This window comes from Malus sylvestris, chromosome 17, assembly GCF_916048215.2.
Source record: "Malus sylvestris chromosome 17, drMalSylv7.2, whole genome shotgun sequence".
NCBI classification, from domain to species: domain Eukaryota; kingdom Viridiplantae; phylum Streptophyta; class Magnoliopsida; order Rosales; family Rosaceae; genus Malus; species Malus sylvestris.
The window spans coordinates 6,879,736-6,986,242 of NC_062276.1; the positions used below are offsets into that span (position 1 = coordinate 6,879,736).

The 106,507-nt window shown below is 38.0% G+C and overlaps 10 protein-coding genes and 5 pseudogenes across 16 annotated transcripts; 9 read left to right on the plus strand and 6 right to left on the minus strand.

Moving 5' to 3' along the window:
• The first annotated feature begins 4,467 nt into the window (after positions 1-4,467).
• Positions 4,468-11,092, plus strand: LOC126610101 (protein STRUBBELIG-RECEPTOR FAMILY 3-like). 4 transcript variants are annotated; one of them, XM_050278071.1, is made up of 17 exons: positions 4,469-4,941; positions 5,147-5,337; positions 5,527-5,656; positions 5,753-5,824; positions 6,321-6,386; positions 6,521-6,592; positions 6,684-6,755; positions 6,845-6,916; positions 6,990-7,055; positions 7,183-7,248; positions 7,362-7,792; positions 7,892-8,295; positions 8,978-9,249; positions 9,355-9,493; positions 10,003-10,139; positions 10,230-10,386; positions 10,633-11,092. In XM_050278071.1, exons 2-17 carry the CDS (start codon positions 5,217-5,219, stop codon positions 10,738-10,740), a joined length of 2,385 nt encoding a protein of 794 aa, XP_050134028.1. In that variant the 5' UTR covers positions 4,469-4,941; positions 5,147-5,216; the 3' UTR covers positions 10,741-11,092. The 4 variants fall into 4 exon arrangements, with proteins under 4 accessions (XP_050134030.1, XP_050134028.1, XP_050134029.1 ...); XM_050278072.1 differs by having other exon boundaries at positions 4,469-4,703; XM_050278073.1 differs by lacking the exon at positions 6,684-6,755 and having other exon boundaries at positions 4,468-4,941.
• A 1,987-nt stretch (positions 11,093-13,079) lies between these two features.
• On the plus strand, positions 13,080-16,631 carry LOC126610115 (secretory carrier-associated membrane protein 1-like). Its single transcript, XM_050278092.1, has 12 exons — positions 13,080-13,348; positions 13,647-13,751; positions 13,871-13,933; positions 14,171-14,204; positions 14,288-14,410; positions 14,848-14,910; positions 14,992-15,085; positions 15,291-15,336; positions 15,424-15,491; positions 15,849-15,897; positions 16,134-16,199; positions 16,298-16,631. The coding sequence occupies exons 1-12, from the start codon at positions 13,295-13,297 to the stop codon at positions 16,382-16,384; spliced, it is 852 nt and encodes a 283-aa protein (XP_050134049.1). The 5' UTR covers positions 13,080-13,294; the 3' UTR covers positions 16,385-16,631.
• Positions 16,632-17,012: 381 nt separating this feature from the next.
• On the plus strand, positions 17,013-28,741 carry LOC126610113 (pentatricopeptide repeat-containing protein At1g73710-like). 3 transcript variants are annotated; one of them, XM_050278090.1, is made up of 3 exons: positions 18,821-19,196; positions 19,305-19,492; positions 28,389-28,741. In XM_050278090.1, exons 1-3 carry the CDS (start codon positions 18,821-18,823, stop codon positions 28,623-28,625), a joined length of 801 nt encoding a protein of 266 aa, XP_050134047.1. In that variant the 3' UTR covers positions 28,626-28,741. The 3 variants fall into 3 exon arrangements, with proteins under 3 accessions (XP_050134048.1, XP_050134047.1, XP_050134046.1); XM_050278091.1 differs by lacking the exons at positions 18,821-19,196; positions 19,305-19,492 and adding an exon at positions 17,013-17,224; XM_050278089.1 differs by having other exon boundaries at positions 18,821-19,492.
• Positions 17,134-18,808, plus strand: LOC126611722 (pentatricopeptide repeat-containing protein At1g73710-like). Its single transcript, XM_050280102.1, has 2 exons — positions 17,134-17,974; positions 18,042-18,808. The coding sequence occupies exons 1-2, from the start codon at positions 17,134-17,136 to the stop codon at positions 18,806-18,808; spliced, it is 1,608 nt and encodes a 535-aa protein (XP_050136059.1).
• LOC126610106 (uncharacterized) lies at positions 19,503-106,033 on the plus strand. Of its 2 annotated transcripts, none has more exons than XM_050278082.1 (2): positions 19,503-23,756; positions 103,917-106,033. In XM_050278082.1, exon 1 carries the CDS (start codon positions 19,506-19,508, stop codon positions 21,081-21,083), a length of 1,578 nt encoding a protein of 525 aa, XP_050134039.1. In that variant the 5' UTR covers positions 19,503-19,505; the 3' UTR covers positions 21,084-23,756; positions 103,917-106,033. The 2 variants fall into 2 exon arrangements, with proteins under 2 accessions (XP_050134039.1, XP_050134040.1); XM_050278083.1 differs by lacking the exon at positions 103,917-106,033 and adding an exon at positions 26,278-27,634 and having other exon boundaries at positions 19,503-21,882.
• Positions 29,889-31,805, plus strand: LOC126610109 (uncharacterized; annotated as a pseudogene).
• LOC126611723 (uncharacterized) lies at positions 31,837-36,060 on the minus strand (annotated as a pseudogene).
• Positions 37,639-41,099, plus strand: LOC126610103 (uncharacterized). The gene is made up of 3 exons (XM_050278077.1): positions 37,639-38,779; positions 39,367-39,444; positions 39,656-41,099. The coding sequence occupies exons 1-3, from the start codon at positions 37,814-37,816 to the stop codon at positions 40,898-40,900; spliced, it is 2,289 nt and encodes a 762-aa protein (XP_050134034.1). The 5' UTR covers positions 37,639-37,813; the 3' UTR covers positions 40,901-41,099.
• Positions 41,624-45,195, minus strand: LOC126610117 (protein ULTRAPETALA 1-like). The gene is made up of 3 exons (XM_050278095.1): positions 44,441-45,195; positions 42,699-43,023; positions 41,624-42,003 (listed from the first exon to the last, which is right to left on the minus strand). The coding sequence occupies exons 1-3, from the start codon at positions 44,649-44,651 to the stop codon at positions 41,829-41,831; spliced, it is 711 nt and encodes a 236-aa protein (XP_050134052.1). The 5' UTR covers positions 44,652-45,195; the 3' UTR covers positions 41,624-41,828.
• Positions 56,184-58,995, plus strand: LOC126610104 (calcium-dependent protein kinase 24-like). Its single transcript, XM_050278078.1, has 8 exons — positions 56,184-56,821; positions 56,922-57,045; positions 57,140-57,283; positions 57,433-57,585; positions 57,743-57,858; positions 57,960-58,127; positions 58,220-58,453; positions 58,719-58,995. Exons 1-8 carry the CDS (start codon positions 56,291-56,293, stop codon positions 58,872-58,874), a joined length of 1,626 nt encoding a protein of 541 aa, XP_050134035.1. The 5' UTR covers positions 56,184-56,290; the 3' UTR covers positions 58,875-58,995.
• On the minus strand, positions 70,739-71,444 carry LOC126610120 (uncharacterized; annotated as a pseudogene).
• LOC126610107 (beta-glucuronosyltransferase GlcAT14A-like) lies at positions 80,044-83,995 on the plus strand. Its single transcript, XM_050278084.1, has 4 exons — positions 80,044-81,519; positions 82,466-82,541; positions 82,638-82,753; positions 83,342-83,995. Exons 1-4 carry the CDS (start codon positions 80,919-80,921, stop codon positions 83,848-83,850), a joined length of 1,302 nt encoding a protein of 433 aa, XP_050134041.1. The 5' UTR covers positions 80,044-80,918; the 3' UTR covers positions 83,851-83,995.
• Positions 83,868-85,927, minus strand: LOC126610114 (uncharacterized; annotated as a pseudogene).
• On the minus strand, positions 95,464-96,591 carry LOC126610111 (uncharacterized; annotated as a pseudogene).
• On the minus strand, positions 96,831-97,592 carry LOC126610123 (uncharacterized). The gene has a single exon (XM_050278106.1). It carries the CDS (start codon positions 97,470-97,472, stop codon positions 97,047-97,049), a length of 426 nt encoding a protein of 141 aa, XP_050134063.1. The 5' UTR covers positions 97,473-97,592; the 3' UTR covers positions 96,831-97,046.
• Positions 106,034-106,507: the final 474 nt, after the last annotated feature.

The following is a 106,507-nucleotide window of genomic DNA, read 5'->3' on the forward strand; positions in this document are numbered from 1 at the left end:
CTCATTTAGTCAATTGTGTAGGCTGGTCCCGATAAGTAGAGAATTCTATTTTTGTTGGAAAATATAGAGAATTGATCATATTATATTATGCCCTTTATGTATAGGGATCCTCATTTTTTGAAAAAAATGAAAATTAGATGAGATGCTCATTTTACATCGAATTTTAACTATCCGAACTATCTATTTTGTAAATTTCGATTGATAGATCATTCTGCAACAATTCAGTTCAATCTGAAACAATTTGCCTATTTAGTTATCAAGATCAAATTTCATTGTTTCTCGTATAATAAAGTATTCGTTCATTTCTTTAAACCCAATTATATGTCTTAAATATTTCCAATTTGGCTAATATATTGCAAGGATGATCTATGAGGTGCAACTTAAAATAAACGGTTCAGATCGTTAAATTTTGATGTAGTGTGGACCCCACAACTAATCCCATTTAAAAAAAAAAAAAATGGGGATCCCTTCCCCTTAAAGGCTTCCATATATATATATATATATATATACCTTTAAGAGAAGGGATCCCTATTTTTTCATAAAAATGAGGATTAGTTGTAGGATCCACACAATATCGAATTTTAATGATCCGAACACCTCATAGATCATCCTTGCAAAATATTAGCCAAATCGGAAATATTTATGACATATAATTGGGTTCAAACAAATTAACGAATACTTTGTTATATAAGAAACCATGAAACTTTATCTTCATAATTAAATAGGCAAATGATTTTAGATTAAATTGAATTTTTGTAAGGATGATCTATGAATCAAGACTTACAATTCGGATCGTTGAAGTTCGATTTGAAGTAGGCCCCATACCTAGTCCCTTTTTTAGAAAAAATAGAGATCTCTTTGCATAAAGGGCCTATACATATATATACAATCTACAACATAACGGTCCCTGCATTTGAACAGAACTTTATGTAGGGTTTGCCCCTTGATACCAAGAACCATATGGTGCTAACACGCAAATCATAAATTCACACTTGCATGCATATATGGTTATGAATATCTCTACAAGTTGACTACTGAACGTAATGATATTACTAATTCAAGTATTATAATATTAGCATATGATGAAATTTATAGTGGATCCAAATTAGTAATACCATGGGATATGCTGCTAATTGTGACTAGGACAAGGTGTTATGTGGGGGAGAAGAAAACGAGAGGTCTTAAAATAGTGATATCAATTCTCTAAAAAAAAAAAAAAAAAAAATAGTGATATCAAAAGATATTTGATTCAAGCATGTCAACTTGTGATTGGGCAAGGATTTGTGCAGCCAATAAGCACATGAGCATCAACCTTTAGTCGAGAATCTATTCAATTGAATTGAAAGGGGCACCACCAGCACCAAAGGTCCTATAAATAATAATAAACATTCTGAAAGAGTGAGATAGAAACGGTTTGTTGATGTCGAAAGCAGGATATGGATTAGGCAACGCATGACATACATGGCTTTGTCACTATTAGATACCTTTGGATATATACACACACACACACACATATATAGAGAACAATTACTTGCCTTATCTCTTTTAGGATGAATTCATGCTCTCACTTAAATAAGGTTTCTTCACTATAAAAGTTTTATAATCACAACCATTAAATTTTCAACCTTCATTTGAAGGTATCTCAATGCAAATTTATTCGAATTAGAAACCAGTTAGTCATTCAAGTGTGATAAATAAATTAACAGTTCATCATGAATATGTTATTTATACCTAGATTGTTGATTTACGAGACACATTTGTATGACTAAACGGTTTCCGACTGAATAATTATTTGAATGGATAATCTTCAAATGATGGTTTAAAATTAAACGGTTTCAATTATAAATTTCTAATATAAATATACATTATTTGCAAATCCAAGCATTACCCATAGAGTAGTGCTATTTACACATAATTTTTAACTTCACACACGCCCTTATTTATTTTTTGTTCATTGTTCTTCTTCAATTCATTTAATCTGATGATTGAAAATTAAGAGGATGAGTGAATAATAAAAATAAGTGTGTAAATAACACCACCCTTATCCATATATACACACACTTAGCTTAGATTAGCATGCACTAAATATGTATAGATATCCAAATCAAATTCCATGTTTTAATAATTAATATGAGTGTGACTTTTTTTTTTTGTCGAAAAATATGAGTGTGGCTTAGCCAGCCTTATTCATGGCTAAAATTCAGTTATTATGTTGCTTTCTATGTTTTTCTCCTCCAACTCCATACCAGATATGCCCATTCATTACCACTATACTATGAATAGTTGTCCTTTTTGGTTTTAGACTTTTAATGTTAATAATAGTGTACATATTTCAGATATGCTCACCTTTTCTTGGATCTCGATTTTTTCCTCTCTATTTTCCTTCCCCTTCCGTTCCTTCCTATTTGAACGTTTAATTTCAACATCTTGTGTATAGAGAGAGAAAGACAAAGAGGAAAGTGAGAGAAGATGAGAGGGTAGGAGAGAAGATTTGAAGGGAAGAGAATCTTACTCCCATTTTCTCTCTGTTGAATCAAAATGCTTATACAAATCTTAGACCAAATCACTATGTCCATTGGAAAATAAGCTTTGTTTTCCTTTTGTTATAAAGGGATGGAGTTCTTCACCTTACAATAAATTTTGAAACAATGATCACGTGTTGTGATCACCATAAATTACGCAATAACGAAATCTCTAACAAAGATATGAGATGATTTTAATTCTGAAACATGAATAGTTAGAATCAGTTCACACGTATACAACACTCGTCTTCATATGAATTTAATGAATATTGTAAGATGAGAGCAGACATATTATGTCTGTACAGTGTGCCATGTGATCTATTGATCAATAATTGAGCAAAATACATAAATATGGTAACCTAAGGGTGCGTTTGGTACGCAGACGGAACGGAACGGAACGGGACGGGACGAGACGGAACGGGACGGGACGGGGCGGAACGAAGGTGTAATTTTTGAAAAAGACATGGGGTATATTTGTCTTAAAATGGTAAAACATTGCGTTCCACAAACGTGGAACAAACCCGTTCCAGGGGGGAGGTGGAACGCAAAAACACTCAAAATCTGTCCCGTGGAACAGCCCGTTCCACCCATTTTTGGCACACCAAACGCGGGACGGAACGCCTCGTCCCGTTCCGTCCCGTCCCGTCCCACGTACCAAACGCACCCTAATAGAACCTTAACTCAGCCGTGGTGTCGCCGTAATATACTATTTCTTCCGGGGACCAAACAGACACTTTAAACTATGATTAAATCTGCTGACGTGAACAAAACGACACAAAAGTTGGCGTTTAAATTTAGTCGGTGGGCTTAACTGGCCCTTGTCAGATAGATTCCCAGATGAGTGACAGCTAAAATCTGCTTCCCTTTTTTCAGATACCCATTTTTTTTTTCCAATTTTTCTTATGACTTCTGACTTTTCTGAAAAAAAAGCAGATAAAATTGCTTTTTTCAAAAGCGCTTTTTCTGACCTACAATTTTATTTCCACACCCTAACGTTTATGACAAAAATATTCCAGCGCTCCTCATCCAGACGGGCTTCTGGAAAAAGTCAAGATTTATGACCGTTTTCGTAATTTTGTTTTCAGCGGATATTTAAATATATTAATTTTTGTGGGCTTTCAATGATCTAAACAAAAAGCCCATAATAATCATTCGACGAAACACGTGAGGCCCATAGAAAAGCTGGCGGCTATTATTGACGGTACCGTCTTTTACAGTAAGAAAACTTTTGAAACTTAGTTTTCCGGTGTCCCTTAATTTATCACGTTACGCGCGTGGGGTAAGCGTGGCAACACAAACACTACCATGGCAAATGTTTATTTATTTATTTATTTATTTTAATTCTAATTTTAGTCCAAATAAAACTTCTTAAGGTATTTTTCTTTTATTTAATTTTTCAAAAAAAAGGGATGGAAATATGGAATTAATATATGGTCTATTGTTTTTATTAAGCACAAGTATTAGTAACATAACAAAAATGCATTCCTAGTTTTCTCTTTAGGTTGATTCAACTTTTAAAGATTTTGTTCATGATTATCATATGATCTGGCGACACTCAATTTTTATTTTGTTGAAAGAGATATTTTTTTTAGACAGAGCACACAATTATTGTGCTCAATTCTCACAAAAATACATTGTAGTCATTAAGGTTTTTGTTTTCATGCTTCTAAAGAGCAAAATACACCCAAAAAAATATCGTCCCACGTTTAAGATGTGCAATTCAGTAGCCACAAATTTAGATGGACTCACACGATTCAAGCATCCTCACAATATTTATCCCAAAATTTATAAGTGGCAGAAAAGTAAAAATATTTTGAGATATTATTATTCTTAGAAGATGAATCTCAAATATAATAAATTTCACGCGCGCCCCAGAGAGAGCGTGGACTTAATGTTCAGCCTTTTTTCTTACGAGGAGATATGCATGACATACACGCACAGGCATTGACACATACAGTGTTCCTCAGTACAAGAAGTTTAGAGAGAGAAAGATAGTGGAAGGAGAGAGAAAGAAAGAACAGAAAGCAGAGAGAGAAAGAAGAGTTTCAGAGCTTCACAACACCTCCACCTTCCTCCTTCCTCCTTCCTCCTTCCTCACTCTGTCTCCACCTTCTCTGCAGTTTCCTCTGCCTTTTTCTCCACCTCTTTCTTTTCTCCCAAGGCTTAAAAAAACAATTTCCGGTAAATATAAATCCAAGTTATGACGCGATAATTATGTTCGCATCCCTCACTTCATTGCTTTCCATTTGCATCTTAGCGTCTAAGGTTTTTTTATCTTGTCCTGCTAAAAACATCCCAGACAAGCAATCACTTCCTTTTCCGCAAAGCTCTCTGCATTTCCTGCATTATTTAATTCAATAATTTCCATTGGTTTCACTCAGCATTTGGTTAATTAGTATTTCACCTCTCCATTTTCTCTGTAAGTTCATCTCGTTGCTTTTTTACATGAACCATATGCTTGTCTGTATGTTTGATTCTCTTATGGGGTTGTTTATCTTTGAATTTTGGCAATTGGGTTTTCGTTTTCTGGGAAGTTAAGATCATGGGTTGTTTTCTGTTTATATAAAGTATTAATTTTTGTTATTTAATAATCCCTTTTAATTTGTTTTTTAATTGCTTTTCAGATTGGAAGATGATGTGTGAGTGATTGGATAGAGAAGAGGGGATTGAGAAGTAAGCTAAAATTTGAGAGCAATGGGAAGGAAGAGATCTGTTTTGGAGCACAAGAAGTTGAAGATCTATGCTGAGGTTTCAGTGGGGTTGCTTCTGATCTACTTTGCTCAAGTTTCTCTTGGAGCAACTAGTTCTACTGATGGTAATTCTCTACTTATTCGATCGATTTTTCGCTATAATGTGGCTTCCGTCTGGTAGTTTCGGAGTTCATATGCGTTAGTTTAGTGAAATTGTGTGTGGAAATATGTTGACTTGATTGTTTTTCTTAGTTCATATGGTTAATTGGAGATGTAAACACTTATTGTATGTGTTTTACTTGTGGTTTGATCAGTTGCTGCAATTAACAACTTACATGCTTCGCTTGGCACACCTGTTCTTCCCGGGTGGACTTCTGCTGGAGGAGACCCGTGTGGTGAAGCATGGCAAGGTGTTCAATGCAACGATTCTATAATATTGGGAATGTACGTTAATCTCTTTGCTCGACTTCTTTTATTGATATAATTTTTTTTTCGTAACATGTTAATTGTCAGTGGCTTATGGTTCTAATGATTTTATAGTGTTCTTAATGGCGCTAATTTGGGAGGAGAACTGGGTGAACACTTGGGAATGTTTTCTTCAATACGGGCAATGTAAGTTGTACTCTCTTTTTCTGGTTGAACTTGATGATTGTGTACGTGTGCGAGATTGCTGGTTTGTTATATCTTTTGCTCCAAATTAATTTTTTTCATTCACTGGCATTAAAATCCTTTACATTGTTCTTCTTTTCAAGACAAAACAGGCAAAATGGGAGTGATATGCAGGATGGGGCGATTGCGAGTAGAGTTAGGTTTGATTAGTTTGTATGGGCTTTTTGTGTTTAAGGTCACCACATTTTTTTTTACTCGAGTTATTTACTTTGGATGATAGTGTGGGGTGCAAAGCTCATCACTAGATGGTTTTCAACATGCTCATTAGGATGATAGTGCATTTGACAAGTGACTTGTTTCCATGGAGTGTGAGTGCGCTGCATATAGAATGCAAATTGTCGGGAAAAGATCGTAGAATACTTGCCTCATATCATAATATGTAGCTGACCTTATGTTTTTGATACATTTGTGGACCTTTGACATTGGTGTTTGTGTGCAGAGATCTAAGCAACAACCATATCGGGGGAAGTATTCCATCCAGTTTACCTGCTACCCTGCAAAGCTTGTACGTGAACCCTCTTTATGAAATAATAATTTTGTACTGCATATATTAAATACTAGCCCCAGACTGCTGATTATTTCCTACCTGTTGTGCTCACATCCTTGTGCAAAAGATTTGATAGTCTTTACCTTTGGCAGTTTTCTTTCAGCTAACCAATTCACCGGAAGCATCCCAGATTCTATAGCCTCGTTAGCTGTGCTCACAGCAATGTAAGTCATCAATTTGCTAGCTTTTGGTACAGCACAGCAGCTCCCAGTTTTTTATATAATTGTTTCTAAGATATACTATTTCGCCAATCAGGTCTCTTAATAATAATCAATTAACTGGAGAAATACCAGATTCCTTTCAGAGCATTCCAGGGTTGACCAACTTGTAGGTTCTTATTCTGAATTTTTCGGAATTATACTTTGGATGACTTTTGTTAACTATTAGTAGCTGATGTACACACTGACTTTTTGCAGAGATATTTCCAGTAACAATTTGAGCGGCCAACTGCCACCCTCTCTAGGAAGCCTGACAACTCTGACCACTCTGTGAGTATCTTGTGTCAGGTTTTTATTATGCATAGTTTATCTCAATGAGTTGAGCTAACTCCTCTATTGGCAGACATTTGCAGAACAATCAGCTGTCTGGAACCCTCGACGTTTTGCAGGATCTTCCCCTAAGCGACTTGTAATCCTCTAAACAACTCATTTTGATTGTTATATACAGTAGTCAGAAGTTTATAGTTTTATCTTGCCTTCTGATTATGTCCACTGTTTCTTTCCCATCATAAATGATTTTCTGCCTTGTTGAACAGGAATATAGAGAACAACCTTTTTGCTGGACCCATACCTGAAAAGTTGCTGAGCATCCCGAATTTCAAGTGCGGTTTCACACACCGTAGACTTATCTTTAAATGAAGCTTTAAGTTTTATTGTTATCAAGGAAAGAGATTCTCCACGTAGCTAAGAGCTAATTCTTATATTTTTAATGCAGAAAAGATGGGAATCCATTCAATGCTTCTCTTGCTCCAGTCCCTCCACCAACATCACCCACATCTCCATCGAGTCCGCCAGCACCTCTGCTAGCATTTTGGGGACCACCTACTGGGAAAACGCCTGGCAGAAGTCCTCCAAAAAATGGGAAATCGGCTGATGGACCATCTTCACAAGATGCATCAAATTCTGGAAAACCGAAGAAATTTCTAACTAAGAAAAGGGTGGTTGGAATATCAATTGGAGGGGCTTTGGTGTTTATTATTTTGATTCTAGCGATTCTGTTTTTCATGCCAAGACGTAGTAGACGAAGAGAAGAGGCTGACAGAATTTCCAAGCGGCATCAAATAGGTGCATATACAGGTGACAGGGAAAACCCTCCCAGGGACGATGGGTCCTTGGTGGTTCAACCAACCAATCAAATGCAGAAAGGTAAATTCTTTCACTTTTTTCTTCAGTTTAATTTGTTTCTTCGGTCGTCCATTTTCATTCATCTTATTCTAAGAAATTCACTAAAATTTTGGTTAACAGTTCCAAAAGAAGTTGTGAGGCCCAAAGAGGATAATGAGCCAGAAACCAGAAGAACATGGGCAATTCCGAAGCCAAATGATGAGCAAGACAGAAAGGTACATAGAATGGCCGCAGCACCAAAGCGAGAGGATAGTTTGAGTGCACTTGATTTGTATTCAATACCTCCTCCTCCTCCACCTCCCCCTCCTCCAACACTGCCTGTTCAGAAGGTCATTGTGAAGCCAACTGTGCCTACCAAACTGCCTACACAGAAGCCTTCCACCAAAAGTCCAAATCGTACAATTTCTGCGAAGTCGTTTACCATTGCTTCCCTTCAGCAACATACAAACAGCTTCTCTCCGGATAACCTTCTAGGATCAGGCATGCTGGGAAGTGTCTATAGGGCACAGCTACCTAGCGGAAAGGTCTGTTTCTTTATGATGGCCTTTTCTTTTATTGCATCTTCTTAATGGCTGAGTTGTTAAATGAAATTTATGTTAGGCGCTTGTTGTTTTGCACCATTTTCGCAATTTTGTTGTGCTAGGTCCACCAGCATTGCTTGATAGTTTTCGACAGCCTTCTTGTTTACAGTTTATTTAGTATCTGCTCTGTGTACTTCAAACCGCAGAGTTCTTTTTGAACCATATAATTGATCTAGTAGCGAAATAACCATATGGCATGTGTGCATCTAATTCTTTATATAGACATTCAGTGCTTCATGTTCATTATGTGATAAGTTTCTAAAAAACCAAAAACCATTTTTCCCTCCCTTCTAAGATTATATGAATTGATATGTAGAGAGATCCTATTTTCATCGAGATCAAGTGTCAAACTTGATCGGCAATTTCAGGAAGACTTCATAATAATTTTTTTATCAATTTCACTTTAAACAGATAAGATGTGGATATTTTACTTTATAAAGACTAAAAGTTGGTCAAAGAGTTGCGTGAAGAGAATTATTTCATTTTTTTGGGTACTTTTGTATGCACGAAGACATTCTTCTCTCTTCCCATGTCATGTGCTTCTATCTAAAGCGATCAAGCAGTTTCTGTTATATGCATAGAATAGTTTAGAAACTGACACTATTCTTTTGGGATGCTTTTGCAGCTACTTGCAGTCAAGAAATTGGACAAGAGAGCTTCTAGTCAGCAGAAAGATGACGAGTTCCTTGAACTGGTAGACAACATTGACAGAATCAGGCATGCTAATGTTGTCGAGCTTATGGGTTACTGTGCAGAGCATGGTCAAAGGCTTCTTATCTATGAGTATTGCAGTAATGGTTCACTGCATGATGCTCTGCACATGGATGATGAATTCAAGAAGAAACTCCCCTGGAATGCTCGTATTAGAATGGCACTTGAAGCTGCAAGAGCCTTAGAGTGAGTACAATTTCCAAATTTACTCATTTGCACGTCTTTTTCCCTGATCACAATGGTAATAGGAGATACAGTGAGTCTAACTCCATTTTTATTTTGTTCGAGAAGGTATTTACATGAAATCTGTGAGCCACCTATTGTACACAGAAATTTCAAGGCTGCCAACCTTCTCCTTGATGATGACCTTTCCGTGCATGTTTCTGACTGTGGCTTGGCTCCATTGATTTCATCAGGCTCCGTTAGTCAGGTGAGTCATTGTTCTACATCTTTTCCAGAGTTGCTGCTTTTTGTCTACAAAAGTGTGGGTCATGATTCGTGAGTCATGACCAACATTGACGATTTTAAGTTTTTTTTCTTTCCGGGGAGATTTATTGTATTCCTTTTTCATGGTTTTAATTAGTGGGAGAATTTGGTGTGATGAATGATTTTTCCATTTTGATTGAATATATAGAATAGATAAATAGCCTTCAAATGAGGAGTATTGATGAAAAAATAGTGTATGAATGGAAACGATTCCTTTGCATTTTAGATGGATGTAATTGTGCACTCTAGTGCAAGCCAATATTCCCTATATTTTTGTAGCTTTTGGGTCATTCCTGTTGGTTGGTTGACTTCATCTTCTGATCTCGAAGCTTGCTTATTGGACTATTGGTCTTCCTTGTTACTTTGTTTTTGAAAAACATGCAGTGTCTTGATTGTCTACTTAGTGCCATCGTCAATGCTACTTACTAATACTAACTTGTTTTTTACTTTCAGTTGTCAGGACATCTGCTAGCGGCCTATGGTTATGGAGCTCCAGAATTTGAGTCTGGAATTTATACTCGTCAGAGTGATGTTTACAGCTTTGGGGTGGTAATGTTGGAACTATTAACAGGCCGAAAGTCCTATGACAGGTGAAAAGAATAACAAATTCTTAATTGCATTCTCACTTCTTCCCGTCCACCCCTGATTTGATTTTGTATGTGAAAATTTTGAATTCACAGCACAAGGAGCCGAGGGGAGCAATTCCTTGTTAGATGGGCCACTACCCAGCTACATGACATTGATGCATTATCGAGGATGGTCGATCCTTCTCTAAATGGACAATATCCTACAAAGTCTTTATCGCACTTTGCAGACATTATATCTCGATGCGTTCAGGTGAGCAACGTCATTTTGACTTCTTAAATTATGCAGTTAATTAAGACTTTGTTTTATGGAGTTTGGGACGTAATATTCTTCAACACGGGCATCATTCGGTTGAGAGACATAAGATACCTGGTATCTCTATTCGGTCAAGATATAATATGCTTTAAATGTTCATACACTCTTTAGTTTTATTTACCACATGTTTACTAATTCGATTTCAAACCCAACCATATTCCTGACGCGTATTATATTCTACAGTCGGAACCAGAGTTCAGGCCACCAATGTCTGAAGTTGTTCAAGACCTGTTAGACATGATACGGCGAGAGCCTAATGGCAGTGGATCAAGTGAAGACTCGCATTTATGAAAAAAGACCTAATGACCACACTAGTAATGATGGGGGTGCACCAGTTGTAGCTACTGCTAGAACCAAGAATAGACATGTGCGTAAACGTGCTGCAGATGATGGCCGGAACTATCACCATCGACGTTCGCATCACAAGCGTTTCCAGGGAGTGCTCGCTGCGATCAACTACGCTAGTTCTGGAATGTGAATAGCTCAACAGTCCGATATTGGTGTTCGATATTTTCTGGTCATTCAATTATTATTTAAACTCATGCAACGTCGTCTATCTTGCAAGAATGAGCTAACCCATTTGTTTAGCAATTATTGTTTGTCACTAAAAGTTCTTGATAGTGAATCATTTTCAGCTGCTGTATTTCTGTGATGCCTTGCAAAACTTGATTTCTACCGGTTCAAATTGTTCTACTCCATTTCGTAACTGATATGCACTGTGAATTTTTCACGGATTGAAACGCCGAATCACTCATAAACAACGGCAGGAATTTGATTTGTTCAGCCATTTAGGCTCTTCATGCATCGCTTGATTTGATTGTAGTTTTAGCAACAAGTTGTGACTGCATTAGTCAAGCAGTGAAGATGAAGTTAAAACTGGTTTCAGTTTGAATGTTTCAACTTAAACATGGTGTTAGGATGGACACTTCATTGACATGCTACAAGTACAACCAATTTGGCTGCATGAATTCCGATTTCCGTGTATGTGTATCTGCGTATTTGATAAATTATGTTGTACTCGTGAGGAGATGTATTGAGAATATAAAAGTTCTTGCATAGATTGAATACACAATAGGTAGAAAAGACGAAGGATGTATGATCATTACAGTTAATTTACTATCTCGAATAGTAAAATTTAATAATAACCAGTGGTGAATTGTTTTATGAGAAAACACATAATTTTACTAATTGGAAACGTCCCAATACAAGTTACAACAAACAGCTCAATAAAAATTGGAAACAGCCAGAAAACCCATTTAACAATAAGACAAAATCATAAAAGGAAAACCATAACCCTAATCCCATCAAGCGTGCCGCCACCGCCGCAACCGCCGCAACCGCTACGCCGACAGTTACAAAATGAGCCGCCCTAAGAAAACCAAGTCCGCATTGAATTCATTTTGATTGGTCTTAATTGAAGCTATTTTAATTGGTGTCAAATAGTTAAAACAAATTTTTTTACCTTAGTGATTGTGGTTTTACTTAATCACCGCTTTGCACGCTCCCTTAATGCATTACCACAATGCAAGCCTAAAAGAGTTGAACGCAAATAGCTCCACCTTTTTCTTGTATAGATATATATATATATATAAATCCTTTTGGGTGCTAGTCCAATCTAATACATGACGATCTCATTCGCTTCTAAAATTCAAATTTAATTCTCTATCAATACTATTAAGAAAATAAATTGCTTATTTTTAGTTAGGACTCTTGAAACTCTATGTTGATTTTATTTTGCCCTTTTTAACTCAAAAATCATCACTTATTCCTGAAACTTAAAATTTGTTCCACTTAGACTGGTAGACTCTCTCTTCTCTTAAACTTATAAGTCGCTTCCTAAACATATGTGGGTTCCAACACCTAATAAGACTATGTCACATGCTCAATAAATTTAATTATAACTTTCTATTATGTGTTAACATTCAACAAATAGAGAATATTAAGTTTAATAGAAATTGAAGAGATAAAAAAGAAAAAAAAAGAAATTGATGAGCCTAGAGCACCCAAATCAAATCCACATAAGAAATTAACAGATCTAAGACAATGTGAAACGAATTTTGAGTTTTATAAAGACAACTTTTAAGTTTTAGGAGGCAAAATATGATCAAAATCGAGTTTAGAAGACAAAATGAAGTGAACTTCGAGTTTTAGAAAGTAGAATTATGACTTTTGAGTTACGGAATGCAAGTGAGAATAAAATTGAATTTGGTATAGCTAAAAATAAGCCAAAATTAAATCTAGTGAGGTGACAGTCTTAATTAGATAAAATCATAAAATTGTGCCTCCAAATCTTACTGACAAAGAAATGACTATTAAATATGACTTATTTTTTACTTCCCAATTTTTAATGTCTGAAATATTACACGTGGGATAAAAAAAAAGGAAAACTAATGAAAAGGGTTTGAAAACTTTGAATTTTAATGATAAGGACAAAATAAAGGGTAAAATGAATAGTACCAGGATTGACTTTTTAGTGTAAAAATATGGTTTTTCGTTAAAGTGAACAGTACCGGGTGCTTTTTGTTAAAGTTCCCTAAAAAAAAAGGCCCATGCCACGCTTCCCCGCCAAACGCTTTTATATATAATATTTTCTCTAATTTTCCGTTTCAATTTTCCCGGGAAACAAACAGCTCCCACTAAAACCAAGGCCGTACGTACACTCTTCGTTTCACCAATCGACCACAATAACCTCTCTCTCTCTCTCTCTCTCTCTCTCTCTCTCTCTCTCTCTCATTTTTCATGATCGGCAATTCCGATTCCCGAAACCTCTAACTCTCGCATTCCCGATTAGGAATCCCATTGTTATCGCAGAGTCGCCAGAGCGTGGATCTCCTGGTTCGCTCCCATGAATCGATACGATTCGAACCCTTTCGCCGACGAGGAGGTCAATCCCTTTGCGGTGAGTTCCATTACAGACCTGCATTACGAGTTTTTGGAATTGGAATTGCTGATATGTTGAAACTCCTTTGATCAGAGTGCGAAATGTTCAATGCGTTTCCGTTTCTCTTTGGAATTTGATTCCACCGGGAATTGAAATCCGCAATGTAGCTTGTTTTGATTATTCGATGATCCGTTTCAGTTCTTAGTTGGTATCGGTTCACTTCCGGTAGATTAGAGTAGTTTAGAACATCGCATGTGTAAAGAAAGTTCCTTTCGTTTGTAACTTTCCATCTTATTACTTTTTGTTGAATTTGTAGAATGTAGGTGGAGGTGTTGCCCCTGCAAATCCAAGGCTTTCGCCCCTTCCTCCGGAACCCTATGATCGCAATGCAACAATTGATATTCCTCTTGACAATTCAAAGGTAGTCAGCATATGGAAGATGTGGAATCACATTGTCAAGGCCTTTTGTTCATCTGTTATTAACTTATTGTACAAGCAATTAATGGTTTTCTGTTTTTCTTATTATTTTTGTTGCTATAGAGTATACAAGCAAAGGAGAAGGAACTCAAAGCTAAAGAGGCTGAATTGAAAAAGAGGGAACAGGTAATATCCTACAAACAAATTTCCCAGACCGTTACACGCAATTGTTGCAATGAGAACAGGAATAATCAACCACTTTCGATTGAATGTTTCGGTGAACAAAATATGCGTTCCAAGTTTTTATTTGGACACCATTAAGCAGTCCTTGCAACATTGATTTGAATGAGAATTTTTATTCTTTTAAACAAGTTACTCTTCTATTTAGTAAGTGGAGTTTACGGTTTTATTGTCCTTTTCCAGGAACTAAAGCGCAAAGAAGATGCCATAAAACAAGGTTCATCCCTTTTCTGATATGTGCTTGTGAAAAACTATGACACCCAAGTCCAAATTTGTGATTTCCCTTGTTTTGTTCTGCAGCTGGAGTTGTTATAGAGGAGAAGAACTGGCCTCCATTTTTCCCCATCATCCATCATGACATTGCAAATGAAATACCAATCCATCTACAGAGGATCCAGTATGTTGCGTTCACAACATATTTGGGTAGGTTAAGTTTTATTTAATTTCTTTGTGATCGTTCACACAGGTGCCTCAGTTTCCAGATGATATTTGATTGCAGATTTTTCGGTGATCGCTTTTTTTTTGTTGTTGTATGTACTTTTGTAGTTTGAGTTTAAAACTGCTTACAAAAGTTATAACATTTCCAGAAAAAGGGATCTAGAAGCAATATAGATCGCATGATTTGTTCAAATTTACTCGTTATAATTCTCAGAGTTGGGTTTTGCTTTTGCATTATTCGGTTGGGTCGAGGCAATCTTGTTGAACTTTTTATATCGTACCTGTTTTGGTACCAAAAGATCTTCTAACTACTACAACAACAACAACAACAAAGCCTTTTCCCAACAACAAAAGATCTTCTAACTACTAAATGAAAAAATTCTGTAGTTGTTTAAGTTGACTAAGTTTATGGCACTGTTCAGGTTTGATTGTGTGTCTCCTGTGGAATATTCTGGCAGTTACCGTAGCCTGGATCCAAGGAGAAGGTTTGATCTGCGACTTAGTGTAGACCTATTAACCATTATAAATAAACTCATAATTTAGTCTGAATTTGTATCCTCTTGCAGGTGTAATAATTTGGCTTCTGGCCATAATCTACTTACTAGCAACTGTTCCTGTAGCCTATTTCGTCTGGTATCGCCCTCTTTATCGTGCTATGAGGTATTTACGATTCCATGGATATGACCTTGTCGTGTATCACTATGCCAAAACTGTATATGAGGCTCAAGGCCTATGCATTTAATGATTGTGCACTTCTCGGTCATCTGTCAGACATATCTTTTATCTTATACTTTTTTTCTTCCTGTTATTTGTTCATCCTAACATATTAGGTCTCATAGTTGTAATTGTGTACCATCTATTACAGGACTGATAGTGCTCTGAGTTTTGCTGGGTTTTTCTTGTCTTATCTGGTGAGTTTTGTTCTTACTGCAGTTATATTTTCTGCTTTCAAGATGTGAAAATTAGCTCGCTTTTGTGCCCTGATTTTCTTTTTGCAGCTTCATATTGCGTTTTGCATTTACGCTGCAATTGCTCCTCCAATCTTCTTAAAAGGGAAATCTATCACGTAAGTTTTCTTTACTGTGCAGTCTACAAGGTTTACTAATCGCTCAGTTACATTCATTCTTTCGTTTAGGGAGGAACGAGGCAGAAATGAAAAATGAATAAGGGATGCATCATTCAAAATCATAGTTTTCAGCTTAACATTGCCTTAGTGGATAACTTGCATCCATATGTGGGCTACTCCTATAATTATGATTTCGTGCAGACCTTGTTAGCTAAACTTTTCTCCCAATATTTGGCTTCTTGTAGTCGTATTCTATTTCTGCAATGAAGAAATGTATATTAATCGTATTTCCTCTTGAATACTGTTTTCTTTCTGCTCTGAAGCTCATTTTTTTCTGTGGTGTGATCATGTTGACAGGGGTATTTTGCCTGCAATACAAATGATGAGTTACAACGTTTCGGTTGGGGTAAGTTTCAGGCTTTCAGTATTACATGTTGGCTTCCATATTGTCCTTAAGTAATTGCAAGCGGCAGACAACTTTGTTTGTCAGCTACACAGCAATCTAGCAGTGTTAGTGACAAGAATTTTCAGTTCAATCGAAAAACTTGGAACTGTTGGATTGCTCCGTCAGTGGTTTGATCTTGAAGTTTTCTCTTGAGTTGATGACGCGGTAAAGACTCAGACTTTGTTTCTTCATTTCAGATACTCTACTTCATTGGATTTGCATTGTACGTCTTGGAAACGCTTCTCAGCATTTGGGTTATTCAGGTTGGACGATTAACAAACTTACGTTCTTCTCTTGCCCTTGACTCTGCGTTTCTTCCCCCTCTTCGGAGAAACTGACTCTTTGTGCGTCGTATTTGCAGCAAGTATACACGTATTTCCGAGGCAGCGGAAAGGCAGAAGAGGCGAAGCGGGAGGCTGCACGAACCACCATGATGGCAGCAATATGAAGTGGTCAAAATCTATGGACTTCGGATAGTAACTTGTTAGGAATTATTTTATTGTCGGTCGATGGTTTCTTCACGAACCAGAGGATTTTCGGGATAGTAGAACGTAACTTGTTAGGCTGTGCAGTCAGATGGATGTTGCTCTTTGGTTTCTTCGTGTGTAGTTCTTGTCTCTACAGCTTTGAATCTGCTACAACTTCAGTTTCTGTATTCATTTATAAAGAACTGAAACCTATAACTTGTTCGGTAACTGTTTTCGCTTTCAGCTTAGAAACTATTTTGAAAGTTATTTGATGAACGTTTTTAGTTTTTGTTTTATGTTTAACTTGGAAACGAAATTTTTCTTGAGATCAAATTGTGAATTTTGTGGTCAAAATACGTGACATAAAGTTCGTGATATAAAATAAATGTACTTACATTTTAGTTTCAAATGCTTCTTGACAATCAAAAGCGCTTCAGACTCTAACTGAAAAGAAAACAAAAAAACTTATAAGTGTTTCTACTTCATAAAAGTACTTCTGGAAGAAGCAGATGACAAATGCATTTTAAGAAAGCACTTTTTTTAAGCTGCAATTGAAAATTCAATATAAAGTTTCAAAATATCTGGTCGGTTTTGGCCCTGAGGCTCATCTTGGTCCTACACGTGAGGAACAACTTCCAGGGGCTGCAGCAGGAAAACCCCTAATAAAACCCTCTGAGCTGGAAAAACCGGCGAGCCCCCACCGCCGAAGAGTCCGAGTAGAAAGCAGGCAATGATGCTTCACAGCCAGAGTTACAGCTCCATGGAATTAGGGCAAGAAAGTTTCCAGAGCTCAATTCACCGTCGCCGCACTTTTTCACCAAGTAAGCTTCGAAACCCCCATCAATGTCCTTTCAGAGCTAGGGCTTTTCTAGAATTTAACTTACCCAATTCTCCGAATTTCGAAAAGATTGTGAATTCACGAGCTCAGATACAGAATTTGAGAGGTTCTAGGGTTTTTGTAGGGTTTAAGATTCAGTGTCATTCGAAATCTTCGGTTTTGCCCACGAAAGTTTCTTCGATTAACGGTAAGAAGAAGGGGTATGGAGGCGTGTTGTCTTCGATTTTGCGGTCTATAGAGTCCGAAAATGATGTTGAAAAGACCCTTAATTCGTTAGGTGAAAATTTGAATCCGAAAGAACAGACTGTTATTCTCAAGGAACAAAAAAGCTGGGAAAGGGTTCTGCGTGTTTTCGAGTGGTTCAAGGCACAGAAGGAGTATGTTCCTAATGTAATACACTATAATGTGGTGCTTCGGAAATTGGGTAGGGCTCAGAAGTGGGATGAATTGAGGCTTTGTTGGATTGAAATGGCGAAAAGGGGCGTTCTGCCAACAAACAACACGTATGCAATGCTCGTTGATGTGTATGGGAAAGCCGGCCATGTGAAGGAAGCGCTTTTGTGGATTAAGCACATGAAACTGAGGGGAATGTTTCCGGATGATGTTACAATGAATACAGTTATTCGGGCCTTGAAGCATGCAGGAGAGTTTGATAGGGCTGATAAGTTTTATAAGGATTGGTGCACCGGGAAGATTGAGCTCGATGAACTAGATTTGAATTCAATGGGTGACTGTGAATAGTTATGGCTCAGAGCCTATTAGTTTTAAGCATTTCTTGTCCACTGAACTTTTCAAGACAGGTGGGAGAATTCCCACATCAAAGGTTACGACCTCATTGGATACACAAAACTCTGTTCAAAAACCACGACAGGCATCTACATATAATGCTTTGATTGATTTGTACGGGAAGGCAGGGCGTCTGGATGATGCAGCTAATGTGTTTGGAGAAATGATGAAATCTGGGGTCCCAATGGATGTCTTAACTTTCAACACTATGATCTTTACTTGTGGAAGTAATGGGCATTTGTCGGAAGCAGAAACTTTGCTTAGCAAGATGGAAGAAAGGGGAATTTCTCCTGACACAAGAACTTGTAACATTTTTCTATCTCTGTATGCTGATATGGGGAACATTGATGCTGCTCTGAACTGTTATAGGAAGATCAGAGAGGTGGGTCTTTCCCCGGATGTTGTCTCTCACAGGACTATTCTTCACATGTTATGTGAGAGAAACATGGTCCGAGAAGTGGAGACTGTGATTCAGGATATGGAGAAATCTGGTGTGCGTGTCAATGAGCATTCTGTTCCTGGTGTCATCAAGATGTATATTGCTGAAGGAAAGCTTGATCGGGCTAAGTTGTTTTACAAGAAATGCCAGTTGAATGGTGAGTTATCATCAAAGACATGTGCAGCAATTATAGATGCTTATGCTGAAAAGGGATTTTGGACTAAAGCTGAGGCGGTATTCTATAGGAAGAAAGACTTGGTAAGACAAAAGAAGGATGTTATGGAGTATAATGTCATGATCAAAGCTTCTGGTAAGGCAAAGCTTTATGATAAAGCTTTTTAACTCTTCAAGGGCATGATAAATCATGGGACTTGGCCCGATAACTGCACATATAATTCTCTCATTCAAATGTTCTCAGGAGGTGATTTAGTGGACCAGGCAAGGGATGTTTTAACTGAAATGCGGGAAATGGGTTTTAAGCCACACTCTCTAGCCTTCTCTGCTCTTATTGGATGCTGTGCTCGCCTTGGCCAGCTTTCTGATGCAATTGATGTGTACCAAGACTTGGTCAATTCGGGAGTAAAACCAAATGAATTTGTATATGGTTCTTTGATCAACGGATTTGTAGAAAATGGCAGAGTTGAAGAAGCATTGAAGTATTTTCGTCACATGGAAGAATCTGGGATTTCTGCAAATCAAATAGTTCTTTCATCCCTCCTAAAGGCATATGGTAAGGTGGACTCCCTTGACGGAGCGAAAGTACTCTATGAGAGAATGAAAGATCTAGAGGGTGCCCGAGATATTGTTGCATCTAACAGCATGATTGATCTTTATGCAGACCGTGGGATGGTGTCTGAAGCCGAATTGATTTTTGAAAAACTGAGAGCCAAGGGTTGGGCAAATGAGATAACATATGCGACCATGATATATCTTTACAAGAGTATGGGCATGCTTGATGAAGCCATTGATATAGCAGAGGAAATGAAACTGTCAGGTCTGGTGAGGGACTGCGGTTCATTTAACAAGGTAATGTCATGTTATGCCATTAACATTCCATCGGCACCCGGGTGCAGTGTTAAATGAGCAAGGGGGCCATAGAAACTTCTTTTCGAACGACTCCACTCAAAGTTGTTTGGGAGCATATGCTCCTATCAACTTTACACAGGACACACAAAAGAAGTACTTTGATCTTATTAGACGGGGGAAGGTGAAGAAGCTAGGACAGAAGGGTAGAGTTCAAGAGAGTAGAATGCGTTTAGGAACGTGGAATATAGGAACCTTAACGGGAAAATCTATGGAAGTAGTGGAAGTTATGGTGAGGAGAAGGATAAATATTATGTGCCTACAAGAAACTAAGTGGGTTGGTCTTAAGGCAAAGGATTTAGAAAACTCAGGGTTTAAACTTTGGTATTCGGGCACAAATAGAACGAGAAACGGTGTTGGCATCATCGTGGACAAGACCTTGACACAAGATGTTGTAGATGTCAAGAGGGTAGGAGATAGAATCATGGCAATCAAGATTGTAATAAGACAAGAACTCATCAATGTGATTAGTGCGTACGCACCTCAAGTAGGGTTGGATACGAGTTCGAAGGAGAAATTTTGGGAAGACCTTGGAGACTTGGTGCAAGGAATTGCTCAGACGGAGAAGTTATTTATAAGAGGAGATTTAAATGGACACGTGTGTAGGGAGACAGGCAACTATGGAGGTTTTCATGGTGGCCATGGTTTTGGGGAGAGAAACGAAGATGGGGAAGCTATCTTGGATTTTGCAATGGCATGTGATCTCTTCTTAGCCAACACCTTCTTTAAGAAGAGAGAAGAACATGTGATCACCTACAAGAGTGGGTCGTCAAAAACACAAATAGATTTTCTTCTAATGAGGAAAGGGGATCGTATAACTTGTAAGGATTGCAAAGTTATACCGGGAGAGAGCTTGGCTAATCAACATCGTTTGTTGGTGATGGATGTACATATCAAAAGAGTGAGAAAAAATAACAAGACTTGGAAGTGCCCAAGGACTAGATGGTGGAATCTAAAAAGAGAAAAACAAGCAATTTTCAAAGAGAAAGTAATCACCCAATGTGTGTGGGATAGAGAGGGGGAAGCTAGTGAAGGGTGGGATTCCATGGCTAGTTGTATCCGAAAAGTAGCAAAAGAGGCATTAGGAGAGTCCAAGGGTTTTGCTCCACACCAAAAGGAATCTTGGCGGTGGAATGAGGAGGTACAAACAAAGGTGAAGGCTAAGAAGGAATGTTGTAAAATCTTATACAAGGATAAGACCGATGAAAATGGTGAAAGGTATAGAAGAGCGAAGCAAGAGGCGAAGAAAGCTGTGAGAGAAGCTAACTTAGCGGCTTATGACGATATGTATAAGCGACTAGATACCAAAGAAGGAGAGTTGGATATCTATAAACTAGCTAGAGCAAGGGAAAAGAAGACAAGGGACCTAAACGAAGTGAGGTGCATCAAGGATGAGGATGGAAAGGTTCTTGCTACAGAGAACGTGGTCAAAGACAGATGGAGAGGTTATTTTCATAATCTTTTCAATGAAGGACATGAAAGGAGTACTTTTTTAGGAAAGTTGAGTAACTCAGAAGAGTGTAGAAACTACTAATTTTATCGTCGAATTAGGAAGGAAGAAATGGTTGTAGCTTTGAAGAATATGAAGCATAGAAAAGCAGTGGGCCCAGACGATATACCGATCGAAGTGTGGAAAGTCTTGGGAGAGACAGGTATAGTATGGCTCACTGACCTTTTCAATAGGATTTTGAAAACGAAAAAGATGCCAAATGAGTGGCGAAAGAGCACTTTGGTGCCTATCTACAAGAATAAGGGCGACGTACAAAATTGCATGAACTATAGAGGTATTAAGCTAATGAGTCATACAAAGAAGCTCTGGGAAAGAGTCATTGAGCATAGATTGAGGCAAGAGACACGGGTTTCGGACAACCAATTCGGGTTCATGCCAGGGCGCTCAACCATGGAGGCAATCTATCTCTTACGAAGATTGATGGAAAGATATATAGATGGGAAAAAAGATTTACACATGGTCTTTATAGATTTGGAAAAAGCGTATGATAGGGTCCCAAGAGACATTCTTTGGAGGATTTTAGAGAAGAAAGAAGTACGAGTAGCATATATCCAAGTTATAAAGGATATGTATGAAGGAGCAAAGACTACCGTAAGAACTCATGAAGGACAAACCGAAAGCTTCCCCATAATTGTAGGATTACATCAAAACTCATCCTTAAGTCCTTACCTTTTTGCGTTGGTAATGGATGAGTTAACAAGACATATTCAAGATGATATTCCTTGGTGTATGCTTTTCGCAGACGATATAGTGTTGATAGATGAAACTCAGGAAGGGGTAAATGCGAAGCTTAACCTTTGGAGAGAAGTGTTGGAATCTAAAGGTCTTCGCCTAAGCCGATCAAAGACAGAATATATGGAGTGTAATTTCAGTGCAAATAGAGGCCAAAATGAGTTAGGGGTGAGGATCGAAGATCAGGAAATACCAAAGAGCGACCGTTTTCGCTACCTAGGATCTATGTTGCAAAAGAACGGAGAATTATATGGAGATCTCAACCATAGAATACAAATTGGATAGATGAAGTGGAATAGTGCATCTGGCGTGTTGTGTGACCACCGTATGCTACTGAAGCTCAAGAGAAAATTTTATAGGAATACAATAAGGTCGGTGATGCTGTATGGCACATAATGTTGGGCGGTGAAACATCAACACGTACACAAAATGGGTGTAGCGGAGATGAGGATGCTTCGTTGGATGTGTGGGCACACGAGAAATGATAAGATTAGGAATGAGGATATCCAAGGTAAAGTAAGAGTAGTCGAAATTGTAGGAAAGCTGAGAGAAAATCGGTTACGGTGGTTTGGACATGTGCAAAGAAGGCCTACTGACGCTCCGGTTAGAAGATGTGACTACGGGATAGAGGTTCATGGCCGAAGGGGTAGATGAAGACATAGGAAAACTTTGGAAGATAGATGAAAACATAGGAAAACTTTGGAAGATACTCTAAGAAAAGATTTAGATTACATGGATCTAACGGAGGACATGACACATAACCGAGTACAATGGCGTTCTAAGATTCATATAGCCGACCCCACTCAGTGACTTGGATTTTTCAAGTCTCAAACCAAGAAGTTTTCCTCACTCGAGAAATTAAGGGAATACTACCTCAACCTACATGCTCCACTCACAAAGCTTCAACATACAAGCTTCAACAAAAGGAAAATTCAAAGAACTTAGTGAAGAAGGCTTTGGTGTATTTAACACAATACGTTGAAATGAAGTAAAATTTATTTATTGATATCTCCGATAAGTTACAAATATGTACATATACATGAGTCAAAATAAACAAACAAGAGGGAGCATTCACAAAAGTTGCTTAGGAGAAGTCTCAGCAGTCGGTAGAGCCCCAGAAAGAGAAGGCACCGGAGGAGGATCATTTGGAGCCTCAGTACTGGACAGAACCTTAGAATGAGGAGGCATCGGAAGTTGATCATTTGGAGCTTCATTACGCGGTACAGCCCCAGAAGACGAAGGCAATAAATGCCTTTGGAACAAACCCACAAACCTCTGATGATCAAGTAAAATCTGACCATCAGATTCCTTCATCTAGTCAAGCTTCATCTTCATGTTTGTAGCATAGTCATGTGCGAGCCGGTGTAACTGTTTATTCTCATGCTTGAGCCCTCTAATATCCTGTTTGAGACTCATCACTTCAGCCGCCAATGATTCAATTTAGCGGGTTCGAGCAAATAGGCGTTGGGCCATATTAGACACAGAACCTGCACACTGAACACTGAGAGCCAGATAATCCTTAACAGCCAACTCATCAGATCGTTTGGAAAGTAGTCTGTTATCTTTGGGAGTGAGAAGGTTCCTGGCCACCACCGCAGCGGTTATATCATTCTTCATCATGGAATCCTCAACGGTAAGAGGACCAGTAGTGGATAAGAAGGATGTGCACCATATGTTGTCTGGAGAAGGCATGGCTGCCTCTTCAACAAGGTTCAAGTCAAAACGACGGTCGGAGGGGCCAGACATTTTCAAAGGTGTTGAAGAGAGAAGAGGTTGGACAAATCAAGATCTTAGAAGTGTAAGAAAGGAGCTTCTACTAGTGGAGATTCAAGTGTGCTTTGGAACTTAATGCCAGCCTCTATAAAAATCTGCACTCGACGGAGCTTCAGAAATCGAAGAGGCGTTTGCTTTCTCAAAAGTTGGGTTACTCAGAGACCACGAGGGCCGATCTCAGAAATCGAAGAGGTGTTTGCTTTCTCAAAAGCTGGGCTGCTCAAAGACCACGAAGGCCGATATCAGAAATCGAAGAGGCGCTTGCTTTCTCAAAAGCTGGGCTGCTCAGAGACCACGAGGGCCAATCTCAGAAATCGAAAAGGCACCTGCTTTTTCAGCCTTATCAGCACCTGTCACATGCACACTCAGCTTTGCGGAAATTACGGGCATTCTGTCGAAGATTTCTGGTGAAGTAGAAAGCACGTGAATCTTACTGTTCAATCATCCACTTTCCACACGCAACATCAGCTCATGGGTACCACAGATAACTTTGCCAAAGATCTCTGACAAAGTTTAGACACGTGAAGCTAGTAGCTCCCACTACATCGCTATGACCAAGAAGGGTAAAAGAATAGCAAAGAAACAGCACTAACAAAGTTTAGACACATAAATTTGGAAGGTCTAGCTACCATATTATTACCCATAAGGGTAAAGGAACAGCACCACTGCTGGATAATTGGAAAGTCCCTGTGTGTCAACCTCTGTGCTCCGTGGCAAGGTAGACTAGCAAACATGCCCAACCTTTACTCACATTCGAGAAAACACTCCCAACAAGATAGCTTGCTCCAAAATCGAAGAGGCACCGCCCTCCGAATCTCGAGAGCCAGACTCCCAACATGATTACTTTCTCAAAAATCGAAGAGACACCGCTCTCCGAATCTCGAGAGCTAGACTCCCAGCAGAATTGCTTTCTCAAAAATCGAAGAGGCACCGTTCTCCGAATTTCGAGAGCCAGATCCCCGACAAGATTGCTTGTTCGAAAATCGAAGAGGCACCGCTTTCTTAACTTCGAGAGCCAGATCTTATTGGATAAAGTTTGTCTGTAATCTTCACAAGCAACATCAGTTTTCCAGATACCACAGACCATTTTTTCAAAGTGCTCTGACAGAGTTAAAACACGTGAAGCTGGCAGCTCCCACTACCGTGCTATGACCAAGCAGGATAAAGGAATAGCATTACTATTTGTTGTTAGGGAGACTCCTATATATGTCGACCTCCATCCTCAACGGACAGGCAGACTTGCAAAAATGCTCAACCATTCCTCATATCTGAAAGGGCACTCCTAATGAAGCCTCTCGAAATACTCAGCTTTCTTTCCCCCCGATAATACCTCTGCAAACAAGCTACACCAGAGTAAGAATATCTCATATCATCAGGGTTAAAAGCAAGAGTATCCCATATTATTCTTTTGGCCTTGTTCTTACCTGCAAGACAATGAGACAGAGAGCAATCAGTTAGCACTTGGAATCAAGCTTTCAGTCAGGAACTGACTGCCTGGAACCCTTTACCTGATTACTTACCTGATATTGCTCTCGAGTACTCATATTCAACATCTTATGCTTCCAGAGAAGATACCACATCTGCCTGAGGAACAGATAGGGCAAGTGAGAAGGATACAAGGAAGCATGTGGAGACAAGCGTAACAGAACACGTGCCAATACATCCACTACTTTGTCAACAACAAAAGTATCCCATATCAGCAGGGTCGAACGTAGTCTAGATTTGATGGACTTGTTTTGACCCTCAAATTCTTTAGTCGGCCTTATACTCTGGAGGAAACCAGAAAACCCTCCAGCCCAGTTCAAGAATAAGCCTGTGGAAAGTTACTTCTTCAAAAGCAAAAGTATCTCATATCATATCTTTTCATTTTTCTTCTCTTTATCCTTCATGCTACCTGCAAGATAGGGAGAATGAACAATCAGCCGGAACTCGAAATCAAACTTCTGATCTGGGACTGATTGCTTGGAGCTCTGATTGCTTACCTTGTCTATCATCTCTTTCAGCAGATCCCCTAGCTCGGCGACTTGGGGGACTCCTACTACATGGTTTGTATCGCGCTTGACCAAGCCTGAAACTACAAGTAAGCTTCAAGTGAAATTGATACATTACCTTGTGCATCTCCACCAGTTAAATATATCACCCCTGGATGGAGGAAGAGTACTTCCAGAGAAGATGCCACATCTACCTATGAGACAGATAAGGCAAGTGAAGACGATACCACACTTCGGTACTTAGAAGTTTCGTGATTACGAGATAATTCTCCCACAATATTTCCTAATGTCATTTGTACTAAATCATTCACTTGTACTCACTAAAAGAGAGCTTGAACCTATGTACTTGTGTAAACCCTTCACAATTAATGAGAACTCCTCTACTTCGTGGACGTAGCCAATCCGGGTGAACCACGTACATCTTGCGTTTGCTTTCCTGTCTCTATCCATTTACATACTTATCCACACTAATGACCGAAGCAATCTAGCGAAGATCACAAACTTAATACTTTCTGTTGTACCAAAGTCTTCACTGATTTTGTGCATCAACAATCCTTAAGTCCTTACCTTTTTGCGTTGGTAATGGATGAGTTAACATGGACATATTCAAGATGATATTCCTTGGTGTATGCTTTTCGCAAACGATATAATGTTGATAGATGAAACTCAGGAAGGGGTAAATGCGAAGCTTAACCTTTGGAGAGAAGTGTTAGAATCTAAAGGTCTTCGCCTAAGCCGATCAAAGACAGAATATATGGAGTACAAGTTCAGTGTAAATGGAGGCCAAAATGAGTTAGGGGTGAGAATCGGAGATCAGGAAATACCAAAGAACGACCGTTTTCGCTACCTAGGATCTATCTTGCAAAAGAACGGAGATTTAGATGAAGATCTCAACCATAAAATACAAGCTGGATGGATGAAGTGGAAGAGTGCATCCGACATATTATGTGACCGTCATAGGCCACTGAAGCTCAAGGGAAAATTTTATAGGACAACAATAAGGCCGGCGATGTTGTATGGCACAGAATGTTGCTCGGTGAAGCATCAACACGTACACAAAATGGGTGTAACGGAGATGAGGATGCTTCGTTGGATGTGTGGGCACACGAGAAAGGATAAGATTAGGAATGAGGATATCCGAGGTAAAGTAAGAGTAGCCGAAATTGAAGGAAATATGAGAGAAAATCGGTTACGGTGGTTTGGACATGTGCAAAAAGGCCTACTGACGCTACGGTTCGAAGATGTAACTACGAGAGTACTTGGATCTAACGGAGGACATGACACAAAACCGAGCGCAATGGCGTTCTAGGATTCATATAGCCGACCCTACTTAGTGGGAAAATGCTTTGTTGTTGTTGTATTCATAATATTGAAAAAAAGTGTTTCAGTTGAAGCAGTGACGCAGTTAGAGTCATCCTACCATGAAGGGAAACCTTACTCTAGGCAAGCTGTCATCACCATTGTATTCTCTATGGTGGGTATGCATGCTTTGGTGTTCGAGTCCTGTGAGAAATTCACAAAAGCTAATGTAAAGCTCGATTCTTTTCTCTATAACATCGCGATATATGCTTATGGGGCTGCTGGGGAGATCGACAAGGCTCTGAACATGTTCATGAGAATGCAAGATGAAGACCTGGAGCCAGACGTTGTAACATATATTAACCTAGTACGTTGCTATGTAAAAAATGGTATGGTCGAAGGTGTGAAGCGAATATACAGCCGGTTGAAATACGGAGAGATAGAGCCAAATCATTCCTTGTACAAAGTTGTTATGGATGCCTATACAGATGCCAACAGGCATGACCTTGCCAAACTGGTTAGCCAAGAGATGAGATATGAGTTCTACTCAGAACAAAAGACTGGTTCCGAAACTAAAGACGAGTCCGATTAGGCTACTTAAAATCTTAAGGATGTGTAATTGTTTAAACGTATAAACTCCCTGTGTTGTTACACTGTACAGAAACAGATTTGTTCATGCATCTAATATCGTATTGTATAAATGTACCGGATTTGACAAAACATGTATTGTATTTCCCATCTGTGTTGTTACACCGTACAGAAACACATTTGTTACTGCAATTTTGTTTTCCAATATAGTAGGGCAAAAAGGGAACCATTCAAATTTCTTTTCCCCTAAACAACAAGGTGTGTACAAGTCAATTTTCCCTTCCAATTTTCTCAGCAGCCAAACAAAAGTTAAAGCTCCCTTATTTTTCCTCTATCAACTGTATTTCCATTTTTTTTTCCACTTGGATGATGGATGGCCGTTGGATTTTCAAAGATTTGACTATAAAACTCAGCCAACTGAAGCCCATACCAAATAAACTTCGATACCTCCTACCTGCCACCCACATTCCCCATCTGGAGAATTATTTTATTCTGACCGGAATACGGGTGATACACCACATACTTTTATATAAGTAGTGAAAATTTTTATTTTTTAAGTTATTAATTTTTTAACACACATATTCTACAATTTTCATAGTAACACGTGATATATCACCTCGTATTTTGATCACACTAAAGAATCTCTTCACCATCTGACCCCATATTAATCACCACAGCATTCTGAAACCACCATCTCCCACCATGTGTACGGCCATGATCTCATGCTCCCATCACTAAATTCCCCAGCCAGCTGGCAAAAATGTACTGGCCTTGTTGCATGAGCCTTGATGCCCTAAACCTCAAACTCATCCAACGGTCAGAAACAGCAATGGCAACAAAACTTGCTCGATCTATAACTTGTCTCACGCGCATATAAGCAAAATTTTCATTTCTTATTTTTCAGCTTCCAAAATCAACATCTCACATTTTTTGGTTCTCTCTTCAGAAGTCAATTAAAAGCCGAAACCGGAACAGAATGGTGGTGTTTTGTTTTCTGGTGGATCAGAAGAGGCAAGTGCAGGGGAGCAAGCCGGTGGCGGGAATATGCTCGCGGTGCGGCGGAGGAGCGAGCGTGGCGGACATGAAGACCGCTACAAGATTTTGTTACGTCCTGTTTTATTGGAAATCTTGGAGGGCCATAATATGTACTTTCTGTGGAGATGTGCTTCGTTCTTATCGATAAATTATTGGCTAATTTGCATGTTTCTTCTAACAAAAGGGTGATTTGTTAATTTGCATGTATAGCTAGCTAGCTAGGCCTTTAGTAGTTTAATTTAATGAGTATTTGATTTCGGTATCTTTTACTTTGTGTTATTCATATTTCTCAGTTCAGTCATCGTCACTCCAATCCGACGCACCAAATGCCGCTTAAACTTGTTGCTTTTAGACACAATTTTACATACGTTTAGCACACTGCATCAAAGTCTAACACAAGCTAATGACTATGGGCACATTTGAATGTGCTTTAAAAATGGCTAAAAGTACTTTTAGAGAAAATATTTTTGGGTTCCAAAAGCACTTTAAGTGCATTCTGCAAGAAGCATCAATTATGTGCTTCTTCCAGTTATTGCGATGTGTATACTTCTTGCGATGTGTATACCTCTGCAACAAAGTATTTCATCAGCAAACTAATAAGAGAGGCAACAAAGTATGTCATCGGCAAAGTGATAATAACTGTACGTGATAAGAACAAACTTATCAAATTCCCAAGACAATCCTAACCTATTTTGTCAGTTCACATCCACCAATTGCTCATGATCTCCCTCCCATATTCTTCCTAATCCTATTTTGTCAGTTCACGTCCCCCAATTGTCAGTTCACATCCCCCAATTCCTCATGATCTCCCTCCCATAATATTTCTATTCTTATTTTGTTGGTTCACATCCCCTAATTACTCATGATCTCCCTCCCACATTCTTCGCTCTCAGCGCGCCATCCAATTTCACTTTCGTAAGAATTCCTATTTATCATGTAACAACTTGGCGGGGTCTTTCCCGCTCAAAAACAATTTTGACGATCCTAAATCCCTAAGTTTATATATTAGGGTTCTTACACTCTTAACTGACTCTCATCCACATCTCTACTTCAATCAGCTCTCTCGCATCTCTCGCTCTTATGATCATCTCCATAATTTTGCAGAAGCAGCAACCATAAGCAACCAAGCAACCAGGCTTAATGGTAAGGATATAACCAAACTATTTAATATATTGCTTAATTATAGTTTGGTTCAAGACCTTTAGGCTACCCTTACTTTTTGTTCTGATTTTTTCTTGGTTAGGGCATGTTATTGTTCGACTCTTGTAACTTGGGGTGCACTACAAATTGAAGTAAAGTTTTTTATTTGGATTTTTTATGCGTCAATGTCTTTGATTTTTATTATTACCAATGAATTGCAATGCACTGCATATGTGTATTTACATTTAACTTAAACTTTTTTTTTTTGTAGATGCCAATGATTAGCCAAAAAAGGAAACAACCTCTTATGTCAACAGGAATCTTGCCTCTACCATCCCAGTCACGGTTTACATCTGCTATCGGAGCTGCTCCTCTTACTTTTCGTCAAGAAAGGAATAAGCCTGATATTTTGAGGCAAACTTATCTTTCTCGCACACAATCTCATTTTATAGGTGGTACGACCGGGAGTGATGCTGCTCAGTTAGAGCAAAAAAACATTGATCATTCATGACCTTGGCGGGGAAACACCGTACCTTCTTCACCCTGTACTTGTTCCCAAACCATAAGTGGTGTGAGCGGGACCAATCTTCCTCGCACCCAATCCCAACCCGTAATTGGTACTAGGGAAACTTCTTATCAACATTGAGACACAGTAGGATCCCAGCTTGATGATACTCATAATGATTTACCTACTGAAGCACGTACTAGAAAGATGAGTGAAGTTCGTCGTTGACATGGGAGTAAGAAATTAAAAAAACTAATGTTATATACCATGATGAACAATGTCATTACGTTACACCAATTACCATTGCATATTAATGCATTTTTGCTTTTCCATTGTATGTGTTAATGGTTTTGTACAAAACTTACCAGATGAAAGACCAGTGCGCAGGGTATGTCGGTTGGTTAAAACCAATCGTATTGTTCGTATTATGTAAGCAAAGATCAAGGTCGTTATAGACCCAGTGCACATGCGAGCAACTAATAAAGTTGTTCATAGATTGTTGGCATATGATACGAGGGCTATTGTTCACTAACACTGCCTAATGAACATGATATATTAGAAAAGAATGTCTGACGAGTCAAAGTCAAACCTCATCTCGGAGATCACTGTGAGTAGAATCATTAATTTAAGACATATACTTTGTAATAATCTCTATAATGACTTGAATTTTACTTTAGAAACATAATGTATTTTGTTTTAGTTTTGGTTTAAATTTATTGGAATAAAATCACAACTGTTTTTAATTATCTCAGGTGAACTTTGACTTGGACACCAATATTAAAGGATATTATGATTATGTTGATATACTCATGTCTAGATGATACAAGGAGTTCAAGTATGAGTTACATGCATACTTTTTAGAGTGGGCATCGGCTGAGGAGGCATTGGCCAATCCTCCGATAGAGATGAACTTAAGACTTGGGGAACCTGGACAGTAGGAGTTTTTATGCGAACATTTTCAGTTAGAGAAGTTTCTGGTATTGTTTTAGTTGATTCATGCATGCATTTAGTCTTAATTTTTTTTGTTAGGTATATGGCACTAGCTAAGAAACTGTTGTTGTGTTGTGAAATATAGAAACAATCAAAGGCTAACAAAAAAAATCGAGCCCAAAAGAAGTATGAGCATCACGCTGGTTCACGCCTACTTGCCTACATAGTGGAAGAGTGTACACAGATTAAGCAATGAATGTTTTAATGCTATGTTTGTAGCAAATTAGAATTTGGTGTATACATTTTGGGTTTGAGGGATAAGGACTTTTGACCAAATATAAGGTTTTGTTATTTAAGAATCTAGTTGCTAGCATGATCCATTTTTATGGCTACTTAATTTCTGCCATTTATATTTGACCTTATATATTGATAATTACAATCTTTGAACCTAAAATAATAAATGGCAGGCGGGTTCCCAATTCCCTGAGATTGCTTATGCCGGGAAGAACAAAAACTGGACCAATTAGACTGCCAAGTCCAAATTTGTAAGTCTAAAATTGTATATTGTTTTAGTTTTGCATAATAAAAGAAGCTATAAATTCTGGATGAAGTTCTAATCTATGTTTTTTATTTGAAAAAATAAAGGATGAGATGGTTGCTAGGAAAGAGGATTATCTTAATGAATTAGCAAAGGATTATCCGGAGTATACTCCATTGAATGAGATAGTAGTACCTGATCAAGATGTTGGCCTTCATATAGGATTATCCGGAGGATACTCCATTGATCAAGTACTGCTATCTCATTCAATGGAGTATCCTCCGGATAATCCTTTGCTAATTCATTAAGATAATCCTCTTTCCTAGTAACCATCTCATCCTTTTTTTTTCAAATAAAAAACATAGATTACAACTTTGTCCAGAATTTATAGCTTCTTTTATTATGCAAAACTAAAACAATATACAATTTTAGACTTACAAATTTGGACTTGGTAGTCTCATTGGTCCAGTTTTTGTTCTTCCCGGCATAAGCAATCTCAAAGGTATCAATCTCAGGGAATTGGGAACCCGCTTGCCATTTATTAGTTTAGGTTCCAAGGTAGTAGTTATCAATATATAAGATCAACTATAAATGGCAGAAATTAAGTAGCCATAAAAATGGATCATGTTAGCAACTAGATTCTTAAATAACAAAACCTTATATTTAGTCAAAAGTCCTTATCCCTCAAACCTAAAACGTATACGCCAAATTCTAATTTGCTACAAACATAGCATTAAAACATTCATTGCTTAACTTGTGTACACTCCTCCACTATGTAGGCAAGTAGGCGTGAACCAGCGTGATGCTCATACTTCTTTTGGGCTCGATTTTTTTTGTTAACCTCTGTTTCTATATTTCACAACACAATAACAGTTTCTTAGCTAGTGACATATACTTCACAAAAAATTAAGAATAAATGCATGCATGAATTAACTAAAACTATACCAGAAACTTTTCTAACTGAAAATGTTCGCATAAAAACTCCCATTGTCTAGGTTCCTCGGTCTTGAGTCCATCTCTATCGGAGGATTGGCCAATGCCTCCTCAGCCGATGCCCACTCTAAAAAGTATGCATGTAACTTATACTTGAACTCCTTGTATCATCTAGACATGAGTCTATCAACATAATCATAATGTTCTTTAATATTGGTGTCCAAGTCGAAGTTCACTTGAGATAATTAAAAATGAGTTATGATTTTATTCCAATAAATTCAAAACAAAACTAAAACAAAATACATTATGTTTCTAAAGTAAAATTCAAGTCATTATAAAGATTATTACAAAGTATATGTCTTAAATTAATGGTTCTACTCACAGTGATCTTCGAGATAAGGTCTGACTTCGACTCGTCAGACATTCTTTTCCAATATGTCGTGTTCAATTGGGCAGTGTTGGCGAACAATAGCCGGCGTATTATGTGCCAACACGCTATGAACAACTTTATCAGTTGGTCGCCTAGCATTGGGTCTATAACAACCTTGATCTTTGCTTGCGTAATACAAACAATACGATTGGTTTTAACCAACCGACGTGCCCCACGCACTGGTATTTCATTTGGTAAGTTTGGTATAGAACCATTAACACCTACGATGGAAAAGCAAAAATGAATTAATATGTAATGATAATTGGTGTAACGTACATTGTTCATCATGGTATATAACATTAGTTTTTTTAATTTCTTACTCCCGTGTCGATGATGAACTGCACTCCTCTTTCTAGTAGGTGCTTTAGTAGGTAAATCATTATGAGTATCATCAAGCTGGGATTTTCCTACGTCTCAATGTTGATAAGAAGTTTCCCTAGTACCAATTATGGGTTGGGATTGAGTGCGATGAAGAGAGGTCCCACTTGCACCACTGATGGTCTGGGAACAGGTATAGGGCCAAAAAGGTATGGTGTTTTCCCGCCAAGGTCATGAAGGATCAATGTTTCTTGGCTCTAACTGAGGAGCATTGTCACAGCCAATCCCAAAATTTCATTTATCGTGGATGTGAATTGACGGAATTGCCCTTGAAGGTTGCTAAGGTATGTGTGACATGTTTATTTGAATAATGCATACCTTCCTAAATTCTTGGACAAAAAATAAGTTGGATTAAATTGTATGCATTTGTGTGGTTAGGGTCTTAGGAGGACCACACATCACCTAAAGTACTTCTCTCTCTTCCGTGGACTTCCTCTCTCTCTCCCCTCTCGGTTTCTTCTTCTTGTGCATTGTGCACGTACGGACAAAGATGGAACTTGCTCATTCTTCACAGATCGAGACTGAAAATGTAAGTTCTAGAATCCTTGCAAGCTTGTGAGTTTGTTGGTACCATTTTTGGAACTTAGAACCTTCGAAATCATCCCCTAACCCCGAAAATATGCACTGTTCATGCACACGTTATATTGAACGTTTCAGGAGGTTACAAGTTTGTAGGAAGCTTTGGGACACTCCTACGAAGCTCGGAGAAGAAGAATCGAAGGAATTGGACGTAAGGATCCCTAGTTTTTCTAATCCCCGAATTGGTCACTATTCATGAACTTTTAAACCCTTAAGTTTTTGTGAATTTTAGGACCATAGCAAGCTTTAGGAGGTTCCCACGAAGCTCAGGGGCATTCGTTTAAAGGTTTTGGACGTCGGGATCACAAGGTTCGAAGGTGGCCGGTTTTGGTAGAAATTTTCCGATGAGTTTTCGAAGGATTTGGAAGTTTTAAAAGGTATAGCCTTCTTCCTCTCATGATTTTTGACATTTTGGTGAAAGTTTCGTGGAAAATGGTGAAAAATCGAGCGAGAAAAGGGCATTTACAGGTTACCCAGTTTTCCAGCAACGGCAAGATTAACGAGCGTGGGGGCGCGAAGCACCATGCCTTTCCCGGCGCATGGGGGCCCGTGCGGCGTTGAAAAATTATTCTAAAAATATCTCGACGTCCATGACGTCGAGTAAGTCACTGTGGTATATTCATATACCTAAATTGAGCATCGTATGAGAAGTTATTACGTATTGTTGGTTATGTGCTTTTAAATAACGTTTTTATAGTTATTTCGCATATAGGTGAGACCTATCCCGAGGACGAGCGCATTCAAGGGCGTCATGGGGGTTACGACCCTTTAACATACCAGTGAGTGGGCAGTTATTTTCTGTATATACCTATATACTACTGATTTTTCCTAGAAATTGAATTTAAATGATAGTATGTTTTAAAATGCCATGCATATATATTATATGAAATATATGAACTAGTATTTGATGCATATATGTTAAATGGTGTTGTGGACGCACATGTGAGTATCAGGTGAGTTTTATGTTGTTCATGTGATTTATTGTTTGATGTGATTTATGTTGAGAGCTCATAACCTGCACCCCCGGTGTTAGTGCTTATATTATTCACCCCGTACCACACGCTCACCTTGGATCCAAGTAGGTGCATGTCGTACAGACCATTATAGGTGGTTCCAACATGTCGTACAAACCATTAGAGGTGGTTCCGACATGTCGTACAGATCATTAGAGGTGGTTCTGACTTGTAGGTGACTTTAGATTATTATACAGCTGTTGATGAGAGAAGCACTAGAGCGTATTCTTACACCATTCTTGTCATACAGACTACTTCAGATAGTTCCGACTTATATGCAGAGTAATGCCGTACAGGTCACAGTTGGTGACTCCGGCTGGATTGGATATTGAGCTATAGAATTAGCCGTACAGGACAACTGCAGAGTCTCCGGTTGATTCCTTATTTCACCTGTTATATTGATGCATCCTTATTATGTTTTGAAGCATAGCATGGCATATTTCATGAAAAGTGTTAAAGACTTGTGATTTGAGTTAATTGTTGTTATATATGGTTATATATGTATTATTTTTCTGGGAAAGTATATAGGTTTTACAGCGAGGGGTTAGAAGTGTTATTAAATGAAATATTTTCGAAAAGCTTTGTTTTACTGACCTACTTAATCTTGTTTTGCGCCCCTTCAGGTTTTAATTAGCAGTGTTGGTGGCTCACGAGGATTCCCACAACGTTCTGACAGACTACTTAAATGTAGAACTCACCTTCGGGTGTTGTAATTTAGTAATGGTCCTACTTGACTGCACCTAGTACTTATGCTCTGATTATGTGTGTTTCACACTTAAACTCACTCTAGCATGTTAGTTGGATATTATTGCTAGTAGTTGGTTTTTATTCCTTCGTATTTCTTTTACCCTTTTTGCTTCTGTGTCACATTTTTTGTTACGTCACGTCCACGTGACGGCCAGCACGCCCTGATTTTTGGGTCGGGGTGTGTCAAGCATCACTCCCAGTTGCACCACCCATAGAATGAGATTGTGTGTGAGAAAGATAAGTCTACCTCAAAATATTAGGCATGTTCCTCTCTTGACGAAAAGTAGGAGGAGCAGCTCTAATAACAGATGTAGACCGTGACTAGGATGGCAGAGGTGGGATTCTTGTTGACACAAGAGGTCATTTCCATTTTTGGCTAATCATTGGCATCTACCAAAAAAAAAAAAAAAACGAAGTTTAAGTTAAACGTAAATACATATATGCAGCATTGGAATTCATTGGTAAGAATAAAAATCAAAGACATTGACGCATAAAAAAATCCAAATAAAAAACTTTACTTCAATTTGTAGTGCACCTTAAATTACAAGAGCCGACAATAACATGTCTTGACCAAGAAAAAATCAAAACAAAAAGTAATGGTAGCCTAAGGGTCTTGAACCAAACTATAATTAAGCAATATATTAAATAGTTTGTTATATCCTCACCGTTAAGCTTGGTTGCTTGTGGTTGTTGCTTCTGCAAAATTTTGGAGATGATCGTGAGAGTGAGAGAAGTGAGAGAAATGATAGAGGCAGAGACATGGATGAGAGTCAGTTAAGAGTGCGAGAACCCTAATATATAAACTTAGAGATGTAGGATCATCAAAATTATTTCTGAGCGGGAAAGACCCCACCAAGTTTTTACATGATAAGTAGGAATTCTTACGAAAGTGAAATCGGATGGCGCTTTGAGAGAGAAAAATATGGGAGGGAGATCATGAGCAATTGGGGGATGTGAACCGACAAAATAGGAATAGAAATATTATGGGAGGGAGATAATGAGCAATTGGGGGATGTGAAACGACAAAATAGGATTGGGAAGAATATGGGAGGGTGATCATGAACAATTGGGGGATGTGAACCGACAAAATAGGTTAGGATTGCCTTGGGAATTTGATAATTTGTTCTTATCATGTAGAGTTATTATCACTTTGCCGATGACATACTTTGTTGCCTCTCTTATTAGTTTGCCTATGAAATATTTTGTTGCCTCACATCGTCGGCTAATATTTCAATACAATGGGAAAAGTTTCCGCCATAGTTTACCCGTCAAAACAAAATTCGTCAGGGCATCGAATTTACGCCTACAAAATGATCTTCGGCTAACGTTCCAATTTTCTCAGCTAAGATTTGAGCCATGAGATGTTTTTGTTTAGAGTGGTGGAAGTCGACGGTAAGTCATGTGCAACGGGAAGGAAATTCGGCGGCTCATCGGCTTGCTCAGCTAGGGCTTACTTGTGCTAAGGAGATTGTGTAGTTTGAGGAACCTCCGGATTTAATTCAGGATATTTTGTTGGATGAAGGATTGTAAGTTTGATTGTTCATTTGAGGATATGTCTATTGTTGTGCGGGACACTCTTTTCCTTTGACCGGGTTGAAACCCCCGGCAAGGTTTTTATCGAGGCCTATTTTGCAATCTATCCTCAGTTTGTACGAATTTTGTTTTGTTTAATGAATATCGTACCTTTGTTTCAAAAAAATAAAAAACTAAGCAAATTAGATCGACAAAATTGATAAATACGATAGAATACAGATCATAAGTTAAATATAATATAAGTTACATTACGTACAATATAAATAAACTCCAAGTAACAAAGGTGCTAAATGCAACAACACAACAAAGTCTAACCTCCTAATTCCCTTACCCTTGGATTTTAGTCCTTGATGAACCTCTCGAAACGTCGTCGTATTTGTCTCATCCTAGTTTTTATTTTTTGTTAAAATAACTAATTTACCGAACGCTCCCCCATCTTTGTATTCTCGTCTGAAAATTTTTCAAAACCCTCGCTAGGGTTTAAGCACTCCTGACCGTTTCCAACCCAAACCCCAAACCCCAAAATCTATAAATTCGCTTTGCTTTCAGTAACCATGGATTTTCACTCATCTAGTTCCCCCACCCAATTTCTTCTTTCTTGCCCTCACAGATGGTAGGGCTCATCCCTCAGCTAACACTCGAAGACCTCGATCCAGTTTCAAAGCCCAAGTATTCGAAGGACCCGCCCGACTCCGTTGATCCCAGAGACCTTTCGGTTGCAGATTCCTTCTTGGATTTTGATTCCATAGAGGATTGGTTCAAGAATATTGATATGGCGGAAACAGGGCAGTTTAAGGCTGAGGCGATTGACGCAGAGTATATTGGAGGTGGGTTCGAGCTGGCGGGTGATGGGTCTGTGCCGATTGATTGCGGGTCTGGTTGTGCGGTGAAGGTGGAGGGTCAAATTTTGGAGTATTCGGGTTGTTTGATTGCGGAAGGGTTGGGGAAGGTTAATTTGCTTGGAGGGTGTGAAGAAAGTTCGGTTCTTGATGGTGGGAATGGTATGAAGAGTGAAGTAGTGAGTTCAGTTCTTGATGGTGGGAATGGTATGAAGAGTGAAGTAGTGAGTTGTGATACCGGGGAAATGAAACCGGTGAGTAATGAGAATGGGAGTGAGGGTTTGAAGTCGAAGATTGAAGGCGGGAATGGGATGGGGAGCGAAATGGTGAGTGGGAATGGTGGGAAGAGTGGAGCAGGGAATGGTGAGTCCGAGAGTGAAAGCTCGGAGTCTGAGAGTGAGAGTTCAGAGTCGTCGTCATCATCATCATCTGAGAGTAGTAACTCTAGTGATGATGACAGCAGTGATGATGAAGAGGAGGAAAACAGGAAAGGGAAGATGAATGTGAAGGTGCAGGAAAGCAACGAGGGTGGTGAAATGGAAGAAGGTGAAATAAGGGATGCTGATGGAGGGGAGGAGGAAGATAAGATATTCGGTATGGATAATGAAAGTGAGGATGATGATGATGAAGATGAAATGGTTGCTTGGGCCGATGCTGAAACTTTTGACGAGGGAGACGGCAATGAGGATGATGTTGGAGATCTGAAAGGACCCATTAGGTCCAAGAATGAGCTTGAGGTAAGAAAAAGTTCATTGGTTATCTCGTACCTTGAAGCCGTGAATGGACTTGTGCACATTTCAATTGATAAGTTGATATAAACATTCGGTGAGAGGTGGACATAGAGTCCCTATTTCATTCGTTAGGTCGTTACTGATAGATTAGCTTAGATGAGGAGTACATGTTGATTTTGTTTTAGTAGAGATAAGAAGATAGACTCCACTGTGATTGTGGAGCCGGCTTGTCTGACTTTGGTTTGGGATCGGGGAAAAGAAAGGGTACTTGGGATCATCTTTTAAGCAAGCAAGAAAGTCGCATTCAGGAGTTTCAGTATTTTCGTCTGATATACAGAATTCTCTTTAGTAAATTGAGTACCTTGCTCGATTGCTCTGGAATTAATAACGCATTGTAAAAAATTTAGCATTTCTGATGTTGCAGTACTTGCAATTTTTTTTGGAATTAGTTTTTCTATGTTTCTGTTTACCATATTCTTGATTCTATGATATCTTAAAACATGCAATGCTTGCTAAACCTTCAATGAAATTAGCTTTCTGGAGTATCTAGTACTGCTTCAAATAGTTTGACAGGATTGCTTTGAATTTCGCAGGTGCTTCCCCCAATTCCTCCAGTGGAGGTGACTTTGCAACCACATCATCAGATGCAACCTGTGGGAGTTGTCTTATCGGTAAGCTCATAAGGATGTGAAAGGTTATTTTATTTTATTTATTTATTTATTTTTTAATCTTAATTATGCAAGGAAGCCTATATTGTAACATGAACTTTATCAATCTCTAGTGTCATTGAAAATTTAGAATCTAGGTGACACTCTAGAAGGTGCTTATTGTGATTTGTGGTATTGTTACCTAATTGGTTTGATGCCAATTTGAATTTTACAGGTTCTTGGTACCCAAGTCATTGTAGAAGGGGTTGAGAAGCACAACCCTCTAAACGAGGGTTCGATTTTGTGGGTAACTGAAAGTAGATCTCCGTTGGGGTTGATAGATGAAATCTTTGGACCTGTCATACAACCTTACTATGTGGTGAGATACAATTCAGAAAGTGAAATACCTAGTGGAATACAAACAGGAATTTTGGTCTCTTTCGTTCCGGAGTTTGCAGATCATGTGCTTAATAACAAGGATGTTTACCGAAAGGGTTATGATGCATCTGGTGCAAATGATGAAGAGATATCAGATGAGGCAGAATTTTCAGATGATGAGAAAGAGGCTGAATACAGGAGGATGCAAAAAATGTCGAAGAGGGGAATGAATGACCAAAATGTTGGCAATAAGAAAAACAACAGAAAATGGGGTAAAAATAAGCCAGGACCCTGGAAAAATGGTCAACCTTCACCTCAGCAAGCACCAATGGATGCGGGTAAGCAGCCTCCCAATCAACACCACCATCCTTTTTCTCCAGGTGTACCATCTTCTGCTGCAGTATCACAAGGATTGGTTAGTCGGAATGGATTAGTTCCACCATTTCCAGCTCCTACACAGGTCGCTGGTATCAACACAACTTCAAATGGAGGTTGGACAAATGGAGTGCCGTTTCAGCCACAAAACACATCCTTCCCTAACGGATTTCCAAACAATAATTTTCCAAGTCTTCCACAGTATAATCCTCAACATCCTTATCAAATGCCTATTCAGAACAGAATGCCGTTCTATCAGCACGCTGGTGCTGTCTTAGCGGGCCAACAGTTGAACGCCTTTGCAGGACCTGTGTATTCACAAGGGATGATGGGTCAACATGGATTCAATCAAACAGCATTTGGGTTAGGTTTACAGGGCCAACCCATACCAGGCCAACAATTCAATGCCTTTGCAGAACCCACGGTGGGTCAACTTGGTTTCAACCAAAACGCGTTCGGGATGGGATTACAGGGCCAACCTTCTCACCCAATTTTCAATGCAGATCAAGGAATGCCATCAAATGGATTACATTCTGAACAAAACCATAATTTGCCACAATCCGTCGCAAATGCAGGCAATGTGGACAGCCAGCAATATGATCAGGGCGCACCTTCTAATCATGGAAGGAGACCCTCCCAAAGAGGGGGTCGTAATTTTGGAAGGAGACCCTCCCATAGAGGGGGTCGTAATTTTGGAAGGGGAAGAGGCAGGCAGCAATCGAGGTGAAAGTTATGGCATGCTCTGCGGCACCAAGCACACTGAAGTTAAACTACAAGTAGGCTTTGAGAAGAGCCATCGTTCGAAATCGCTTGTTTTTTCGTATTCGGTTATTACTGTATTTGCTGGTCCAGTATATGGAAGAACATAGATGGTGAACATGTTCTCCATTTCCTTAAAATGCAATATCCACCTTAGTTGCATATAATTTTGAACATCCACAAATTTTGGTCTGTCTGGTAAAAGCGTCGATAATTTTGAATTTAATCCTATCAACCGTACTTATTTTGTTGCGGGAGCAAATTTTCAGGCCCCAAATTTATAATCTTGCAATAGTTGGTTACCAACACATGCGTTACCCGAATGCAGGGATGATCTTGTGCGCGAGTTCAAGTGACATTAAAGCCCGTACCGAAGAATTTCTCCTTGGATACGGGACAACATTCCCATGTCAATCTAAGCTTACATCAGTTCAAGGCATCTTTAGTAAGTCAAGGGGTTTTTTTATCACAAATGGTCCCTGGAATTAATCTACAGGATAGTCTCTGGAATTAAAAATCGATTAATATGGTCCCAAAAAAATGAGTCACATTGATTTGCGACACTCATTTTCAAAGACAACATTAATTGATTTTCAATATCATGGACCATCTCGATGGGATGAGTCAATTTCAATGATCATTTGTGATAAAAACCCATAATTTAAAGAAAATAGAAAAGAAATATCACCTGTTAAGCATGAGAATAAATTATCAAATTAGAAGGTTCTAAATAAGTCGAGAACAAGAGACATTAACTCGGGAAATTGTCATTGGAAGCTGCCTTTTGTTTCCAATGTGGGGAACGGGGAGGGGTAGGGGGTTGCTTTCAATGAGGCGATAAGGGTACAAGTCACCCATATGATCAAAGGGGAATATCAGGACTGCAGGGATATTGTTCAAGTTTTAGCATTCCTTGTGAAGTCAGTGCAGGTCTGGCAGCTGCAATCCGAGAAACGACAGATTTCGCAACCAAAGCACACACAAGAAGTACAGCCTTGGCAAGTCGGAGAACGGCTGCAGCCTCTATATACCCTTCGACTTGCTCGTTCTTCTTCATCATCACATGTTATTCTGAAGTATAGACAAACATTCACATTTGAATTACTGAACCTTTAAACATATGTAATAACTACAACATACCAACCATTTTTTGGTATATTGGGTATGTGCACTAGTTTACAACCTACCGTCTTAATCCGAAATGCCTACTGGTGAATGTCAAGGAATAACATCGCCACTTATATTTACTCCCCCAATCGAACGTCCGCTTCCTAATGTTTTCTTAAATGTGTATTTCTCAACCTTAAGGTAACTCGAATGGCATCAAACTACCATTATTGGATTGGTATATGCGTACAAACACCACCTACTCTACCCCAGAAAGTAATAACCACTCAATTTTCCGGAAATGATGCCACAATCCATCTTTAAGCAGCTAATCCGGCTAATTTCTAACTACTGAATCAACGAAGCTGGATGAACAGTATACACAAACATAAAATAAGCGATCAATATAGAAGCTACAATAAGCAACCATTCAGTTGTTCTAAAAACCGTCAATAAAACAGCATATTGAAACCAAACTACACTATATAACCATTAGCATAATGATTAAACAGAAACGTTATTCATATTATTTCACATTTGTGAGATAAAACTATAACTAGTGCATGGTTCATGAATGGTTGATGGCCTATAGCATAAGAGAAAAACAACTCGATCAATACCAAGTAGACGTATTTGTTCAGTGTAAGAGAGGAACATACTTGTCATACGGCAGATCAGCACATTTCCAATTCACATCAGCCAAAGCATCATGGTAAACCCGACATTCCTCTTTTGTCCGGAGGCGAAACCTGCGCTCCTTGTTGCACCTAGTACAGGAAACAAACTCATCATGATGACAAACACGTCCATTGTTGGATCTGTGGGAACCATTAGCACTTTTTGATGCCTCGTTATGGTACTTGAGCAGCACCGTTTTACACAGCGGAACCTTCTTCCCGTTATCAATCACCCAAACATTATTTTTCCATTTCCTAGCAGTCTCTCTTCCAGAATGCTTTTCAAATGCAGCAGGAGTCAGTTTTCCTAGTGATTGAAATAGAAAGGGAGGAAAATAAATAAGATGTTTATAATACAAGAGTTGAGCTAAAACAGAAACAAAAATCCTGGATATAAGCACGAAACCTCAATCTGAGCTTTTGTCATGATCATTAAAGTAGTTAAACAATACTTAAAGCGCATACATCCCAACGTGTACGATTTTCTGGATATTATTAACAGATCACACGAACTACATATAGCTAACTCAACTACATAATTAAATACTAACGGTTTCACCTCTATCTTGTTGGAACCACAAAAAGAGCTGACAGTAAATACACGAAGGTTGTGAGCAGGTGGACTCCATTATCGGGTCAAGACTGTGTCTTTAAGGCAGCAATTTGCTTTACAGACAGAACAACTGTCCTTGATGGACTAAGTTGTTTTATATGAGGAAAAGATACCGGCAATTCAATGAACACTAAAGACATAAGAGTCTTGTTATGAGATGCCCTAATCTTTCGAGTGTGTGCCAAATTCAGACGCAGGAAGCAATCTTGTGGAATTATCACAAGGACTGTATCATGGAAGAATAAGATATGGCTCGCCCAAAAGCTGCAATTATGTAAAAGAGGATGCACCGCTATCGGATGCACCGCTAGGTTGTCAGAAAGAGGTATTCTTGGAAACTCCACGCCATAGTGCTTACTGACAATAGCATTGTAGAAACAAGACCGGAAGCGCATAGAGACATCAGATAACACAGTCAAGCTTGAAAGTTATAAGGGTGGCTGCTCATGAAATAACACATTGGATTAACTGTCAATGCCCATAAGCCAAGTATGAAAAAGCAATTGCATCAACCACATTAGTGCTAATTACATCAAAGACGAAAGAAAGATACGCAAAGCCCTACAATAACTAAACCATGCTATGCAACTCTACAACAGCTTACTCTGGAAGAGAAAGAACAGAACTCAGGACATATTCGAAACCAAAACCTCGAAAACCAAGTTTAATTACGAGGTTGCGATCGCCATGAAAATGGCAATGTAGGTTTCATTCTCAATACACCAACTTAAAGAAAAACTCCTTACTCCACAAACCAGCCAGAAACCATCTGAACTCGACCATATGAAGCAATAGAGTAGACAAACATATAGCTACTGTAAACCCAACACGGAGAAGGCATTCGGTCAGACAAACAACATACACCTCAACTGTATACCCAGCAAAAATACAATGAACAACTTCCAAAGCAAAAGCTCGTCGTCATCAAATACAAACCCAGCAGATTAACCAGACCAGAAAGGGACAGACAGACAGACAGCCATCAACGTCAAAACCAGTACACGATGAACTCAAAGAAGAAGCTCAAAATGCAAACAACATGCATTAAAAATCAAAACCCTTTTCCCCAAAAAGCAAGTGAGAGAGAGATCAAAAGGGCAGAGAGAAAGACCTTCCTGACAGCCAGGGGTGCACTCGCAGGTGATTTCGAGGTCGCCATTAACGAAAACCCTAAGCCTCCCAACAGCATCGCCATATCTGTGGCTGGTGCAGCCGCACGTGACCTCCATATGGTCCGGACCTCTCTTCACCCCGCTCATCTCTCTCAGCTCATCGTCGCTAAACAGCACCATCCCACAATCTCTCTCTACCCCATTCGCCATTTTTTCGCAAAAGGTTGAGTCTTGATCGAAACCCAGAAATCCCAGAAGGTGAAATCGAGGAAAAGTCAGAAAATATGGAAGAAAATCAAGGAAAATAACATGGGTTTTCTGGGCTGTATCGGGAACAAGAGAAAAAAAAGGTCGAGACAAAGAGCCCAGAAAACCACAAAGAGAGAGAGAGAGAGGGGAAGGGAGAGGCGAGTGCTGTAATTAAAAGGGTTTCTAAGAGGCACGCATCTCCGTGGATTTATTCCGAGAGATCTGGTGGAGGAAAACGTCGAAAGTTATAGTCTTTTTGTAGATAGAAAGATAATAAAGAGGGAAAAAAATGGAAGCGTTACGAGTTTGATAGAGAGAGTGTGGGTGAGATAGAGAGAGAGAGAGAGAGAGAGAGAGAGAGTGAGAGTGAGAGGTTGGTTGGTAATGGAGTTGAATGAAATATGAATGAATGAAATGAGCTGGCTGTCGTGGGGTGGAGTTCAGCTGAGAGGAGTGAGAAGGGGTTAAAAGCCTCTCTCTCTTTCTCTCTCCTCACTCCCTCTCTCTCCTATTTGCCAATTGCAAGAGATGCATGATATGACATGAGAGGGAAGGAGGGATAAAAGAAAGGGAAAAAAAAAGGGTCTTGGGGTCGGGGGCTTTCGTTTATGGGAAAATCCCTCTCGTGGGAAGGAGGTGAGGTTTTCGGTTTCTGTTCAAAGTCCTTTTTTTTACTCCCTTTCTTTTTACTGCTGCTTGGAGATTTGCACTGTTTTCATAAAAGATGGCATCTTTGATTCGAGCGATAATCTACGCTAAATCCCAACAAGACGGATTTGAAATTTAAAGCAAAAAACAGAGCACATTGATCTCGTCAGTTTCGCTAACAAATAGTCTTCAAACTTGGTACTGTGGTACTGTGGTGGTGAAGTGAGGTGAGGTGCCGGGTGGTTGGCGCCAGGCAACCAGAGAGGCCGAGGTGTAAGAATTTGATGCAGAAAGTGTAGGGAAATGAGTTTGGTGCTGGACTTTTATCGATTAAGTAGTGAACAGAGCCAAAGATTGTGATCAGAAATTGGAGGTTTATACTTGGTATTCTCGTGAGTCGGGATTGGAAAGCAGTAGCAATGACAGTGATTTTTAGTTAGCTTTAGGCTTTAGCAGTTTCAAATGGTGAAACCGACCGTTGAGTAAAACCCAATCCAAACCTAAACCCTTTTGGCTCTCTCATACGCATGAGCGAAATGGTTCAATATACGCTGAGATTTTTTACCGTTACATGGGTTACCGTATATATAACTTATTGTTCATTCGGCGCATGATATACACTGTAAATATAAGAAAATTGATGTAAACCATATGATATTTTTTACGAGAGAAGTGTTATAACATTGCAATTACAATTTTGGTTCCTAAAACAAACTACGAGCCAAACTAATGGTTGATTTTTCGTTAAAAATGAACAGTACCGATAATGTTTCGTTAAAACTTCCTAAAGATTTCTTGTGTCAAAGAAGAAATTTTGGCACAGCGGTCTTACTAAAGCATCTCTCACATTAGTTGGTGGTGAGGTTGGGTAGGATTACAGTACAATATTTTTTTTTTGTAAGAGGTGCATACATAATGGGTGTAAACAACTCTATCTAAATCATTGTCAAGTTTGAATAGAAACTTGGATAGAAAAATAGTCGAGTTAGAGAATGGCAGCTATAATACTTAAAAAGGAGGATATTCACACATTACTTTTTACCTTTTATATGCATTTTTTAATTTCCGGCCATTGAATTGAATAAATTGAAAAATATCAAATAACAGAAACTAACATGCGGTGTGTGGAAGGTAAGAAGGGATACGTGGATAAAACCACCCATGAATAATGGCCATTTTAATCAAATGACACAAGATTTACTCATTTGCCCTAATAATAACCAAGATTTGGGTATATATCCTTACACTATGTTAGAGAATAGAGTTCCACATCAAAGAGATAACAAAATAGTATACCGTTTATACGTGAGAGGTTCACTTCTAATATCACTGATGTATTTTGTGATAAAACTTCCCACATAGTAATAAATTGTTAATTTAGAAACAATATCAGTGATGTTGGTGATGGATCATGTTGCGCCTAAAAAGTTTATCATGAAAGCAAATTATTCTTCCAAAACGTGTTGCGCTCAAATTTGTCTCCTAATTGCGCTAGCTCTCCTCTAAGGATATTAGTATGAACAATGAGTCTTCAAAACAATTGAGTTGTCTCTAGTCTAATGAATGAATGATGACCAAACTCTTAAAACGTTAAGTTAGCTCGAATATTGCAGATTGATGGCGGATTATATTGAACCTGAAACCTTGAAAATACAAACTTTAGCTTTATCCCACCATCATCCTGCCTACTTCGATATAAAGCAAGACTACCAAGTTTTCTAAGGTAACGTTGAACGTCAACTAGTTACACTAATTTAGGAGAAATATGAATTATCATACTTGCAACTTAATTAATTTGACACAGGTGCTAATATACTTATATTTTAGTGTATCTCACCAACCTTTAATATGTGGGGATAATTTTATATAGTTTGTGTGTGGAGCCATTCACTAAGGTACGTACGTCATCGTTTCATAGTTGCCACATGCATTCTCTGTTTTCTATACAGTATTAACTATTAAGCTATTTAAAAACAACTTAAAGCTTTGTTTAAAGATGCATTATTGACACTAAGCTTAGAGCCAGCTTCTATATTTGTTGACAAAGTTGGATACCACTAAACATCATCAACTTAGTTCTCAGTTGTTGAGGCTAAACATCATCAACTACAAAATTACCTTTTAAATGATCAAAGAGGACGTGTCGATTGTTTAATTAACTTTAAATATACTTGATCACTGGTTTTGATACCATATTTAATTATATTATGCACAAGTGCTTACTTCTGTAAGTTAGTTTAGATATGCTCTACGTCTTACATATAAAAAGTCATTTCTTCTTATAAATCTGATCCATTGCCAGCACGTTATTTTAGTAGACAAATTAAGAACTACATGAAAGTCTGAAGAAGTTTGATCTCAAGACAGGTAGTGGCGGTGGTGGATGTCAATGTCTGATCTTATCATACATCACAAGAAGGCCATTGTGGCGGGGGATTGTGAAGAGATTCTCAACTAGTACTCTACACCATGGAGCATAGTAGGACTGTAGTTAGTTTGGTTTCATCTTTTGATATCTCCAGCAATTTCAACTGGTTGATTCCTACCCATCATTAGCTCATGACACAGTGCATGCACTAGTCATTACCTATTAATTAGCTAATTGGGGTAAGTTGTTAGCTCAATTTATAGAAAAATTATGGTCACGAACTGTATATTTGATGAGGAGAGATATTTCGATAAATCAATCTGACTATGATAATGCTCATACCAAATCAGATCAAATCGAGTTGGATTAAAATAAAATACATAAACAAGTTAAATAAAGGTATGATATGATGCCTCAACCATGATGATATGATGCCATCATCATCATCATCTTTAGCAAAAGGTAGAGGAAATATTTCAGTGTAGTCCCGTTGGAAAAAGTATGATTGAAAACAAGGCCTAGCTCTTTTCACTGTGGCATGCGATTCGGTTTATGATTGGTTTGATATCCCTTGAAGTGACCTGGCCACACACAGTGACATACTGGGCTAGGTCGACCTTCACCTCCCTCTCTCCCCCTCTCTGTGCCTCTCCCTCTCTCTCTTTGCGTTCAAAAAGTTGTGCAGCTCTAGCATAAAATCATTAGGCATTAGAAATATATTAATAAAATGATAAAAGTACACATGAAACACTGCCCTGCACACATTTTACGTAACAACAATGATTAACTATAAGCTTTTCTTTTTTCAAAGTGTAAAAATAAATTTAGGTGTAAGACAATGATTAGGTTAAGCTAGAGAGTTCTAACGAGTGGTTTATCTCATTATGTGTATATCTCTGTTCTCAAATGATTAAAACATGTTCTTATGGCTATATCTTTGACAACAAGTGATCAAAACATATATACACTGAGAAAAATAAAGAAACTATTGTTTTATCGATCTTGTTGTATAGAATTTGGTGCATGGATGTGTCTTTTTGTCCAAACACCGGAAAATACCAAAAGAGGGAGACGAGAAGGTCTTTTGTCTGAATGCCGGACAATAAAAAACGAGGTAGGAGTCGTCCTCAAATCAGGAGGGTGGGCAATGAGAGTTTTTTTGAGTCTGAGGCGTAGGAAATTGGTAGTCCGGACGCCGGACACTTGCTATTGGTGCCCATGTTGACTTATTAGCTTTAGCTAAGTTGTACTTTGCAATTTGCACAAGCCATGATTTTACATTGGATTCTTCAGCCGAGAGGACCACTTGGACTTCAAGCATTCTACGAAGTAGGCCTATCCAACTTGAAATTAATTATATATATAGACTATAGACGTACATTTGAAATGAATTATATAGATTATAGACATACATACATAGTTGATATAGTATATATGAGTTAGGCTTCGGGGAGATGCATGTTTTGATATACATTTTAACATTTACTTTGTAGGGCTCATTTTGTAATGTGTTTAACAATCTGAATTGTCTATATTTTAATACATTATTCATAGATTATCCTTCAAAAAATTAGACAAATCCAAAATCATAAATACATTTATTTGTAGTCAAGAAAACGGATGAATAAGGTTATACAAAGAAACACTAAATTCAATCCAACCATCATATGATTTTCGAATTTGGGTGATTTTTTGTATATGACCTTTAAGGTAAGACATAAAAGATAGGCGGTTGGATTGTTGAAATATTACTGAGTGGGTCCCAAAAAAGCGTATGTCAAAATATTACTGAGTGGGTTCCACAAAAACGTATATCAAAATGTGTGTTGCAAACATGTATTCTCATATCTAACCCATATTTAGATATTACTGAGTGGGTTCCACAAAAACGTATATCAAAATGTTATGTAACATTTTTTGTCTGGTAACTAGACTTTGATTGGCAGATCCAAAACTTCTTTTCTTTTTGGTCCAAATTTGCCAGCTTATATATACTGACCTCCGGCGGTGCCTACTAACCACCTAACTCCTAGAAAGAGACCTTTATTTTACTATGCACAAACATGAGATGCAAAAAAACGACAGAATTCTAGGTCATCCATATGGCCAAAACCTAGGTTGGTTACCACCACAAAAAATTCATAAGAATATAATCATATATATTCTCTGTTGTGTTTGTATATAACAATTATTTCTTGCCGGTAGGGGGTTTTTCGGTGTAATGGTCCTCACCTCTTCATGAGAAAGAAAAGTGCCCTGCACATGATCATTGTCAAATAGTTAATATCATCTAATCTTTCTCTATATGAAAAGAAAAAAAAAAATTCCTTGTTTTACTCATTAATGTAATTTAGTAAAAAGAAAAAAAAAATTCCTTGTTTTACTCATTAATGTAATTTAGTAAAAAGACGATTGTAATTGCCATCTAGGTTGATAGACTTGCCTTTTATGTTTGAATCGATATAGCTTAATAACATTGAAACCATGAAATTGATAATAAAGCAAAAATATATTGAAAACTTTTGAGTAGAATGATTCTTTTTATAGTCTAAAATTTTTAACCGTTAAATCTGTAACGATGTAATTCACAATTGAGAATCTCATAATTAAAAATTCTGGACCATAGTACGAGTCAGTCCATCTGGAAAAATCCCCAAATACAAATTGTTGTACATAGATAGGTAAAAAAAAAGATTGATTCGTTTGGTCTTTAAAAAATATGTCTCAGGCATTGTCAATTTGTCAGCATCTCTCTATTGAAGTGGGGCTTTCAGGTATGGTACGGTGTAAAACTGCACAAAACCCAATGTTTTGTTGATGTCAATACATCTGACCCATACATACATACATTAGTAAAGATTGTTCTACAAAGCTCGACAAGGTGTTACCACTGCTAGTGCAAGTAAAGTAACCGATAATATTGTTGGATAACATGTCATTAACTAATTGTCATGTATTACTAATATTGACAAATCCGTAACTAAACCCTAAATTGTCATGTGGCAAAGAAGTTTGTTAAGGAATGAGCCCACAAAACTTTCTAATTCATTTCAGATTGTCATGGTTCGTGAGACGTGTTTAACACTGCATGAGATGGAGGGCAACTTGGACGTAAACTCTAAACATAGTGTGTGTGTATATATATGTGTGTATATATATATATATATATATATATATATATATATATATATATATATGTACACACACAAAAACGTGTAGATAGTAGATATATATACACAGAGGGTAATGTTATAGGGTTTCTGTTGTTGAATGTCAGTGTCGGAGTACCTAAAGTTAAGAGGTCTGCTAAGGTCTAATCCCGTGTCTCTTCCTCTACTGCCTGCTGTCTCCTACTCGTACCATCTATATCCCCAAAAAAGAACCGTACTCTATGACCATTTTAACCATCAAGTCAACGTTTAAATGTCCATTTTATTATAGTAGTAGAAATGAGTTAAGCATTTACATAACGGTTTGAGTTCAAATCTTGTTAGTGATTAATTTAATATTTAATTTAACAAGCCATTTAGTACTATAGTATAGTGATATTTCTCTTTATTTGTAAATAAGAGGTCCTAAGTTCGATTCTCTCCAAAAACGAATTTGAATCACATTATTGTTAACTCATTGTGAGGCTAAACCTACCACATCCTCTTAATGTAGATAATACCGTTTGTTAAAAAAAACATTTAATCAAACAAAATATATCGTTTGTCTAAAAAAAAAAAATCCCTTTCATTTATCTAATTAATTGTTTGAATATCTTTTATTGGCAAAAAAAATCCTCTCCCATTAATCAATCCTAATTACGTTTTTTTTTTTTGACAAAGGTAAAATCTTTATTATCAACAAACAACTAACATAAGACCATCTTTAACCTTTGAAGTAAAACTTAAAATTTTTAGCTCAGATAATTTAGGTTTTAATCCAGAAATAGTTTTTCTGCTTCAACCCTTCTGACATAAAATATTAGCCCCATATTATTAAAGAATGAATTTAGGCTTTTTTTTTTCTAAATTAACTTTTTTTTTAAATTATGTAGACTATCCTAAATTAATTTTATGAACATTTTAACATAAAAATATTTAAATTTCGATAAATATTGAAAAACCACTAAATTTGGGTCATTTTTTGGTTAAATAATTTTTTTAGCCATTGGATTTAAATTTGGGTTGTTAGATTTGATTATATTCGATCTCAGCCATTGGATTCAATAAATATATAAATATAAAATAAATAAATAAAAAAGAAATTTGAACGTGGACCGTTGGATCAACCAACGACCCATTTGAATGTGGTCGTTGGATCACAAAAACTAGTCGTTAGGCTATTATGGTTACTGACACGTAGGGGACATGCCCACGGGGTCCCGCTGGTGCTATGGCTGGTGTGTTTGGCGCATCCAAGAGTGGTTTTTGGGCGTTTGGGCTTCACATCAAGTTTTCCACTCTCACATGTGGGCTCCACCACTAATTTTGGGCTAAATCTTGGCTGGTATTTGGGTTTTTTTTTTTAGGGTTCTAACACTTAATCCATATAACAAGGGTTGGAATGAAATGGGGGAATAGAAGGGAAAATTTAGGATTTACTCCAAAGGTTGGAGTTGGTCTAAGGGTCCAAATTCAAGATACATGCAGAAGAAATGGACCCAAAATTACACAACGTGGGGGTCGAAACACAAGTTGGAGCCCAAAAACCTAGCCTTTTGCAAACAACGTCTTCTATAGGGCGCATCCTTACACAACAAAAGAAATGAAATACTATCCCTCACAATTATTTAATACCCTGAAAATTTAAATATATGAATATGCGGAGAAAAAATCGAAAATAAATCGATTTATGGGTATGAAAAATTTAATTGAGAAATTTTATAATTGTGTTAATGGAAATTATTATAATTTAAGTCGTAAAATTTATCGATAAGTAAAAATAACAAAAATGTCCCTAGTTGGTTTAATGTAATTATACGAGGAGGTATTTTATCCTCACATATTTTATCATATTTCTTGATATACTTGGATAGAAGACGATCTTACAAGCGTGTGGGAGAGAACCGTTCGTGAAATGGAGCTATAACGAAGGAGTTATTAATGTTTAAATTTAAGGACATTTTGGTAATTTTCCTTCAATTTAGAGGGATCCAGATTTTCTGGAGCACTGAGATTATGCCACGTATGTGGCTGAGATGAAAAGAAAAGAAGAAAAGGGAAAAGATTAACGGACATGATAGGAAGGAAATGAGAGAGGGATGCCCAATGAGGAAATAAAGAAAAGAGGGGAAATGAAGAAGGGGGCACCCAACCCGAACCCCTTTTTGACCTGGTTATTGGCAACGTTTTCCGGCGATTTTTCATGGTTTTTCTGACAAGTTTCGCCGAGCCACCACCTGGAAACTCTTCACTGGCCTTTACTCTCCATTTTGGCCCCAAGATTGACGAGGTTTTAGCCCCGTATCACGAAGAACGAAACCGCGGGTTCTGGGAACACCACGGCGGCAATCCGCCACTCTGGCACCCCTCACCATCAATGACCACCATCAATAGGCTCCTCTCAACCCCAAGAACAAAGCCCAAGCAGTGGTGAGGCATCAGAGCTTGTATGGAAGCCGAATCGAAGCACACCCTTTTCTAGGGTTCCTACGGTTCGTGGGAAATTTCAGTTATTTCCCGGACAAATTGGACTTAACCACATGTATAAAACTTGTTCTACTCGTTGAGATCTTCATTTCTATGAAATTTGGTAATTTTTGGAATTAGTTTAATTTTTCGGCTAGTCGGGCTGCGGCGCGGGCCGAGGCACCCCTGAGATTTCTAGACTAAATTTGGATACCCTAATTCCATATGTGATGTTAGATTGACGAAATCTCGTCGTATGACTATAATTTTGATAGCGACCGCCACTAGGAAATTATGTGAATTGACAATCCAACCATTGGATCGTCACCAAACCTTAATGCATTGTAGAATGTAATATTTGAGGACAATAGGAACTTACGGATTGGAAATCCGATGTATAGATTTTCCTGAATTGGATTTCTAAGTTTGTATCAAACGTTGACCGCCACTTGAATGGGCGATTGGCGGAGATCCAGCTGTTGGATCGTAATGAAATTTTGATCTGTTGTTCGAGAAGAATAATGTGGATGTTGAGAAGTTATGGATCATAAATTTGATAGGCAGATCTTCCGGTTTAGATTTCTAGGGTTGTGAACCTATTCTCGATCTTGATTGATGGTTGATTTTTATTATAGTAAACTAAATTGAGTTTCTAGCATGCCGTTTATCTTGGGGTGTTGTTGACATTTCATGAAGCTTAGTGGACTCATTGCGACGACATGTGTCTTGATTTTTTTTTTTTTTTGCCATTGACCTATGGTTATGAATTGTGAACTATGATTGGCTTGATCCCTCCAAAGGGTGTGTAGACAGTCTAACGAGAAGTTAGATGCAGTCATAAAATAAAAGAGATTAAATTTTTGTGGAAAACCGTTTAGAGTGGCTATTAACATAAGGGTTAATAATGACATTTTTGGCCTACCACTAAATGTAAATTCCGAAATAAAATTTTCAGGTCGGGGTGTTACAATTATTGTTTTTTTTTTTAACATGCCCTCTTACGTGTGGCGAATTTTCAAGTCTTAATAAGTGGACAACACAACGGGTGGAGCACGCGTGGGTGTTGGGCTTCACATGCGCCTTAACAACTGGAGAACACAACGGGTGGAGCACGCGTGGCCATTGGGCTTCACACGCGACACGAGATAACTTGCTCTGTTACCATGAAAAAAGTTGAGGTTTTACCATAAAATAAATTAGTAATATAGAGAGTAGCCTAACCTCTTATAAACCCTTACAAGGTTTCTCCTTTCACCAATGTGGTACTCTTTTACCTTCACATTGTCTCAGCAATATGTTGTTCAAATTCGCCTTTGGCAAGAATCAAATATAAGATATATTACTAACAAGTGCAAAAGAATACTACTGAAACATAGTAATAAGTGGCTCGTCTCTATTATTGTTCAGTATTAAGTTTAGAATCTTGAGAAGATTTGTGTGTTTTGGTAACCTTTCTAGTTTCTGAGCAGATAAAGTTTTCGGGTTTTAATCTCTAAATGATATGTCAAATATAGTATGTCAAAATTTTATTTAATAGTTAATGTGGCAAATTGAATACAAGTGCTAAATCTTCTTCTTTTCCAATAGATGTATCAAATATTTATTTTATTATTTTATTGGGCCTAGAATTACATTAACTATTAAAAAATAATCAAAATTAGTTTTAGTTTGTATTCTATTAGTTGTTAATGGGACCCATGCATTAAAAAATTAAATTAAATATATTTGACTTTTTCTTTGTTTGCTGTCAAAAAAGGTAGCTAGAAAGTAAGGAGTCAAATAACTCACATGCCACATCATATATGTCATATCCATTGAAGAACACTTGAATGTCTTTTAATTTTATTTGACATATTTGACATATCCTTTGGAAATGGTCTAAGCCGAATCATTTTTTGGACAGGTACCAGTAGATGAGTATAAGGAGGAGGTATGTGAATCATCATCACTCAGCAAGGGTGATTGGTGATGGGATTTGGGTTATTCCATTCTATGCTAGTTTTATAATATTCGTTACCCTCTTCTTGACCGCCATTTCTGGGCTCTTTACGGCCCTACATGGCGGAGAGAAATTGCCATTCTCATAATCAAATGACTCAAGTGGGTGTTTTGTGATTTTTGTGGAGTCTGATTTGAAAAGATCATTGGACACCAATGGGGGTTGCGAAACTAAGCCACCTTATACAAAGTTTGAGTCATAGGATGATGAGGACTTTAAGCGCTGTGTATCATCCGAGAAATCAATATATCTTGAGATGTTTTGTTGACATTGGGTGTAAAAAAGCGATCTGCACCAAGTACAACAATTGTCCTCATTGGAGACGAGAATGTGAATAAAAAATGGACCGGAGGCTTTTGGCTTGTCTCTATCCGAGCTTTGATCGTTGCCTATGGCTGGAATCAACGACACAATAAAATAGAAGAAACGCTCGCTGCATAGGTGCGAGGGAATCCAGCAGCGGAAGAGAAGAAGGCGGAGCAAATAAAAGGAAAGAAAATAAGTCGAACAATTGCGACCTATCTCAAAATACCAAGCAAAGTAAGCTGGTGATGGTTATGAAGCTATATTTTCTCTATGCAAAAGCTTTTGCTTAACAAAATACCAAGCAACGACCACATTTGACCATTGTCATCTATCTGTGTCATCCATCTAAGACCACACTTGACTTGGCTTGACGGCGTTAGTTTGCAGGCCTTCCAAATGACAGACTGATAACGGGATATACCTAACGACAGTAAAGTTTTGCCGTCAAGTGTGACGGTGACAACACAACCCTAAGAAAATGGCGGGACGCCTTAAAACCAAAACCAACTGTTCTTCAAAACTATTCCCAGACGCAAACATTTCCCAAAATTAGTGTCCCTATTGAATCGCTCTCTCTCTCTCTCTCTCTCTCTCTCTCTCTCTCTCTCTTCCCATGGGATCGATGTTGCAGATATAATTGACCAAATACACCTTCTTCATTCCCATGGGAAGCTGCTTATGCACACCTGCGAAAGCAGGTGTCCACCACAGACGAAGAAACGTCATCAAACCTCTACCTCAAAACAGTGTACATGACTCGTCACCGCGCAAGTCGTCCGTTGCAGCGGTTCCCCATCACCGCAGTATTATATGGGTGCTGGACAAGACTGCTGGTGATGACATCTTCGGCAAGTACCTATTTGGCAAGGAATTAGGGCGAGGGGAGTTTGGAATCACTTACAGATGCGTCCACAGGGAGACGGGGGAGCCTTTTGCCTGCAAGACCATATCGAAGAGCAAGCTGAAGACGGAGATAGATGTCGAGGATGTAAGGAGGGAGGCTGAGATCATGCGCCGTTTGCCTAAGCATCTGAATATTGTCTGCTTCAAGGAGGCTTATGAGGATAGGGAGGCAGTTTATCTTGTCATGGAGCTTTGCGAAGGCGGCGAGCTCTTTGATAGGATTGTGGCCAAAGGGCATTACACGGAGCGCGCTGCAGCCAATGTTACCAGGACAATGCTTGAGGTTTGCCAGGTATAACTTGAGTTCCGTTCTCTCTAAGTTTTTATTTTATATTATAAAACATATAGTTGTCGGGGTGTTTTATCTAATTGATTGTTATTGATTTTTGCAGGTATGCCACAAGCATGGAGTGATACATAGGGACATGAAACCGGAGAATTTCCTTTTTGCAGATAGTAGTGAAAATGCACAATTGAAGGCAATTGATTTTGGCCTTGCTATATTTTTCGAACCAGGTATCTTCCAAAACATGACCTCTTTTTTTTTTTTTCGCGTTCTTATTGCTTTTTCGAATTTTGCTCGTTTCGAATCTTGCCAATATTTTGGTAGGTCAGAGATTCACTGAAATTGTTGGAAGTCCATATTACATGGCTCCGGAGGTGCTACGGCGTAATTATGGATCGGAAGTTGATGTTTGGAGTGCAGGGGTTATCCTATACATCCTACTTTGTGGAGTGCCTCCATTTTGGGCAGGTAAATTCATTTTAAATTTGTATTGTGGTTGAATTTAAGTTTTCTCTTCTCAGGAATCTGATTAACTTCAGTCCATATGATATGCAAAAAATGAGTGAAGATATTGTTTTCGAGAATGCTTTCTGATGTTCGGTTTATACCTAGTGCAGAATCTGAGGAAGGAATTGCACAGGCTATTGTTCGGGGTACCATAGATTTCGAGAGGGAGACATGGAAACAGGTTTCGGAGGAAGCAAAAGAACTAGTGAGGCGCATGCTTGATCCAAACCCTCACAACAGGCTCACAGTTGAAGAAGTCCTCGGTATGTATATTTTTGCACATGCTTGAGCAAAAAAATGTCGGATACAACGTCTGTGTTTCTTTCACTTAGCATGTCCATGTCTTCAAAAGTGCATTTGTTGTTCTGACGTGGACTACATAAAAATTGTACTAACCATTCCCTATAATTTTACATGAAGATCATCCATGGATACGAAACGCAAATCAAGTTCCTAATGTTCCTCTGGGAGAAAATGTCACATTAAGGATCAAGCAGTTCTCGTTAATGAATAAGTTCAAGAAGAAAGTTCTTAGAGTACGCAACTTCCCGAATCTCTTTTCTTTCACTAATTGTTAAGGGTGGTTCTTTGATTCTTTCACAAGCATTGTTAACCGTTGAATAATTCATAACTTCAGGTGGTGGCGGATAACTTGCCAGAGGATCAAATAGGTGGAATCAGACAGATATTCGAAATGATGGACACTGACAACAACGGAAACTTGACTTTTGAAGAACTTCGAGATGGTCTTGTGAAGATCGGACACAATGTTGCTGATCCTGATGTGCACATGTTGTTGGAAGCTGTGAGTTTATTTTGTTTGACGCCTTTTTGTTTTTCGATTTCTCTTTTCCTTTACCATATCTAATTAACAATCTCTCTGTACATATTCAAAAGGCGGATGCTGATGGAAATGGCACACTGAGCTGCGAGGAATTCGTTATGGTGTCTGTTCATTTAAAAAAGATAGACAGCGATGAATTTCTCCATCAAGCTTTTGGCTATTTCGACAAGAATAACAGCGGATATATTGAGTTCGAGGAGTTGAGAGAAGCCTTGCTCGATGACACACTTGGTCCGGCTAATGAGCAGGTTATACAAGACATCATATTCGATGTTGACTTGGACAAGGTAATTAATTTTTAAGTATATCCTTTTCATTTCTTACAAATTTACCAATTTGATTGCTTTCCGATTTATACTATCGGTACCAACTTAAGTTTTCTGCTATCTGATATTACTAACACAAGTTTTAGAATTTAGGATTTAGGATTAGGGTCGTAACAATCTGCGAATACCGTATGATGCTGTCCAGAAAATGAAGATTTAAGTTGGTATCGTAGTAGTGTACCTGCGGATTTACCCTTTTTAATTATTTTGGTCTGTGTTTTATTAGGATGGGCGAATAAGTTTTGAAGAGTTTAAAGGAATGATGAAAACAGGCATGGACTGGAAAATGTCTTCTCGTCAATATTCGAGGGCATTGCTAAATGTACTTAGCCGTAAGTTGTTGAAAGACGAATCGTTACAAGCGAACTACAACGAGGAATAAGAGCTGCTTTTGAATCATGCATCTTCGTCCTCCCAAAAATTATGACTGAAAAAATTGATTGTCGAATGTTAGTGTCTTGAAAGAGAAATGCAAAGTGGTCTCTCAAAAGTGAGACTTTTCATGGACTTTCTGCCATCTTAGTTTAACAATTTCCATGCCAACATTATTAAACATTATGCAAAAAAACATGAGGTGGAGAGAGTCCATAGAGATGTTGTAAACTAAACCAAAAACCAATCAAGCAATAAACAAAACAAAACGATTTCAGAATTCCTCTAATATAGGAGCACATCTCTAACAACGTAAGCTTTATTGATTACCAACAAATACAAGAGAACTCACAAACACAAAGTGTTCCCAAGTATACAAACTTATGCCTCTCAAAAACTCTCACACACCAAACTCTATCTCACATCCATCTATTTATACTAATAGATGTCACAGGTTTACACAAAGTCCCTAGAATATAGGAAACCAAATCCCAAACCAACTAGGAAACACAAATCCAAATATCTTGTGTCCAAGATATCCTAATCCTTTTTAGTTTAGGCATGTTGATTTAATGCCAAATCCAACAATCTCCACCTTGGCATGAAATCCATAATGAGGCATCTAACAACTTCTGTTGCTCCACCATATCGCAAGATCAAACTTGCTTCAACTGCACCAAATCCAAGCAGTGCTTGAACTTAGCTGCATTAACCACCTTTGTCAACATATCAGTTGAATTATCTTTTGTAGCAACCTTTTTAAGACGAATCTCACCTTCAGCTACCACTTCTCTCACAAAATGATATTGCACATCAATGTGCTTAGTCCTAGCATGATGTACCTAATATCTGGCCAAATAAATGACACTCTACACCTAAGTCTCCTAACAACCCCACATTGCTTATTTGATAGCTTCAGCGATCGCCATGTATTTTTCTTGTGTGGTTGATAATGCCACCGTTGGTTGTAATATTGATCTCCAACATATAAGACTTTTTACCATAGTAAACACATACCCAATCGTCAATATTCTCTTGTCTAAGTCTTCAGCAAAGTCTGAATCCACATATCCAACTAAGAACTCATCAATTCTTTCATCACATCTTTCAAAACAAATACCTTTGTCCCTCATTCCGTGTAAATACCTTAGTATCCGCTTAGCAGCATTTCAATGCTCTCTTCCAGGGCTATGCATGAATCTACTAACAATTCCAGTTGCTTGTGCCATATCAGGATGAGTACGCACCATAGCATACATTAATCCTCTAACCAAATTAGCATATGGAATACCATTCATCTTCATATTTTCCTCATCAGTTTTGGGACATTATTGATTACTCAACTTGAAGTGAGCACCTAATGGAGTTCTTACAGGCTTAGTGGCTTTTGTTACTCCAAACTTTAGTAATAACTTCTCAAGATATTGCTTCTGAGACAAACACACCAAACCTTTTTTTCTATCCTTTGTGATCTCCATTCCCAATATTTTCTTGGCATCACCGAGATCCTTCATTTCGAACTCCCTTCTCACTTGCTCCTTCAACTTTTCTATCTCTGAAATATTGCTTGAGGCTATGAGCATGTCGTCCACATAAATTAACAAGTACACGAACAAATCATCTTTCCACAGTGATCATAATGACTTCTTGTATAGTCTTGACCCTTCGTAAACTTGTCAAATCTTAAATATCACTGCCTGGGCAACTGCTTTAAACCATAAAGAGATTTTCTAAGCTTACAAACCAATCTTTCTTTGCCCTTCACTTGATACCCCTCAGGTTGTCTCATATAAATCTCTTCATCCAACTTACCATGAAGGAATGCAGTCTTCACGTCTAGTTGTACCAATTCAAGGTTGAATTGTGCAACTAGAGCAAGTAATATTCGAATGGAGGAGTGCTTAACCACAAGAGAAAAATATCTCATTGTAATATATTCCCTCATTCTAAGCATATCTTTTAGCCACTAGCCTAGCTTTAAATCTTACCAAGCTCCTATCATCCACTCCATCCTTCTTTGCATAAACACATAAGCAGCCAATTGCTTTCCTTCCTCTAGGCAGCTTCACCAATTCCCAAGTTTTATTCTTGTGAAGAGTGAGCATTTCATCATCCATTGCATTATGCCATTTACTATCTTCTTCACTATTTACTGCTTTTTCAAAATTAGGGGGAATTTCAGCCTTCATTATTGGCAACGCATATACCATGCAACCCAAGCAATCTTTATATCTCGCAAGTAGGGATATGTCTCATTTTCCCTTCCTTTTGGCTATGCAATTATCTTGTATCTTTATAACTTCTGATGGTGTTTCTTTTTCGTGATCACTTTTTTCATGTTCAAGTTGACCACCTTGTCTTTCTTCTTCCATAACTTTTTTACTTGGCTGTGAATTCATAATTACTTGTTCTCTAAGCTCCACCATCTAAACTTCTTCCTTCAATTTCATGTGACTTTCATCGAATGTCAGCTATCTACTTACTATAATCTTGTTCAACTCAGGACACCAAAGTCTGAAGCCTTTCACACCACTATTGAATCCCATAAAGACAGCTTTCTTGGCTCGTGGATCCAGTTTATTTTCCTTCACATGAAAGTAGGCATTGTATCCAAATACTCATAGCTTATCGTAGTCCTGAGCAGGTTCTCCAGACCACACTTCAATGAGTGTTCTACCTTTTAATGTTGTTGATGGTAGTCGATTAAGCACATGACATGCATAACTCAAAGCTTCTGCCTAAAATCTCTTTGGCAGCTTAGCTTGAGATAACATGCAATGAACTTTCTCGAGCAATGTCCTATTTAGTCTTTCTGTAATCTCATTCTGCTATGGAGTATGTCTAACACTGAAATGCCGAGTAATCCCTTCCTTTTTACACACTTTGAAGAAATGATCAGAGGTATATTCCCCTCCATTGTCACTTCTCGGTATCAGAATCTTCTTTCCAGTCTTGTTTTCCACCATGTTCTTCCATTCCAAGAAGATGTCAAGAACATCATCCTTTCGTTTCATCATATATATCCATGATTTGTGAGAGTAGTCATCAATAAAAGATACAAACCATCTTTTTCCACCTAAAGAAGCATTTTTTGCAAGCCCCCAATGACACGCCCGACCCTGATATCCTCCAAATACCAAGGTAGGCACGTGTTAGCCGACACTCGAAGATGACGAAGCCATATTAGAATGCATGAGAACTAGAAAGAAATAACTAACATAAATAAAACTTGTAAATTTAACTATAATGAATATGCAATTGTGGAACGTGTACAGAGCATACAACTAATCCAAGACACTAAAAAGGAATAATATAAAATTGAATCAACCAAGGGATGGGTCTTACACTCAGAGGACTCAAGGATGCCGATGTGGGAGAGTCTTGAAGCGGGGATTGTACGTCTCGATTCTAAGTCTTGAAGGGGAGCAAAACAACATATGAGTGGACCACGTTGATATATAATAATACTAAAACCATTATTCAACAACGTACTAACCCCCAAAGTTTATGAAAATTCAATAGCATAATATGTAATAGGTTTTCCGAAAACCCTAGCATGCCATAAAACATTTGTAAAACATATATCATATATAGTGTGCTTAATAGTGGTATCACAATTGCCCGTAGACACTGCATCTCCAGGCCGAAGCCAATATAAGTATCTTCTGCCCGTAGGCACTGCATCTCTCGCTCGAAGCCAATATAAGTATCTTCCGCCCATAGGCACTACATCTCCCGACCAAAGCCAATATAAGTATCTTCCGCCCATAGCCAAGTATCTTCCGCCCATAGGCATTACATCTCCCGACCAAAGCCAATATAAGTATCTTTCGCCCATAGGCATACATAAGCACAAAAAATCATGAACATAATATTTCCAAAATATATATCTCATCGGAGCTCAATAGCTCAAATATCATATTATAAATCATAGGAGCGTTCTAGCTCAAATCATCGTCATAAATCATGTTCATAAGTATATATAATCATAAATATTTCAAAGAACGTAAATCCGATAAAGCATGATATCTCATAAAGCGTAAATCCAATTTACTCATAAACATTTCATAAAACGTAGTCATAAAATCATGCTTTCATGTATGCATTTTTAATAATAAAATCATGCAATTTGGAAGGGGTTCATTCACCTTACTCCGTCGTCGAAGGGCCGGGCAAATTAAAGAAGACGAAAATGCCACTAACAAACACACCTAACGACATAAAGGGTCCAATTAATAAAACTATAGTAAAATGATTGAATTTGGGAAAACGAAGCACGGATTTGGAATCAGGACGTCGAAATTAGTCTAGGAAGAGGTCTGAGTTGAAATCCAAAAAAGTCAACCAAAAGTCAACGATTAACAGTAAAAAAGTCAACGGGTCAAAGTCAACGGTTAACACATCAGCTCAACCGTCAATAGGTTGGGTCAACAGCTAACGGGTTGGATCCGGGTCTGGGCTTTGAGTTTCTGTGTTAGACTAGATTTTTTTGGTTAGGCCCGACTTTGGTTAGGTTTAGTTTAGTGAGTTAGGCTTCTGGTTATTGGCCTGGGTAACATATTTGGGCCAGATAGCTGGGTTGGGCCTAGGTTGTATGGCCCAAAAGCTTGGGCCGGTTTAGTGGTTCCGAGTCGGGTTTGACCCGATTCCAGGCCAAGTTGGCCGGTTTCGACAAAAAAGAAAGCCAGAGTTTTCCAAGCTCCGTTCAACCCCAAAACTTAACCAAAATAAGTCAAATAATATACCAAATTGAAGCCCAAGGAATAAGGATTCGAATCATACCATTAGGTTCCTTAGTCATGGCTGGAGTTGGTCGAAAAACGGCCTGTAAGCTTCGGGTTTTCGTAGGAAACTGGGGAAATATCCCTTAGCTGGTTTTTCTGTGTCAAACATTGAAATAAGGATAGGAATAACGTGAAAATGGGATCTAAGATGACTTACATCATTTTTTAGGCCCTCCATTGTTTGAAAACTTAAGGGTGCACCGTGTTCTCAACGGAGAAGACAATGAACAGTGGTGTTGCCACTTTTGGAGCGACGAGACTACATGGCCTTGGCTTGAGTTCGGGACGTGGATGGGTTAGACGTGGTGTAGCTCGCTGGAAATGTGAGTTAATGGTGGTCTCATGTGTGGGTGGTGCTCACGGATAGAGAATAAAAGAAGGACAATGAGAGAGATGAGAAAGATAAGAAAGAGACAGAGCTGAGCATTTTGTCATGGGAAATGAAAGGAAGAGAGAAAAAGGAAAATGGGTCAGGGGAACAAAATCAAAATGAGTGGGCCCTCCAAGGCATACTAATTAAGATCCAAAAAGTAAACATTTCAAAATATCTTTCAGCCACAGTGAAATTACCAAAATGTTTTTCCGTTTCGTAAAGTTCAGAATGGGTCGTTACAATCTACCCCCTTTAAGAAAATTTTGTCCCCGAAAATTGAAATAATTGACTATACAATAATACTTGAAGATAGGAAGAATATATATAAGAAATCAAGTCAGAGTGGTTGCATGAAAAAGAATATGCCACATCGTCGCGATCGACTTGCAATTTCCTCCTTTATACTCCAAGCTCACACTTTTTTCCCCATCAGTATAATAGTAGGAACAAACTTTATAAAGATATAAAGTCAAAAATATATAATAATGTAAGGTCAAAATACGTACGCATAATAGGATGACGTCAAAATAGAGCCGAAAACTCGTACTGAACTTAAAACTAAAAGTGGAAAAGACTCACCCAAACATTTGTAACATCAAAATACAAATATATAACTATATAAGGTAAGTTAAAATACTTGTATTGAAAAAAAGTCAAAACCGAAAATGGAAGTGGGTCTCGCCCAAGCATTCGTAACGTCACGTACATCGAGGATAAGTGTGGGCATCACTGGGTCGAGCCCTAACAATAACTAATCAGTAACAACTACCGTAGACAGGTCTACCTGTCCACTTGCTTAATGAACCTAACGAATAAGTCATCGATATTACAGTCGGCTGTCTGTGATATTGACAACACATTGTTATCTTAATAAGCAAGTAGCAATTCTCAAAGGATCAAAATTACCATCATCCAACTCTAAGGCGACATCATTTGAAGTATATAATTTCCCATATCGGAAATTCAAACATCCACATACCAGTTCGCAAAACTCTACTGTCTAACCAATGTTGCTTGTAGGAATCCTCATGCCATATCTCACAAAGTGCCATACCTAATCCGAAAATAAAAACTATCATCGTAAACAATTCCAAAAGAAATCGGTGCAAAATCTAATCATGCTGAAACCACAAAACGAATGAAACACAACACGTCTTCCAAGGTCTAAATAACTCGTTTAGACCGTCTAACAGTCTGAAAATGAAATGTGGTACCAAACAACAATTTAGTACCCAAGGCCTTCAAGAAAGCTTCACGATACTTAGAAGTGAAACGCGCATCACGATGAGGTACAAAAGTGACGACATACAGAAAAAATCAAACAATGTGATTCACAAAGCCTAAGCGAGCTGATTCATTGAGAATTTCTCTCGGCTTCAACGAAAAGGCTAAAAGAACACTTAAGAATTTAAGGGTCAAATCAAGTCCATCAAGTCAAGGGTACAAGATAACTGGATGGAAATCATAACTTTGATGTAAGAACACAAGTGAGTACAAAACTTGATTCTGTGGTGGCAAGTCGAGATGGTTGAGTGCAGACTCGACTCAAGTGGTAGTCTAAGGTAATCAGATAGGCGGGAACTCAAGACTTATTCCCATTCCAAAATACACATCAACTTGTTACAAGGATAACTCAGAGATATTTAATCACCAGTGGTAATGATTCACTTGATATGATGTTAAATGGTGATTGAGTGACTAATGGTTCCGGCTAAAACTTTCAAATCTGAGTGGTTTTCATGAATAGTCTATCTGCTTTAGAAATGATACTAAGGAAAAGACACGAAGTGTGGTAAGGTAAGCACAAACCCAAAGTTGACTATAACGCATTCCAGTACCAGGAGGTGAAATAGGGATTTTGGTCGAAACTTATGTTAATCGAGACGTCAATCAAACAAGTCTACAATGAAGAATTATGCCAAGTGGTCAAAAGTATAGTCCTCGTGAACTGGTAGATAATATTCTGAGTGAGTTAATCAATAAATACCGAAATGTCATCATAGTCTCCACATGTACAAGGTAGTTTATATAGGAAATTTATGGTGACATTTACCCATTTCCATTCTCATCCTCAGTGGGTCCCCGACAACCCAAGAAGAACAGCTATGGGAATTTCTTCCCACTTCCAAACAGGAATAGAAAGAAATTGATATAAGCTCGATGGTTTCCATCTCACATCTTTCACTTATTAGTAAAACAGACATTTACTCATATATTCAATGATATCCCATTCATATAATACCAGTAATAAAGCGGACGAAAATGATGGTACAATCTAGTATTGGCAGTGTGCATGACATACACTAAAATGTGAGCCTTATCAAGAATTGTCCTTTTTCACAGCTTCCTTACCCTTATGCAAGAACAATTTGTTTCTTAACAACAAAGTTCGAACTCCTCGAACTTTCTCGTCTCGTCTTAAGTCATCAAACACTTACTCCTTCAACCACGCACAATACTGATCAAACTCTTGGGCTTCTTACCCGAAATCTACCATTACAGGTTTTACTTAAAAGTGAGCCGACAATACTCACCATGGATTGGACGCCAAAGTAAGCCAATTCCTCGAAGGGAAAACGATGGTGGGATATAGATAGCTTGAATGGAGGTATGTTGTCCGTGAGATTTTTGACTAAGCGCATCAACTACGACATTTGCCTGACCAAGATGGTACTAAAAAATGCAATTAAAATCACCGATGAGTTCTATCTACCTTTTGTCTCTAATTCAACTATTTCTTTGTGAAAACACACTACAACTTCATTGGTCAGAAAGGATACAACATTTCTTGCTGTAGAGAAAATTGTTACCAGCTTTAGTCATAGATAGGATGGTTCACATCTTACGGTTCCAATCATTAAGATGGACACGCGTTACTCACTCATACTACATCAGTATGTAGCCATACATCCAATAACATATTGCCGTAGGATTGAAATTCATCGATGTCATCGAAAAGTGTAAGAACAATGATCAAGCGAGACAATACTTCCGTTGTCAGAAACTTTGTTCACCTTCAACAACTCAACAAAATTGATTATTTCATAGCCAAGAAGGAGATAAGGCTATGCTCAAAGAATCGTTAAGAACTACCGATAGAAAATGACAAAACCAAAGATATTTCACATTTCACAACACCTTGTGGGGATTTTCAATTTCCAACGGTTGCAACCCTTTGGAAATTGATGAGAATAACATCTGCTATAAAAGAGTCTCCCAAGAAAAGTATTTAATCTAAACGAAGCCAACGTTCGAAGAATTTGGTGTAAAACTGACTGTCGACGTTTAGTGAATTTGACCTCATTGTTGGAGTAAGTAAGAAGGTCAACGACAAGAAAATCATCGAGAAATCATCTGAGGTTCACACGAATTTCCCTCAGTGGCAACAACAAGTTCAAGAACAATGATTTGGTCCAACTAAACTAACACTTGCTAAACTTCGCAAACAATTAGGGCTTACTCGCTTTCTCTAACACGAACTTCAGATGTTTCGAGCAATTTCCAAATAGATGTGACTCTGCCCGTCATTCCAAGGGAATGCATGTCTCAAAGTAACATCCCCGTTTCAGATCTCCAAACTCATACTACTAATATTTTTTCTGTTTCCCAACACTCATTTGTAGATCCAACTCTGCCCACAATTCCTAAGGAACATATGTTGGAGAGTGGCATCGCCATTTTGGATCTTCAACTGGTTTTAACCAGACTTCATCTTACTGAGATTTTCTATTTCACATCACGTCAATGTAAAACCAACTCTGCTCGCCATTCCTAGGGAACGCATGTCGCAGAGTATCAGTCCGATGTTGAAAGTCGTCAATCAATCCATTTCGTCACAGATAAGGCACAATCCCGATACGAATTCTTGTACTTCAAGTAGAATGTGACAAATCAGATAGAAAAGATTTGCATAATTGCGCAGAAATGCATCAAATACGAAAATCATGACATCCAAATGATGTTAAGGCCGACACACTACTACAGTAAGAGAATATCCTAAGTTTGCTCTAAACAAACCATGCTTTGATAACAAATTGACACGCCCGACCCTGATATCCTCCAAATAACAAGGTAGGCACGTGCTGGCCGACATCCAAAGATGACGAAGCGATAATAGAATGCATGAGAACTATAAAGAAATAACTAACATAAATAAAACTTGTAAATTTAACTATAACGAGTATACAATTGTGGAACATGTTCAGGGCATAAAAATAATCTAAGACACTAAAAGGAATAATATAAAATTAAATCAATAAAGGGATAGTTCCTACACCAAGAGGACTCAAAAATGCCGATGCGGGAGCGCCTTAACGTCAGGATTGTACGTCTCAATTTTAAGTCATTAGGGGGCGCAAAACAAAACATGAGTGGACCAAGTTGATATATAGTAATACTAAAATCGTTATTCAACAACGTACTAACCCCCAAAGTTTATGAAAACTCAATAGCATAATATGTAATAGGTTTTTCGAAAACCCTAGCATGCCATAAAACCTTCGTAAAACATATATCATATATAGTGTGCTTAATAGTGGTATCACAATCGCCCGTAGGCACTACATCTCCCGACCGAAACCAATATAAGTGTCTTCCGCCCATAGACACTACATCTCATGCCCGAAGCCAATATAAATATCTTCCGCCCGTAGGCACTACATCTCCCGGCCAAAGCCTATATAAGTATCTTTCATTCGTAGGCATACATAAGCACAGAAAATCATGAACATAATATTTCCAAAATATATATCTTATTGATGCATAAAACCGGATGTCTTGGAACAATGTAAATCTGACCGTGAATCTGCAAGAAATATAAATAACACAAAATGTATCGGGGTTCACCTTATGGTTTGGGCTACATCCACACTGATTGTATTTCTCTGAGAGTATTTATGAGGGAGAGAGTGTGAGAGCTTTGCTCTAGATAGGAGAGATTTAGGGTTTGTGAGGGTGAGGAGGCTCTTTTATAGAATAAGGGCTCTTTTTTTTTTTTACATATTTACCCATTCCTTTATTACATAATTACATTTGAGTCTCCCGAGTATTTATACGAGGTCTAAATACGGAGGCCCTAAGTATGGTATAAACAGTAGTCCTCCAAGTCTTCAGTCAAGAGAGTCTTTTGGTTGGAGACTTGAAATTCAATCCATGTGTGGGCTGAAGTAACTTGAAATTCAATCTGAAATGATGCTTAACTAGAAGTAGCACACGCTGCGAGGCTGCTCGACTCGTGGCTTATGTTGCCTTGGTTGGCTCGGCTTGTGGCGTTTGAAGGTGAGGGAGTCCCTTCTATAGAATAACGGCTTACTCCTCAATACATGAATGATGGGCTAGAGTTGATGCTCTCTAATGATGGTGAAGGAGTCCATTTTATAGAATAAGGGCTCGCTCCTCAATACATAGATGATGGGTTATGAGTGATGTTCGCGACGAGGCGGTTGCTCAGCTGGCGGCGATACTCTCTAACGAAGGTGAGGGAGTCCCTTTTATAAAATAAGGGCTCGCTCCTCAATACATAAGTGATGAGCTAAGTCCCCCAAGTATTTTTCATGAGTGCTCACTAATGAAAGTTAGAGAGTCCCTTTTATAGAATAAGGGCTCGCTCCTTAGTACATAGATAATAGGCTAAGTCCCCCAAGTATTTTTCATGAGGCCCAGTTGAGGCTCAATATATGGTACATAATGTAGCCCCCCCAACTTTTCGGTCAATAGAGTTTGTTGGCCGGAGACTTCAAATTGAATCCATGTATGGGCCGAAGTGGCGGTTGTTCAGATGCGGTATTTGTATACCGTGCACTGGAGCTTTGTAGGTGAAGCTTTGCAAGTGAAGCTTTGAAGCTAGAGCTCTGTAAATGAAGCTTTCGAAGCTGGAGCTTTTGTAAATGAAGCTTTTGAAGCTAGAGCTCTGAAAATGAAGCTTTTGAAGCTAGAGCTCTGTAAATAAAGCTTTTGAAGCTAATTGACATGAGTGATGCTCATGAATTTTATGTTGATTGACATGAGTAATGCTCATGGATGTTGACATGAGTGATGCTCATGAATGTTTATGTATGAATGACATGAGTAATGCTCATGTATAATTTGGAGTACTGGGTGTACTTTTAATCACCTGGTTGGTGGCATGATGAAGAGTACGGGTTGTACATTTCATCACCTGGTTGGTGGCATGAATGGCTAGTTGCCAAATGATATTAGAATACGGGTTGTACATTTCATTACTGGATGTACATTTCATCACCTGGTTGGTGGCATGAATGGCTAGTTGCCAAATGATATTAGAGTACGGGTTGTACATTTCATCAACTGGTTGGTGGTAATAGTGGCAGGTTGCCGAATAATTGTGGAGTACTGATCGTACTTTTGATCACCTGGTTGGTGCTATTTTTGGCTTATGGGCCTTTGCCCTCTACACAACATTCCAGCCCATTTATTTTGGGCTTTGCCATTTTTTTTAATTACCCTCTGATGGGGTTTATACAGATATATCCGAAAGATAAAAAAAAATAAATCACATCATACAAAAACAAGAAAAGTAAATCACATCATTCTGGTGGGGTGTTTATTCCTTACTTTTGCTTTCTCTTTTGCTGCTTTCTGAAATATTCTCCCGACGACATGATATTTTTTCTTTTTCTTTTCTGTTCCTTTACCCTGATCTTTCCACCACCAGGCACATTCAATTGTTTTTGCTTTTGCTTTCGGTTTCTGATTTGCTTTTGTTTTTGTTTTTCTTTCTGCTTTCTGCTTTTGTTTCCTACTCCCTACAACTTTTAGGATTCCCATAATTGACATTATAACCTACAGCTGGATTTCCAATAGCAACTGCAGCTCTTGCTCTCTTCTCCGTGTTAGTAATTTCTGCACGAACCTAAAGAACACAACAGATCTGATTCAATGTCTCCCCCACGGCATCGAAATTGCCAACACGAACTAAGGCTTTGTTGTTGTAATCTACTCAGGAATAGTGACGAGCACAGGGCGTCAAGCCCTTCTCAGTAATGACTTGTAACGGAAACCGGTCCAGGCTGGCCTCGGCGAGCCCGGTCCAAATCCACCAATTTCTTTACCCACCGTCACCAAACTACCGAACTTTGCCTGCTTATCTCTATCACTATCCGTCTTCCTCCCGTCATTCAACTCAAATGGCGGCGACGACACAAATAAGTCCTTCAAACTGTTCCTCTGAACCGGAAGCTCTTTTGGTAGCAGCATCGGAACTGGTCGGGTCACGACGGCGACTGCTGCTCCGGGTGAGTAGCATGAGCAAGGTGGGTTTGTGGCGGGGGAGCTGGATCAAGGGGCTCGATCATAGGCTTCGCGTCGGGCTTTGGGCCATGCCGCATTGCGTGGTAAGGAGCTTGAATTTCTGCAAAGTCCCCATCTTTTGGATTTAAGGTATGTTGCTGCTGCTAACTCCCATTCTTCTCTATATATACATGTGAATTTTTGGGGGTGAATATTTGAATTTAAAATGGTGAATAATTGCAGGGGAGAAACTGAGACACGATTGATTGCTTGTGAAATGGAGAAAATGATATGTTGGGAGGTCTGCGAAAGTTTTCTAGAAAAGCTCTGGGTTGTTGGTTTTTTTTTTCTTCAGATTTTGCAGATTCACGGTGGAGGTGAAAAATTGAGAGAGAATTGACATAACTTTTCGTGTCGTTTCCCACAGACGGCGCCAAATGTTGATGCACAAAACCGGAGGTCTTGGAACAATGTAAATCCGACCGTGAATCTGCAAGAAATGTAAATAACACAAGATGTATCGTGGTTCACCCCAAGGTTTGGGCTACATCCACACTCATTGTATTTCTCTGAGAGTATTTGTGATGGAGAGAGTGAGAGCTTTGCTCTAGATAGGAGAGACTTAGGGTTTGTGAGGGTGAGGAGGCCCTTTTATAAAATAAGGGATCATCCCCTTTTTACATATTTGCCCATTCCTTTATTACATAATTACATTTGAGTCCCCCAAGTATTTATACAAGGTCTAAATACAGAGGCCCTAAGTATGATATAAACATATCTCATCGGAGCTTAATAGCTCAAATATCATATTATAAATCATATGAGCATTCTAGCTCAAGTTATCATCATAAACCATGTTCATAAGTATATATAATCATAAATATTTCAAAGAACGTAAATCCGATAAAGCATGATATCTCATAAAGCGTGTTCATGCATAAAACCGGAGGGGTCTTGGAACAACGTAAATCCGACCGTGAATCTGCAGAAAGTAAATAACACAAGATGTATCATGGTTCACCCCAATGTTTGGGCTACGTCCACACTGATTGTATTTCTCTCACTATATGTATGGATTACAAGGGTGAGGGGGAGTCCCTCAGAGAAAGAGAGAGTTTGAGAGGGCTCTCTATTTGTGAGCATGAGAACTTGAGAGATGAGCTTTGTGAGGGTGAGAGGGTTTTAGGATTGTGAAGGTGAGAAGGCCCTTTTATAGAATAAGGGCTCTTCCCCTTTTTACATATTTGCCCCTTTACTTATTACATAATTGCCTTTGAGCCCCCCGAGTATTTATATGAGGTCTAAATATGGAGACCCTAAGTATGGTACAAAGAAAGCGTAAATTCAATTTACTCATAAGCGTTTCATATAACGTAGTCATAAATTCATGCTTTCATGTATGCATTTCTAATAATAAAATCATGCATTTTGGAAGGGGTCCACTCACCTTACTCTGTCGTCGAAGGGCTATGCAAATTAAAGAAGACGGAAACACCACTAACAAACGCACATAAGCACATAAAGGGTCCAATTAATAAAACTATACTAAAACGATTGAATTTGGGAAAATGGAGCGTATATTTGGAATTAGGACATCGAAATTAGTCTAGAAGGAATCTGGGCCGAAATCCAAAAAAGTCAACGGTTAACAGTAAAAAAGTCAACGGGGTCAAAGTCAACGGGTTAGATCCGGGTCTGTGGTTTGGGTTTCTAGGTTGGATTGGGTTAATGGGTTGGGCTCGACTTTGGTTAGGTTTAGTTTAGTGGGTTGGGCTTCTAGTTATTGAGCTAAGTAACATATTTGCACCGAATAAATGGGTGTTAGGCTCGAGTTACATAGATGGGCCTGGGTTGCATGGCCCAAAGGCTTGGGACAATTTAGTGGTTCTGAGTCGGGTTTGACCCGGTTCCAAGCTGAGTTGGCCAATTTTGACGAAGAGGAAAGCCGGAGCTTGGTTTAACCCCAAAACTTAACCAAAACAAGTAATATGATATACTAAATTGAAGCCCAAGGAATAAGGATTCGAATCATACCATTAGGTTCCTTAGTCGTGGCCTGAGTTGGCCGGAAAACGGCCTGCAAGCTTCGGGTTTTCACTGGAAACTGGGGAAATATCCTCGAGCTGGTTTTTCTGTGTCAAAGGTTGAAATAAGGCCAGAAATAATGTGAAAATGGCATCTAAGATGGCCTACATTGTTTTTGAGGCCTTACATTGTTCGAAAACTTGAGGGTGCACCGTGTTTTCAACGAAGAAGACAATGAACAGTAGCGTTGCCATTTTTTGGGCGTCGGGACTACATGGCCTTGGCCTGAGTTCGGGATGTGGAGGGTTAGATGTGGTGCAGCTCACTGGAAAGGTAAGTTGATGGTGGTCTCAGTGTGTGGGTGGTGCTTACGATAGAGATGGAGAGAATGACAGTGAGAAAAATGAGAGCTGAGCGTTTTGTCACAAGAGAGGAAAGGAAGATAGAATAAGGAAAGTGGGCTGGGGGAACAAAATAAAAAAGAGTGGGCCCCACAAGGCACACTAATTAAGACCCAAAAAGTAAACATTTCAAATTATCTTTCAGCCACAGTGAAATTACCAAAATACCCTTCTGTTTCGTAAAATTTGAGACTAGTCGTTACACCCAAACATCAGAGTGAACATAGTCCAAAATCCCTTTCGTTTGATTAACAGTTGAGCCAAATTTCACCTTTGTTTGTCTACCAAGAACCAGTGCTCACAAAACTCTATCTTTCCAGTTTTTGCTTTTTTTAAACACCTTTACATGATCAATCCTTGCAATGTTTTTTCTCCTACATGTCCCAATCTCATGTGCCATAATGCAGATAAGTCACTTTTATCACTTTGCACTTCATCAGGTACCGTAACGACTTCATTTACCAAAGTATTTCCTTGTAGCATATAAAGTAAGCCATTCTGAGGCCCTTTCATTATGACAAGTGCTCTTTTAGCAACTTTAAGGACATTGTTATCGGAGTAAAACTTGTAGCCTTGTGACTCGAGAGTTCCTAGTGAGATCAAAATTTTCTTCAGATTTGGGACGTACCTTACACCATGCAATTCTCGAATCACACCATCATGATGCTGATCCTAATGCTTCCAATTCCTTAAGTTGTACATGGGTTATCATCTCCTATATACACAGTTCCATTCATAACTTTGAAGCTTGAAAACCAATGCCTTTGAGAAGTCATGTGATGGGTACAACTTGTGTCGATCACCCACTCTTTTGTACAATTCACAGTGCTCGATGCAGTTAGGGCATAGACAAATTCCTTATCCTTGACTTCAACCATATTTGCTTCTGAGTCGTCCTTCTTCTTTTTAGTATTTTCTTTGATTTTAGGGCATACTTTCTTCTAGTATCTTTTTTCATGACAAAAAGCACACTCATCTTTGTCCAAGAACTTCCTATTCTTTAATACTCCTATAGTATGAGACCTACTATTTTCCTTGTACGAACCTTTCTTTTCTGTCGATCTTCCTCTCACCATTAAATCAGAGTTATTCATTTCTTGCCTATCAAGGTGTCTCACCTTATGATTCATAAGAGCACTTGAGATTTCATCACACTTAATTGTCTCCCTACCATAAATCCAAGTAGTCACAAAAGGCTCATAGGATTCAGGTCATGAGTTCATAAGGATCAAGGCCTTGTCTTCATCTTTGATTATCTTTTCAAGATTTTCCAGTTCAGTTAAGCTTGTTAAACTCTTTTAGATGGCCAATCATCTTCATGCCCTCTTTGTACTGGAACCTATACAACTTACTCTTTAGATGCAGTCAATTCTCTGCACTTTTCTTCATATATTTTGTCTCCAATGTAGCCCACAATTTCTTCGCAAAAGTTATGTTCATCACACCATACTTCTGTTTCTTTTCCAAGCATAGCTGAATTGTAGAACATTCATGAGCTTTCAATCTTTCCCATTTTTCTTTTTTCATCGAAAAAGGCATGTCTCCTAACACAACAACCAAACCTTGTTGTATCAAGACATCTCGAACCTCACACTGCCACATAGCAAAGTTGTTCGTTCCATCAAATTTCTCAATTTCAAACCTAGCACTCTGAACCGTCGTCTTGATTTTACTAGTGCCAGACTTTTCTTTAACATCATCACCACTGGTAGAATCACCAGTCTTCGTCATTGCTTGATCGTCACAACCTATGTAAGAACCTAAACTCTGATACCACTTGTTGTAAACTAAACAAAAAACCAATCAAGCAATAAACAAAACACAACGATTTCAGAGTTCCTCCAATATATGAGTACCTCTCTAACAACGGAAGCTTTATTGATTACCAACAAATATAAGAAAACTCATGAACACAAAGTGTTCTCAAGTATACAAACTTATGCCTCTCAAAAACTCTCACACACCAAACTCTATCTCACATCCATCTATTTATACTAATAGATGTCATAGGTTTACACAAAGTTCCTAGAATATAGAAACCCAAATCCTATACTAAAACCAAAACTCAAACCAACTAGGAGACACAAATCCAAATATCTTGCGTCCAAGATATCCTAATCCTTTTTAGTTTAGACATATTGATTTAATGTCAAATCCATCAAGAGAGAGTCATACTTTTGAGAGTCTGCTTAATATTTCTCGTCTTGAAAAACTTGACCATTATTTAACTTGTGTACAGTGAATTTCTTTTGTACAAGGGAAGTGAGATAACTTTTGGGAATGTAAGTATTAGTGTTATAATAAGCTTTTGTAGTCTAAACAGTAAACAATGAATTAAATTTTCTTCGTCGATCCAAACATATATACTTTCACGGAAGTTGAAATACTCATTGTCTTTGGAAAAAAAAAAATTGTTTTCTTCTAGTTGTTGATATGATGCTACTAATTATTGAAACGAATTCAAATGGAATAAAAAAGGTTTAATCTGTTGATAAATGAATTCCAATTTGCTGACTATTACTTATCAAATTCTTTACTGTATCTTTTGTTTCATTTCTTCGGAAACAATGACAAACACTCCTCTAGCGCAAGCGAGGATGGAGCGACAAAAGTTTTGAGGGTTTACATGAATGCTTTGTGTGACTTGACTTCACCTAAAGTGAACAAATAAAGAGCACCAATTATGTTCATGGCTTGCTTAGTTACAAACTCATGGTACTAGGTAGGGATGGGTAAATACCCATTGGTTATGGGTAACTGCAGTTACCCGTTCATTTAAATTAAACGGTTACGATTATGGGTAATCGTTTAGATAAATAAACGGTTATGGATATAACCGTTTACCAGCGAAATTTAAATGAGCAGTTATGGGTATTAACCGCGGTTATAAACGGATAACCGTTTACCCATTTATTTTATATATGTAAAACTAACACAAACAATGTTCTCGATCCAATAATACTTAGCACCCAATAAATTAGCAAGGAATTCATCGGTCATTCTCTCAATAACACTGCTACAAGAATGATGATTCTCATCATCAAGGAATTCGCCAAATTAATTTAAATTCCTTGCAAGTAACCGTGAAATTGACAGAAATGCTTTGACAGAAATATCTTCTAAACAATTTTTGTAACCCAATAATACTTAGCAAATATTATATTTACCTTCATTGGTAACAGTTAAAAATACCGTCCGTAAACTATTATTTCAATTATTGGAATGGTATAAGGACTTAAAAAATTAAAATACGGAAATATATGATGAATGTACCTATAACGGTGTTTAATTGTCAAAAAAAAAATATTATGACAAATTTTTTTTTAATTTTCAAGTTGTTAAAAAACATGTAGATGGGTGAAAAATGGGTAATGGTAAAAAAAAAGGATAAAAGGGTTAAAAAGGGTAAATGGGTAAACAGGTATTAAACGGTTACGATTAAATGGGTATGCGGTTATGGGTATGGTTAACCGTTTATAAACGATTATGAGTATGTGTATAACCGTTTAGGCAATTACGGGTATGTGTATAACCGTTTAGGCAATTACCCAACGGATAAACGATTATGCAGATATGAGCATAAACGGTTATAGGTGAATAACCCCGCCATAACCGTTGCCCATCCTAGTACTAGGGTATGCTTAGTTACAAGCTTAGGTTAGTAGGATTAGTAATATCAAAGAATGATGAGCAAGTCCTTATAAGTATATATGCGAAGTATATACATATATTCTCTTAATTTCCGATGTGGGATAACTGGCTCCCCCAGTTCCCGGTAGTGAAATGCAATGAACCCCAACATTGTAATCATTGTTTGTTTTTTGTATAATTCGAGATTTATATTATTGACACTGTGACATACAGTAAATAAAGATGCTTATCAGTTAACGTGCCATGCATGCAAGCCCTACACCCTCTTTGTCATGATTTACTTGGCAGGTTGCAGAACGAGCTCTTTTTACTTGTGCCGAGCACATGTCTCAAAAGCAACGCAAAGGAGATATTTTTATTATATTTTTGCCAGGTCGGCAGAAATTCAAAGGTTGGTCAGTTAGGCGTTTAGACCTTACGGCTGGTCTCCAAATTAGACACAATAAATGCAGCAATGCACGGAGCAATTCATGTTAAAACTATTTCTTTGGGATTTAGATTGAAATAATAACAAGAAGAGAAATGGTCGGGTAGTTTCTTAAAAGTAGGATTTTCTATCAGAGCAATTCCACCCCTAAGGACTTTACGCCAGCACCCAGCGCATTTATCCACTCAAATGAACAGTAACAGACTCCAATGAACAGTAATAGGCCAAGGCATCTCCACCCCTAAAAAAATGCGCTAGCACATAGTGAAAAAATGTGCTGGCACAAACGATCTCCATCCCTACAAAATGCGCTGGCACCCAGCCCATTTAAAATATTTTTAAATTTTGTCTAAAAGAATAAGAAAATCAAATAGTTTTAATTTCGGATAGGATTTTTAACCAATCTCGTCATGCCACATGTCATTATCTGAACGTACTATTTTGTGAATAGATTTCCGCTAAGATTTTCAACCAATCCCGACACGCCACGTGTCACTTCCGTTTTACAATAATTTAGCCAAGATTTCGATAAGATTTTACAATAATGAGCTCCCACGAAGACATTTTTTTCTCTTAAAGTGTAGAAAATATTGAAATGTAGATAGTATAGAAAGTGTAGAAAATATTGGAATGTGGTGTAAAGGTAGAAGATGAGGGTTAGGTATTTATAGGAAAAAAATTAACATTTTTCAAATATTTCTGTAATTTTTTTAAAATTTTCTGTATTTTTTAATAATTTTTCTGTATTTTTTAATAATTTTTAATGAATTTTAATATAGTTAATTAATCTGGACCGTTGGATTTGAAAAATATTCAAATCCAAGAGCCAGGGACTTGCCACGTGGCCAACGGTCATATTTCTGACCGTTGGGGCCTTTTTTTTTTTTTTATTTACTTTTTTGTAAAAAAAACGTGGACCGTTGATCTTTGATCCGACGGTCTATGTTAAAAGTAAAATTTAAATTTTTTTTACCGTTGGAAATCCAACGGTCTAGAAAACTAGCCGTTGGAAATCCAACGGCCGAAAGAAAGCCACGTCGCCAACTCGGGGGGAGGAGTCAGTGCGCCTGTCACGCGGGCCCGAGCTCTGAAACCGTGTCGGGCACTCGCGCCCAACCGGCGTGAATCGCACGCGCCAGGCCAATAGGCCGGCTTCTTGCTCAGTCTATTTTGGGCTGGTCCATTGCCCAGCTCGAGCTGGGTACCAGTTCATTTCACCCGCTGGACTTGATTGACAGAGGCCCGGCACGTTTTTTGGACTGAGGGCTGGGCAAATTCCACTCCGGTGGAATTGCTCTCAAGTCTCTGTTATATTATATTTTTAGCATAATGTTGTATAACATCAGTATAAGAATTGATGTTAAATTATGCAGTGTCAGAGAATGCATGAAAAATTTCACTTTAAAAGAGTCTCATAAACATTTATCTAATCACAATTTCTATATACATATCAAAATATAAAACGCAGAGAATGTGCAAGATAATGAATGAATAAAAGTTGTACAAAATAAGGATTATTATTAAGTCTACAAAAGAATCATATTAGATAACAAAAACACAATTAAAACACAGATTAACACAGAAAAATACCATCTAAGCTATCACAATATAGACTAGTAGCAAAAACTATATGTGTAACCATTTAATTAGAAGCACTCTTTAATTACGAAGCGAAGAATAATGTACAAATTAGTGGTATACTATAAGCACAACAAAAATAGAGACTGCAAGTTTTGTTTTTTGGTTGTGGATATCAAAGATCCTCACTACAAGATACATGATATATGAGAGTCACACCTTGTTATTTTATCTGCTTAAATACAATATTGTGAATTTTGTTTATGAGATAGTCATTTCATATAGTTAGGGTGATCCATTGTCAAAATCTCACCAAACATTTTCATTGCATACCTATGTAAAGGTATAATGTCATAATTCCTCAATAATTAAAAACTATATGAGCTATATTATAATATTGTAGGAGTAGTTTCCATTAGAAATTGTTATTAAAACTTAAAAAAATCAAATGTTTAATTATTATAAAAAATAGTGCATCATCATTGATTTTATAATATCAATAACAACGCATTTTTTTTCTTAAACATCCTTATCCAACAACAATAATAAAATTTTATTTTATTAAATAGGATAAGCTGTATGAATTATAAGTTAGGTTTAAAAAGGAATTTGAGATTGTGTTTTATGATAACAAATGTCATTTACCAAGTACAAGGACTTTATTAGATTCCAATATAATGGAGGTGGGGTTTTACATCGTTGATGTCATGTAGCTTGTATGTTCATCCTCCTATAATCTAATTAACTCCAAAACAATTATCAGCTGATTAATTAAACTCTGCTTTCGCCCCCAATTAAAGCAAAGTATTCATGTACTTAATCACCCATCATTCCCCTCCATCTCTACCCTAATTTTCTCTCAAAGCTGCCCACTTTTTGATCCCCACATTACCAAAAGTCTATCACTTGAACCTTCAAATTTCTGTATCGAGCCTCGAGCTCTCTCTCTGTAGCTGTTTCTTGTTTCTGAATCTTTTCTGGGACCTCTCTCTCTCTCTCTCTCTCTCTCTCTCTCTCTCTCTCTCTCTCTCTCTCTCCCCCCTCTGCCAAACTTCATAGCTTGAAGCTTCTATGCTTAGAACTTTGGCTTTGTATTCAATTTTGGGTAAGTTAGATCTGGGTTAGTTAGCCGACAGAGACGTTCACCATTCATGGAACTCTGAAACTGAAGTCTAACTCCCATGGATTTAAATTCGTTTTGACGTTTCTCCTCAATGCCAACGTATCACTGTAAGCATCTATGTTTATAAAAAGTATACATTTTTCCCCTGCCCTTTTAGCAATCGTAGCTCCTCAATTTAAAAGTTCTGTAATTTATGCAATTTTGATCGAAACCCATGTTTTTTATTGCTGAAAATTGTGAACCCCCACCTTTGATGTTATTCATTTGCTGATTAAAATGGCGTTTTGGGTTCGGTAACCGAACCTCCTTGCTCCTCTTTAGCTCTAGAATCTTCAGGATATATGTGGGTTTTGCTTTGAATTCGATAAACCTTTCTGGGTTGTGAGCTGATAGAGTTTTAGGGTTCTAAGCCGAAGTTTAGTTAGACAGGAACCGTAAACGAGTATGAGGAAGTATGTGAACCATCACTCAGCAAGGGTGATTGGTGATAGGAATTGGGTTATTCCATTCATTACTAGCTTTATCATATTCATTACCCTCTATTTCTCTGCCATTTCCGGGCTATTTACCTCCCCACACGATGGAGAGAATTTGTCATTCGACATTATTCCCTTCGCAAAATCAGATGACACAGGTGGGTATTATGTCGAATCTGATTTGAAAACATCATTGGACACCAACGGGAGTTCCAAAATTGGGGCACCTAGATTTGCGTATCTTATATCGGGCACAAGGGGTGATAGTCATAGGATGATGAGGACTTTAAGCGCGGTGTATCATCCAAGAAATCAATATATCCTGCATTTGGATCTTGAGGCTCCGCCGCGTGAAAGGTTGGAATTAGCAAGTTTAGTGAGGGCTGATCTTACTTTTCGCGAAGTGGAGAATGTGCGTGTTATGTCTCAATCGAATTTGGTGACTTATAAGGGCCCTACGATGATTGCTTGTACTCTGCAAGCCATTTCCATTCTATTAAAGGAGAGCTCAGAGTGGGACTGGTTTATAAACCTCAGTGCATCAGATTATCCTCTCATGACACAAGATGGTATCAGACTTTTCTCTCTGCTTCTTGTTACTTTCTTTGATCATGATCGATGTTGTAGTACGCTTGCATAAAGTTTCCTGCCTCAATAGTTAGAGATATTTAATACATATTTTGTGCATGTGGTAGCAATTCCATTACTTAAATTGAGTTTCTTTTCTTCCATATGGCCCGTTAAAACGTTGCTGGCCACATTCTTCATTTTAAGAACTTTGTTTTTTGCCTGAATTGTGAAGCATTAGTTGTCGTAGTGTGGATTTGTGTAGCTACATTTTCTCCATTATGCTACTTCTAATTATGACGCGAACTTTCTCAGAAAGGGAAAGCGGGGTTCTGTATATGGTGATGGGTTAAAATGAGTCTATTGTTGAGATTGATGGGTTGGGGATTTCAAAAGACAAACTTTTCAACCCTCGTAGTGTGCTAGCAGAGTTAGTGGCTGCTGATGAATCAATATATTCTGTATCTCTTACTATGTCGCAATTGTTGATTGTAATTATTGTTTGTTAATGAACCCTATGTGTATACCTAAGTTTTGCCTGCTAATACACAGTGCTCTATCGGTACGCCATGAATTGACATTTTTCTTCGAATACCTGATGAAGTCTGTTTTCATTGACTGTTCCTGCCTATGATTATGAAATACTCTTATAAAAGCCTGTGTGCTAGAGTCCTACAAGGCAGTTATCATAATTTTTCAAAGATATTAGTTTGGGACATTCATTTCTGATGCCTATCTATCTACCTTTCATTTACGAGAGTTTTTCTGGTTATAGGAGTAAAAACTGCTCCGTCCTGTTGATTTACCGGTGCAATCTCATGAACACTCTTTAATTAAGCTGCACCCAGAACTTTTGGTATTTAGCTTTGTGCCTGTGTGGTACAGTCCAATGTATGTCATGTGACGATTTTCAGTCTGTGTTAATTGATCGGTTTCCTAATGGTGCAGATTTGCTTCATGCTTTCTCCAATCTTTCCAGAAATATCAACTTTATTGAACATATGCAGATCACTGGATGGAAACTGTAAGTAAAGTGCATATAGCCTAACAAGAGAGTATTTCATTTTTGGAGCTAACCATTACATAATCATGGTTAATGCTATAACGCCTTATTTTGCAGGAACCAAAGAGCAAAACCAATCATAATTGATCCAGGCCTGTACTTATCAAAAAAGTCTGACCTTGCACTAACTACTCAGCGCCGATCACTTCCTACATCATTCAAGTTGTTTACAGGTATATATGTATACACATACATATAGAGCACCCTTTATATATGCACACTTTATAACTGTCAGCCCATTTTCATTTATATGAAATTTTTATTGCATTTTTTTGTTTAATAATTATAAAATTACATAGCATAAACATATTTCCAAACTTAATAAGTATTAGAATGGAAATGCTTTTTTCCCGCTCATTTAATTCTGGCCAAGGGGTTTTAATCGTCCTACTTGGGGCTAAATGATCACACTGATAAATTGGATTGGACAAGAACCAGGATTGAAGGTGGGTCTAGTCTGATTTGCTGTGAAAAGAAATCACATGCCAATCAAACGGTATATATATATGTGTGTGTGTGTGTGTGTGTGTGTGTGTGTGTAATGATCCACCAGAACTATCCGCCTTCCTCAGCCCCGACAAAGGGGGGATATAGAACAAAGATGAAACTTTACATGTCAAATTCTGTTTCTTCTGCAAGTTGTGATTCGCTTGGCTGATTAGAAATAGTCTTTATGACTTCAATTTTCATTTTGGAAATTAGCAGTCGATCTCTATTTAAATAAATAGCTTCCCTCGTTTTGCATTTCTCTTTGTGTGCAGGTTCAGCGTGGGTAATGCTAACGCGATCATTTCTTGAGTATTGTATATGGGGATGGGATAACCTCCCACGCACGATCCTTATGTACTACACAAATTTTGTTTCTTCTCCGGAAGGCTATTTTCATACTGTAATTTGCAACAACGAGGAATATCGGCACACCGCAATAAGTCACGATCTCCACTACATTGCTTGGGACAGACCACCTAAGCAGCATCCCATCTCTTTATCAATGAAGGACTTTGACAAAATGGTAAAGAGCAACGCTCCCTTTGCTCGAAAGTTTGCAAAGGATGACCCAGTGTTGGACAAAATTGATAAAGAGCTTCTAGGTCGCACAAGCCGGTTTGCGCCTGGGGGGTGGTGCATAGGCAGCCCTGAAGGCGGGGCTGACCCATGCTCCGTGCGTGGTAATGATTCAGTGTTTAAGCCAGGTCCTGTTTCGGAGAGGTTCCAAGAGCTGCTTCGTACACTATTATCCGAAGATTTTCAAAGAAAGCAATGTACATGACAGAGCAGAGATAAGAGTTGGAACAAAAGAACCCAAATGTACATTACTGTACCATATATTTACAAGGCTGATGTAAAATGACATTGATTTTTTTTTTTTTTTTTTTTTTTTGAGAAATATAAATAGAAGATGCAAATTCACAATATCCACTTGGCTTTATTGTTCTGCAGAAGAAATTAGTTTCATGTATTTTTCAATAATCATATCTGGTGAGTGATCAGTGACCTTGTGCCGCAAGCATCTCGATGTGGTTCCGGACCCGGTCCACTCCAACTGGGTTGGGCTCTAAGAGCATGCAAGCTATCTTTGTTGAGTCCTCACGATGCACAAGGCCTAGTGTTTGCACTGTTGGAAGTCCTCCCCCTCGGGCGTTCACCATCCGTGCAACCAGTTGAGTGGCCGCAACATCCGTGGACAATACGGGAATGCTGTACAAGGCAACCCACGGACGTGCCCGATCATTGAGATTCCTCTTGCCGGGGATACGCTTGTTGGGCCTTCATCGGGCTTTTCTTGGAGAACGTCTGGCATGGGCCATCCTACCCATTGGCTCCCCATGAAATTGGGTTTGTAGTAGCCTATCACGCCTGATTGTGTCTGGTGCCTTGCCTGTAACGTGTGCTGCGGCATACAAATATACTGGTTCTAACGTACAGAATTAAAGATGAGTTTTTCTTACAATCTACGCTAAATTAATATAAACTACGGGAAGAGATTCAAACTCAACATAAAAGTGGTGTTTGAAACCTTAGGACCAACCTTGGAATCTATTGCCAATGTCCACTGCCACTGCCCTAGCAAGCCAAGCAGCTTCATCCATAGATGCCCGAGCAAACGGGTGGAAGACAATGTCGTCGACAACCCCCAACCGAGGGCGAGCCACGGAGTGCTGCTCAAGGTTGGTGGCTCCAAATGCTGCTTCAGCCATTTTCATGACAGTTTGCTGCAAGGGGCTATATGGCACTTCCTGTGCTATCATGCATAACATGACACCATTGTATGCTCGGTCCTCAAACTTGTTAATGATGACGGACTTCGGGTCCAGCCTGGCAGCACTTTCAATGGCGTCGAGAACAGCGAGGTTTCGTGATTCAGATATGAAAAGCTTGCAGCACAGTAGCATGGACTGGTCTATGGTTTTCTTCTTCTTGTCCTAGTGTCAATAACAGCATTCATCTCATTCATGATTTTTACTGAGACAGATCTGTACATCGTGTCCTAGAAGATGAAAATGTACCTAAAACAACATTGTACACCATCTAATTTATCAAAAGAGAAGTTTGAAATCAAGTGCAAAGGAACGGACATGCTATCATAGTCACGTCTGCATTATGCAGTAAACTTTATGTCAACTAAAATAGTGGAACATTATCAAGAAATTAAAATGGTCTTAATCACGCTATTATTTAAAGTTAAACAAACATTAAATAAGAAGACCATCTTTACGAGAATCACATCATACATCATGAGTTTGCACTAATCAACTGACAAGTGTACGGCTGTTATTGTTTATCAATTATGAATTCAGTTTCATCTGGTTGATCCTTCTCCAGCAGGCATCAGCCAACAGGAAAGCTTATATTAACAGCTCATAATTTTCCATTTGCAAGAAATCTTATTTGTCTAAAGAACATTACAAATAAAGTAAGCAACCTTAAAATTTAGAACTAGGTTAATTTCAAAGGATGGATGGTATGGTCCCAACAAATCTACAAATCACACGTATAATTAGTACAAAATCAGAGATAATCTTTGCATGCAACTGGAGAAACATATATACCTCATATCTATTTCTCTCGTCATGTAACAGTGATCAAATAACGTAATCATGTGACTTGATAAGAGATAAGGAAAAAAGGATACACACTAGTGGCGGGGGAGAAACTGAAGAATCTCCCCCATGAAATTGAAGTGAATGATTTCTACCGCTGAAAAAGAAGAAGTTGTTAGTCTGTTACCTTGCAGCCTTGGCTAAAATCCATTTTCTTCTTTTTCTCCATGTTTAAACTTTGCAGCTGAAATTATTTTCTGTTTCTGAGACCGGACAGTCTGGGAAGTGCTTTTATATAAAAGCCATGTTCTATGAGTCAGCATTGGTCCCTCCATGCTCTATATATAATAAATAAACAACCCACATGGTGAATGTTAGACCTGGCATTCGTGTCGTGTTTCCCGTGTTCGTGTCGTTTTCGTGTCATACCCGATATCTTAACAGGTCGTGTCGTGTAACACCCGTTAAAATAAACGGGTAAAATGACCCGACCCGAAATCGACCCGATAATATTAACGGGTAATATGACCCGACCCGTTACCCGTTAAGGAAAATATATTTTAAACCAATAAATAATTAAATAAAAAACTTAAAACTTTTTTTGAGTGAAAACACATTTTTCTTTTAAGTATTGTCACATCCAAAACATACAAACACATTTTTCTTTTAAGTGTATATTTACATATCCAAAATAAGAGCATAATAGAAAAACATTAGAACATTACAAAATATCAAATGTTCAAAAGATTTGCAAAATTAAGGACATTGGAACATTAGAACATCTTGCACATTTTCTTCCAATCAAACCCTTCAATTTTCCTTAATCATCATTGGAAAAAGTATTGGAACTTTGGCCTGATATATTATCTTCAAGAGTTATATTGATGATGTTTTCATTGAGGCTTTCCACATTAGCACTCTCTTCCGCATAATCTAAACATAGAAAAATCAAACATTGTAATTTGTAAGTAAACCATTCAAATTATGGGTACTAAAAATAATTATGAAAAGAAGTAAAAAATAGCTCTATATTATATAACGATATACTACCTCCTTTTCCAAAAAGCCAATCTCGTGTACACAGCAAAGCTTGAACCGTGTCTGGCAACAATGAAGTACGATATTGATCTAGCACTTTACCCCCAATACTAAAAGCAGATTCTGACGCAACAGTTGAAATAGGAATTGTTAGCATATCTCGTGCTAACTGAGAAAGTATTGGATAATGAAAACACTCTATTTGCCACCAAGAAAGAACATCTATATCTTGTCTTCTATCTAGTCTTTTATCATCCAAATACTTTTGTAATTCACCTTTTTCAACTGAGTTTGGACCATTGTAATTATTATCAAAATCCTACATCATAAAAATAAAAAAATAAAAAACATCATAAAAATTATGCACAACCCAATTTCAAACATAATATTAATAGTTTTAAACTTTTAAAGTACTATGTATAAAAAGGAAAATACAAACTTTATGTTACCTCAAAGATAGCATCTTCTCCACCTACTGTTTGATGATTAGGTGTCGAGTTCATTGGAATATTTGAATAATTAAGATGAGCAGATATTTCCGAGTACACACTAAAGAGAGAAGTCAATGTGGCATAAACATTTTTATATTCCATAGAATTCACGCCATGAAGCTTTGTGTAAGCCCAATCCACAAAATGTAGCTTATAACGAGGATCCAAGATGATTGCAATTGACATAATCAAACTGTAATCTGACCAATACTTCTGAAACTTCTTGTGCATATGATCTCCCATCTTATTCATGAAACTATCACAATCATCAATGGCTGCCTTAATTTGAAGCTGAATTACGAACACTTTAGGGAAGAATAAATTTGATGTGGGGTACTTTGTCCCAGAGAATAAGCATGTAACATCATAAAAGTATCCCAAAAACTTCGAAATCTTCACCACTTTATCCCACTCTTCAGAAGAAGGACAACTTTCAAAATTTGAATCACTCAACCCTAAATTAATAAAAGCATATCGATAGAAAATGGCACTATCTAGCATAAGATAGGTTGAGTTCCATCTAGTAGGGACATCTTGTCTCAAACCTCTTTTACTATCCAATATCCCTACTTGCTTAACACATTCTTGAAACTTTAGTTTCCTAGCCTCAGAACCCTTTACATACTTGATGCATTCACGAATTTTTACCACCGAAGAATCAATTTCTTTAAGTCCATCTTGGACTATCAAATTCAAAATATGAGCACAACAACGCACATGAAAGAAGTCACCATTCATCAAGAGAAGACCTCTAATATTTAATTGATTCCTCAAAATGTTAACAAAACAAATATTTGAAGAAGCATTATCCAAAGTAATAGAAAATAACTTCTTCTCAATCCCCCACTCAGTTACCAACGCACTTATTTTCTCACATAATGCAACACCAGTATGCGGAGGAGGCATGTGACAAAAACTTATAATTCTTTTATTCAATTTCCAATCCTTGTCAACAAAGTGAGCAGTAAGTGCAAGATACCCATCAGTGCACTGAGATGACCATAAGTCTGATGTCAAACAAATTCTACCTTCAACCGAGCCTAACAAATTATGCAATGCTTGTTTTTCAGTTTTGAACATCCTCAACACACAAGCTTTGATAGTATTTCGACATGGTAGCTTAATATCAGGAGATACATATGCAAACAAAGCCTTAATTCCCTCATGTTCAACAAAAGTAAAAGGAAGATTATGCTTGATGATTGCCTCTACTAATAAGCCACGGAATATCAGAGGATCAAACTTTTGGGAACACAATTCAGATGCCGACATAAACAATTCAACATTATTCTTTGCAGGGCATGTATTCAAATGTCTTTTCATATTTCCTGTCCCATGAAGACTATCATCTATCATTACCTTCTTACAATCTTTGCATTGAGCACGACTTTTACCATCTTCAAAAACAGTATCCAATTTAGTGAAAGTGTTCCAAACAGGAGATCGAAGTTTTCGCTTACCTAAATTGATTGCTCTAGCCTTTTTCTTTGCAGAACTAGAATTTGTATTGTCTATACTTTCGCTTCCAAGATCTCGTTCTGTTCCCATTATAATCTCCACGGACTCCTCATCGTTTACTGAATCTGAATCTCTAGCATCCATTGCTTCTGCATCAAAATGGGCATAAATGAATCAAAATGACCACAGAACCACAGCAGGTTAATCTATAAATTTGCAACTTAACAATATACATACGGGAACAGGTTCCTTCACAAGGGTATTATTCAACTAAAAAAGGATGTGGTTGTGTCTATCAGATTCATATGGACCAATCCACTATTGGCAGGATGTTATATCCTTCAGATACATACCATCAGTTCAAACAGATCCAATTATTTACCTCAAGAGTTTCTTTTGGTTCCTTGGTCTTTGCATCAATTAGGTCAATGGTGACTGGCTTCCCATCCTTGGCTGGTGTGATCTATCAGAGACAAAAGAAGGTGAAAAACTGAAACAGAAATCCTGAAAAAACTGAAACAGAAATCCTGAAAACACTTAATAGAGAAGTCAATCATCAGCTTACCTTGGATGCGAATACCCCAGTTTGATAATCAATCTTCCGTGGATTAATTAGAACCCTCTGGGCTAACTTTCCAATCTCAGGATCAAAACCAGGCATAAGCTGATCTAAAGCTTCAATGAAAGTAACCTACAAAATACTTGGCATTAATCTACAAAGCCTTGTGAGATAAGAACTCCTAGATAGTAAAAAAAAAGAGGCTTGAAAAATTAAAATGAATAAAACGTGGGTTTTGAGCTGGTAGACACAAGGAAAGTTACTGATTGACCCATATAAAATTAGCAAATTTCACATAGAATTATTGTAAAAATCAGAAGATAAATGAAAATAGAAAGAAAAGAAACTACCTCACTCCCAAGAGCTGTATATACATCACTGAACTCAAGACCTATGTAACCACTTCCAACAATAGCTTCCAAGACCTATGTGAGAAAATTTGTTTATATGTGTTTCTTTGCTTCTCAGACCCTTGGTTTTGTACTACTGGGTGGCGTGCAAGTACATGTTTTGAATGTAACTGGACTAGTTATCAACACAGCTGGCGGAGTTTGGTATTCATTTGCCAAATATTAACAAGGAAGAGCAAGCCAGTAATGCGGATTGCAGATGTGGAGGCTTATCGTAAATAAAGTTGATACCAAAAGATTGCATATGGTTACTAACAGCTCATTTCTGTTTTTACTTTTTGCTTCTATCTCCACCAAAACACGGCAATTAGTTCTTTGAATGAAAATGATGCACTGTATAAATGTTTAAACATGTTCTGTTCACAGCATATCTGAATTCATTACTGTACTCACATGGTAGAGATGTTCTTGATAAAACAATTCATCATCCGTCGGTTTACATAAGCAAGAGTGAAGAGAGAGAAAGGTTGAAGAGGGAGAAATACTTACATAGGAAGATGTCGTACGAATGGAAGACGAGAAGATCGTGGCTGTCGGAAGAGAGCCGAGAGGGGCTAGGAAGAACAGACGGCGCCGCGGGCGGGTTGGGAGTGGGGAGACTAGACAGAAAGAATTTAGGGCTAGGCAGTCCGCAGCATTGGGGTTTTTTTTGTTTTGATCAAATCAGTCGGGACTCAAATGGAAACAATGGAAAATATGAGAGGTTTTTTGTCCAAAAAAAATGTAATAATATAATTGAAATAGAATCCAACGGTAGAGATTTAATTTCATTTATCTAACGGCTATTATTTAAGTAAATTCTTTAATAGTTTTTTAATTAATTTAGAAGTATAAAAAATATAGAAAAAATATCGAAACGCTCGTAATAACAAGCTTTACAACTTTCGTGAAGAACTTAACTTCGAAATTCGCCACTATAATCATATAAATCATAGATCAAAATTGAACCGTTGATTATTGTTTACATTTACGCTTTATTTTTCTCATCAGATTTTGTTTTTTCAGATTTTCTTTTTTGAAAACATGATCTATTAGAGGATGCAAGAAGATGAACGGTTTGGATCGTTGATATTATGTTCAGAGTTTTACGATTAGTGAAAATATTGCTTGATGTTTATAAAGTTTCTACAAACTATATGACATCGACTCATATTTCAATTAACCGTAAATATCAAAACGTGATATCAAAGATCTGAACCGTTCATCTTCTTACATCCACCAGATGATCATGTTTTCAAAAAAGAAAATTCAAAAAATGAAATTCAGTAACAAGAATAAAGCGTAAATGACAATCGACGGTTAAATATAAATGGTAGGTTTATGGATTATAGTGTTGGATTTCGAAGCTGACCCCTTCATGAAAGTTGTAAAGCTTGTCATTATGAGTGATTGGATATTTTTGTTACATTTTTTACACTTCTACAATAATTATTATTAATTTTATTAATTTTTCCCTCAAATAAAAAACATTATTCATGAGGGTTTGGGAGGATTTTAAAAATCTAAACGATAAAGTGTAACCATTATCTACTCGTAGAGGAATAAATAATGATGAATCGCAAGTGTTTATATATTCTTTCACATTTTTCGTACTTGTATTGTATGAATGTCTTCTTAGTTCTTGCCTATACAAATATTATACTAGTTTATTTTAATTTTGGACAAGAACATGTTAACTGTTAAGTAAAATTTATTATCCTAGTAAATTAGTAATGATAATAAAGAAGTCTCATAATAAAAATAAGGGGAAACTTGATCTAAGTCCAATTTTTTTTAGCCAATAGTAGGAATGGTCCAATTTATTAAAATAAGTCCAATTCTTTAAATTTAATTATTTAATTATCAATAATTATCTATTCAATAATAAGATTTATTATAAAAATCAAATTTCTTCCTAATTATCTCTTTGATTATTATTATTATTATTTTGTTATTTCTTGTTCTTCCTCCCTCTTTAAACCTCATTAGATTTTATTTTTAATTTTTATAATCAACCTATATCACAGGTTAATTATTTTTTTGTATCTATATGACAGATTCTTCTTTATAATTAACGTGTTACAGATTAATGTGTCTTGCTTCGCTTGTAGGTATATTATGTTTTCCCTACTTTTTAGTTAGGTTTCATATCTTGCTTATAGGTACAATATATATTCATATATTTGTTACTTAAGTTAAGGTAGAATGTTTTGTAGATAATTTATGTTAGTATATTAGTTTTTTCTGTTATAAGATATTAATTAGATTTTTTGGAGTTGAAAAATGCTTCATATTAGAAGATTTTAATTGATTTTTAATATTTTTAAAAATTATAAAATGAGTATAAAAGAAATAAAAACATGTAATTATATAACTTGACTCACACCTAAAAATCATCTATATTTTTGGACATGGATCTAAAAGCCCCTAAAAATAAATAATGACTAAAACTTTTTTTTATAACTTATATAGAATAATAATACAAAACTATATATTTAATATAGAATATATTGTATATATTAATATGGCTATTGTATTTTATAATAAATCTTTTAGTAATTAAACTTTAAAATTATCAAATTAATTTTTTTTCTTAACGGGTCGAAACGGGTCACCCACGTGTTACCCACGTGTATACCCGTTAAGAACCCGTTATTAACAGGTTCTTAACGGGTCACCCGATAATGACCCGATAAGTTATCGTGTTGACCCGAAACCCGTTATTTTCGTGTCGTTTTCGTGTCGTGTCATCGTGTCGTGTCAGAAACTGCCGGGTCTAGTGAATGTGATTAAAAGCAGCTTGGCACATAAGCTGCTTTCTGATTCAGCACCTTTTGTATGACTGCAAGTTACTGTAAAAATCCAGAAGCAGATGACTTGGAAAGCAGATGATGGTCTCTTGTCACTCTTGTTGCTGACAACACCTAAGCAAGCTCTATTTGTCTTTACCATAAACGTGCGGCGCAAACTACAAAGCCATGCGTGAAAGAAGAAGCATCCAAAATGTTCTACTTTATTATTTCAGTTTTTTTACCAAAATAATTATAAGGGTAAAAAACTGTTTATACCCTCATGTTTCGTGGTTTTCAACATTTAGTACATAAAGTTTTTTTCGTCTTAGATTCATACCGAAAGTGTAAATTTTGGGACAGTCTCATACATCCGTTAGTCAAACTGTTAAATCTACCGTTAATTGTGACGTGGCGCCTATGCGGATAATGATTGGACGCCACGTGTCATTCACATTTTTTTTTTCTTTCTTTCTTCTTCTTCCTCCTCCGACTGCAACTTTTTTTTTCTTTCTTTTCTTCCTCCTTCTCCTTCTTCCTTCCTCCTTCTTCCTTCCCCTTCTTCCCCTTCTTCCTTCTTCTTCCTTCTCCTTCTCCTTCTTCTTCTTCTTCTTTTCTTCTTCCTTCGAATCTGGCGAAGTTTTTTTTTTTTTTTTTTCTTCTTCCTCCTTCTTCCTCCGAATCTGGGGAGGAAGAAAAAGGAGGAAGAAGAAGAAAAAAGAAAAAGAAAAAGAAAAAAAAAACCTTTATCTTCCCCAGATTTGGAGGAAGAAGAAGAAGGAAGAAGGAGAAGAAGGGGAAGGAAGAAGGAGAAGAAGGAGGAAGAAAAAAAAAGTTGCAGTTGGAGGAAGAAGAAGAAGAGGAAGAAGAAGAAGAAGAAGAAAAAACCGAATTTGCAACCCAGATTCAGAGGAAGAAGAAGAAGAAGAAGAAGAAGAAGAAGAAGAAGAAGAAGAAGAAGAAGAAGAAGAAGGAAGAAGAGAAAAAAAAAACCGAATTTGCAACCCAGATTCAGAGGAAGAAGAAGAAGAAGAAGAAGAAGAAGAAGAGGAAGGAAGAAGGAGGAAGGAGAAGGAAGAAGAAGAAAAAAAAAAAAAACCTTCCCCATATTCGGAGGAAGAAGAAGAAGAAGAAGGAGGAAGGAGAAGGAAGAAGAAGGAAGAAGGAGAAGAAGGGGAAGGAAGAAGGAGAAGGAGGAAGGAGAACGAGGAAGAAAACAAAAAAAGAGTTGCAGTCGGAAGAAGAAGAAGAAGAAAAAGAAGACGAAGAAGAACAAAAAAAAAACGTGGATGACACGTGGTGCCTAATCATTGTCCATATAGGCACCACGTCACAATTAATGGCAGATTTAACAGTTTGACTAACGGATATATGAGACTGTCCCAAAATTTACATTTTAGGTATGAATCTGAGACGAAAAAAACTTGATGTACTAAATGTTGAAAACCACGAAACATTAGAGTAGTAAACAGTTTTTTACCCTAATTATAAAGTAAAAAAAAAATTGAATTTAGATACAAAAGATGGAGCACATAGTTAAGTAATAAAAGTGTGATTTGTTGTATAATCCTTTGTATATTTAATGAGTCTTTCGATTTGATTAATATTTCATTCCGATCAAAAACTGTATTTCTTAAAAAGATTTAATCATTTACCTCTTAATGAAAAATTTGGCGAAGAATATACATTCTTGTGATTTGTATCCAAGAATCAATTAAAACTTGAAAAATTGGATTATAAGATTCTGAAACATAATTTTTGTTTAATTAGACCAATAATTCTAATTGAATGAGTATGAGTAAGGATCCATAGATAAAGATGGAAAGTTGTTTCTTAATCGTAACTAAATCTTTAATTTGGAATTTGTATTATGGAAATTGAAACAAAATGGCTATTAAACAATGACGGACGTTGACAAATTGCTTTAGCTCGGCGGAAACAAAATGCTTTTTTTTAAGATCATCTCCAATCAAAAGGGCTAAACATAGACTGTTCAGAATTATAGCCCTGAAAAAAACTTTTTGAACAAATGATAATAATTATCTACACTAAGGGGGAGGGGAGTAAGCTAAACCTCATAATGGACTAGCAATAAAGTGGTTCAAAATTACCTTTGGTGAGAATCGAAGCTAAGACCTCTTACTTACAAGTGAAGAGAAATAACACTAGATCGTAGTGTCAGGTCATACTCATATACAATTTTCAACCGAAGGGGCTAAACATAGCCCTCTCAATAATTGATTAGTTTTAAGTTTTACTTTAAATTTATTGGTTAATTTAGTTAAATTATCGTTTAATGTTTTCAAATCTAACTGTTGAATTTGAATCAATTATTGCAATTGAGGAGCTAAGTATCCAAAAAAAGCTAAGAAGGGGGGGGGCTACATTTAACCAGCCTAATGCCCATTTGGCCAAATAATGGTCTAGTAGGCTCCATTCAATTATAGACAAGTCATCGGTTGAAGATGAGTTTTTAGGCAAATCAAGTTATTTTTTGGCTTTTGGACCTTTAACCCTCTCCATTGGAGATGACCTAAGGAGTTATACTACAATTAAGCACCAAATACAACTTCTATAATTGTTCTATAAATATATAAGATTAAAGGTGACTCCAGGTCAACAAGGCTCATTGCTTTGTGAGGGTTGGAGAAGGAATGTCTATCGTACGCAGTCTTACTCTTACTTTGCAACAAGGTTGTTTCCACGACTTGAAAAACAAATAGCATTTTAAATAGATTTCAATAATAACAACAAAGATAGGATTTAAATACACACTAAGAACAATGACAAAGTTTCAAGTTAACTGAACAAAAAAAATTAAAAAAAAAAGGAAACCAATGTTTGGATATTGAGTTTTAATTTTTAATTTTTATGAGCTAACGATAATGTGGTTCAAATTCGTTTTTAGCGAGAATCAAACTTCAGACTTATTACTTACCAATGAAGAAAAAGACCACTAGAACATAGTTTTAAGTGGCATATTTAAATATTGAGTTGACACCGATGGATGGAGAAACTTCAATCAATGAGTTATGAAGCCTCGTCACGAGCTGGAAGGCAATCTGACAAAGATATGGGTTCGTTTAGGAGTGTTTTTGTAAGTATGAATAAAAAAAGCTTAAGCTAAAAGCGCTTTTATTAGAAGTAATATGCATCATCATTTAGAAACACATTTTGTTTGTACTCGAATCTGATTTCAAGTAATTTTCAATTAATCTTTCCTGAGAAAAATCAGTGAAGTAGCCTTTCCCAGCTCTCATACCCTCTTCCTTTGCAAGCCTCTCAACTTCAAGTTGAACCCTATCTCCTCCAACCTTCTCTGGTTCCAACAAATTGCAAGCTACTTCAATGACGGATTCACCATGCGCAAGTGCCATGGCTTGAACCGAAGCAAGATCACTCCCTCTGCCGCATACGCGTTTTGCAATTGTACGAACAGAAGCGATATCAGTAGAGATGACGGGAACATTATACTTATCAACCCACCGGGTTGCTCCAATCACAATGACACCTTTTCCTTGAGTTACTTGAGGAGGACCGTTGTCTGGCTTCAGCGCCAAGTAATTTGATTTCGGTCCCCCAACCCACTGTTCTCCACCAGAATTCGGCTTGAAATAACCTAACTCTCTTCTGACAGAATCAAGTGTTCTTCCCTCTTCATGGGCAGCTCCATAGAGAAAAGTAGGGACTGCAGGCCACATTTAAGATTATTAGCAATTCATAAAGTAGGTAAACTGATCGTATATCGTTCGAATTACTGTTTATAAGAATCATATAATTTGTTTAGGAGCATCAAAATTACGAAAAGAAGAGAAATAAAGCAAACCTTGAAGACTAGAGCCAACATCTTCAGCCAAAGAGTTTGCAACCCCAGCAAGCCAAAGAGTTTGCAACCCCAGCAACTTGGTCTGGTCCAAAGAAGCACCAAGCAGGGGATGAAAGCATATACGATCCACAACTCCGAGCCGGGGACGACTTCCACAATGCTACTCGAGATCAATTATTTCAAAAGCAGCTTTAACCATGGCAAGCACTGCCATCCTCCAAGGACAAGGATCCGCAGCAGATTTGGAGCCAACTAAGAGACAAGTGTGTAACCAACTCTGTTGTAAGTCTCATCTTCAAACTTATTCATAATACGTGCTTCCCAGAACAGCTTAGCAGCTCGTTCAATCGAGTTCAGCGCCGCTCTATTTCTGTTTTCGGATATGTAAACCTTGCAGCAACCAAGCATCGCCTTCAACATTTTCTCTCACTCCTGTTCATCACCAACTGCAAAAAAAACCTACAGATTACGATAACGAAAAGACACCACCAAAATACAATGTGGACATTGTTCTTATCTGATCACAATCTCCTCTAACCTCAGCCACTAGTTCAGCTATCTACTTGTGGCTGATGATAAAACCATCCCAACAAAAACCGAAAATCGCAATAAACCATGCTCTGCTGAATAAAAATTTCAAACATTTCTTGCACAACAAGTCGGAAAAACAGCAGAATTCATAGCATTGTCATAAACAAAATGCATCCACAAATCGAAAAGCAAAAACCCGTAAAACTGTATTCTAATTTAGACTAAACTAGTCACAGCAGAACCAAAAGCAAATTCAGCAATACATATCAAGAACGCTAACACTTCCCCCATAACCAAAGCTCCCAACTTTAACCCTAATTCCATCAAAACGACAACAATCCATCTCAAAACGACGTCTCCGTAGCCTCAGAAGCAGCTTTTGGGTACCCCTTATACTCCAATTTCACACCCAACGAAGCACAAACCGCCCGGAACTTCAACCTCAGAGCCTCCATCACATCCCCGACGCTCTCGTCCTCGGGTTCCATGATCGGGTACTTCTCAATCAGCTCCCCCATCTGCCTGACGGTTTTCTGGACCCGGTGCGAGAACCGTGTCGGATCGACCCGGATCGCGGAGTTCCATACATCCACGCATCCCTTGTAGAACCCAAGCTCCTCGCCCACCTCGAACCCAGTTTTGATCCCCGTCGGCTTCGCCTCCTCCTTTCCGGCGACCAAGCCGTCTCTGTAGCCTTCGTCGAAGCCTTCCTTTTGGTGGTTCGCTTCCAAATTCAAAAAATCTTCGCCGAAGATGTCATCGTCCACCATGGACGGCGATTTCGAAGGAGAATACAGATCAAGGTAGAAACTTTATACGGTCAATTAGTTACCCGTGTGTGTTGATTGCGGGAGTGTTCCGTCGAGACTGCAAAGAGCTGCTCGCAAATGAGTCGATTTGGCGGTAGTGGGTGCGGGTTGTGAATCTGGATCGGGCTTGGAAGGTTGTAATTGGGCCTTAACCCAATTTGGAATCCACGGTAATATGGACTTCCAATTTTGTTGTGATCTTACAATAATAAGAATTGTTATTAGCATTCGATAAATCTCATTTGACATTTTAAACTTTCTATAATTGGAAATAAAAATATACTTGTGAGGAGTGTAGAATGAGATTTTTAGAGTGTTAATAACAATTCTCTAAATAAATATTAATTTGGGCCACTTAGTATTATGGTCTAGTGGTATTTTTCCCCTTAGTGATATCTTCACTTGTAAGTTAGAGATCTTAAATTCGATTCAAAACCACATTATTGATAGCTCATTGTGAGGCTTAATCTACCCCTTTCCCCTTAGTGTAGATAATATCGTTTGTTAAAATAAAAAACTAATTTGGGATTTATTTTGGACAAAAATATTTTTTTCTTTCTATGATTCTTGGTTTTTTTTAATTTTTTCTTACTATTATTGAGGGGATGAGAGATGAATCAAAATTATAGCAATAATTTGGGGAGGGAGGAGTTTCGAATCCGTGATGTATGTGTAAAAATCCAACACCATATTAACTAAGACATTTGACCACATGTATTCTTAGAGTAGAAACTCAACACCGTATAATTTGTTTTAAAACTTGTATTCTTCAGCCATTTAGTACTACGGTCTAGTAATATTTCTCTTCACTTGTAAGTAAGATGCCTTAAGTTTGATTCTCGCCAAAGGAAAATTTGAATTATATTATTGCTAGCATATTGTGAGGCTAAACCCACCCCTTTTTCTTTAATGTAGATAATATCGTTTGTTAAAAAAAAAAAAATTTTAGAAAAACTTTTTAATTAGTATTTAAACTAGTGTGTGATGGTAAGTGTGAGGCTTATTTGAGGAAAATTAAGTTGATGGTGTAAGCTTTTTATTATGTAAATTTTGTTGTCTAGCTAATCCTTTTATTAGATTTATTTATTGAATTTTTTTGGAAAGTATTATTGGCACTCCAAAAATCTCATTATACACTCCTCACAAGTGTATTTTTCTTTCCAAATATAGAAAATTTGGAGTGTAGAATGAGATTTTTGGAGTGCCAATAACAATTCTCATTTTTTTTGGATTATAAACTACTAAACTAGATGATATAGCGTTCAATTAGAAGTGCTTTTAAAATGATTGAAAGTGCTTTTAGTGAAATTTTGGTTTCCAAAAGCACTTTAAGTAATTTTTTTTAAGAAGCACTAAATATGTGTTTATTGCAGGAAGGCAATTTCCATTAGCGAACAACTTCTATTAGTGAACAACTTCCTAGTGGCAATTTCCATTAGCAAACAACTTCCTTTGGCAATTTCCAAAAGCACTTTTTGAGTGAAGATAAGTTGTTGAATTGGAATGGAAATGGATGTGATTACCAAAATACCCTTGTTCTATACAACGTATTGGCCCAAAATGGTCCCTAAGATTTGCATAACTCCTCATTTTGGTCCCTAAGATTTGAAATTGATAGAATTGGTCCCTGAGTTTGTTCACAATCAATTATTTTGGTCATTTTGTTAAAAGTCCCCATAAAATAAGGATAAAATAACAAAAATACCCTCAATTTTTTTTCAAATCATTTTGGCTTATTGTTTACTATATTTAGGGTAATTTTGTCATTTGGATCCTTATTTAACATAGTTTTTCACTGAATAACTAAAATGATTGATGATGGACAATCTCAGGGATCACTTCTATTGATTTCAAATCTCAGAGACTAAAATGAGGAGTTAGGCAAATCTCAGAGACTATTAAGGCTAAAAAGCCGAACATATTTATATGCTAATCAATTGGATAATTTTTTATTCAAACTAATTGTATCATTACTTATATTTTTTGAAACATAATAAAACCTTAATTAGTAATTACCCCAAAAACATTAATTATTTGTTTGTTTAAGTTTATATCTAAAACTACATTAATGAAACCTTCTTTGTCAATCAAAAGAGAGTGAAATGATATTTTTGTCTTCTATCACAACAAAAAAGTTAAGGATAATAACGTAATTTCACAAAATAAAAATTTTACTATTTTTTAAAACCTCATATACATATAATTTTATCATCTGTAATTGTAAAAAAAAAATAATAATAAAAAACAACCTCTCTCCCTCTCTCCTCACTCCCATGTTCTGTCTCTCTCTTCCTCTCTCCTTCAATTTTAACAACCGAAGTAAAATATTTCACACACTTTGTGTGTGGACATATACTAGTGTTTATTAAAGAAACAAGAAATTCAAGAAAAATAACCCACCAAAAGAAGTCCTTCGCTAAGCAGTGGACGGTGGTGACCAGCAAAATTGAAATTCTAGTAAACTTCTAAGGGCATAATGGGTAAAGAAAAAGGATTATGATTCCTCTGTACTCCCGGAATACCCACCTCCAATCTGGCAATCTAGGAGTCCAATTCCTGTTTTTGTGCGAGTCAAACCTTTCTTTTTATTCCCTCAAGTGTTGTAAATGAGGTATATCCCGTAATTAGAATTCAATTTTGCATTTTGATTTTGATCCACTCACTGTAAAGGATTATGAAGGATTATGATATTTTACCTCTGCTTCGGTCCACTCACTATAAATGTTTATAAACATTCCGAGAGAGAGAGAGATGGGTTAACAAATTCATGCTTTCATGAGAGAGAGAGAGAGAAAGAGAGAGATGGGTTAACAAATTCATGCTTTCAATTCACAGCAGAAAATGTGAAAAGCGCCAAATCAGGAATAATCACAAGCATGAATGCTACTAAGTCTAAAGTCAACACATAACTATATTAGTCCAGATACATGGTTTTTTGACGTGCACACTTCATGATTCACAAAATTTCCTTTTGCAATCAATTCTTGAATTAAACCCAAAGCACACGCAAAATTTTAAGGCAACTCAAACTTTTAGTAGCCCTTGAAAATTAATCTATCTATCCGTAACTAAATCGCGACTGTCTTTCCAATGTTCAATTTTGAATAAAATATTGCGATTTTATCTGTGCGTATATTATCTATATCTAGTTAAAATGAAAACGTTTATTTAGATTTCAATTCATTCAATACAACAGGAAAATGCAAAAGTTTGTATTTATCTTCAAAAATGACTTTGACTCGTACAAAAACAAATTGCAAGCCTTTGTTTCTTTCCTTTTATTCAAAGCAATTTGCAAGACAATGCCAATATATGTCTATGTCGAGATTTAAAGAGAAACTTTTTTCAACCAAAAACAAAAAATTTAAGCTCTTAGTCTTTGAGGAAGAAATTTGAACACAAATTGTCAAATTGCATTTAACTTATATATATAAGAGACAAAGACTTTGACTTGGAGTAAGTTAATTTATGAAAGAGTCTAAAGTCATGAGAGAAAATATTACGTGGAAAAACTTTTCCATGGTCCAAGCCAAAAGATGTCAATTTTCTTGTGGAAAATATAACAGTTTGCAAGTCGTGTAGACAGAATATATGGAGTGCAAGTTCAGTGCAAATGGAGGCCAAAACGAGTTAGGGGTGAGGATCGGAGATCAAGAAATACCAAAAAGCGACCGTTTTCGTTACCTAGGATCTATCTTGCAAAAGAACGGAGAATTAGATGGAGATCTCAACCATAGAATACAAGCTGGATGGATGAAGTGGAAGAGTGCATCCGGCGTGTTGTGTGACCGCCGTATGCCATTGAAGCTCAAGGGAAAATTTTATAGGACGGCAATAAGGCCGGCGATGCTGTATGGCACAGAATGTTGGGCGGTGAAACATCAACACGTACACAAAATGGGTGTAGCGGAGATGAGGATGCTTCGTTGGATGTGTGGGCACACGAGAAAGGATAAGATTAGGAATGAGGATATCCGGGGTAAAGTAGGAGTAGCCGAAATTGAAGGAAAGATGAGAGAAAATCGGTTACGGTGGTTTGGACATGTGCAAAGAAGGCCTACTGACGCTCCGATTAGAAGATGCGACTATGGGACAGAGGTTCAGGGCCGAAGGGGTAGAGGAAGACCTAGGAAAACTTTGGAAGAGACTCTAAGAAAAGACTTAGAGTACTTGGATCTAACGAAGGACATGACACAGGATCGAGCACAATGGCGTTCTAAGATTCATATAGCCGATCCCACTCAGTGACTTGGATTTTCCAAGTCTCCAATCGAGAAGTTTTCCTCACTCGGGAAATTAAGGGAACACTACCCCAACCTACATGCTCCACTCAGAAAACTTCAACATACAAGCTTCAACAAAAGAAAATTCAAAGAACTTAGCGAAGAAGGCTTTGGTGTATTTAACACAATACGTTGAAATGAAGGAAAGCTTATTTATTGATATCCCCGATCAGCTACAAATATGTACATATACATGAATCAAAATAAACACACAAGACGGAGCCTTCACAAAGGTTGCTTAGGAGAAGTCTCAGCAGTCGGTAGAGCCCCAGAAAGAGAAGGCACCGGAGGGGGATCATTTGGAGCCTCAGTACTGGACAGAACCCTAGAAGGAGGAGGCATCAGAGGTTGATCATTCGGAGCTTCATTACGCGGTACAGCCCCAGAAGACGAAGGCAATAAATGCCTTTGGAACAAACCCACAAATCTCTGATGATCAAGTAAAACCTGACCATCCGTTTCCTTCATCTGGTCAAGCTTCCTCTTCATGTTTGTAGCATAGTCATGTGCGAGCCGGTGCAACTGTTTATTCTCATGCTTGAGCCCTCTAATCTCCTGTTTGAGACTCATCACTTCAGCCGCCAAGGATTCAACTTGGCGGGTTCGAGCAAATAGGCGTTGGGCCATATTAGACACAGAACCTGCACACTAAACACTGAGAGCCAGCGAATCCTTAACAGCTAACTCATCAGACCGTTTGGAAAGTAGTCTGTTATCTTTGGGAGTGAGAAGGTTCCTGGCCACCACCGCAGCGGTCATATCATTCTTCATCACGGAATCCCCAACGGTAAGAGGACCAGTAGGGGAGACGAAGGATGGGCGCCATATGTTGTCTGGAGAAGGCGGGGCTGCCTCTTCAACAAGGTTCAAGTCAAAACGACGGTCGGAGGGGCCAGACATTTTCAAAGGTGTTGAAGAGAGAAGAGGTCGGACAAATCAAGATCTTAGAAGTGCAAGAATGAAGCTTCTACTGGTGGAGATTCAAGTGTGCTTTGGAACTTAATGTCAGCCTCTATAAATATCTGCACTCGACGGAGCTTCAGAAATCGAAGAGGCGCCTACTCAGAAATCGAAGAGGCGTTTGCTTTCTCAAAAGCTGGGCTGCTTAGAGATCACGAGGGTTGATCTCAGAAATCGAAAAGGCGTTTGCTTTCTCAAAAGTTGGGCTGCTCAAAGACCACGAAGGCCGATCTCAGAAATCGAAGAGGCGCTCGCTTTCTCAAAAGCTGGGCTCCCCAGAGACCACGAGGGCCGATCTCAGAAATCGAAGAGGCACCTACTTTTCCAGCCTTGTCAGCACCCGTCACACGCACACTCAGCTTTGCAGAAATTATGGGCATTCTGTCGAAGACTTCTGGGGAAGTAGAAAACACATGAATCTTACTGTTCAATCACCCACTTCCCACACGCAACAATAGCTCATGGGTACCACAGATAACTTTGCCAAAGTTCTCTGCCAAAGTTGAGCACGTGAAGCTTGCAGCTCCCACTACATCGCTCTGACCAAGAAGGGTAAAAGAATAGCAAAGAAACAGCACTAACAAAGTTTAGACCTATAAATTTTGAAGGTCTAGCTACCATTTTATTACCCACAAGGGTAAAGGAACAGTACCACTGCTGGATAATTGGAAAGTCCCTGTGTGTCAACCTCTGTGCTTCGTGGCAAGGTAGACTAGCAAACATGCCCAACCTTTACTCACATTCGAGAAAACACTCCCAATAAGATTGCTTGCTCCAAAATCGAAGAGGCACCGTCCTCCGAATCTCGAGAGCCAGACTCCCAACATGACTACTTTCTTAAAAATCGAAGAGAGGGTAAAGGAACAGTACCATTGCTAGTTAATTGGAAAGTCCCTGTGTGTCAACCTCTGTGCTTCGTGGCAAGGTAGACTAGCAAACATGCCCAACCTTTACTCACATTCGAGAAAACACTCCCAACAAGATTGCTTGCTCCAAAATCGAAGAGGCACCGCCCTTCGAATCTCGAGAGCCAGACTCCCAACGTGATTAATTTCTCAAAAATCGAAGAGACACTGATCCCCGAATCTTTGAGAGCCAGACCCCCAGCATGATTGCTTTCTCAAAAATCGATGAGGCATCGTTCTCCGAATCAATCGAAGAGGCGCTCGCTTTCTCAAAAGCTGGGCTGCTCAGAGACCACGAGGGCCGATCTCAGAAATCGAAGAGGCACCTACTTTTCTAGCCTTGTCAGCACCTGTCACACGCACACTCAGCTTTGCAGAAATTATGGGCATTCTGTCGAAGACTTCTGGTGAAGTAGAAAGCACATGAATCTTACTGTTCAATCACCCACTTCCCACACGCAACAATAGCTCATGGGTACCACAGATAACTTTGCCAAAGTTCTCTGCCAAAGTTGAGCACGTGAAACTTGCAGCTCCCACTACATCGCTCTGACCAAGAAAGGTAAAAGAATAGCAAAGAAACATCATTAACAAAGTTTAGACACATAAATTTTGAAGGTCTAGCTACCATATTATTACCCACAAGGGTAAAGGAACAGTACCACTGCTGGATAATTGGAAAGTCCCTGTGTGTCAACCTCTGTGCTTCGTGGCAAGGTAGACTAGCAAACATGCCCAACCTTTACTCACTTTCGAGAAAACACTCCCAACAAGATTGCTTGCTCCAAAATCGAAGAGGCACCGTCCTCCGAATCTCGAGAGCCAGACTCCCAACATGACTACTTTCTCAAAAGCGAAGAGAGGGTAAAGGAACAGTACCATTGCTGGATAATTGGAAAGTCTCTGTGTGTCAACCTTTGTGCTTCGTGGCAAGGTAGACTAGCAAACATGCCCAACCTTTACTCACATTCGAGACAACACTCCCAACAGGATTGCTTGCTCAGCATGATTGCTTTCTCAAAAATCGAAGAGGCATCGTTCTCCGAATCTCGAGAGCCAGATACCACAGACCACTTTTTCAAAGTGCTCTGACAGAGTTAAAACATGTGAAACTGGCAGCTCCCACTACCGTGCTATGACCAAGCAGGGTAAAGGAATAGCATTACTACTTGTTGTTAGGGAGACTCCTATATATGTCGACCTCCATCCCCAACGGACAGGAAGACCTGCAAAAATGCTCAACCCTTCATCATATCTGAGAGGGCACTCCCAACGAAGCCTTTCGAAATATTCAGCTTTCTTTCCCCCCGATAATACCTTTGCAAACAAGCTATACTAGAGCAAGAATATCTCATATCATCAGGGTTAAAAGCAAGAGTATCCCATATCATGCTTTTTCCCTGTCTTTTCCTTTGGCCTTGTTTTTACCTGCAAGACAAGGAGAAAGAGAGCAATCAGTCAGCACTTGGAATCAAGCTTCCAGCCAGGAACTGACTGCCTGGAACCCCTTACCTGATTACTTACCTGGCATTGCTCTCGAGTACTCATCTTCAACATCTTATGTTTCCAGGGAAGATTCCGCATCTGCTTGAGGAACAGATAGGGCAAGTGCGAAGGATACAAGGAAGCATGTGGAGACAAGCGTAACAGCACACGTGCCGATACACCCATTACTCTGTCAAAAGCAAAAGTATCCCATATCAGCAGGGTGGAACGTACTCTAGATTTGATGGACTTGTTTTGACCCTCAAATTCTTCAGTCGGCCTTATACTCTGGAGGAAACCAGAAAACCCTCCAGCTCAGTTCAAGAATAAGCCTGTGGAAAGTTACTTCTTCAAAAGCAAAAGTATCTCATATCATCTCTTCTCATTTTTCTTCTCTTTATCCTTCATGCTGCTGCAAGATGGGGAGAAGGTGAACAATCAGTCGGAGCTCTGATTGCTTACCTTGTCTGTCACCTCTTTCAGCAGACCCCCTAGCTCGGCGACTTGGGGGACTCCTACTACATGGTTTGTATCGCGCTTGACCAAGCCTGAGACTACAAGTAAGCTTCAAGTGAAATTGATACATTACCTTGTGCATCTCCACCAGTTAAAGATACCACCCCTGGATGGAGGAAGAGTACTTCCAGAGAAGATGCCACATCTACCTATGAGACAGATAAGGCAAGTCAAGACGACACCACACTCCGATACTTAGAAGTTTCGTGATTACGAGATCATTCTCCCACAATATTTCCTAATGTCATTTGTACTAAATCATTCACTTGTACTCACTAAAGGAGAGCTTGAACCTATGTACTTGTGTAAACCCTTCACAATTAATGAGAACTCTTCTATTCCGTGGACGTAGCCAATCTGGGTGAACCACGTACATCTTGTGTTTGCTTTCCTATCTCTATCCATTTATATACTTATCCACACTAATGACCGGAGCAATCTAGCGAAGATCACAAAAAGCGACCGTTTTCGCTACCTAGGATCTATCTTGCAAGAGAACGGAGAATTAGATGGAGATCTCAACCATAGAATACGAGCTGGATGGATGAAGTGTAAGAGTGCATCCGGCGTGTTGTGTGACCGTCGTAGGCCACTGAAGCTCAAGGGAAAATTTTATAGGACGGCAATAAGGCCAGCGATGTTGTATGGCACAGAATGTTGGGCGGTGAAGCATCAACACGTACACAAAATGGGTGTAGCGGAGATGAGGATGCTTCGTGGGATGTGTGGGCACACGAGAAAGGATAAGATTGGGAATGAGGATATCCGAGGTAAAGTAGGAGTAGCCGAAATTGTAGGAAAGATGAGAGAAAATCGGCTCCGATGATTTGGACATGTGCAAAGAAGG

Coding starts and splice junctions, on each gene's coding strand:
- LOC126610101 (XM_050278071.1), top strand. CDS start 5,217: ATGGGAAGGAAGAGATCTGTTTTGGAGCACAAGAAGTTGAAGATCTAT. Junction 6,756..6,844: donor ATTCCAGGGTTGACCAACTT/GTAGGTTCTTAT, acceptor GACTTTTTGCAG/AGATATTTCCAGTAACAATT. Junction 7,249..7,361: donor CTGAGCATCCCGAATTTCAA/GTGCGGTTTCAC, acceptor TTTTTAATGCAG/AAAAGATGGGAATCCATTCA.
- LOC126610115 (XM_050278092.1), top strand. CDS start 13,295: ATGAATCGATACGATTCGAACCCTTTCGCCGACGAGGAGGTCAATCCC. Junction 14,411..14,847: donor TGCGTTCACAACATATTTGG/GTAGGTTAAGTT, acceptor GGCACTGTTCAG/GTTTGATTGTGTGTCTCCTG. Junction 15,337..15,423: donor GGTTTTTCTTGTCTTATCTG/GTGAGTTTTGTT, acceptor TTCTTTTTGCAG/CTTCATATTGCGTTTTGCAT.
- LOC126611722 (XM_050280102.1), top strand. CDS start 17,134: ATGATGCTTCACAGCCAGAGTTACAGCTCCATGGAATTAGGGCAAGAA. Junction 17,975..18,041: donor TTTGAATTCAATGGGTGACT/GTGAATAGTTAT, acceptor TTTTCAAGACAG/GTGGGAGAATTCCCACATCA.
- LOC126610113 (XM_050278089.1), top strand. CDS start 18,821: ATGATAAATCATGGGACTTGGCCCGATAACTGCACATATAATTCTCTC. Junction 19,493..28,388: donor ACTGCGGTTCATTTAACAAG/GTAATGTCATGT, acceptor TTCTCTCTTCAG/AAGTCAATTAAAAGCCGAAA.
- LOC126610106 (XM_050278082.1), top strand. CDS start 19,506: ATGCCATTAACATTCCATCGGCACCCGGGTGCAGTGTTAAATGAGCAA.
- LOC126610103 (XM_050278077.1), top strand. CDS start 37,814: ATGGTAGGGCTCATCCCTCAGCTAACACTCGAAGACCTCGATCCAGTT. Junction 38,780..39,366: donor GGTCCAAGAATGAGCTTGAG/GTAAGAAAAAGT, acceptor TGAATTTCGCAG/GTGCTTCCCCCAATTCCTCC. Junction 39,445..39,655: donor CTGTGGGAGTTGTCTTATCG/GTAAGCTCATAA, acceptor TGAATTTTACAG/GTTCTTGGTACCCAAGTCAT.
- LOC126610117 (XM_050278095.1), bottom strand. CDS start 44,651: ATGGCGAATGGGGTAGAGAGAGATTGTGGGATGGTGCTGTTTAGCGAC. Junction 43,024..44,440: donor CACCCCTGGCTGTCAGGAAG/GTCTTTCTCTCT, acceptor TTCAATCACTAG/GAAAACTGACTCCTGCTGCA. Junction 42,004..42,698: donor GCTGATCTGCCGTATGACAA/GTATGTTCCTCT, acceptor TCTATACTTCAG/AATAACATGTGATGATGAAG.
- LOC126610104 (XM_050278078.1), top strand. CDS start 56,291: ATGGGAAGCTGCTTATGCACACCTGCGAAAGCAGGTGTCCACCACAGA. Junction 56,822..56,921: donor CAATGCTTGAGGTTTGCCAG/GTATAACTTGAG, acceptor TGATTTTTGCAG/GTATGCCACAAGCATGGAGT. Junction 58,454..58,718: donor TCGATGTTGACTTGGACAAG/GTAATTAATTTT, acceptor GTGTTTTATTAG/GATGGGCGAATAAGTTTTGA.
- LOC126610107 (XM_050278084.1), top strand. CDS start 80,919: ATGAGGAAGTATGTGAACCATCACTCAGCAAGGGTGATTGGTGATAGG. Junction 82,542..82,637: donor CAGATCACTGGATGGAAACT/GTAAGTAAAGTG, acceptor CTTATTTTGCAG/GAACCAAAGAGCAAAACCAA. Junction 82,754..83,341: donor ATCATTCAAGTTGTTTACAG/GTATATATGTAT, acceptor CTTTGTGTGCAG/GTTCAGCGTGGGTAATGCTA.
- LOC126610123 (XM_050278106.1), bottom strand. CDS start 97,472: ATGGTGGACGATGACATCTTCGGCGAAGATTTTTTGAATTTGGAAGCG.